Below are 144,179 nucleotides of genomic sequence, written 5' to 3' on the forward strand. Positions count from 1 at the left end.
GCCAAAGAAGATCAGATCTGCGTATTTGCTAGATAATTTCTATTTATCTTAGTATCTTATTAGGATTTTAGTTAAATCTACAAGCACACATAAAAATAGTAGAGTAATAGAAAAAAAACAATAAATGGAGAAAAAAAATCTTGTCAAGAGATGAAGAAATTAATATTGGGCCGGGAGTTTGGCCTAGTGGTAGAGTGTTTGCCTAGCATGTATGAAGACCCAGGTTAAGTTCCTCGGTACCACATACATAGGAAAAAACAACAACAACAACAAAAAAAACAGAAGTGGTGCTAAGGCTCAAATGGGAAAGCTCTTGCCTTGAGAAAGCCCAAGGATAGTGCTCAGGCCCTGAGTTTAAGCCCCAGGACTGGCAAAAAAGAAATTAATATATTAAAATCAAAAAAGGATTTAGATAATACAGAACAATGCTTTCAGATTCAAAAGCAATGTAGAATTAGAATATCATTAAAGGTGGCATAGATAATTGTGACAAAACATGTAGAAGGCTTAAAACGAAAAAAAAGTAAAGCATCGAGCAGAGCAACAAAATGTCTGAACATGAAAATTTATGTTGAGTTCATGCATCTGAGGACTCGTAAAATGTTGTTTCTTCCAAAACTGCTCCATATATTCAGTTGAATCCAAACATGAGCATATCTTGCCAATCACAAGGTTAGTGAATATAATCCTTAATAGACACTGGCAAAGTCTAAAATCTACATGCAAATGTAAATTAACTAAAATAGGCAAATAAATTTGCAAATGAAGTTGAAAGACAGGGTATCAGAACATAGGTGTTCTTATAACTGAACAGTAATCATCGAATGATATGTTGACATAAAGACAGATAAGCAGAGTAATGGGCAAATATAAAGATTGCAAGGGAACACACACACACACACACACACACACACACACACACACACACACATATACCCCTATATACAAATCAATGTGCCAATGTGTTTTAGTGGAGAAAGATAATAGTTTCCAACAAAAGGTATTTAAGTTGTTAAAATATCCATGGAGAGAGAGAAAAAAAGAGAAAAGTGGGGAGAGGTTGGGAGGGGGAGGGAGGAGGAGAGAAAGAAAAATAAAAAGAAAGGAAAGAAGAAAGGAATAAAAATGCAAAAGAAAGAAAAAAGAAATTCAATTGTTACTTCAGATTATGAACTGAAATTGGCTTAATGTGAATCATGGAACTAAATGTCGGAGCTAAAATTATTAAATATCTCAAAGAAAATATAATAGAAAATCCTGTTAACATTAGGTTAGGCATAGTTGTCATGCCTTCGACTTGGAAATGAGAAAAAAAACATTTTCAACAGTTTGATCAATCTGATTTCATTAAAATGTAAAAATAAATTCTTTGGAAATCTATTAAGAAATGTAGCAGGTAAACCTTGCGTGGGAGAATATGTATAAATGTGAATCTGGTACAAAGTTATATTCAGAATGTATTAATGAATTCTTATAATTCTATGACAAGAATGGTCAACTATTTGAACTGGCATTTAACCAAAAGAATTATATATTGCAAACTGGCAGACAAAAGTCAGTCAGTATGCTGAGTCCATGGAGACATGCAAATTAAAACCACAGTGAAATACTGCTATGATCTGCTAGAATGTCTAAAGACTGTGTATACAACATTAGCAGGGGATGGAGCACCTGGAGTTCTTGTACGTCTCTGACAGCAATCCATAATGGTACAGTCAATCTAATTATATCTGATGTAGTAGTCAAGAGAGTTCTGGTAATTTCAGGGGAATGAAATTAAAGTGAGGAGCTCTTGCATGGAAGAGGAGTGAACACAAATGTATTGAGGCAGGAGAGAATCTTGTGACTCCTGCAGTCAAAAGTGAGCTCAAACACCTTGGCTTCATGGACCACTATATGCTGTTGGAAAGTACAACACAAAGGAAGGATTTTAGGAGATGTAGTTAATTAATCTAGATTATATAAATATACAAGGCTAATGAAAGAGCATAGATCAACAAAATGAAGAGGAAGGACAAAATTTAGTAGAGATTATCCCAGTGGAAAATAATAGTGGACATGAAAAATAATAGCTGACCAGAATTAAGAGTGGAGAACATGCTGAGAAGTGAGTGCATTTAAATACATTTTGAGGTTGGTCCCTTTGGAATTTGCTGTTGTGCTGTACAAAGGCAAGAGAAAGAAATCAGAATCATACATTATGTCTAGGTTCTTGGTCGAAGCAGCTGGGGAGATAGAGAGATAACGCACTTAATTAAAAAAAGACTCAGGATAAATAGCTTTCAGGGGAAATTCAAGAGTTTAGTCTGAAAACATTAATGATGATGAGCCTAAGGAACAGGCAAGCAGATTCCTGAGCAGAAGCATATAGGAAAATTGATATAGGATTCTAGAGCTCAAGTGGGTGGTTAAGACCAGTGACATAATATATCTAGAGTCATCAGACAGGATATGGATTAGAATCCACAGGCACTGAAACTATTACATGGGTAGCCTGTAGAATAGGGCATAGGAATGAGCTTTAGAGTATTCAAAATATAGATCTTGATAGGAAGAATAGCTGGGAAAATTAATACCAATAAGGATATAGCAACACTGATGTCAAAAGAAGAATTTGAAAAGTAGGAAGAATTCTCTACTCTGTGGAAAATTACCGTGATGATAATTAAGACAATGAAAAGAAAGGGAGCTATTGAACTGGATGTTTTTGATAACCTTGACAAAAGACAGATCAGGGAAGGATAGGAAAAGAGCTAAATTTTCCTAGATGTTATTGAAGTTTTAATGTTACCCAGGAAATTCTGAATAGATAATGAAAACTTCTGAGAATGATATCATATAGAAAAAATTCTTTAAAATCCTACAGAATGAACTTTTGGCTAATTCTGTCTTTTGGGATAGGTTTTAGTAAGAGCAGGTTCGGGAAGTATTTCAGATATTACACATGGGAGTCTTCTGTATTTGAATGGAATTAGGAACAGAAGAACATGAGAAAGTGAGGGTTAGGAAATAAAGAGTAACACCTTGCATTCTTGGCAAGATTAATGAACAATATTCCTGAATATGCTGATATACCAAGAACAGCTTTGTCAACAGACATTATACCAAGTTTAATCGCAGATCAAATTGACTTTTTGAATCTAGCAGCCTCCATTCTGCAAAATAGAGTAGTAGCTCTCAAGAGACAATATTAGGTAGTAATAGCAGTTAGCATGTGAATTGAAATGGTCTCTGAATCATATCTACTCAGCAAAGATATACCTATTAACTTGGCTCAGTTATGCTGGAATCTTGCCTCTTCAGGAAAACCTAGGTAGAGGGAAGAAGGGGATGGGAAATCAGATAAATCGCATGCCTCCTTTAAATTTCACCTTGATTATGCAACATCATTTTGGTTTGTTATGATCTGCGTAGAATGTAGATCCTTACATAAAATCCTCTCATTTTTTTCAATTTTTTATTAATGAATTTAATAACATTGATTTTTGCATTATATTTCAAATGTTATGTTTAACAAGTATTCAAGAAGGGAATCTATATCCAATCACTGGCACAGAGATTTTAGAGAAGGAGAAAAGGACCTGAGACTTTTTTTTTTGCTAGTTGTGGGGTTTGAACTCAGGGATGGCGCACTGTCTTTGGACTTATTTCAAGGTTAGAGCTCTACCATTTGAGCCACAGCACCATTTCCAGCTTTTTTCTTTCTATGTATGTGATATTGAGGAATCGAACCTGGGTTTTCGTGCATGCTAGGCAAGCACTCTACCACTAGGCCAAACTCCTGGCTATAATTTTTGCTTAACACTAAATCTTTGAATTACTCTCGCATGCCATGTGCAGAATTTCTGCTATCTTTGCTTGTCGTTTACTAGAGAAGAAGGAAGTTGACTTTCAAAGTGCTTAAAAGTGCTCCAAATTTCTTAGTATATTCCATATTTAGGAAAATGCCACATCTCATGACAAAAAAAAAAAAAGGAATGAAAGGAACTCAGCAACTAGATAAAAAAAATCTGCTATAGTCTGAAAAGATATTGAAAGAATTTTCAACTCCAAACTCATCTATTTTTTACTATTTGCTCTGTACTAACTTTGCAAGGCCATTTATATAATCTTTACTTATATGCAAATATATGGTAATGTATCACTGATGCTCCTAATCTAAATTGACAATGGGGTGAAAGCAATGTATTGTAATTAAAGATTTGTGAATATTGGCCTTTTTGAAAGGAATTTTGAAATATCCATGGGATTAGTTGTAGATCCACTGTATCAAATGCATGAGGATTGAGTATTGGGGATTTCATTATGTATTCTTTTGCCAGCATCAAACTTGTAACAAATGTGTGAGCAGGGGCTTTGTTTACAAATATTCTTTAAAAATGGGTATACTGTTTATTCCTGCGATTCAAAATATTTCTACTGTGAAGTGATCAGAAAACAATATACTTTGAATTTTGAACCACTAGTTTACTAGCATTTCAGTTCTAACAGACTTTTCATAGAATTAACTTTAAATCCTACATGAAAATGAGTTCCCAGAATATTTATGCTATAGATGTTACAATGGATACTTTTTGTGTACTAATTGTTTTGAGTATATAGTCACTTGCTTCTCAGTGATCATAAAAATAAAAATTGAGATATAGAGTAGAACCTCTCAGAAGATTTACTAGAAGCTTTTCCTAAAAAAGGCGGGGGGTTGCTGAAGTGAAGGGATATAAGAAATGGAATGAGAAAGGGTCTTTAGAGGGGTGTAAGATAACAGGGGAGAAAGAGAGAGAAAGAGAGAGAGAGAGAGAGAGAGAGAGAGAGAGAGAGAGAGAGAGAGAGAGAGAGAGAGAGAGGGAGGGAGGGAGGGAGGGAGGGAGGGAGGGAGGGAGAGAGAGAGGGAGAGAGAGAGGGAGAGAGGGAGAGAGGGAGGGAAACTGCTCATTTCATCATGGTTGCTGGTGTGATCAAAGGGCTAGCTCCTTCCTACTAATCCTGAGGAGAACATTGTGAAAAAAGTTTCTTCATGTTTAAAAGATAACAATAATATAGAATATACAGGTTAGCCACCAGTTCTTTGGACAACTCATATAATCACCATGTATCTAGCAGGTTTTGTCACTGTGGTAAGGGACAAGGGCCCAGGGTCTTGCTTTGGAGAGTATTAGTGAGATAAACACTAGGCACTGGTTATATAGGATGGAGGTGAGCCGAGAGCTGGGGAACCTAAGACAGGTATGAAGTAAATCGTCCCTCCAATAGCTCAGAAACAGCTCAAAATTGCCCTTGTGGTTATCACTGTAGTCCTTATGGTACAATCCTGCAAATAGGGTAAGGAACAGGACTGTATCTAAATGGGCCCCAAGACATTTGCATTTACAGTCATGCTCAATCATGTTCTCAAGTACCTTTAAAGTGTTTTTCTCTACTTAATAGTTCATGAATATTAGCTGCATCTCATGAATCTGATTAAAAATCCAGGAGTGAGCATTTTGCACATGCACAATATGGCTTGAGTTATATAACCTGGACTATGAGTCAAAACCTAATTAGTTTAATCACTTCAAATAGCGGATATCCTAAAAATCCTCCATAGAGAACAAAAGATGAACTAATCTAAACTATAGAGCTCTTGAGTGCTTAATTTGAACCTACTGTCCCTGCACAGTGTAGCTTCAGTTTTAAATGAACTATGTACTGCTTGGCAAATGAATTCCAGTCTCTTGGATCAATTATCTGGTGCTTACCCAAGACCAGAATGGGACCAAATCATGATTCATCACTAACAACTGGATATAAATTAAGGATTCAGGACTCTATCCGTCTCAGGACCCATGATGGTCCCTTTTTGCTTCTTTAGTACATGTAAGAAGGTTAGTAATTCCCCTTAGAGTCTTAATCAGCTTGGAGGTAGGTGACAAGTGGAAGGACTTTTAAGGAAGCTAGTAATTCAGAAACTCCAGGATTACAGGATAGTTGATTCTAGACTAATTGGATCCCAAAGTAAATGACATATTTAATTCTAAGTGTATTCCAAGTTTTCTTTCTTAATGTGCATAGGTGTTTTGTGCATTGCATGTACTCTCTACCATCTTCCTATAACATTGAAAGAGATGAATGTGCTGTGCAATTGACATGTGCTTTGAGCAGTTTACCCTGTCGGCAAATTGGCACTGTTGTAAACCATCAGCTTGGTAAACATGCCTACCTTTATTCTAACAAATGTCTGCCTTTCTAAAATTCTTAGGATAAATAAGTCTCTTCTGGGCAAATAAGTAGGTATTCTATTATCTATATTTTCTTACCGTCTGTTTTTCTAGCAAGAATCCCAAATGACCAATGATATTTTTATATGTCTTTTGTGTTAATAACAAAATGTCAATTATTGGTAGCATTCTCTCTTTTGTTGTTAAAGTCTAAGTTTAAGCTCTGGTACAGGTAGAAAATTATAATATATTAGACAAAAAATAGTGAACTTGAATACTAACATGTAGAAATTGGCTAAACAATGGCACAGAGAGGAAAAATGCCAAAAAAAATCATCAATTGACTCAATGGTATGAAAGACAAATTGAATGTTTAGAAACACATGGAGACCAAGGGGAATAAAATAATAGCAAATAAAATGTTTAGAAAAATAAAAAGAAAAGGGGCAGGATTAAAGGAACAGATAGCACAAGAAAAAAATCAAACAGCAAAATATAATTTCAAGTACAACTAGATTCGTTAGCACATTCAAGTTAAATGCATAATGAGACTGACTAAATGAAAGGATCACTAGGATATGAAAACAAGACCTTTATCTTGTGTGATTGTTGTTCTTAATGTATTTCTCTTCTCTTTTGTTATCCTTTGGTTAATCTCATATTGTTACAGTATCTGGCTTTGTTACCTGATGTATTGTATATCTGTTTAGTTGATTATTTGAAATAGGAAAGGGAAGGGGAGAAAACAAGATGATTGGGAAGGGGTGGGGTGGGGGTAAGGAAATGGGGCCAAAAAACATAAGAAGGGCTATCATTGTGTGAGAAGTAATGTACCCTAGCTACTACCTGGTGAATGTAACTGTAACCCCTCTATACATTGCCCCCACAATAAAAAATAAAACATATATTTTAAAAAGTTGAATGCGTAAAACATTCTATAGAAAAACAGAATTTCCAGACTGGAAAAAAATAAAATTCAGCTATGTATCATTTAAATAGACTCTTAAATGACACAGGCAGGATAAAAGAATATAAAAATATGTTAGGAAAATAGAAAGTGTTTGGGGATGGGCATGATTAAATCCATACCATAGTAAATATCAAGAGGGGATTCTGAAATGCCAATAATGTATATTCATTTGTCTTTCATCTCTGTGACAAAATAACTAGCATGAATAACTTTAATAGACAAAGGAAATATTTTGAGTCACAGTTTTGGCCCATAGTTAGCTTTTTATATTGCTATGGTCCTGGGATTTGGCAGTACAACATGGCAGGAATGTGTGGTAGAAAAATGTTGATCATTCTGCAGTGACCAGGAAGCAGAGAAGAAACAATAGAGAGGAAAGAGCAGAAGACAAAATAATATTCTTTACAGGTCAAATTGACATTTATAAAACTTCAAATGTATCCGTTTTCTCTGTACATGAATAATCACTAAATTAGGTCCTGCTATTACAAAAGAAATCTCAGATTTAATAAAATATTTCAAAGCATGTCCTCTGATCACAATAAGCATCTGGAATTTCCTCTATAGTTTTAAATTACACAGCACATTTCTAAATGAACAAAGAAAAAAAGCACAAGAAAAATTAGGAAGTATTTTTACCTAAATAGTAATATAATTTTCTAACAAATCAAAATTTGAGGGATATAATCAAAAAGGACTTGAAAACTTCATACCTTCAGATACCATTAACATGACACAAAAAGCTTCAAGGCATTGGTTAAAAGAAATGAAGAGACTTACAGAAGACTGGCCAACTTCAAGAACTGGAGATTCTAATATTTCTAACACTTAAATATATCTATATATCTATATCTATCTATCCATCTATCTCTATCTATCTATCTATCTATCTATCTATCTATCTATCTATCTATCTATCTATCTATCTATCTATCTGTCATCTGGCTTTGACTCTGGGTTAGGGTGCTGCCCCTGAGCTCTTCAGCTCAAGGCTACCACCCTACCCCTAGGTCTGAGTGTTGTCCCTAAGCTCTTCAGTTCAAGGATACTGCCCTATCCTTGAGCCACAGTGTCACTTCCGGTTTTCTAGTGGTTACTTAGAAATAAGGGTCTCAAGGTCTTTAATGCCCAGGCTAGATTTGAACAACAATCCTCAGATCTCAGCTTCCTGAGTAGCTAGGATTACAGGAGTGATTCACCATGCCTGGCTGTAAATATTCTTTAAACTAATATCAGATTCGATGTCAGTCCAGTCAAAATCTCAGCTAGGCATCTTCAAGTGTTAGAGAACCCAATATTGCTAAGATATGAATATGTTCCAAATTAACTTCAAATCCATTGTTAGTACAATAACAATTTCAATCAGTTTTAGCGTAGCATCTGGCTATACTAAATTACAAAAATTTTAAATCACATGTAAAGAAATGTGATTTATTTACTAAAATTAAAAAATATTTATCAAAGAGCAGTTTTAGAGGACATGTACTCTCAGATTAGTATAGCTATGCAAGATGCATCATTTACATAAGGGTAGTCAAATATCTCAGTGGAACACAAAAACCTACTCTATAGACATTTCATTCTTGAATATTTTCCCAAGAGAAGAAAGACATGTGTATCAAATACTTGAAATGTATCCATGACAGATTTTATTCTCAACAGCCTAAACCTGAAAATATCTTAAATATAAAGGAGTATTATGAAAAAGGCTTTATTCTAGTACTAGATTGAAATGATGATGACATAATATGTATACATATTTCCAAACACAAATTATGTAAGTAAAAGTCTATGTGTCTTTAATTTGATCATAAGAATTTTAAAATTACTTTTAGAAAAAAATTACAGAGGAGTTTTTTGTTAATATCATACTTTTTCTTGTTAACTTAGTAACTTTTTTTCAAGGTATTGGGGAAAGAAACAATTGTGAATTAAATCTAATTTATTGAAATAAGTATTATCACTGAAAATAGGGAATCTCAGACTCTATAAGACAGAAACAATGAGAAAAATATGCTATGCTCTTATTTATTGTATAATGGAGAACTGATTTTGTAAGTATCATGTTATAAATCAGTAAATTAGCTGGGTTATCTTCAGATGTTGTTTCTAGCTGTTTTCTGATTTTCTCAAGAATTGAGGCATGGCAAAGACTAAGATAAAAGAATTAGGGTATTTTTGTTCTCTCTGGAAGAAAAAAAATAATAGAAATGCAAGTGCTTCCTCCACATTCCTTGGACTTTTCATTATTTTCTAGCCACTTTCGGGTGTCAAAATGTGTTCATCTAAATTTAGTGAATACTATCCAAGGAAATCACAGAAAGCCATATTACCTAGCATGTGGGACATTTGAAGGGCCAAGAATTTACACCCACTCCAGGAAATACTGTTGGAATGACTTTTGGGAGATCTTGCGCCTGTGTAAGGAGTGTAAGGAAAGTCTCATGCATGTGATTTCGCAATAGGGTATTTCAGTTTCCTTATACTGGGTTGTAATCTGGTTTAATATCATGTACTTTATTGGCTGTTCCACTTAATCTTACCTGTTCTTTTTCCATGAATATTTTTCATTAAGCATCTTTGGTAGGTCCTGGAAAGACTGAGTGGTAGCATCCTGCAACGATCCTTCCGTACATTTTGAAAACTCAAAGCAACTAAAAAGTTATGTAACAATATACAAACTATACCTGGAAATGGAATCTGAATAATTCTTTACAATTTGTTTACAAGACTCATTATTTGTACACACTCTAATGTTGTTGAACTTTCCCTAAAGACCAGTTCCACAGCCAGATGTCTTGTAGAAATTTGTGTTAATGGTATAGCACCTGTTATAAAGTAAAATCAAATTCAAACGACTTGTCTGTATCTGGAATAGGTTTTAAGGTAGTGACACTCACTTGTTTTTGTTATGATTAGCACCACCAGGAGAATCTCAGAACCCTTTTTTCTGACTTCAATTTTCTTTATTTTTCAGGTAAATGTCCACATAGGTTGGCTAGTGCACTTGATAGCATAAACATGTTTTTTTGTTTTGTTTTTTTAGTTTCACACCGAAGCCGGGTACAGTGGCTCATGCCTGTAATCCTAGGTATTCAGGAGGCTGAGATCTGAGGGTCAAGGTTCAAAGCCAGCCTGGGCACAAAAGGACCTGAGACTCTTATCTCCAATTAACCTCTAGAAAATGAGGAGTGAGGCTTGGATAAAGGGTAGAGTGGTAGCCTTGAGGTGAAGAACTTAGGGACAGGGCCCAGGACAAGTTCAAATCCCACGATCCACAAAAAGAAAAAAGAAAAAAGAAAATCTTTCACACCTAATAACTTAGTGGTTTATATTAATATGGAATGCATACCTGTTATATGCTACCTTTAAAAATTCATTAAATAGATTAATGACACATAGATTTTAATGTTGCATTACATTTAATTGTATATAGACTAAACGAAAGTATGAATGTTTTTAAATTTTGGCCCTACAACATTATTCTGAAATCTTTTCTTAGAATAAATGTTATTATAGTAAATACTACATACTCTTTTTTAAAAAATACAAAATAATCTTATATTCTCTTTTCACAATTGTTAACTGATAACTAAAGTATATATCAATGTTTTTATTTGAAGGTCCTTCATTCTTGACTTTGGTTTAATCCTTTTGAAGTGTGGTTTGTTCTCTCTGGCTTTTCCTATTAAACTTATATACTAATCTTAGCTCACAATTAGATAAATTATGTTCCCATTTTCATTACCAATTGCTTTAGCACTTTACTTTTCTTTTTATTTTGTTTTATTTTATTTTATTATTTTATTGTCAGGGTGATGTAGAGAAGGGTTATAGTTACATTTATCAGGTAGTGCGTACTTTACTTCTCAAACATTGATACCCCTTCCTATATTTTTCTCTCACTTCCCTTGCCCCACTCCCTCCCAATCATCTTGTTTTACCCCTTCCCTTCCCTATTTCAAATAAACAAATAAATGTATATACAATATTCCAGGTACCAAAATCAGATACAGTAACCTCGTGAGATTAAACATGAGAGGAAAAAAGAGAAAAGAAATAACTTCGCATACTATATTAAGAACAAGAACAAAGGTAAACCTCTTGTTTCCCTGTCCTGGAGTTCATTTCACTAAGCCCCATCCTATATGGCCATATGAACATAGCTTTGAGCTATTGTGATCCTCTGCTAGGAGAATCCTAGATGGGTACTAATAATTACAAAAAAGGGAAACCATGGAGCCTATGTTTCCTTGGGTCTGGCTTACTTCACTTGAAATGATTTTTTCCAAGTCTTTCTATTTCCTTACAAATGGGGCATTGTCATTCTTTGTGATAGCAGCATAGAATTTTATTGTTTATAATTCCACATCTTCTTGATCCATTTATCTACTGGGCATCTGTGTTGGTTCTATATCTTATCTATGGTAAATAATGCTGCATTGAACACGGTTGTGCTAGTGGCTGTGATATGTCCTTATTGGATTTTTGTTGGAATTCATTCACCTATTGGTGGTTTCCATGAATTCCTCTATTAATCTTTGATTAGCCTCACATATAACCTTATTCATGATTTCAATCTTTTCATTCATCATGTTTACTAATATCATTTTTTCAGCTTTTTTTATTGTGATTAATAGAAGGGTTACATTATATTCACCAGATAAAAGTTACATAACTTCACAAACATTGATATTCTTTCTCATGACATGGTCCCCATTTCCCTCCCACCCTCCCCCCTGCTTATGTTGATTTCCCCCCTTCCCTATCTAATTTCAAATAGCAAACTAAGCACATATAACAAGGTGAAATATTGTAACAATATGAGATAACCAAGGGATGGCAAAAGAGATGAGAGATAACATAGTACATTAAGAACAACAGTCATTCAGTGTATACTAATATCATTTTTTATTAAATAATTTATTAACAGTGATTTTTACATCATATTTCAAATGACGTATTTAACTTTTCAAAAAGGGAATCTCTATATACAATCACTGGCACTTATATTTTAGAATAATTAAAATTAGGTTGAGGGTTTGTATGTCATAGTTACATATTAATCTGTGTAATAAAACATTATGTCTACAAAGTCATAGATTTTTATGTCTATGTAGTTGTGTTTATATTTCCAATACCATGTCCATAGCATTGGGTACGCAAATATAGAGTCCTCTCTCTTCAACTGTTTGGATCGAATAGCTACATAGGAAGGATACCATGTGCCTTTTGTTCCTTTGATCTTGACTTGTCTCACTCAACATGATTTACTCTAGATTCATCCACTTCCCTGCAAATGCCATTATTTTGTCTTGGCTGTTGGCTATGTAGAATTGCATTGTACTAATATCATTTTGAGTCCTCTCTCCTAGTGTTCCATTTTTTTGCCACTCCTGGGCCTTGAACTTGGGGCCTGAGCACTGCCCTTAGGCTTTCCTCCAGGCTAGCACTCTACTACATGAGCCACAGCACCACTTCCATCTTTTTTCTATGTATGTGGTACCAAGGAATTGAACCCAGGTCTTTGTGCATGCTAGGTAAGCACTCTACCACTAGGCCCAAATCCTGCCCCCCCAGTGGTTTTTGTTTTTTAATTTTGTATTTACTTCTCTGTTGTCTGTTTATTTTGAGTGGGAGATTAGATTCCTTGACTAGCCATTTTTCTTGACTTTCTTGTTTTGCCCATATGGAAATAAGAAGACTACTACTACACAAAATTACAATTTTATGATAAGAATCAACCCAGAGCTCTATCCTGTACAGAGTATAGAGCTTCACAACCTAGGACAGGTATATCCACTATCTCTCACTTTTATGCATTTAAAAACAAATCCAATACCATCTTTGAACACAGTTTTAGGGAAAAAACAACCTAGTCCCTATGAGGTTTAAAATCAATCTGGTCCAACAGTATAACTTGACAAATACAGCCACAGTCTGGGTCAGCAACTCTCAACCGTAGATCAAGGAACTATTGAAATCACAGGATCAAAGGATCAGAAATAGAGAGATATAATGAAAGGCAAGAGAAAAAAAATGAAAGAAGAGTAATGTAGGGAAGGAAAGGTATGGAGTGAAGAGAACTGATAATCAAAGTGAAAGAAAAGGAAAAAGAATAAATAAATAAAAATTAACAAAAAGGAGCACATAAAATATCAGCTCCTTTGGGACACAGCCAAGGCAGTACTCAGAGGAAAATTTATAGATCTAAGTGCTTACATTAACAAATTGGAAAAAGCACAAACCAACAATTTAATGTTGCACCTTAAGCTCTTTGAAAAAGAGCAACAAACCAACCCTAATCCAGTAAAAGGAAGTAAATTATTAAAATCAAAGCAGAATTAAATGAATTGGAGTCCAAAAAACTATGGAAAGAATCAACAAAACAAGGAGTTGGTTCTTTGAAAAAAATAACAAAGTGGTGAGCAAATCTTACCAAAAAAGAAGGGAGCTCACCCAAATAAACAAAATCACAGATGAGAATGGTAATATCACAACAGAAATTACCAAGATCCAGAGCATCATGAGGGAATACTTTTCAAACCATTTGAAAATCTAGAAGAAACAGATGAATTTCTAGCCAATATTAACAACCCACACTGAACCAAGAAGACCTAATCCAACTAAACAGAACTATTTCAAGCACTGAAATAGAAATGGCAATAAGAGACCTTCCATCTAAGAAAAGCCCAGGGCCAGATGGAATCACAGCTGAATTCTATAAGGTCTTCAAAGCTGAGCTCACACCAATACTTCTCAAGCTCTTCAACAAAATTGAAAATGAAGGCTCTTTGCCAAACTCATTTTACGAAGCCACTAAAACCCTCATCCCAAAACCCGACAGAGACACATCAAACTGATTCAAAGCTAGTTCAACATATGCATACCAATTAATATAATTCAACACATTAACAGGAGCAAGGAAAAGAATCACATGATTGTCTCAATAGATGCAGAAAAGGCATTTGACAAGATCCAGCACCCCTGTATGCTAAAAGCTTTGGAGAAACTAGGAATCCATGGAACATTACTCAGTATAATAAAGGCTGTGTATGACAAACCCACAGCTAGCATTATACTTAATGGCAAAATGCTAAAATCATTTCCTCTAAAATCAGGAATCAGACAAGGATGCCCATTCTCTCCACTCCTCTTTAACAAAGTATTAGAATTCCTAGCCAGTGCAATAAGGCAAGAAGCAAGCATAAAGGGGATCCAAATAGGTAAAGAGGAAGTGAAACTTTCCCTCTTTGCAGATGACATGATTCTGTATGTAAGGAACCCTGTAGACTCCACTCCCAAGCTGCTTGAGCTGATTCAAAACTTGTCAGGGTAGCAGAGTATAAAATTAACCCTCAAAAATCAACTGCCTTTCTATATGCCAACAATGAAAGGAACGGGGCAACCATCAGGAAAGCAACTCCTTTTGCCTCAAAGAAAATGAAGTACCTAGGATTAACTTAACTAAAGATATAAAGGACTTTTGATGAAAACTTTAAAACCCTACACAAGGAAATTAAAGCAGAACTGAGGAAAAGGAAAGAACTCCCATGCTCCTGGATTGGAAGAATTAACTTCGTGAAAATCGCAATCTTGCCAAGGGCTATCTATAAATTCAACACAATACCCATCAATATCCCAATATCATTCTTTAAAGAAATAGAAGAGGCAATCCAAAATTTCATATGGAATAATAAAAGACCCCATACAGCAAAAACAATTCTTAACAGAAAGGACAGCACAGGAGGAACTTCAATATCAAACTTTAGACTCTATTACAGAGATATAGTGAACAAAACAGCTTAGTACAGGCACAAGAACAGGCCTGAAGACCAATGGAATAGATCTGAGGACACAGATTTTAACTCACAGACCTATGGCCACCTAATCTTTGATAAAGGAGCCAAAAAATAGAATGGAAGAGACAGCCTCTTCAACAAGTAGTGCTGGCAGAATTGGTCAAGCACCTGCAGATAACTAAAATTGGATCCTTCTCTGTACCCTGCACCAGGATTAATTCCAAATGGATCAATGACCTTGAGGTAAAAGCAGATGCACTGAAAACTTTACAAGAAGGAGTAGGAGATACACTAGGTCTCTTTGGCACAGGCCGAAACTTTCTTAATAAGGATGAAGAAACACAACAAATCAGGGAAAGTCAAGATATGTGGGACAGCATTAGACTGTGGAGCTTCTGTATGGCAAAGGACATAGCTAGCAAATTAACTAGAAAGCCTATAGAGTGGGAAAAGATCTTCACTAACTATACAACAGACAAAGGCCTCATATCTAAAATATATCAACAGCTCCAAAAATTGAATCACTCCAAAACTAACCTCCAAAGAAACAGCCATCCCATTAAAAGATGGGCCAAAGACTTAAAGAGAGTCTTCTCTGAAGAAGAAATTAGAATGGCCTATAGACACGTGAAGAAATAATGCTCGACATCTCTGATCATAAAAGAAATGCAAATCAAAACAACTCTAAGATTCCCTTTACTCCAGTTACTATGGCCAGGATCAGGAAAACGAATAACAACAGATGCTGGAGGGGATGTGGCCAGGAGGGATCACTACTACATGTCAGAGACCAAGGAGTTAAACGGAACAAAGCAAAGACCCTCTAGCCTTGAGCAAATCGCATCTGGTTGAGTCATCTGCACAAAATACTTCTCGGAATAACCGCAGGTTGTTGCTTGGATTAGCACAATGGCCAAAAGAGCAGCCTGACCCACCCTAACCTTGAGATTTCCCATTCTTGTTATCGCCAAAACTCTCCATCCCCCCCCCCCCCCTATACTCCCTTCCTTACACTCAGGGTATATAAACCCTGCTTTACTTTTAATAAATGAGACCTTGACGCGACTCAGATTGTCTCTGCCTTTCTTTATGCGCCTGGTCTCCTTCCTCTCTTTCCCCCATTGGTTTTCTTCTTTTAGGAGGTACCTCCTCGAGCCTGATGAATAGCTGAACCCGCGGGACGGGGGAACTACACTGTTGGTTGGAGTGCAAACTTGTCCAACCACTATGGAAAGCAGTATGGCAGTTCCTCAAAAGACTAAACATAGAGCTTCCTTTGACCCAGCAATTCCACAACTTGGCATTTCCCTAATCGTCCAGAAACAAGGGCATACTATATCCACTAGCACAACAATGTTCTTTGCAGCACTATTTACCATAGCAATGATATGTATCCAACTGAGATACCCCTCAGTTGATGAGTGGATCAACAAGATCTGGTATTTATACACAATAGAATTCTATGGTGCTGTCAGAAAGAATGGCATTGTCCCATTTGTAAGGAAATGGAAAGACTTAGAAAAGATCGTATTAAGTGAAGTAAGCTAGAGTCAAAGGAACTTAGGCTCAATGGTTTCCTTCATTTGTCATGATCTGTAGAAACCTTGAGCTCTTCTAGCAGAGATTTACAATAGATCAAAACCTAGATACATAAGGCTATATGGTATGACGCTAAATGAATGGACCTCCAGGATATAGAAACAAAAGCCATATAATGAGTGATTGTTTTTCTTAATGTACTATGTTATTTCTCATCTGTTTTGCTGTCCCTTGGTTATCTCATATTGTTACCATTTACCTGATATATTGCATATGTGTGTATTTGGTTATCAGAAATAGGATAAGGAAGGGGGGAAAAACAAAATGAGGGCCAAGGGTGGAGGGAGGGAAATGGGGACCAAGACATGAGAAAGAGTATCAATGTTTGTGAAGTAATGCACCTTCTATCTGGTGAATATAATGTAACCCTTCTATTAATTACAATAAGAAATTGATGGAAAAAGAAAAAAATATATAAAAGAGTTTAATAGGGGTAGAATTTTCTGAAGAAATATTTAACTACATGAAACTTGCTTTGCAGAATAATAATAATACAAGCAAAAAATTCTGATGTTCATAATTTTTAAATTAGGATTATCAGCCTCTCTCCCCCTACTGGTAGTGTTTCTAATTTCCTTTAAAGGGTAGTGTGTGTGCGTGCATGTGTATTATACTTACTCTGCAAAATTGGAACTACATCAGTTGGCTATTTTGTTGTGCCACTGCCTGGCTCCACTCTTGTTGTTCTTAACAGCTCTGTAAGTAAACATTGAGTATCATTACAGTTTAGAGACCCATCTCTGGCAAGTTGCCAAATAAGTCTCATTTGGGATCTGGTGATTGAGAGACAAGAAAATTACAATTTGGAAAAGAATATACATTGAATTCTAATTCAAAGCAAGGGGCTTGGGTTATTTTGCTTTTATTCTCCGTTTTGTTGTTGGGGGAATTTTACAACCTTTGAATTTGTCATGAGAAATAAGACAAGACAGATGCAGAATTGTACATTTGATTTATTCTCAGAGATACTGGTCTATAATGTATTGATGCTTTTACTACATCACAGAATGGCTCATTATATCTGTATTTTTGGAGGCGTTCTCTTGTGTATAGAGACCTTCATAATACACTAACAGTTCTTTGTTAAATGTCAGAAGGAAATTTTATACACTTAAAATATCTAAAATCTAAAAAAAAATATGTAGTAAGTTCCAAATGAACGTGGTGTGTGTGTGTGTGTGTGTGTGTGTGTGTGTGTGTGTAATAATTTTAGGAAATGACATGTAACTGTTTAACAAAATGAATAGCAATGAGCAGAAACATGTTGGGGGAGAGCAGTGTAGGGGACTCGTGAATGTTACAGAAAGGTGAGTGAGTGCAGTTATTACATGCAGTGTACATTACGTAAAAGTTGAACTACGTGGGCCAGGAATTTGGCTTAGTGATAGAGTGCTTGCCTAGCATGTATGAAGACCCAGGTTTGACTACTTGGTACCACATATATAGAAAACAACTGAATGTTATGCTGTGTCTCAAGTGGTAGGGCTCAGGCCCTGAGTTCATTCTCCAGTACTGGCATTTAAAAAAACTGAACTGTATAACTTGAGTGTGGAGATGGGAGGGGAAAATGATAGAAGGGTGATGATCAGTATGCATTGTGCTCACATTGTTTCTCAAGGAATTGCAACCTCTTTATACACCTAACTAATAATGAAACATATTTTCATTGCGGGATACATAGTTTATGATTTTTTTTCATTTAATTTTAAAATCAGAGAAATGAGACTGACTTTCAAACAGAATTCTAAAGAGTTTTACTGTGCCCACTTAGATTTACTAGCCAAACTGATCGTTGAACTAGTGACTAGGCAGTGTTTTATATAGATCATTTGTATAGACTTTGTTTCCTTTATAGCATAGTGCCTACCTTTTATGTGCCTAAGATATGTAGGCAGAGAATGTTGGAGAATGAGCTCTCATTGATAGTATTGTTCAACATTTTATATAACTCTTGTATGTTCTTACTATATAGCTGTTTATAAAGAATAAGACCCACTGTACAGGCCATGATTTGTTATTGAGATAGAAATCTTGAGGTGTCTCTTAGAAGTACCACCTTCTGATTTTGTGCCAAAGTATAATGGACAGACACTCTTGTGCATTGTGCCACACTGTAAGTGAGATCACACCAATTACCAAGATTATAACTGGCTTTCCTCGTTATTCCTCAAGCCTTCTTTTGATTCAGTGGCTCTTTCAGAGTGAGATACCAAGTCTAATAATGTTTCCTCAAAGTAGTCACTTCCTTCAGCAATAATAAGTGTTTCCCACTGATCTGATGTGTTATGTGAACATAAATACTCTTTTATGATTCTGTAAAACATATTTTCTGCATATCGGATTGCTTGAGACAAGCTAGCTATCTTTCCTCTCTGCTACTGATCAAGGAATAGAGAAAATAAACTTCCATTCACATAGTCTATCAAGGAATCCCTGAACTTATGAAATATTGTTTCCAAGAATGAGCAAAATGGTATTTTCTTTCTTACTTGACATTTCCCTGAAAAGTCAAACAAAAAGAAATAGAGTAAGACTACATAAATAAATAAACAAATGCATATATTACATCTGAGACATTAACTCATAGATTTTTATGCATTTTTCTATTACTGTAAGTATAGAAGTATTTTGAATCCCTATCTTTATATGTAATCTTTTCTAAATCCTGAAAGAAATAAAAACAAATTGTAAGATTATTAAGACATGAACTAAATGATTAACAGTTAATATACTGGTGATCACTTGTCTAAAGTTACACTTTGTCTTTCCTCAGGATTATTTTTAATACTAATGAACACATAGAGTGACTGATAACAAATACATTTTTTGCCTATTTTTTTAACCAGGAATCTGAGTCATGCCTTTGCTGATAGAAATATAGACTAGCACTTAACTAACATTTAAGTATCAGTGGCTTTGTGAATAAAGGATATAAATAATAATTTATATGGCAAGCATCTAGAAATAAAACTTATATTTGTTAAACATAATTTAATCTAACCTATCACATTACTTTGTACGTGTTTATGTTAATGATATATGCTATAGTTTGCATCTGAAGCCTTATTGCCTGTTTGTCCACTTATGAGATGTTATGAAGTAGTCAGAATAATCAATGTTCTGGTCTAATTGATCCATCGATGAATTCATAATTTGATGGTATTATTGGATGGTGATGGAAATTTTAGAGGGTGAGATTTGGTGGATCAAGTAATTCATTGAACACATGCATTTTACTATCTCTCTCTTTCTCTCCTCCTCTCTCTCTCCGCTCTTGTTTGTCCTCTCTCCTCTCTCCTCTGTGTTTTCAGATGACACGAAGCAAGCATCTTTTGTCTATTATATTCTTTGGCCATCATATTCTGCCTTGTCTTCAACCAAAACAATAGAGTTTTCACCTGAAAATGGGCTGAAATATCTGAAACAGAGTCAAAATAATTCTTTCCTTCTTTAACATTTTTATATCAGATATTTTCTAATATCAACAGAAACAAAGACAACATAGTCTAATCTCTTTTTCTGGATTACAGTGATTTTCTCACCTAAAAAAGATGTCTTTTCCAGAAGGGAGCACTACTATACTGTTGGTAGGAGTGTAAACTCGTTCAACCATTCCGGAAAGCATTATGATGATTCCTCAAAAGACTAAATAAACGTAGAGCTCCCCTATGACCCATCAATCCCACTCTTTGGCATTTACCCAAATGTCGCATAACAAGGCCATACTAAAGGTACTAGCACAACAGTGTCCATTGAAGCATTATTTATCATAGCTAAGATACGGAACCAACCCAGACACCCCTCAGTAGATGACTGGATCAAGAAGATGTGGTATTTATACACAATGGAATTCTATGTTGCCATCAGAAAGAATGACATTACCCCATTTGTAAGGAAATGGAAAGACTTGAAAAAAATCATACTAACTGAAGTAAGCCAAACCCAAACAAATATAGGCTCTATTGTTTCCGTCATTTATAATAATTAGTACACTTCTAGGTTTCTCCTAGTAGAGGATCACAATAGCTCAAAAGCTATGTACATGTGACAATATAAAACAAAATGAACTCTAGAATAAGGAAATAAGAGTTTTATCTTTGTGATTGTTGTTCTTAATGTACTATCTGAAGTATTTCTTTTCTCTTTTTTCCCCTTACTGTTAATCTCATGTGGATAATGTATCTGACTTTGTTACCTGGTGTATTGTATATATATTTATTTTTTATTTGAAATAGGGAAGGGAATGGGGGAAAGATGATTGGGAGGGGGTGAGGGGAAGGAAAGGGGGACAAAAGCATGGGAAGGGATATTAATGTGTGAGAAGTAATGCACCCACTATCTGACAAATGTAACTATAATCTATGTATTACCCTGAAAAAATAAAAGATATGCCTTTGTTAAAACAGAAAGTCTGAACTTTTATAACAGGACAATTCAAACACAGAAATCCAATAGAAGCATTTACAACCCAGGATGCTGAGTGCATTTTATAATGTGTTTATATCTTTCATGGTTATAAATATGCCCAGCATATAGATAAAGTCTTTCATGCAATGTTCAGATCAACTTTTTAATCTAAAATTTAAAATCATACTTTTTTAGAATAATATATGGATTGCTGAACTGAGAATTCGGCTGTTTATCATCAGAGGGTCCCTGAGAAAAAACATTTTTTATTTTTTTCTCACTTTTTTTTTTTGCCAGTCCTGGGGCTTGAACTCAGGGCCTGAAAATGTCCTTGGGTTTTCTCAAGGCTAGCACTGTACTACTGGAACCACAGTACCACTTCCATTTTTTTCTGTGTATGTGGTACTAAGGAATCAAACCCAGGCAAGCACTCTACCACTAGACCAAACTCCTGGCTCCAAAAGATTTTTTTTAATAAATAGCCATTCAAAACACTTCCAGTGCAAACGGTAACCATTATATTTGTATTCAGAACATTAATGCTTGAAGTTGCTAACACATATTTTACTTTGGACTTTTGTTCTCAAATTGTTTTCATTTCTTTACCTGTAAGTCATTCAGAGCAAAGGGACACATTTCTCATTCTCCTCCAGTGTGGTGATTTTAAGGAGATAGAAAGCAGAAATATTGCATTGCGAATAAGGATCATTTGTGCTTCATCATAACTACTCTACTGTAAACCAATGTCAAGTGGTCCTGACTCCATTGTTCAGATTCTCTGTTGTTACATCATCAAAGCCTTGTGATGTAATACTATAACATTTGCAGTGGCCCATTGATATAAAATGATCATGCTTGTTTTATCACTTCTTCTTTAATACTCTATTTATCTGGGTTCCAAGAAGTAGCAGATCTTGTTAGGAATTGCTTTCCCTGCCTGACTGAGGCAATCTATTCACCTAGCCCTGGCCTAGTGACCTTTTTTTTTTCCATTTCCAGATATAATAGGCTCTTTCAGCCAGGCCTGACAATCTCACAATCTATAAGCCATTAGCTAAAGCTATACTGAACCTATAAGAATCTATCTCAGCATATGTGGGATTTCAGTTTTATTGCCCAAGAGTCAATAATGAATATTATCCTTCAATGTGACAAGAGAGCAAAGGATTCTAAGTTCTTTGACCTTCTGATTGGATTATTTTGAAGTGTTTATTCTCTTCCTGACAACTCCAAAGCTCTAACAAAGGCATTAATAAGCAATTATTTAAAGATACAATCTCAATGACTTGTTTAGAATGATTTTTACTTTGTACTTGAGTTTAATTTTTGTTTTATTCTTACTTCAGGAACTTGCTAAACTACCTTCCATCTCACATTTGGGAAAACAATAGGTATCTAACATAGAATTTGGCTCACAGTAAATCTGGCTTCTTCAGTAGATAAAAAAAGATTAACTCTGCAGAAGAAAGCATAGGAGATTCCTCAGTATGAAAGCACTCAGGAGTAGCATTACAGAAAGCCATTCTAACATATTTTCTCTAATATTTCATTCTTGATTATATTCTTTTAGGTGCTAGAAAACTCTTTAAATCTTTTAACTTTTATTATTGGCTTTGAAATTTGTGAAGTGCCCTCAATAAAATATATTCATTTAAATGTTTTCATGAAATATAAATAATTTTAGATCCACTACTTCTGACATTTCTCATAGGATGAATGTAGGAAATAGTATTGCTTTCTTTGTAATTTGCCATTATGAGTGAGTCCAAGATAGATGTACTTGATAAAATTCCATCTTGATTTCCTTATTTCCCTGTCTTCTTATGGTTGGTACGCTCATGTCTTCAGTTCTTTAGCAGTGAGTTTTTGTGGCGTGCACTTGTTACATAGTGCAATCTTCAAGCATTCTCTCCTGTCTTATGCCTGCAAGTAAGGAGCTTTTGTGTTGGGATAGTGGAGGCACAAAAGAGAACAATGTGGATTTTGACATCACTACACGGGAGGCAGTTATTCTGGAAAGTTCTTTAAATTCACCATAATCTGTGTTTTGGTGAGAAGTAAACTTTATAGTATGAAACCTTAACTATGTACGCTGTTACTCAGGTACCAGCTTGCCTCTCAATTATTCCTGGAAGCACATGGTAGTTTATGAAGAATGTTTTCAAACATTATTTTATTTACTTTCTGAGAAACAAGACACTGAAGAGGAATTTGACTCTTAGATAATGGCTTGTCACACAGGTCACACTCCTACTATGTGAATGACAAGTATCAAATATTGGATTTCTCTCATGCTGTTTTTGACATACTATATCTTATTATTTCTGTTCAAAATGAAATCTTCAGATACAACAGCTAGATCTAAATATGAGCTAGATAAGACATCTGGTCATCATATTCTTAGGCATGGTGGCATCTTAATCACTCTAATAAGCAAAGTTTCTTGTATGCATTTGAATACACTTACGTATTCAGAGTTATAAGTACATATGAATAGGATCCTCTTTTTTGCCAGTCCTGGGGCTTAAACTCAGTCTGGAGTACTGTCCTTGAGCCTTCTAAAAGCTGACACTCTTACTTGAGCTACAGCACCACTCTAGTACTTCCAGCAGTTTGACCACTTATGGGTATATAGTACCTAGGAATTGAACCCAGGCTTCTTGCATGCTAGGCAAGTATTCTACAAGTCTACCTTTCTCCCACCATAGAACCCTTTTCTTAAGTATTACTCCATAGAAATACAGTAAGTCTTAAAGATAAAAACACTTAAAATTATTATGATAAAATTATGTGATTTAAAAAATGTTTGTGTGGAGGAGTGGACTTTTAAAAATCTATGGAGGTTATATTTTCACCATATTAATTTTCATCCCTTCCAAATTTTTAACACAAATCTAGGTATTTAGATGAAGGAAGTACTATTTTACTAATAAAATATAGTTTAAAATATTCACAGTGAGCCAGTGGCTCATAGCTCTTATCCCAGTCACTTAGGCGTGAGGTTTTGAGGCCAGGGTAAGGAAAAAAATTCCCAACACCTCTGCCCATACAGTGGTCAGCATCTACCATCCCAGGTTATGTGGGAGGCTGAGATGAGGAGAATCTTAGTTCCAGGCCAGTTATGGAATAAAAGTAGAAGAAGTGGGGTACTGGTGATTCATGCCTTAATCCCAGGTACTCAGGAGGCTGAGATCTGGGATCATGGTTCAAAATCAGACCAGACAGGAAAATTCATAAGACTTATATCTCTGTTCATGATTCATGACTGATGCTGGAGGCATGAATCAAGTGGTAGAGTGCCAGCCTAGCAAACCTCAAGGCCCTGAATTCAAGATTTACCCATACATGCATGCACACGCACACACACACACTTCTAAAAATTGAGATTAACATGATCTCGCATTCATAAGAATTACCTGTTGCTCTTGGAGCAGTTTTTAGGTTGCTTGGCAAAGCAGTAAAATGCAGCTTCATCATCTGCAACCACATGGACCCAGCATGGATTTGAGTAGTATTAGCATAATGGTAAGGTCAATAAATCAAAGCAGGCTTGATTTGCCATCCTTCAATTTTTAGAACTTTCAGATTATTCCAAACATAGTCTTTATCTCTTCATTTAATAATTTCTAATTTTTGAATCTTCCTTCCCAAGAGAAAGATGGTTTTAAGTTGTTTGTTATTGACTGACTCCAGCTTGGCACAGTCTAAATGGTTATAGATGGCAGTTTTAATACTGTGGTTTGAAATTCAAGTAAAAACACACTATGAATCTTTCTATTGATGATTTTTTCCTGTGTCCATTTGTTTTTTCATTTGCTTTCATTTTTTGGAAATCTCTTATAGATTGTATATATATATATTTTTTCTTTTAGTTCTATATAAACTTTAGTGAAAGGATACCACATTGCCCAGATTGGTATTTTAACTTGAAAAAAAAGGAACTTTCCTTTAGGAGATTTATTTAGGTTAGTGGGAAACTATGACAATGGCTAAAATGTATAAATTGAATGAAAAATGTTAGTATAACTGAATACTATTATTAATGCACCCTTTTGAAAGAAAGAAACAGAAAATTCTCACAGTTTACGGCATACAGTAAGCTTAATTCATGTAATTCATGAAGTAAGTCACTCAATCAAACACAAATAGCTTTCCAAAACATCATTATAATGTAAAATAGGAAGGCAAATCAATGGAGTGAAAGAAAAAGTTTGATGCCACGTAGGGAGCCTAAATATTTTGAGGTGGTACTTTAGGGTATTAGAACTTTGTGGCTTTTATTATGATGAAATATTTAATATGCATAAATATATCTGTAATATAGTGCAGAACTTAAACATAATATACATATGCCGTTGCCTAGTTAGCTGAATAGAATGGTTTGTGTTTTCCTGGATACCCTTTCTTCATTTTCTAATTTTCATTCCCTTATAAGTTCCAGACTTCAGGTCTTTGACCTTTGCTATTACTGTAAGTTTGATATATTTTTTATTCTAACAATTCAGCATTTTACTTTCATAACATTTCAGTTATATAGTAAAAATTATTACATTCTGTGTTTTTCCACTTGATTCCTTCATTACCATGTTTCTAACAGTCATCCATTCTGAATCTTAGAATAGTTCTCTCATTTAAATTGTACAGCCTTAATTTCTAAAACATTCATGCATCTGTCCAATGGTTCATTCTCTTATTAATGCTAAAGGATATATATAAATACAGAAAATAATGTTATTAACAGCAGCACATTTTCTCTGTGGGATTTACCTTAGACTGTAAACACAAATCCTAGGGTATAAGCATATGAGTAACTTGAATTTTACTTTCAATGCTAAATTACCTAAATAATGATGCCATTTTATACATTTATTGGCTGTTATGAGAAGTTTTGCAGCTCTTCCTTACTCTTTGCAACTTTAGATTTTTTAAAGCATTTTCATATCTGCCTGTTTTGAATTTGTTGTAAAATAGGGTCTCATTATGGTTTTAGTTGGTTTGTAATACTTTTTTGTACATGAATTTGAGCCTCTTTTTTGCTTGTTACTTTTTTCATATATTTTTATTGTAATTAATAGAAGGATTACATTATAGTCATCAGATAGAAGGTACATTACCTCACAAATATTGATACCCTTTCTCATGTCCTATTTCCCATTTACCTCCCCCCTCCCCACTCAGAACTTGATTTCCCCCTTCCCTCTCCTATTTCAAACAACCAATTAAGCATATATAAAATATATCAGATAACAAGGTGAATTATTGTAACAATATGAGATAACCAAGGAACAGTAAAAGAGATGAGAGATAACATAGTACATCAAGGACAATAATTACTCCATATATGGTTTTTTGTTTCTATATCCTGTAGGTCCTTACATTTAGTGCCATACTTTATGGCCTTATGTATCTAGATTTTGTTCTTTGCCAGGAGAGCCCAAGATTCCTACTGATTATGACAAATGAGGGAGACTATTGGGCCTATGTTCCTTTGAGTCTGGCTTACTTCACTTAATATGATTTTTTCTAAGTCTTTCCATTTGCTTACAAACAGCGCGATGTCATTCTTTCTGACAGCAGTATAGAATTCCATTGTGTATAGCAAAGGACATAGCTAGCAAATTAACTAGAAAGCCTATAGAATGGGAGAAGATCTTCACTAACCATACAACAGACAAAGGCCTCATATCTAAAATATATGAACAACTCCAAAATTTGATTCCCTCCAAAACTAACCTCCAAAGAAACAACCATCCCATTAAAAGATGGGCCAAAGACTTAAAGAGAGTCTTCTCTGAAGAAGAAATTAGAATGGCCTGTAGACACATGAAGAAATAATGCTCGACATCTTTGACCATAAAATAAATGCAAATCAAAACAACCCTAAGATTCCACCTCATTCCAGTTAGAATGGCCAGGATCAGGAAAACGAATAACAACAGATGCTGGAGGGGATGTGGCCAGGAGGGATCACTACTACACTGTTGGTGGGAGTGCAAACTCGTCCAACCACTATGGAAAGCAGTATGGCAGTTCCTCAAAAGACTAAACATAGAGCTCCCCTATGACCCAGCAATTCCACTACTTGGCATTTCCCTAATCATCCAGAAACAAAGACATATTAAATCCACTAGCACAATGATGTTCATTGCAGCACTATTTACTATAGCAAAGATATGGAACCAACCCAGATGTACCTCAGTTGATGAGTGGATCAACAAGATGTGGTATTTATGCTTGTTATTTTTTTTAGCTTTGAACTGTTTTCATGTTTCTCTTCATTTTCTGGGGGTCTTGTCTCTTTTTGTTAATTTAGAAGATGCTAATCTGTTTTTGATTGTTCATGTTACAGACATTCTTTTTGAATATGTGACTTGTATTTATTTTCTCCTGCTGGTACATGGTTTTATACATTGATCTCAGGGCTTGAACTCAGAATTTGTCTCTTACTCAGATGGCATTCAATCATTTGAGCCACACTTCTAGCCCATTTTTGCTGTTTTTTTTTTGTGGGTTATGTGGCCTGAACTCAGCCTGGGCATTGTCCCAGAGCTCTTCAGCTCAAGGCTACTGCCCTACTCTTGAGCCAAGTCCCACTTGAGGTTAGAGATAAGAGTCTCAGGTCCTTTTGTGCTTTTCTGGCTCTGAACCTTGATCCTCAGATCTCAGCCTCCTGAGTAGCTAGGATTACAGACGTGAGCCATCACGCCCTGCCTAGTTGTTTTTGAGATGAACTCTTGAGGACTTTTCTGCCCACGCTGGTTTAGAAACTTGATTGTCCTAATCTCAGCCTCCTAAATTGCTAGGTGTGAGCTACTGATGCCCAGCTTTCTCATGGGATCTTTCAATAACGAAAAATACATTTTTCCCTTATGGATGTCTTTCATATCTTTGCAAATTTTTATTATGGTTGAAAAAATCATTTCTCCTTTTTTTTAAATATTCACCTGACGTTTTAAAATATTTGTTTTCAGCCAGATGCTGGTGGCTCATGCCTATAATCCTAGCTGCTTAGGAGGCTGAGATCTGAGGATCATGGTTCAAAGCCAGCCCGGGGAACTAAAGTTTATGAGACTCTTATCTACAATTAACCACCAGAAAATCAGAAATGGTGCTGTTGATCTAGTGGTAGGGAAATAGCCTTGAGCTCAGGGACAGCACGCAGGCCCAGAATCCAAGTCCCATAAACAACCAAAAAATAAAAAAATAAATAAAAATTTGTTTCCATATTTAGGCCTTTAATTTCCATGCATGAAGATGAATTTATCATTGTTTTGCTAGATGGAAAATCATTTGCCTCACGCTGGTTTTTATTTATCATTTCCTCTCTTATCTTCAAAGATACCATTTTTTCAAGTCAAGTTTCATATATATGCAGATATATATATGCATATATATATCTGCATATATATATCTGCATATATATATCTGCATATATATGACCATATACATATATGTATATGTATATACATATATGTATATACATATATGTACACAGATATTTGTGTGTATATATTCACATAAAGATGAAGATGAGCATGTAGTTGTTTAGTTTTGTACAAATTGGGCATCATTTCAATTGTTAATGATTTATGGTATTATTTTTAGCTCCTTTTAGCAGTCTTTCAAAATGCTTCTCTTGTTCAATGAACTTCCCTTACGACTAGCCTTTGATGTTCAATGAAATATTTAAGAACAGCTTGACAAATCCTAGCAAAACTTCTCTATTAGAATTTTTATTGGAATAGCAATTAATCAATAGATACATCAGAAGAGGAATAATCTGAGTTTCTGTATAGAGTTACCATGAGTGTTGCTTCATTTATTTATATTTCTCTAAACTCAATAAAAATGTATAATTCATTTCAGTAAAGATTTTCTACATCATTTACAGAGACATTTCTAGGTATTTGACAATTTAGATGTTCTTGTAAGTGGAATACCCAACTAGTGTTTTATTTATTTAGCTCTGCCTGAACTACCTGGGATCTCTCTCACACAATATTGAATAGACTGGTGATGCTTACTGATAGCATTGGTTAGGTACACTCTCCTTAATGACCTGAAATAGAAGTCAAATAAAGGAGAATAGTTTGGTCAATGATTTCACCTAAAAGTGAAACATCACTGGCAAGGAAATTACAATAAAACATATTCTACTCACTTTCTGTTTTATCTAAAATTTTAATAGGTAGTGATTCCTTGAGGTGAATATTAAATAGTTTTAGCAAGGATGGAGAACACAACACTTGTTCAAGCATCCTCTTAGATATTTTTCACCTAACTATTCGTTTACATCAAACAAAGTAATGTTTTTTTTTCTGACTGTAGGAAAACATGAGTATAAAGAAAATTCTTCATTCTTAATTATCCATGAGGAAAGCACCCTGGTACTAATAAGTTTCCTTCATCTCATGCTTGGGATGACCCAGGAGAGTTTTCCATTGTTCAGATGTGGCATATGTAACTAATATGTATTTGCAACTACTCCATTTTCAAGGTACCTTGTTATGCAGTGAAAATTGATGTCTGTCAGATCTTAGCTGTAAGGCAGTTTCAACAAAATCTCTGGAATTACTAGGGAAATGTATAGGGTAAAGAATTGTACACATTTGAAGAGAAGAGCCAGCCTGACAACTGGACGTATGTGTTAAAACTCTGTAGTTCCACTAATCATGCTGCCCCTTATCCTTCTATAAACACACTAGGCAAGAATTTGTAGCCAATAATTTTACTTGCAATTTACGGAGTGACTGGATTACAATTTATTGATTGGATGGCATGTATAGGTACATAAACCATACTTTCGAATTGTTTCAAATATGTTTAATGCTTCATTTCTGTGTTTTAGATAACTATGTGCATCTATTTATACCCATCATAGTAAACCATTATTGCAAATTTCCAGGGTAGTTATGCTGTACCTAATGGATTCCTTGATCAGGTAAAATGAATGAATAAATATAAGTTAGTAATTGGACTGACATTAATCTATGTGAGTTTAGGATATCTGAAACTTTCATATATCAGACCTTATTAGCAGTTATTGATAATATGAGTCAAGCTTACCAAGTATTTCTTCATATTGCCAAATCCAACTTTTCTGTAAGGTGAAAAAAGACTGGTTAGGAAATGCTAAGTAGAAGTCTTTGACGTTGGTTTCATCACTGATAGCTGCTATAAAAATTTAGTTGCTTGAATTTGAAATGGGTAGTCGTATAGTACAATGAGCCTAAATACTGGACTTGTAGGAGGAAAATGTTTGAAACAATAGCAGCCAAGAGAGTTCCAAGAGTTCAGTACCACTTAAGGTGTGAGTGTAAATATTCTTCAGTTGCCCTCAGTGCTTAACACAAATCAGCACAAGACAGAAACCAAAGTCACCTCAGAAATCAACCACAAACTGCCAGAATTTTATAAGTTCAGTCTATCTTAATGACTATTCAAGACAGAAAAAGAGAGAAAAAGTAAAAGAAGACATATTTTCCAGCAGTCATGCTTTTTTATTTTTGCAATAAAGATAATAAATTACATTATGGTTGCTTTCAAATGAATAAAAAATATGCTTCAGGAAGACTTCTGCCGTAGAATAATTGTGTATGATGAACAGACCATTTCACAATGCATTTGTCCCCATCATGGATCATATTAATAGGCCAAGGTTCTCCATGAATCTCAAGTACATAAAGCATAAGTTGAGAAAGCACATCACTGTGCTGACCTGAGAATATAATGGGAGAGCAAGGTGTTCCATTTTAAACAGTCTGCTTTTTGACCCTTTTGGCTCTGTGCAATAATTTAAAATATGTTAATGGATGAAGAAAAAATTGACTGATACAGTTAATGTAGTTTTCTTTGTCAGACATATATGCATCATTTGTCTAATTTGACCCTTTTAACCACCATTTAAGACAGACATTATTTCATTTATTTGTCAGGCCTCCACAGATAGTAATCTGATATTATGGGAAAAACTCTGCTTCTTCAGATTCCTCTATTTTTCTACTGGGAATTATTTATTTGGTGACCAAGAATTTAAATTCAACACCAAAGGTATTCTTTTGTGGCCTCAAACTGAAATTACTAATAACAAAATTGAGGAGCAAATTTATGATTTTTTTCCTATGATACTTAATTCATTCTCTGGACATAGCTAAATGGTGGTTCTTATATTTAGCCAAGTCTTGCATTCATAGCAAATATCATTCTCACATTTGCTCTTCATATTTATTTAGGACACAAGCTGTTAACGGTTCTAAAAAGAACAGTGTATCTTCCAGAGCATAAAATACAGGGTCTGAAATGAGAAATTCCATTTCTGTCTTCCAGACAGAATGTTTACTGAAGTGGAAACATGGATACATCTCTACTGCTGGATACTGAAAGGAAATGTGGGCAATTTTGCAATCAAGGGCATTTTCCTGTCAGCATCCTATATAGTCCGATGATGAATGGATTCTTAATCATCAGCATTGTTCCAGTTGGGCAAAAGTCCATGTGTCTAGAAAGTTCTACAAAGTGAAGTTTTACTGTGTTACCCTTGTTATCACATATCCAGTGGCCCAGGGAGAGGATAAAGTAGATTGAAGTTGTAATATGGCTGAAGAGTCTATGGCTACTTTTCAGTGAATTCTATCTCTTGAATGTTTGGGAGACATTGGCAAATTAAATTCATATTGAATTTGATGGACACTCGCCAGTAGAAGGTATTTTCATTAATTACTAGCATTTGCTGTGAGTAATGAGGCAGCAAATATATTGGTAGTACTAAGAAAATTGAGCAGTTTTCTAAGATTAGCCTACATTTCTCCTTCCTTTTCCCCTCTTTTCCTGCCCTCCCTCCATCCCATTCTCTCTCTCTCTTTCCTCCCATTCTTCCTTTCTTTTTTGTTTTTTTTTTTCTTTTTTACCAAGTATTCATTGGGTGCCAAAAATGTAGCAGTCATTGATACAGACAATAAAGTCATGCATGCCTTTGAAGCAAACAGATACAACTAGTGCTATTAATTCACTCACAACTCTGAGGCAAAAGAAGACATTAGAGTATTTATTATATTATGTAATAGTCAAAATAAGTGCATAGTTGGGGCTGGGAGTGTAGCTTAGTGATAGAGTCCTTGCCTAGCATGTATGAAGCCCTAGGTTCGATTCCGTGGTACCACATGTACACAGAAAAAGCTGGAAGTGGCTCTGTGGCTCAAGTGACAGAGCATTATTAGCCTTGAGCAAAAAAGTGTCCAGGGACAGTGCCCAGGCCCTGCGATCAAGCCCAAAAGTGGCAAAAAAAAGAAAAAGAAATAAGTGCATAATAAGAGTGATGAAGAAGGTATTTAATATCCATGAACCAAGGTGTTCCTTTGGATATGGACATATTAATAGAGGCCTGGATACATTAAGAGAGAAGCTATGTCTGAAATGAGCTTTTTCAAACAAAGGTATTAATAATAAAATTACTATATAAATTGTGTTGGATTGTCTTAAGTATGATGAGTAGGAGAAGGAAATTGCAGGAAATGGGGTAAGAGAAGCAGCTTCAAAAGACATGGAAAGACTTTTCAGGTTTTCCTTAGTAACATAGGAAAAAAAATTGGGATAGGGAAGGAAGCTCCTGAAATGATGTATTTTAAGGATGAATTTTGTAGGGAGAAGAATTCATAGAGCCAAAGGGTGTATCGAGAGACCAGGCTGATCCTTGCCAACACATGAGAGGTAATTTTGCACTGATCTTCAGAGAGCAAGTTTCTGGCTTCCAGGTACTTGTTCCCACCTTTAAGAGAAGCAGATTTCCAAATGCCATCTTCCTTAACTGAAGATTTGTTTTCAAGTGCAGAGGTGGCAAAGGTGGGAAAATAAAGCCCCTGTGTATCTATAACAAGTACTCAAGTATCTCGGTTTGAAAGTGAGCACTCAACAGACTTTGTAGCTTGAGCTCTATCTATATTCTCTTCCTTAATTCTTCCTATTTGTATAGACACATAGAAAGTCATGCTATGAAAACATGCGGTCCCAGGTACCCAGCTACAAGGCAAAGTCAGAAGGACAGGTGGAATTATCCACATAGAAGTCCAGGTAGAAAGCTAACAAAAAAACCCCCACCATTTGGTCATTTCTAGAAATTGTCAATGGCTTCATGTTACAAACCCTGAAACCTATATTTATTCTTAGACTCCCTGTAAGTTGTTTATTTTAGTTCCAACAAGTAAACAAAGCCAAACTTCCTTTCATTGTCAAAGTAGTCCCTCCACAGTGGTTTTGAAAAATGATTTTCTTTCTGAATATAATCAAAGAAAGACTTTTTAAAATAGGGCTATCTCAAAATGATAAATTACAGTATAAATTTTAATTTTAAAGCTATTTACTAAATGTCATAGACTTTGAGAAGATAATACTTATCCTTAATCATTTCCTTATTTGCTATTTTTCTTTCCAAAACAAATGCATGCATTTGCGATTTTATTTGCTGATTGATGGACGCGGTGAGGACCAAAGTGATCTAAATATATTCTTTCAGAAAGGTAGTACAGGTTAGCAAGTACAAAATGTTTTTGTCACTGTTATAAAATGACTTTCCAGATTTAATATCATGTTTATTGATTAATAATTAGGACATTTATTCCCAGGAAATTAAGGTGTTTGTTTTCCAAAAGCTGAATATATACTTATGGATGATTATTCTGATAAATAAAATGTAATTTTGTATCTCCTATGGTAATTTTATGTTTGACTTCAAATGTGGTTGTTACTTTACATTACAGATTTTTGTAGCATAAAACACATTTAAAAATTATAGAGCAAAGCCATGAGTTGTATTTTTCAGCAGATATTGTAGATGAAATTGATTAGATAACACTATTGCAATGTAAAAGGGATGAGGAAATTTCCTTTCACTTAAAATACACCTAATCAGAGAACTGGTATACTTAAAAGCAATTTCATATTCAAAATTGTAAAGTCTATAATTTTCAATATATTAGAAAGATGAGCCCAGTGAAGGTGATTCTACCAGACTGTTCTGTTATTCAAAATGTAGTTTAAAATCAATGTTTTTTAAATTTCTTTTTCAATGATTTACAGGGCCTATGAACAAAACTGAATTTTTTAATAAAAGACATACTATCATGGAATTCATGTGAGGAAAACAGGCTTGCATGATTAAATAAGTATAATTCCCTCCCTCCTTTCCTCCCTTCCTCCCTTCCTCCCTTCCTCCCTTCCTCCCTTCCTTCCTTCTTTCCTTCCTTCCTTCCTTCCCTCCTTCTCTCCTTACCTTCCTTCCCTTCCTTCCCCTCTCCCTTTCCCTCTCCCTCTCCTCCCTTTCCCTCTTCCTCTCCCTGTTCCTCTACCTCTTCCTCTCCCTCTCCTCCCTCTCCCTCCCCCTCTCTCTCCACTTGAACTCAGGTCCTGGTTGCTGTCCCTAGAGTCTTTTGCTCAAGTCTAACTCTCCACCACAGCATCACTTCCGGGTTTCTGCTGGTTAATGGCAATTAATGTCTCATGGACTTTCGTGCCAAGGGTGGCTTTGAACTAAGAGCCTCAGAACTCAACTTGCTTAGTAGCAAGGATGAGTAGGGGTATCCATGCTTTTGACATACCTTCTAATTTAAGAGTTAAGGGGAGGAGACTCTCAAGAATTAATAACTGTAACCCCTCTATACATTACCCCAACAATAAAAAATTACCACATCACAGCGGCCCTAACAATTTCAAGTCTACTTTCTGATTAACCTATGATAAACTGGAAATCTTTATTGAAAGTCCTATATTTATGAAAAAATCCTATGTCTCTGTAAATGATTTTATTTTATTTATTTATTTTACAATTTTACAAATAACATACAAATCTTCAGACAATGTACTTCCATTTTTCTCTCTTGCTTTCTTTCTATTTATTTACCCTACTCCTTGTCAGGCTCCAACAAAGAACTGTGTTTCTTTTTAAAAACAAAATTTAATACCCATAATATTACAGTTATAAACATTTACTCCCCCAACACGGGAGCACCCAAATATGTCAAACAAATTTTCTTAGAATTACAGAACAAGACAGACTCAAACACAATCATAGTGAGAGACCTCAATACACCACACTCAACAAATGACAGGCCAACTCAACAAAAGTTAAGCAAAGACACGATTGACTTAAACGACACCATAGCCCAGCTGGGCTTAACAGATATACACAGAGTCTTCCACCCAATGGTGAAACTTTTTACATTTTTCTTAGAGCACATGGAACACACTCTAAATAGATCATATAATAGTTCATACAGAAAACTTAAGCAGATACAAGAGGTCTGATATAATCCCATGCACTCTATATGACCACAGTAGAATCAGACTAATTTTGAACAATGCAGTCAACGTCAAAAACATTCAAACACTTGGAAACTGAACAATACACTTCTGATAACTCCTGGGTTACAAATCAGATCAGAAAAGAAATTAAAAACTTCCTTGAATGTGATGACAATCAAGAGACATCACAAAGGAACTTATGGAACCACAGCAAAGGCAGTTCTAAGGGGCAAATTTATCACACTAGAAGCACATATTAGAAAGACAGAAGAAGAGCATGTAAATAACCTAAAAGAAACCCTGAAACACCTAGAGGAGCAAGAAAGAGTCAATTCTGAAACAACTAGAAGGATAGAAATAACAAAAATAAAATCAGAAATATCAGAGATTGAAATAAGATCTACTGTACATAAAATTAATCAATCAAAAGTTGGTTCTTTGAGTCAACAAAATAGACAGACCCCTGGCAAGATTAATCAAAAAAAGGAAAGGGGAGACTCAAGTAAGCAAGATTAGAGACCCCACAGGAACGATCACAACTGATACCCAAGAAATTCAGTCCATAATGAATAAGTATTATCAGGGCCTATATTCAAAGAAACAAGAAAATCTAGTAGAAATTGATGATTTCTTAAATAAATATAGGCTACCCACACTGAACAACAGAGAGGTAAACAAATTGAACAAACCAATCGCTTACAATGAAATTGTGGGAGCAATCAGGGAAATGCCAACCAAAAAGAGGCCAGGTCCAGATGGTTTCACTACGGAATTCTACAAGACGTTTCAAGATGAAGTAACACCTATACTCTTGAAACTCTTCCAAGAAATAGAAGCAGAAGGAGCAATACCAAACTCATTTTTATGAAGCCAATATTACTCTCATCCCTAAACCAGGGAAAGACCCCCCAAAAAAGAAAACTACAGACCTATCTCTCTAATGAACAAGATGCAAAACACCTCAATAAAATATTAGCCAACAGAATCCAGAAACAAATTTTAAAAATTATACACTATGATCAAGGAGGCTTCATCCCACAGATGCAAGGCTGGTTTAACATTTGCAAATCAATCAATGTAATACATCACATCAATAGAGCTAAGGATAAGAATCATATGATAATTTCTCTGGATGTGGAGAAGGCATTTGACAAAATACAACATCCACTCATGTTAAAAGCAATAGAAAAAATGGGAATAAAAGGTACATTCCTCAAAATAGTTAAAGCCATATATGAAAAACCTACAGCCAGTATTATACTAAATGGTGAAAGACTGGAACCATTTACCTTAAAATCAGGAATTAGACAGGGATGCCCACTCTCTCCAACTGGAACCCTTAACCAGAGCAATAAAGCAAGAAAAGGACATCAAAGGGATCCACATAGGGAAAGAAGAAATTAAACTATCCTTATTCACAGACGACATGATCCTCTACTTGAGTGTCCCAACAAACTCCACTCCCAAACTACTGGAATTAATAAACCACTTTAGCAAAGTGGCAGGATACAAAATTAACCTTCAGAAGTCAGTCGCCTTCTTGTATACCAACAATAAACAAACAGAAGGCCAAATCAACAAAATGAACCCATTCGTAATAGCCCCCAAAAGAATAAAATATTTAGGAATTCTTAACCAAAGATGTAAAAGAATTATTTAATGAAAACTATAAAAGCCTAATGAAAGAAATTAAAGAGGACACTAGGAAATGGAAAGACATCCCATGCTCACAACATAGTGAAAATGGCTATACTGCCAAAATTGATATACAAATTCAATGCAATCCCCATCAAAATCCCAAAGACATTCTTTACTGAAATAGAAGATTCAATCCAAAGATTCACATGGAACAAGAAAACACCTAGAATAGCCAAAACAACTCTAGGCAAAAAGAGCAATGCAGGTGGTATTAAAATACCAGACTTAAAGTTCTACTATAGAGCCATAATAACAAAAACCGCATGGTACTAGCACAAAAACAGACCAGAAGATCAGTGGAACAGAATAGAAAACCCAGAAATAGAATCCACATACCTATAGTCAACTTGCATTTGACAAAGGAGCCAAAGACAGACAGTGGAACAAACACTGTCTACTCAATTATTGGTGCTGGCAAAACTGGGCAGCCACATGCAGAAAACTAAAAATTGACCTAGCCTTTCACCATGCACAAGTATTAATTCAATGTGGATCAAAGACCTCAATGTCAGACTGGAAACCATGAAACTGCTACATGATAGAGTAGGAGAGACACTGGAACTCATAGGCACAGGCAAAAGATTCCTGAACTGAATCCCTGGATCAAAACAGATTGGAGAGAGACTTGATAAATGGGACTACCTAAAAATAAAAAGTTTCTGCACAGATAAAAGCATAGTTACTAAAGTAGAAAGACAGCCAAACAACTGGGAAAAGATATTTACCAATAATACATCTGACAAATGCTTAATATCCAGTATCTACCGGGAACTCAAGAAACTAATCCCCCCCAAACCCAACAAACCATTCACTAAATGGGCAAGGGAACTAAAGAGAGACTTATAAAAAGAAGAGATTAAAATGGCAAAATAGCATATGAGAAAATGTTCATCATCCATGGTCATAAAGGAAATGCAAATAAAAGCAATCCTAAGATATCACCTTACCCCAACAAGAATGGCCAAGATTTTGAACTTTAGACAATGACAATGGTGGCGGGGTTGTGGAGAAAATGAACCCTACTCCACTGCTGATGGGATTCTAAACTAGTCCAGCCACTCTGGAAAGCAATGTGGAGGTTTCTTAAAGAACTGAAAATTGACCTTCCCTACGATCCCTCCACACCACTTCTGGACATCTACCCTGAGCATCATAACCCAAGATATGATAAGGACACCAGCTCAGCTATGTTTATCTCTGCACTATTCACAATAGCCAGGCGATGGAAACAACCCAGATACCCTACTGCAGATGAATGGATACAGAAAATGTGGTATATATATACAATAGAATTCTACATAGCCAACAGACAAGATAAAATAATAGCATTCACAGGGAAGTGGATGAATCTCGAGCAAATCATTTTGAGTGAGACAAGTCAAGCCAAAGGAACTAAAGGCGCATGGTATCCCTAATATGTGGCTATTAGATCCAAATAGTGCAAGAGAGAGGACTTGATATTTGCATACCCAGTGCTATGGACATGGTATTGGAAATATAAACATAATTACATATAGACATAAAAGCCTATGACTCTATAGACATAATGTTTTATTTCATAAATTAATATGTATCTATGATATATAAACCCTTAGCCTAATCTTGATTATGTTCTAAAAACTAAGTGCCAGTGATTATATATAGCTATTCCCTTCTTGAATATTCATTTGTTAAACATGTCATTTGAAATATGATGTAAAAATCAATGTTAATAAATTCTTTAATAAAAAAATTAATTGACTCTTTAACACTCAACACCTGCTAGTTCTCTGCTTTTCCTCCTTTGATACACATAGGTTATGCTTTCATCCCAGCTGCTCTACTGGAAAAGTCACATCAAAGCCACCAATAACAGCTATGATGCTAAACACAATGGTCAGTTTTCAGTCACCATCTTATTGATATAGCAGCCACATTTGATGGAGGTTAATCACTTTCCAATTTGGAACTATTTGATGTGTTGGCTTCCAGACAACTAATTTCTTCTGGTCTCCTTCTGGACATTTTTTCTTTTTTCCTTTTATATTTTGATGTTTCCACACTTCTGTCCTAAGATGTTTTCCTTTGTTCAAGAGAAATAATCAAAGCTAGTTTGCATGTTTGAGGGAAGGAATTAGGTATGGAAGAGTTCAATTGATGAGAAATATTAATAAATCAATATGGTTACTGACATTGGTTTGAATCTGTATTTCAAACTATATTTGTATTTCTATCTGTCTCCTACTTTTCCTCTTCCTTTTATTTTGCCTATTTTTGTGTCTGATATTTTATAATTCCATTTTTGCTATGTATATTTTTATTTATTGTTTTATATATTTAATTTTAGTTACTAATTTAGGGTTTATACTATATGTATTTATCTTATAAAAGTTACCCTTTAAAACAATACCTTACAATTTTACATGTAATGTACAAATCTTTTGACAATGTACTTCCATTTTTCTCTATTTCTTTCTATTTATTGCCATATATTTTTATTCCAAATCTGTTATGAATATCAAATATATTATTTACTTGCATCAAACTATTATTATTTCAAGATCTTGTACAAATGAAAGAGGTATCAAATATATTTGTCCATATACATACTACATAGTTGCTAATGTCAATCATTCAGAAACACAGTATCAGTGAGTATTTACTTTGGTTCCATAGAAGTATATTTCTTATTTATTTTATTTATTTTTGTCATCCTGAGGCTAGAACTCCAGGCCTGGGCACTGTCCCTGAGCTCTTCATCTCAAGGCTACCACGCTGTCCCTGAAGCCACAGTGTCACTTCTGGTTTTCTGGTGGTTAACTGGAGCTAAGAGTCTCACAGATTTTAGTGTCCAGGCTGACTTTGAACATTGATCCTCAGATCTCAGCCTCCTTAGTAGGTAGGATTACAGGCATGAGCCACTACATCCAGCTATATTTCTGTTTTTGTATAGATTCTGGGAAGTTTTGAGAGAAAAAGTACATCAGTTTTTTTTTTCTTTGCTCAAATGGAAAAAAGTATAGAGCTAGAGTTATCATATGTATAAATAAATTCTCAATTATTTATGAGAAAATGTGTAAGTATACCAGCACTTACTGTTTTCAGTTTTTAAATCTCCAGAAAGCAGATTGTGTCTTCCATTTGCCCTCCTTAAACACACACACACACACACACACACACACACACACACACACACACAATTAGAATAATGAACTCACTCAAAAACATTCACAGAGAAAAATTACATGAGTAGAGGTAATTTTAGAATCATAGACTATATGTCTGTTCTATTTCTTTTCCAGTCAATGTATGTATGTCTGTTGATAACGTAGGAGAGCAAGGTATGAGGTGTGTGTGTGTGTGTGTGTGTGTGTGTGTGTGTGTGTGTGTGTGTGTGATATGCATGTGAAACAGAAAATAGAGATGGGGGAACAAGTAAGGATTATTAACACAAGAAAGAGGGAATAGAAATGAGAAAAATGGAGTGGAGAAAAGTGATTCTTTTCCTAAGGATATAAGAATATACAGGTGAAAGCCATGTGTATATTGTTCCTTTATCAACAGTTATCTACATTTTTTTTGTGGGTCATGGGGATTGAGCATGGCCTGGGCATTGTCCTTGAAACATTCAGCTCAAGGCTACCACCCTACCTCTGGGCCTGGGCTCTTCAGCTCAAGGTTACTGCCCTATCCTTGAGCCAAGTCCCAATTCCCATTTTGTAGAGGTTAACTGGAGCTAAAAGTCTCAGGCTCTTTTGTGCCTGGGCTGGCATTGAACCTTGAACCTCAGGTCACAGCCTCCTGAGTAGCTAGGATTAATTTCATGAGCCACTGTACCCAGCTTCAGTTATCTGCATTTTAAACATAATAGAAATTATAGTACATTGGATGAATGGTTATTGAACTGTTATTGAGAAATAATGGATAATTTTTGCAGGATTTAATAATTCATTGATTTAAAACTTGATACTTTGGATTACAGGGTATTAAATAGTCACTATAATGGTTCTGATTTTAAAATCCTGATTGACTAAATCAAAGCTATAAAGATTTTTAACCATTAACAAATAAAAGATTCTTTTAATACTCTTGCTATCTTTTATGATACTGGTTTCTCTGCCTTCCATATTTTTTTTTCATTCTTTAAACTTAGGGCGTTTAATTTTAAAAGAAAAAAGTCCATGTAGAAAATAAGGCAATTTGTTTTTTACTATAAAAACATTGAAATACAATGCAGTCTTGTATTAAAACAGTAGCTTGACTCATTTTCATTTGCTTTGCACATTAAAATATATTTAATTTTTAAAGTGCTATTCTGCTCTATTTAATTTTAAAAGTACTAGCCTACTCATATTGAAAGTGAATAGCCATTGTTACAACAGGCAGGACCCCCAATAGATAATTAGGACACAGGGTACTAATGCTTCAGTAATGGATTAATCCAGCTATCTCACCATCATTTCATTGTAGCATGAAAGCCCTCCCCTCGTGCTAGTGCTATGCTTTTGCACTTGTCAGACTACACAACAGTGAGCCAAATACATATCTATTTTTTCTAAGTTACGCAGTATGTGGGCTTGAGCTCAGGGCCTGAGTACCGTCCTTGGATTTTCTCAAGGCTTGAGCTCTACCACTTGAGCCTCAGCACCACTTCTGGCTTTTTTCTATGTATGTGGTACCGAGGAATCGAACCCGAGTCTTCATGCATGCTAGGCAAGCACTTTAACCACTAGGCCAAACTCCCGGCCTTCAGACATTTTATTCATAACTCACTTTCTTACATTGCTTTCCTCATTGTCTTCCCATTTTCTTTTTCAATTCCTGTGTAAATCGATGTTATATTTGTAGCAACTTTATATTCTTAGAAAAATTGCACAGAAGATAGGATTTGCATAATCACCAACACATAGCCTCTGTTTCTTTCCACGCTGCTTGGCAGAGTGGTACATTTGTGGCACTTGATGGACTTGTGTATTCATGTCAGCTCTATGAATCCACAGTTGATATTTCATTCTCCTTGGTGTTACATAGGTCTGATTACGTCTAATGGTTTGTTTCAACCATTACATTACACAGAAAAATGCATCGGTCTTAAAAATTCTACACCCTACCTATTCATTCTTCCTTAGCCAGACATATCTGTTAATCACTGATTTTAAAAAAAAAAACACAACATATAGCTTTGCTTTTTCCAAAATATCATGACTCTGGATCGGGGTTCCTCGTTAACTTAGCTATGTTCATCTAAGTTTTTTTCCAAGTCTTTTCTAAGGCTTAGTAAATCACTTGGTTTTTTGTTGTTGTTGTTTTGTTTTGTTTTTGTTTTTGCCAGTCCTGGGGACTGAACTCAGAGCCTGAGCACTGTCCTTGTGCTTTCCTCACGGCTAGTGCTCTGTCACTTGAGTCACAGGACCACATCCACATTTTTTTTTTGTATGTGGTACAGAGGAATCAAAGCTGGGTCTTTGTGCATGTTAGGCAAGCACTCTATCACTAGGTCAAACTCCTGGCTCCACTTGCTTTTTATTGATGAATAATATCCCATTGTCTAGCTATATAACCATTTATCTATCTAAAAGGTTTCTCCACATCTTTGCTGATTCCACATTTGGGCAATTATGAGAAAAATGCTATTATCCTTCTTGTGCAATTTTAAAAATTTTTGTGTGTACTTGAGTTTAATCTTACATAGATTAAATACAAGTTTTGTGTTTTTGCAGTTGCATGATGAGAATGTGGTTGGTTTAATAAGAAACATAAAAAAATATCTTCCAACAATGAACCGACTTTCTGTTGCTCCACAGCTGGGCAGCACCTATTGCTATCAGTAGGGGGGATTTTAGTCATGATAATGGAAGAGATGTGTCATCTCACATTTCCTATGGTGCTAGACTTGCATTTTCTCATTCACTATATGCATATCTTCTTTTTTTTCTTTTTTTTTTATTATTGTAATTAGTAAAAGGGTTACATGATATTTGCCAGATAGAAGGTGCATTAATTCACATACATTGATACCCTTTCACATGTCTTGGTACCCGTTTCCCTCCCTATGCATATCTTCTTTAGTGAAGTTTCTGTTCTGGTCTTTGGCCAATTTTTTCATTGAGTCATTTATCTTCCCATATTGGATTTTAATTAGCCTTTGTATATTCTGGGTACTATTTCTTTATTAAATATATTTTACAAGTACTATATTTTTGCAAGTCAGTGGCTCATCTCATCTTCTGAACAGATTTTTTTAAACTGTAAGTTTTAACTTGTAACAAAGCCCAACTTACCAATTGTTTCTTGTGTTTGAAAACAACTTAACATACACTGAGAGATCACAGCACATTCCTTGACTAGGATGCAGTCATTTGCCACAAAGTACTGAAGATCAGGTAAAACAACACTTGCGCTGTTGCCTTTTCCCACAGTCTGTTGTCACAAAGGATTAGTCCACGAAATGTCTTTTATCTAACCTGCTATCTATACAACTACTTGTACAGTTCTATCTAGCTTAAGTATTTCACAACACATATGAATATCAAAATATCATAATGTATACTGTCAATATCTGTGCTTTGTACTTATCAATTATATCTCAATAATAAAAAGAAAGGATGATAATGAAATAAAATCAAAATCTTAGGAGCAAAATCTGATTCTCTGCAAATGTTAATAAAGTCACTAATATCATTGCATATAAAAATGTTGATATTGAAGCAAGAGTAAATAAGAGAAGGACAAGATGTTATTTGTGGCTCCCTCAGCTTGTCCTTATGGGCCTTTATATCTCTTTCCCAATGAATTTTGGCTGCTCATTGGCTCATAACTGTCCTCAAATTGGGCAATTTCCATACATCTATCTGAGATGTCTTGAATTGGAACTTTCAGCAAATCAGCTGGGATATCTTGTGACCAAGGCCTGATCACACCTTGTCTCAGAGTTGAACTAATATTGTAAATTGTGTAACCATAATGGATTAAAATTAGTGCTTCTAATTTTTAGTCAAGATGACATCATTACTTTTTTAGTCATGTGCTATATTTTATTTTTATTATTTTAAGTAGTTGTACAAAGATGTTCATAAGTAATTTATAAATATAATGCATTGTGATCAATGCCACTTTTTTCAACATCCTCACCCATCTCTCCCCTACCTCTCACTTTCCTTTCTTTTCTTAATTTGTAGGATGTACATTGAATTTTTCTTTGGTCAAGGGGTTTGAATTCTGGGCCTGGGTGCTGTCCCTGAGCAACTCAACTCAAGGTTACTACCCTAACCTTGGAGCCACAGTGCCATTTCTGGTTTTCTGGTGGTTAATTGAAGATAAGAGTCTCAAGGTCTTTAGTGCCTGGATTGGCTTTGAACTGCTATCCTCAGATTTCAGCCTCCTTAGTAGCAAGGATTGCAGGCATAAGCCTCTGCATCTGGCTGTACACTGAATTCTTTTTTAATGTCATTTTTTAAAAAATTGTCAAGATTATGTATAGAGGAGTTATAGTTACATTCGTCATGTAGATGCATTATGTCTCACACATTGACACCCCTCTCATGTTTTTGTACACATTTCCCTCCTCCCTCCCCATCCCAATCATCTTGTTTTCCCCCCTTCCCTTTCCTATTTCAAATAAACAAATAAACGTATATACAATATACCAGCTAACAAAGTCAGATACAGTAAAAAATATGTGAATAACCATAAGGGCAAAAAAAGCAGAAAAGAAATAACATAGTACATTAAGAACAACAATAACACAAGATAAAGTTCTTATTTCCATATCTTAGAGTTCCTTTCATTTAGTCTCATATGACCTTATGTACCTAGGTTTTGAGCTTCTGTAATCCTCTACTAGGAGAGTCCTAGATGTGTACTAATTATTATAGATGAGGAAACCATTGAGCCTGTGTTCCTTTGGGTCTTGCTTAGTTCACTTAATATGATTTTTTTCCAAGTCTTTCCATTTCTTTACAAATGGGGCGAGTCATTCTTTCTAATGGCAGCATAGAATTCCATTGTGTATAAATATCACATCTTCTTGATCCAATCATCTACTAGGGGCATCTGGGTTGGTTCCATATCTTTGCTATGGTAAATAATGCTGCAATGAACATCATTATGCTAGTGACTTTAGTATGTCCTTGTTTCTGAACATTTGGGTATTTGATTACAATAGCTGTGTGATAGAGTCCAAAGTTTGTTATTGATATTACTTCAGCGCTGTTCTTTCTGTTAAGGATTGTTTTTCCTGTATGGGGTCTTTTATTATTCTATATGAATTTTTGGATTGCTTTTTCCATTTCCTTAAGAATTACATTGGAATATTCTTTTTAACATATTTTATTGTAGTTAATAAAAGGATTACATTATATTTGCCAGATAGAAGATGCATTACTTCACACTGTTACCCTTTCTCATGTTTTTGTCCCAACTTCCTTCCCCCCTCTCCTCACCTTGTTTTCCCCCTTCCTTATCCTATGCAAAAAAACAAATAAACATATATATATCAGATAACAAGGTAACATACTGTAACAATGATATTGGGATATTCTTGGATATTGCATTGAATTTTTAGATAGCATTTGGTAGGATTTATATTTTTTTTTCCTTTTTTTTCTTTTTTTTATTGTAATTAGTAAAAGGGTTACATGATATTTGCCAGATAGAAGGTGCATTAATTCACATACATTGATACCCTTTCACATGTCTTGGTACCCGTTTCCCTCTCCCCCCACACCCCACACCCGTCTTGGTTTTCCCCCCTTCCCTATCAAATTTCAAATATCCAAATACAAATAAATTCAATATATCAGATAACAAAGTGAGATACTATACCAATAGGGATTTATATTTTTACGATGTTAATTCTTGCAGTCCAGGAGCATGGGAGGTTTTTCCCACTTCTTTGGTTTTGCTTTGATTTCCTTTTCCAGGTTTTTAATGTTTTCATCATAAAGTTCCTTTACATACTTAGTTATTTATTCAGTATTTTATTTTCTTTGAGGCTATTGCAAAAGGAGTTGCTTTCCTGATTTCTGTCTCACTACTCTCATTTGTTGCATACAGAAAAGCAGTTGATTTTTGAGGAATAATTTTATACCCTGTTGCCTTGCCAAAGTTTTGAATCAGCTCGAGCAACCTGAAAGTGGAGACTATAGGTTTCTTTAAATACAGCATCATGTCATCTGCAAAGAGGGAAAGTTTCACTTCCTCTTTCCCTATTTGGATCCCCTTTATGCTTGCTTCTTGCCTAATATTGCACTGGCTAGGAATTCTAATACTTTGTTAAAGAGGAGTGGAGAGAGTGGGCATCCTTGTCTTGTTCCTGATTTTAGAGGAAATGGCTTTACTTTTTCTCCATTAAGTATAATGCAAGCTGTAGGTTTGCCATAGACAACCTTTACTATTCTAAGGAATGTTTCATGGATTCTTAGTTTCTCCAGAGCTTTTAGGATAAAGGGGTGTTTGAGTTTATCAAATGCTTTTTTTTTTGCATCTATTGAGATGACACATTTTCCTCCTGCATCTAGAAAGTAGACAGAGCTGATCGTAGACACAGATGTTAAAGAAAAAGTGACAGAAAATCATAGAAGCCCTATGTACTTCTGTAAGAATGGTTAAAAACATTTAATTTTTCTCTACTCTCAAAAACATTAAATTCATGCATTTTTTCATTTTATTTGGTAAGATTATACTGTACTTTATATATATATATATACTGTTCAGCAAGTCTGTCTCAATATCTTCTTCAGCAACACCATTGCCATAATCAAGATAACAATGAACATATGTTACCCTTCAGCTCCACAACTTTCCTGGGACCCCTTGGTCATTCCCTCCTCATACCTCTCTCCATGATAAAACAAATTTTGAATATTCTATGATCCCTTCAGCAAGAATTTATATATTGATAGAGTTTCAAACAGAAATAAATGAAGCTTTTATTAGTGAGGTAAAATATGCCACGAGTCACAAAGAAAGGATATATATGTATATTTTTACAAATGGAGGATATATGGGGATATGTATATATCAATATATATGTGAGTGTGTTTACACATATGTATAAGAATGTGTTGGACTTGCGAGCACTACCTGCAATGAATTTTTGGAACAGAATGTAAGAAGACTGGGTTAGGTGAGATGAGAGTCAGGATATAAATATGGCAAAAGGAAGAGATCATCTCTTACTAATGGGAAATCAAGAATGAACTCTTTGTTTCCCCAGGACTGGCTCTGACTTGGCATTCTGTCCATTGTTGTGCCCCAAAGTAGCAATGTGTCTTTAGATCATTGTAGCTGAAAGTCATTACCACTGAGAAATACCGTGATGATTTACTTGTCATGTAGTTCACTGGCTGTTTTGCAGCTACTAATGAGGATGAAAATAATCAATTTCAGAACAATTTTCTCTGCCCTCTTAATTTTTCTGTGTGCTCTTATTGAATTGGTCAGAACATAGTTAAATCCCATTAGCGTGTCTCTATTAACAACACAAGAGTTTCATGGACATGTGCCAGGTAAAGCTTTAAGAATTGATGCCACTTTAAGAACTAAATGCCACTGTGCAGGCACTTTGCATTCACATGGAATAACACCAAAGCAAGAGTGAAAGAGAGCTGCATTTAACTTTTCATTATCTCAAGGAAACAACAAGCAAAACATCATTTTTATTCTGGCTGTGAATCCTTCTGAGTACCTTGAAGCAGACACAGATTGTTTAAAAAAATAAAAGAAGTTATTTTCAAGAATGTTGTATCTCAGTGTGAATAGGTGACATGGGGTTTGCTGTTTTCTATGTCCCCAGCAGTCACACTGTTAGACCTTAATCATTGCATTTACTGTATCTTGTCATATTGTAGGATATTTCCCTACTTGTGCCCTTAGGTGTGTAATTAAAATTGTTATTGTGGTATAAGAAAAAAATGCAAAAGACCCTCATAGTTTTTTTTTAATTTAGTCTCAGTTTTCTGACCTGAATTATTATGTTTTGCTTGTTACTACATTTGAATCCTTATTTTTTCTCTTATTCTGTTAGAAAGATAAGACATAAAATTGAGATAATTTTGATGAGCTTAGGAAACAATTTTTTTTTGCCAGTCCTGGGCTTGAGCTCAGGGTCTAAGCACTGTCCTTGGATTTTTCTCAAGGCTAGAACTCTACCACTTAAGCCTCAGCACCACTTATGGCTTTTTTTTCTATGTATGTGGTACCAAGGAATTGAACCTGGGTCTTCATGCATGCTAGGCATACACTCTACCACTAGGCCAAACTCCAAGCCCCTAGGAAACAATTTTTAAAAAATATCTGAAGTTGTTGAGTGCTGGTGGCTCAGGGCTGTAATCCCAGCCTCTCAGGACGCTAAGATCTAAGATTCAAGACCAGCCTGAGGAGGAAAGTCTGTGAGACTATCAGCTCTAGTTAACCACCATAAAACTGTAAGTAGTATTGTGGCTCAAATTGGTAGAGTTCTAGCCTTGAGCAAAAGAGCTCAGGAATAGAGAACAGGCACTGAGTTCAATTTCTATGACCAAAAAATTACAATATATATAATATTATATATATATATTGTTGTTGAAAATTGAGGTCACTTGAATAGTGTCATCCAAAGACATGGAAACCAAGAACCTCAGATTATGACCTTATTTGGAATCAAAGGTTTTAGAGATAAAAGATGAAGATTTAAAACCGAGGCCATCTTCAGTTATGTTGAACCTTAAAGCTAAACACTTTTTTGGTTATAAAATGTTGAGAGAATTCTTTCTGCTACCCAAGTTATGGTCATCTATTTTAGAGGACCTTTGAAATTAACACAGTTGTGAACACTGAGAGGTTGAATAAGAAATATGGGAACATGTGGAAGGGGTTGGAATTGGATAAAGGGTAGATCCTGGAATAAGCTATATGATTTCAAAAGACTTAGATTTTCTTAAAGTTTCTCTTGGTAGAAAAATGGAAATTGAATATATAGCTAGAATGATATGGACTTAGAGAATCACAGCAGAGAAAACTTCTCTCACCTTATAGAATATAATAACTATATGTAATATATAATATATATTCTTTTAATGCACAATGCAGAATACATTAACTAATATATATTATATTATCTATATAATGCTTCAAACAGAATATTGATAGACATATGAACATTAAAAGTTCATTTCATCCTCTGATGAAATCCTAGGAAAAGAAGTGGGTATATATTGTATAAAATTGGAGGAAAAGCAATCTTTGTCATATAGTGTCAGGAGAGTAGTCTGAATCACATTCTGTTGTGTGAAAAGTGTATTGAATTTGTACTGAAAGTACATCCAGGTTTTTTCCTTTCTGCTCATGGTAAAATGAGAGAGAAAACAGGTAAACTGAGGAAAGAATTCTTAAGCAAAAAAGAACTAGGACATAATGGTTGGGGAATTCCTCAACCTATCTGTTTTTCAAAGGAAGCTAAAATGAGGAAGCTCATGTTTAGAAAAAACAATATGCCCTTAGAGAGGATGAAGATTTTAGCTGATTTAGATTTAGATTTAGATGAGGTTTGGACCCTGACCTCATACTTGAATGAGTAGGAAAATCAAGAAATTTCTGTAGAGCATACTTCTATCTAATGTTGTGGGTATATATTAGTATCCATAAGTTTAAAATATAATTGTACCTCAGAAAATACTGAAGAGGATAGATACTGGATGGAGTAAATAATTGTTATCAGATTCTCAAGCTTTTACTGGCAAAGAGGCTGATAGAGTTGCTAAGCAGCAAACACACATTATTATCCTAAAAGAAAGTGGAGGTAACGCTTAGGGCAGGGCCTTAGGTACAGAGGCTAATGTCATGGCCTGAGAGACATAGGTTTGCCATATGTACTTTAGAGGTCAGCAGAGCCAAAGGCCTACAATGTGAATCCAAGGCCCACCACACACACACTCATTCTATCCAACATTTAATTTTGGAAATATGTAAACAAAATTCCTTGGGAAACTATTTCTAGCTAACAACACACAAAATTATCTGGTATATTTTAAAATTCTCCTTGTAAGCCAGACCAGATCCAGAGTAGTAAGCAAGGTGTGAAGCTTGTCTTCCCTTGGGGTGTTTGTGAATTCTCAGAGCTGAGATTTCAGTGAACAAATAGATACAGAGCTACAGGAAAGGAATCTTGAGAGCTACTGGGAAAGTCTTTTTTTTTCCCCCCTCAAGGCTAGTGCTCTACCATTTTGAGCCATAGCTCCACTTCCAGTTTTTTGAGTGGTTCATTGGAGTTAAGAATCTCCTGGGAATATTAAACCACAGACCTATGGCCACCTAATCTTTGACAAGGGAGCCAAAAAAATAGAATGGAAGAAAGATGGCCTCTTCAACAAGTGGTGCTGGCAGAACTGGCTAAGCACCTGCAGAAAACTAAAGTTGGATCCTTCTTTGTCATCCTGCAGTAGAATTAACTTCAAATGGATCAAAGACCTGGAGGTAAAAGCTGACACACTGAAAACTTTACAGGAAGGAATAGGAGATACACTAGATCTCCTAGGCACAGGTAGAAACTTTCTTAATAAGGACCAAGAATCACAACAAATCAGAGAAAGGCTGGATAAGTGGGACTGCATTAAACTGCAGAGCTTTTGTATGGCAAAGGACATAGCTGGTAAATTAATTAGGAAGCCTACAGAGTGGGAGAAGATCTTCACCAACCAAACAACAAAGGCCTCATATCTAAAATATATCAACAACTCAAAAAATTGAATCACTCCAAAACTAATCTCCAAAGTAACCACCATCCCATTAAAAAATGGGCCAAAGACTTAAAGAGAGTCTTCTCTGAAGAAGAAACAAAAATGGCCTATAGACACATGAAGAAATGCTCAACATCTCTGGCCATGAAAGAAATGCAAATCAAAACAACTCTAAGATTCTACTTCACTGCAGTTAGAATACCCAGAATCAGGAAAACAAATAATATCAGATGCTGGAGGGGATGTGACCAGGAGGGATCACTACTACATTGTTGGTGGGAGTGCAGACCCGTTCAACCACTATGGAAAGCAGTGTGGCAGTGCCTCAAAAGGCTAAACATAGAACTCCCCTATGACCCAGCAATTCCACTACTTGGCATTTACCCAACCATCCAGAAACAAGGGCATACTAAATCCACTAGCACAACAATGTTCATTGCAGCACTATTCACCATAGCAAAGATATGGAACCAACCTAGATGTCCCTCAGTTGATGAGTGGATCAACAAGATGTGGTATTTGTACACAATGGAATTCTATGCTGCTGTCAGAAAAAAAACGACATCGCCCCATTTGTTAGGAAATGCAAAGACTTAGAAAAAATCATATTAAGTGAAGTAAGCCAGACTCAAAGGAACTTAGGCTCAATGGTTTCCCTCATTTGTCATAATCAGTAGCAACCTTGGGCTCTACTAGCAGAGATCTGCAATAGAGTAAAATCTTGATACATAAGGCCATATAGTATGAAGCTAATAGAAAGGACCTCCAGGATACTGAAACAAAAGCCATATAACGAATGATTGTTCTCCTTAATGTACTATGTTATCTCTCATCTCCTTTGCTGTCCCTTGGGTATCTCATATTGTTACAGTATCTCACTTTGTTATCTGATATATTGAATTTATTTGTATTTGGTTATTTGAAATTTGATAGGGAAAGGGGGAAAACCAAGACGGGTGGAGGGAGTGGGGGGAGGGTAATCGGTACCAAGACATGTGAAAGGGTATCAATGTATGTGAATTAATGCACCTTCTATCTGGCAAATATCATGTAACCCTTTTATTAATTACAATAATAAAAAAAAGAATCGCCTGGGAAAACTTTTCTGCTGCTGGGTTGACTCCAAACCATGACCTTCATATCTCAGCCTCCCGAGTAGCCAGTTCCTGGCTTCTCCCATTTCTAAGTAGGATGGCCATCCCGGACAAATTTTGAAAAGCAGGGAAAAAAAACAACAAAATCAGCTAAAGCAAATAAAAGAGCTAAAGGCAGAGATTGCATAGCAAGTCCAAGGCCTTGAATACAAATCCTAGTGCCATCCAGAACACTAATAAGTGCCAAAAGTGGGATTTGAACTCACTTAAATAAATATTAGGCCTTAAGTTCAAACCCTAGTGCCACTATTTTTTTAAAACCCAAACAAAGAGAAAAGGAGCAGATTAAATAAAACATATATTTACCTTAAATGAGTCACAAGCAATTCTAATAAAAAAAAAGACATTTGAAGGACTGAGGCTCATTTACAAAACCTTGGGCTGAATCACTAACACTGCATTTAAAAAAGAACAAAAAGAATCCCTACAAACATTTGAAAGAAATCAAGTGGTCAAAAATGCATGCTAGGTAAATAAAAGCTAAAAGTCCAATTATTCTACATTATTATCAGATCAAATCATATTTTAGGCAAAATGACATTAATAGAGATAAAGAGGTCCACTCTGTTTTGATAAAGATTCCATTTATCAGGATAATATTCTAATACTTGTCTTCTATGTACCTCAAAATATTGCTTTAGAACACATCAAGTTTATTGAAGGAGAAAATGAAATAATTGATTTTCATCATACCTTTCATTGATGATCAAGCAGACAAAAAAAAATCAATGTGAATATAAAAGACTTGAACAAGGCAATTAACAAGCTTAGTCGAATAGCACCTCTGAAGATCCAAAAACTTTTCAAGCACTTATAGAACATAAAAGAGGTAAGTTATATGTAATTGGTATTCTGACAGGAATAGAAACTACATACGAGACTTGATTTTATGTAGGCTTTAAATTCAGAGCATAAGGTCAAAATTACTGTTGGTACAAGTATCCTTGAATGCTCCTTGGAAAGGTTCCATATGGGAGACCAATGTTTGGAACAAACTGTAAGGAATGTAAAAAAGCCCTGTACCCTACCCCAGACCACTGTGAGTGTAGTTTGCTGGGTTTTGTCTCATGCTATTTTGAGCAGGAGACATGATTAAGTTGAAATTATAGGCCATGCTGTGTAAAAAATAATTACACATTGAAACATTAGGAAAATCTTAGTGTGGTAAAATACTCGATGAGAATCATTTGGATTAAAGATAATATGGGGAAAAGTGGATGAATGACCCCTACCTCACAATCATCTGGTCTCCCATGTTAGTGATGGAAATACCTATAAATAATGGCTCATACTCTCTTTTTTCACTCCCCTTTCTTGTTAAGTGTGTAGATCTGGTTTCATAAGTCGACTATGTATGTGACAAATGTATCAACCACCCCCAAATTTTTTCTCCTTAACAGACAAGGTTAAATCAAGGTTTTTTCCCCTCAGTGATCTTGTCGAGATTCCAGCAATGAAAATTAGAACCATGCTTCTAGAACTTCAAATACTAAATGAGCTTTGCCCCTAAGTCTCAACCCTGCTATTGTAAGCACAAATCTTCAGACTTTTTTTTTCTTTTGACTAGTTCTGGGGCTTGAACTTAGGGCCTGAGCACTGTCCTTGGGCTTTCTCAAGGCTAGGGATCTACCACTTGAACCACATCACCATTTCTGGCTTTTTCTATATATGTGATACTGAGGAATTGAACCTGGGTCTTTGTATTTGCTAGGCTAGCATTCTACCACTACGACAAACTCCCAGCCCTCTAGACTATCTTAATGGAGACACTTCCACAAATTTCCTTGTGGTCTCTTCTCTTTCCTTTATTTCTGGAAGACATACTCTTAACTCAACCAAGTTGTCAAGGTCATACTGCCCTGACAGCACAGTCTACCTTTTGCTTAGGCTTGAAGAGCTAGCTTGTCCTGGTCCTCCACACAGAGCCAGATTTTTCACAAGGCAAGTGTCTCCACCTGCCTCTCACCTGCTTTTGACATCCATGTTTCACTTAATTGAGCATAAGGCTGAAGTTATCTTGAGTTAAGGTAAACATTCAAGCTCAATATTTATAATAATTAGATTACTGTTTTAGCTACTGTGGGTTTTTTGTTCAATTTCATGAGGGATGATATGGGTTTAGTAGTTGATGGGTTTTCCACATGAGTTACATTGGCCATGTTTGTGTTTATAGGAGTAAGAGGGTACCTGTTCTTATAGGCTAAAAAATGTTATGTTTATGAGAGCTGCACAAAGAGTTCTGTCTTCCTTGATTAGAAGGTAGCCCTGGCTCAGTGATGCATCTGCAGAAGTCATCATGCAATAAATACAAGAGTGTTGACCATCACCTGCAGTTTAGATAGAGCTGTCAAAGGTAACACTTGCAGACCAGTGGCTCAGAAATGCTTTAATATTGTTTTAAGCCATTGAAATTATTTATGGTTGTTTCTTAAATGCAGCATTGAATTAAAAGTCTGTGTAGTAGGATGTTGTCATTCCAATGTTTTTCAATGAAAAAAAAAATGAGCTATAAACATTCATCACTAGGATAAGGTTGGAACCGAAATTAGGACTTAGACTTTCTGCCTTTGTTATTTTTGTTGTTGTTTTCTTTTGTTTTTGTCAGTCATGGGGCTTGAAATCAGGGCTTGGGCACTGTCCCTAAGCTTCTTTTGCTCAGTCTAGCACTCTACCACTTGATCCACAACACCACTGTGGTCTTTACTATGTGCTATTAAGGAATTGAACTCTGGGCTTTGTGCATGCTAGGCAAGTACTCTACAACTAAGCCACATTCCCCCCTCCATCAATCCAAGTTGGCCTTTCAAATATTTCTTACCTATCCTTAATCTTTAACCACAATTTTCTTATTCATTGAAATAGGAAGGTAACACTTGTGATTATCTACCTTTTCTTACTATTATTTTATTCATTAAATGTATTAGTTTATTACTGGGTTGAAATGATGAAGCTGTTTGTGTATGATTTAGGGAGAGCTGACATCTTCTGTCTCAACCTGGGAATGTGTCCCTCTTGTCTCTCTCCAATTTTGATTCTCTTTTCTGTCTCATATGCTTTATTTGGCTACAAGGATTTAATACATGACTCCTATGCTGTGGCAAAGATAAATTTATCAGTGAAGAGCAGGTCACCTGAAGTATCTGGTGAGGATATTCAGTTAAATTGAATTTTAAAATTACAGGTAGAACTTTTTTGGGTATTTTATTGCAGGGGTAATGTATAGAGGAGTTACAGTTACATTCTTCAGGTAGTGGATTAATTACTTCTTAAACATTGATACCCCTTCTCATGTTTTTGTCCCCCTTTCCCTCCTCCCACCCCATTTCAGTCATCTTGTTTTTTCCCCTTTCCCTTTCCTATTTCAAATAAACAAAAAAGCAAATATGCAATATACCAGGTAACAAAGTCAATACAATAACAACATGAAATTAATCATGAGGGGGAAAAAAGAAAAGAAATAACTTCACATAGTATATCAAGAACAGCAATCACAAAGATGAACCTCTTGTTTCTATATCTTAAGAGTTCATTTTGTTTAGTCTTCTCCCATATGGCCATATATATGTAGGTTTTGAGCTATTGTGATCCTCTGCTAGGAGAATCCTAGGTACTTATTATTACAAATGAGGAAAACCATAGGGCCTATGTTCCTTTGGTTCTGGCTTACTTCAGTTAGTATGATTTTTTTCCAAGTCTTTCCATTCCCTTATGAATGGGGCGATGTCGTTCTTTCTGATGGCCATTGTACATAAGTACCACATCTTATTGATTCTTTCATCTACTGAGGAGCATCTGGGTTGTTTCCATATCTTAGCTATGGTGAATAATGCTGGAATGAGAGGCACAGCTTTATAAGCAGGCAATTGTTATGACTAAGAACCACAACAAAGGCAGAGAAATATTCCTATTGTGAAAACAGTAACTGGTATAATCCATTAATAAAACCAAAAAGAGAACAATATATAAATGTTGACAGTGTTGCTATAACCATTTCCCCATTGTTTGAAGAGAGACAATATTGCTAATTTAAATCAGCCTTTCCTATTTTTGTAGTAGTCCTGGGCTCATGCCCAGGAAAGGAAATGCACTGGCAACACCAAAACCAGCAACAACTTTGAAACAAAGAAAGAGACAGGGCTGGGATGTAGCTCAGTGGCAAAGCGTTTGCCTAGGAAGTGCAACGTCCTGGGTTTGATCCCCAGTGCCAAAAAAGAAAAGACAAAAAAATACAGTTAAAAAAAAGAGAGAAAGAAGAAAGAAAGGGAGAAGAGAAGGAAGAAGAAAGAAAAGAAAAAGGAAGAAAGTTTCTCACCCATGCAGTCCTATCTTGTGAGTCTTCCTGGTACAGAAACGAAAGATGCAATCAGGCACATCTTTTGGTTCTGGCATTTGTCTTCTGTGACATAGGTAGGCATGGTTATATAAATTTCCATGGCAAAAGGCACTTTGTGAATATAATTAAGCAAGTGGTTTTAATAAGAGGAGATTATCTTATATTGCCAAAACAGGTCCAATATAATCAATTACCAGAGGCCTTTAAAAATGCTTGATGGACAGGGTAGAAAGAAAAGCCAGAGACAGAGAGCATGATGATTTTGTGCCTATGCTTTCTCATTCTGTAGGCAAGATTCTGCCTTTGCAGGCTTTAAGGTGGAAGGGGTCACAAACCTAGGTTTGCTAATGGCCTCAAAAGCACAGAAAAATTTTGATGGGGAACCAGCAGGGAAAATAAGAGAATTAGGTCATAAAACAGGAAGACACTGAATTCTGCCAGTCACTTAAATACGTTTAGTCTAGCTGATTCACATCTTTCTTGGCTTCAACATAATCGTAACATAATAATCATAATAATAATCAACATGATAAAGACTCACTAGAGCTTCGCTTGACTTCTGATCATAGACTGTGAAATCAAGAATACACATTAAAAATCGCAGTTTAGAGTAATGTGTTTTTGCAGAAATAGAAAACTCATACAGGAGAATCAAAAGGGAATTTAAATAGAAGTTGGAGATATTAACAAAATAAAATTTGAGAAAGATTTCATAGATTTTAAAGATTACCTAGAAAGATTACTTGCGTTTGAAAAGAAATTGGGAAAAAAAGTTGTAGGGTATGATCAGACTGCAGAAGAGAGAAAAGGATTGTAATATGCTGAGCTACAATACAAGATGAGTTCGGCTACAAGCTATGCTTCTTCATATATATATATATATATATATATATTGAACTGGAGTGGGAGAAAGAATAAAGTGAATAAAAGTAATACATAAAAGGAAGTCAGTAATACAGATATAAACATGGATTTTAACTGAGTTGGTAAGAGTAGTATAGAGGAAATCAAATCCTGAGTGGATAAACCAAAATACTGAGCCTGACCGATTGCTAGCCATAGGGAATTCTAAGTAACAAAATGCCCTTCTGTTTATTAAGGAGTGGTTATTTGGTCATGGACTATCCTAGCAAGAAATATTTTAGTACAGTTTTTGAACTTTTTTTTGCAAGGCAGAATTTAGCTTTATTCTATAATGAATAAAGATTTTGTAAAGTTTAGAGTGAATACTTGGTTTTTATACTAACTCTAAAAAGTAAGTACCTCATCTGTGAGCTGTGCTTTGCTTTTGAAGGTACTTATCTTCAGGCACTCTGAAGCAGCCACAGAAATCCCAGGTAATGTAGTAAAGCATCAATTAACCAGCCTGCTTATGGAACAGGTGCTCTGATTAAGTTGATTTTTCTGGTTAAATCAGAATAAATCAGAAACCATTTTTATTTTCTTTCCTATTGTTGGCATTCTTCATAAAAATGCATACATCTGAATGAAGCAGAACGAATGTAATTTCCCTTTACTTTCCATTTTGGTGTGATAAGGTACACATGTAGCATAGGAATTTGAGTGTGGTATGAATTCAGCTAGATTATAATTCAAATTGGGTAGATCTGATGTTTTTCATTTTTTAATCTTTCTAAAAAAAACAGAATAGGGGTAAAATTTTAGGAACTTGATCTGCTTAGTTGTTTGGGAATAATTATTTGCTATTATGTAACATATATCCAAGATAATTTTCTCTTTATTTAAAGCAATGAAATACCAAAAACAGAAATTCTTCTTAATGCATATAAAACAATGTAACTATTTTCCAAGGCAAATCAGATTGGCATACTTTTATACAATAGTTTTTCTTGTTCTCCCTCATTTTCTGCAAATCTTAAGTTTTTTGCTTCTACTTACAGACCATCTTTTACTTACTCTGTGCCATGATTTAGATTTCTTGTCCTCCACTGTTTTATGGGCTAAAGGGTTGGTCTCCAGGGTAAGGCTGCTTGGAAAGTGATGGATGCTGTAAGGGGCGGGGCTTAGTGATTTGCTCCTCATCATTGTCTTACATCATTTAGAATATGGCCTTGAAGAGAATAGTAGGACCTTGTTTTTGTTTTATGTATCATCTACGTCTCTCAGCTCCCAGGTTGTAGTGACAGAAGCACTCTAGCCATATGCTCCTACCATGATATACTATCTTTTCATAGGCCCCAAAGTCATAAGACCACTGGACCTTGGAATAAATCCTGTGAGCCAAAATAAACCTTTTATTTTCTTAAGAGATAGTCTTAGGTGATTTGTTACTGTCATGAATGCTGACTAACACTCTGGTTCTCAAATTCTATTTCTAGACAAGTTAGTAGGGGCTCAACACAAGATATAGATGATGCTGAAGCAGCTTTACTCAGAAAGTTTTAGTTGTTTGTACTAAATCTTATAGAGAATCCATTGCATGGTTGCTTCTAATTGACTTGAATTCCTGAGAGACTTACTGCTGTCTCTCTTTTCCTCCCCTGCCCCTCCCCCAGGCCCCATGCCTTTCCTCCCAAACATGTGACAAGTGATCACCTCCTAATAGAATATCTGGATCAACGTCTGAAACATACTAAAACACGTAAACTACACCTCCATTGTTCTCCAATCATTCACTGGTCTTCAGGTTTAAGATGAACCCAAAGTTAGAATTAATGACCTTAGAGGGTATGGTGGAGTGGTAGAAAGGTAGGAGTTCAAGCCCCAGCTAAAGCTAGTGAAGTAGAATTCAAAGCAAGAACTTTTGAATGTCTAAGTAGTAATACCAGAGATTAGAACCAAAAAGGAGGTCAGCCATTAACTCTAGAAGCTCTGAGGAGATTTGTGACTAATTGCTTCCTCTGAAGACAATAGGGATGGATGGATGATTAGTCTTTGGCCTGGGTTTGCAGTTGAATCTTCACTAGTCCAGTCAATGTGATCTCTTTATTTAAGAGAAATGACTAAAAATCGTTGGTATGTCCATGGAGTAGCAAAGAGAAGAAAAACTGATTTTGTATCAAGTCACATACTGCTCATTGTTTGCTAGCTGGAAGTGTATTGCTGAAATCCTCCTAAAAGCTCATGCAATTTAATGATGTGTCTTTCCACATTCCTTGTAGAAAGCACGCAATAAACACTGAGTCTTCTGGTACTGGATGTGAGCTTTTGAGAATGACCTGTGCTCCATTGTGAAATCAATTTGGCATTCACCCCCAGCCTCCTCCACTGAGTTTGTCTTACTTAGTTGCATTTTATTTCCTTCTACATCTACCTTTCCCTGTATTGTTCTCTCCACTGCATTTGCCAACTACATGTGCCCTTGTTGTTTCCATTCAGAAACCTTGCAGCCCTTTAACCTTTCAAAATTCAGATAGGTAGTCTCCCTCCCACACATAGGAAGGTAATAGAAACATATTTTGAAATAATGCATTGTATAGAGTGATGCCTCTCAACTGTGGGGACAAATATTTGGTAGTGATTCATATTATATTTTACCATTAACTACATTAAGTCCATGCCTATGTATAAATATTAAAATTAATGTATTCTAAATTTGTTCCTATTGAAGTATTGCCTAAACATTCATAGTTTCTAAAATATATTGTCTTCAAAATATATTGCCTTGTGGCTTTTTCACAAAAACAGAATTGAGTTTACTGTCTCCTGCTTGTTACCAACTGCTCTGGGTTAGTTATGTAGCATGATTAGTATTGATCTTGGGGAAAACAAAAATCAACTGTGTACTTTTTATAGAGTCACTGTCACTTTTTAAATGAGTCTTCAGACTCATTTCATACTTCTTCTCTACAGTTTCCCAATGGAAGATTCCTATACTAGGTAAGTTCTGGTTATGACACCTCACTGCATGCTGGTAGTTAATCATTTACTGTCACCAAAGGAAAATGGGATTTTTGCGTTACCACTGCCACTCTGAAGAAACAACTGACTTCACTGAAGATTTAGGCAGCTTGAAATGTGCTTAACAGTTATTTAAAAAGCAGTGCTCTGAAAATCCTGGGTCATAGACCTAGTTAAGCTATTAGTATAAGAATTATTAATTTCTTTCCATATTAACTTCTTCCCTGTTCATATAAGAGATGGAGAGTATATTTAACAACAGTGTTCTTGGCAATTTAATTTCTTTCCATACCTTTCATATATTTTTTCTAAGTGTCCCTCTGGGAAAACCTTTTTCTTATTGATAAAATTTAACACTATGTTTGGTGCTTTGATGCTTATGTAGTTACACTAGTTAATTAAAAGAGGTGAATGCTTTGGGGAGTGTATATTTTAACATTTCGGATTCATTCTCTATATTATCTTAAAGTAATTTACTTTTTATGGGTCATGGGGCTTGAACTTGGCTTGGGTCTGTCCCTGTGCTCTTCAGCCTACCCTTGAGCCAAGCTCTACTTCCTGTTTTCTAGGGCTTAATTAGAGATCAGAGTCTCAGGTCCTTTTGTGCCTGGGCTGGCTTTTAACCTTGATCTTCAGATCTCAGCCTCCTGAGTATCTAGGATTACAGACACGAGCCGCCGCGCTCGGCTTAAAGTGATTCTTTATTAATTAATCTTAAATTACCAAGCATTTAATGTAATGTGAAAAAAAAGGGCATTTGAGGTATATGAACAAAATGGTAATCATAGGGCAAGGATATGTGGTATTTCCATTTTGATTCTTGATAGATTGAATGCTTGTATTTGTAGCTCCCAAAGTTGTATATTGAAACCTAACCTGCAAGGTGAAGTATTTGGAGGTGAGATTTTCAGATAATGGAGTCATGAGGGAGGGACCCTTGGAAATGGGATTGGTGGCTTTATAAAAGAATACCCAGAGAGAATATACTTGGATCTAAAACATCCTCTATCTTTCCAAACTTTGAGAAATCAGTTTTGCCTAGTTACTCTTTTATGATAATTTGTTATAGCAGCTGAAATTGAGACAGGATTCATTTTTTAAAATTTTTTCTTGTAAGGGTTATGTGTAGAGGGGTTACAGTTACATTTGCCAGTTAATAGGTGCATTCCTTCATTCTGTTTTTAAATTATACTTCTATTATCTTTAAGTAACTACACTGAAAACCAGATTTTCTTCTTTATATTTTAATAAGCAATGATTGTTACTTAGGTGGCTTATATTCAATGTCAGTCTTTCTACTCCCCAGCACAATACCTCAGCATATTAGATCAGCTAACAGGTGAAGCCTGAGATAGGAATGTGATACTGTAATCAATGGAGAAAAAAGTCTTTCAAGGATACTGCAAAGAGGAAAGTATGTTAGAGACGACAAAGGAGTATACAAACACCAAGTTATACGTTAAAATGGGAGGAGCAGCACAGCTATAAAAAGAAACTGTATACCAATTGACTATGTTTCAGTATTAATTGAAAACTCCACAGACACAATAGATGATTTCCTATACAGTCTTACTGCTATTGGGTGGAATGCAATCCTCTTGAGATATGGAGCATTTAGGAAATAATTAATACTTACTAAAGATGAGGGATTGGCCATGTCAGTGGATATGAGTAAGCACTACAATGTCCAACACATTCATATATGTTTTTCACTCTCAGTTGTCTCCATAATAGATAGGAAATTGATACTTGTCAACTATATCTTTTTAGTAGTGACCATCACATTATCTGGCTTCAGGCTAACGCTCCATTCATTACCTCTCTTTCTCAAGACCTTCTGAACACTTTGCTAGTTCTAAACACAGTGCTTATCACAGTTACATTATTCACCTGGTTTCAATAGTGCTTCATTACTGGATGGAAAAGCATAGATTTCTGTTTTTATTACTGCAGATTCTCTGCCTGCCTGTACCCAATAAACACCTCCACATTTACTGTCAGGTTTATTGTCAAGGATGTTACCTGATGATTCTCAAACCCCATTTGTTAGGAAATGGAAAGACTTAGAAAAGATCATATTAAGTGAAGTAAGCCAGACTCAAAGGAACTTAGGCTCAATGGTTTCCCTCATTTGTCATAATCAGTAGAAACCTTGGGCTCTCCTAGCAGAGATTTGCAATAGAGCAAAACCTTGATACCAAAGGCCATATAGTAAGTAGGACGCTAAATGAAAGGATCTCTAGGATATAGAAACATAAGCCATATAATGAATGATTGTTGTTCTTAAGGTACTATGTTATCTCTCATCTCTTTTGCTGTCCCTTGGTTATCTCATATTGTTACAGTATCTCACTTTGTTATCTGATACATCGCATATATTTGTATTTGGTTATTTGAAATTGGATAGGGAAGGGGGAAAACAAGATGAGGGGTGGGGGGGAGAAGGGAAATGGGGACCAAGACATGTGAAAGGATATCAATGCATGGGAATTAATGCACAATCTATCTGGCAAATATCATGTAACCCTTCTATTAATTACAATAAAAATATATTAAAAAAAGAAAGTAGCATTAAAAAAAAAGAATCTCTTATATTTTCAAGAATCTTTCCAACTATGCATGTATTATCTGTTTAACTTCTATTAACATAATCTATACATATAGCTAATACATATTTAATATGTATAATTATGTATGATATAGTAGAGATATATAGCAATATATAATAGGTAATATAATATATACTTATATAATAAACATATTGCATAAATGTATTATATATTTTGCTTTTTCATCCTTTCCTTTTGTCATTTTTTTGTGCCAGTACTGGGCTTGAGCTCAGGGCCTGAGTACTCTCCTTGGACTTTCTCAAGGCTAGAGCTCTACCACTTGAGCCACAGCACCACTTCCGGCTCTTTTTTCTATGTATGTGGTTCCGAGGAATTGAACCTGGGTTTTTGTACATGCTAGGCAAGCACTCTACCACTAGGCAAAACTCCTGGCCCCCTTCTGTCATTTTTATTTTGGCAGTACCAAGGTTTTAACTCAAGGTGTTCTACTTGCTCATCTTGCTTGCTTCATTGGCAGTCCAGCACTTAAACTATTCCTCCAGGACTACTTACTGCTAGTTATTTTGGAGATGGAGTCTAGAAACTTTTGTATGCTTAACTGGCCTTAAGTTTCCAGGACTCAGTCTCCTGAGTATCTAGGATTTCTTATTATGTATTCCATCTACATATATACATATATAATAAACACAATATTAAAGATAATATATTTGTATATTATTATGTATATATGCTATGAGAGAGTGATGGAGAAACAGAAACATGTATGTGATTTGTGGATTTCTGTTAGAAATAGCATGGCTATAAAAGAAAAATATGGAAATTGGTTATAAAATCTCAAAAGCCCCCATAACTTGAGATTTATGTTAATTTATGGAATTAGTTAAGTGGGAGAATAGAAATATTTGAAATTGGAGGAGCCTGAAGGAACTCTTAGAGGAACCTGTGACATAGTAGGAATATAGCTCTACTTTTAATTTAGATGGAAGGACATTTTTTCTTTATTAAAAATATGATTTTTACTTTTCAACTACTGTTTTATGAAGAGTTACTAATTTGACAAGTTTGTTATTTCTTTGAAAAGATTGCATACTGTGCATATGTTCAGTATGCCTTTGTACAACTGACTCCACCCAAATGAGGAATAATACAGTGATGTCCTCACTGGCAAGAATGATGTGCCACAGGCTGGTATTCCATTTGTGGAGCATTATCAGAAATACAATGGGTTTTGCTCATTGAATGATTTCTTTTCTAAGAGAGCCGCAGAGAAGGCTGACTGTGGGAGTCCTGAGTTCATTGCTACTCCATTGCCTCAAAGGAAGAGTGTTCTTTACTTGTTTTTTACCTTAATAACTGGCACCCCTAAGTAGAATTCAGAGTGGAAAACTGAGGATCAAGTCTTAAAGAAGGAGCAGAAAGCTTTCTAAACTATAGTCTGAACTTTTGGCTCTTTAAAAAAATTATTATTTTTGGGCGTAAACTCAGAACCTGAGCTGTTAACATGTCGTTCTTTCTGATGGAAGCATAGAATTCTATTGTGTATGCATACCATGTTTTCTTGAATGCTGCAATGGACAGTTGTGCTGGTGGCTTTAGTGAGGGCTGGTTTGTGGTCATTTAGGTAAATGCTCAGGGGTGGGATTGCTGGGTCACAGGGGAGCTCTATGTTTTGTCTTTTGAGGAACCTCTATACTGTTTTCCAGAGTGGTTGAACAAGTTTACATTCCCACCAACAGTCATATCAGACTTCCCTTTTGGCTTCATTCTTTTTTTAATATTTTTTAAATTTTTTTTTCATATTTTTTATTGTTATTAATAGAAGGGTTACATGATATTTGCCAGATAGGAAGTGCATTAATTCACATACATTGATACCCTTTCACATGTCTTGATCCCCATTTCCCCCCCACCCCTCATCTTATTTTCCCCCCTTCCCTATCCAATTTCAAATAACCAAATACAAATATATCCGATATATCAGTTAACAAAGTGGGATACTGTAACAATATGAGATAACCAAGGGACAACAAAAGAGATGAGAGATAACATAGTACATTAAGGACAACAATCATTCATTATATGGCTTTTGTTTCTATACCCTAAAGGTCCTTTCATTTAGCGTCATACTATATGGCCTTATATATCTTGTTATTGTTTGTTTCTTGATGATGGCCATTCTAACGGGGGTGAGGTAGAACCTCAATGTTTTTTAATTTGAATTTCCTTTATGGTCAGAGATGTTGAACATTTCTTCATGAGTCTATGGACCATTTTTATGTCTTCTTTGAAGAAGCCTTTCATCAGCTTACTTATTGATGGGTCTGTGGTTTCTTTGAGTAGTTGTTTTGGTGGGGGGTTGATTTTTGTGCTCTAAGTATATTTTAGATATGAGGACAATGTCTTTTGAAAAGGTAGTAAAGATCTTCTCCCAATCTGTAGGATTTCTATTTATTCTGCTAGCTATGTCCTTTGCCATTGGTGCTGGGTTCGTTCACTCAATTTTTAAATTGCTTTAGTTAGTTCTATTATCTTGACAATAAACTTTAAACTATTGGATTTCCTAGATCTTATTTATTCTGATAGTCTTTTACTGTTGGGTACAAGAAGAAATTTTTGCCAATATTAAATCAAATTCTCTTTCCCTGTCTCTTTTCTATTCGCTTAACCTCTTCATCCCCTTCTTCCTCACCTTCCTCTTCCCTTATCTATTCTCTCTTAACACCCTTGATTTTTTTCCTCTCTCCTCACTGTAAAGTGATATATTTTAATCTGGTTTGTGTGTACCCTTGCTTTCTTGGAATGACTTCCAGTAAAGGGATACCTCTTAGAAATATAGGCACCAATAACAAGTCAGTTATTACACAATTATAGGCTACTTTGTGTATGGAAAATGATCAAGAGATCATTAGGTTGCAGTTTATCTCTGTGCTTTTTTTTTCTTTCTGTAAGTCATGGGGCTTGAACTTGGCCCGGGTACTGCCCCTGAGCTCGACAGCTCAAGGCTACCACCCTATGCCTGGGCTGGGGCCTTGTCTCTGAGCTCTTCAACTCAAGGCTACTGTCCTACCCTTGAGCCAAGCCCAACTTTCCATTTTCTGAGGTTAGTGATAAGAGTCTCAGGTTCTTTTGTGCGCAGGATGGCTTTGAACCTTGATCCTCAGATCTCAGCCTTCTGAGTACCTAGTATTACAGGCGTGAGCCATCGTACCGGCTCTGAACTCTTTTTTTTTTTTTAAGTCTGATTATGGCAACTAAATATCAAATTAACATAAGGTAGAAAATTGGGGGAAAAAAGCAAGCATCTTCTATCAGCTATCTGCAGGATTTTCTCTTTCTCTCCCTCTCTCTCCCTCCATCTCTCACTCTTCCTCTCCCCCCTTCTCTCTCTGTGGCATCAAGAAATCTCATTTATTATGATGGTATTGTTGCTGTTGTCAATCACAACCTTCTTTATCTACGACAGCTCTGTTTATTCTGTAGAGTTTGAATTTTGAATGAGTAGATTGGCCCAGAAAAGTTTAGCATTAATTTAGAACTTGATTTCACAGTTACTCAAATCTCTTCTCATCTCTGCCATTCAGTTCAAAGGTATCCTTTGGCCAGGTTCCTAAATTCAGTCACCCTGAGGAAGAGACATTCCATTTGCACTCAGATTGGACTTCTACCTTGGTAATATGTCTCTGATGACAACTCCATATTTGCTATAGGGTATTGTTTAAAAGCATGTAGTATTGGGAGAGTAAGATAAGAGATGAAAAAGCTCAAACTCAGTGACCTATTAGAAAAATTAGAAGACTAAACAATAGGATGCAGAAAAGGATTCTACTAAATATAATAACTGCATTCCAAAATAGGGAAGTACTGTTTGTTGCTGTTGTTTTAGTCACTTGTGGGACTTGCAGGGCCTTGGTACTGATCCTGAGCCTCTTTGTGCTCAAGGCTAGTGCTCTACCACTTGAACCACAGCAGCATTTCCGGTTTTTGAGTTGTTAATTAGACATAGAGTCTCATAGGGCCTTTTCTGCCCCTGCTTATTTAAAAAATCCAGTCCTCTGATCTCAACCTCCTGAGCAACTAGGATTACAGGTGTGAGGCACCCGTGCCTGATAGGGAAGTGCTTTCCTTCCCTTCCATCCTTCCTTTCTTTCCTTCCTTCCTTTCTTCCCTCCTCCTCCTTCTTCTTCTTCTTTCTCCTTCTCCTTCTCCTCCTCCTCCTCCTCCTCCTCCTCCTCCTCCTCCTCCTCCTCCTCCTCCTCCTCCTCCTCCTTCTTCTTCTTCTTCTTCTTCTTCTTCTTCTTCTTCTTCTTCTTCTTCTTCTTCTTCCCCCCCCCCTCTCTCTCTCTCTCTCTCTCTCTCTCTCTCTCTCTCTCTCTCTCTCTCTCTCTCTCTCTCTCTCTCTCTCTCCTTTCTTCTTTCTTATCTGTGGGGCTTGAATTCAGGGCCTAGGCACTGTCCCTGAGTTTTTTAGCTCAAGACTAGAGCTCTAACACTTTTGGTTTTCTGGTGGTTAATCATAGATAAGAGTCTCCTGGACTTTGTTTCTTGAACTGGCTTTGAACTGAAATGCTCAGATTTCAGCCTCCTAAGCAACTAGGATTATAGGCACAAGCCACCTGCACTTGGCAGGAAGTACTTTTAAAGCAAGTTGATGTGGCCAGTTATTGATGTCGATTACTAAACGTTTCTAGGTTCTTCCTCTCAGGTTCTTCCCCTTTCTGGCACATGAAAGGCCTGTCGTTCCTAGGCACCTGTAATTACTGGCAATGACTTGTGAATCAAAATTGTTTTGTTCCCTTCTAGGACATTTAATTGCTAGGGTGGGCATCTCCTTAGCTCTCTCATTCTCTCATTGGCACTGATAGAAAAGGAAGACTCCTGAGTAACTGTAATAAGGGAACACCCATGAACTTGTGCAATGAGATAAAAATGAATTACTGCTATTTTAGACCACAACAAAATGTAAGCTATCCTGATTTCTTCTGACTGAAACCAAATGAGTACAAATAATATAGATGACCAATCAGAAGGATAGAGTAGTTAAATGAACTAAATCACAGACTTCATTTAAATTTGCAAACTTTACCATTAGTAAAAAATTAGTGAATCTGATTATAATTATATCCATGTTAGACATATTGCAAGCATCGTTAGCTTTTCTTTGCCCCATTAAGGATCTCTTCTTTACCCCTTTGCACCTGGAAAAGCCACAACCAACCATATTCACAGCCATTAGCCTTCCTGTCTATTTTAAAGAGAAGTAATTTCATAGGCAGGTTTGTATATGCAAATCAAATCACATTGTTCAGGGGGAAAAACATAAAAGCAACGAGTATCAAAGAACAAAGCAAGGCATAGGGGAATACATGGGATCTCTCTTACATTCTTCCCAGTTGTTCCCAGAAATATAATGTTGAAGGACTAGACGGGAAGATAATACATAGAAAATGTGAAATTTTCCTCAGGAAAAGTGAGCACCAGTGGCTCACAAATTCAATACTAGCTAATCAGAAGGCTGAGATGTGAGGACTGCAGTTTGAAGCCAGCCCAAGTAGAAAAGTCCCCGTGGGAATTTTAGCTACAATTAACTGCTCATCTTAGGCACCAAGAGGCTCAGGAACAGCATCTATGCCCTGAGTTCAAGTTCCACAACCAATAACTACAAAAAAAAAGAAAAAGCAACAGAGAAAGGTGCTTTATTGCATGATCTTGTAAAATATTGTTCTTATCTGTCTTGCAATCATATCACATAGGCAGCTTCATAAAGCTTTCATAGCAGGACTTCTTTTACAAAAAGATGGCAAAGTACTATTAATGATATGTGTGGTATACAAAGGCATGTAGACATTCAATAAATGTTAGGATAAATGTAATGTCTGAAAAGTAAATCAGTGCTTCAAAGCAGAATGTCCAGCATTAAGTAGTCTAAAATAAAACAGATAAATGTAGATAAATGCAGCAATTATGCTATGCACTGATTTTCTCAAATTCTTTGTATTTCTAAATAAGCACAACAAAGCCACCTGATTATAGCACACAGATTATGGAAAAGTGGAAGGCTGCTTCTGCATCTGGGGGCTGTAATTAGATCTCCTGGTTTATTTCCAATCAGGCACTTTTTATGCTAGTGATTTGAATAATAACAATTGCAAAATTAAAGTAGTTATATTTAAAATTGTATTAAAGTACCACTAAAAGAAAATTAAATGCTATTTTAATTCTGATCTATATTCCTTTTATAAAACACTGTTAGGATATTATACATTATCAATAGTGCTGATTGATTCATAGCCTTAATCCAATAGCAGTCAGCTAAAAAAACCTACCACAAGAGGGCAGAAAATGGATGCTAATGGTTTAATCTGTGCTATTCTGTCCAGAATAATCTTATTCTAGAGGCTTTATTGGGGTAAAGATCACAGTAATCATTAGAAGTATTCTCTTATCACAGATACAATTACCCCAATCTTATCCAATCTTATTCTACTGATATCTATTATAGAGGAGAGACAGAGAGGGAGGGAGAAAAGGAGGGATGATAGAGAACTTAATAGAGGGAATATTGGATAGATAGAGAGAGACATGGAGACAGAGACAGAGAGAGGAGAGAGAGACAGTTTGATTAATTAGTCTAGATCCTTGTTATTTCAACAAATACATAATATACACCAAGCTAAAAAACTGTATAAAACAAAATAGTATTTATTGATTTTCTAGCAATGAAGAATGAAAGGAATAATTTTTGTAATTTTAATATAATCTACTGAATTTATAATGCTCTTGCACATATTTTAATAAATTCATTTTTATAAACAGTGAACATTGCCTATTTGAAGGGAAAAGAAAGCCAATATGATCCAAAGTAAACTTTCAATATGGATGCTAATCAACTGTAAACATATACTTGAAGGCATGGACTAAATTTCTATTTCTTTGGTAGCAAAAACATACAATATGGGGCCAGGAGTTTAGCCTAATGGTAGAGGGCTTGCCTAGCATGCATAAAGACCCAGGTTTGATTCCTCAGTACCACTTACATAGAAAAAAGCCAGAAACAGTTCTGTGGCTCACGTGTTAGAGCTCTAGCCTTGAGAAAGCCCAAGGACAGTGCCCAGGCCCTAAGTTCAAGGCCCAGGACCAGCGAAAAACAAAACAAAACATACAATATGTATACCTATCTTTTAATTCTGTTGCAGATATAAAAACTCTTGTCAGTGACTCTCCCATTTAAATGTGGGGTCTATATCTCTTAGTACTAAAATCTTTAGTTTCTCACAGTATTGATTTCTTATTGAATACAGTCCTCATGTAAAACACCAGTGTAAACCTGTAGCATCATAATTAGTGATTTACTATAGTCAGTAGGTGCTACAACTCAAGAATATTCCTCACAAGGTGGAGTGCACTGGTGGAGAAATCAAATATTTCTAGGCTGTTCCTTCATAGAGTCACAATAAAGCCAGTCCATTATTCCTCCTCATAATACCTGTAAGGTCTGATGATATCTTCCATCCCCAAACTATTACTGGAATTTTATTTGCTTTGAAAATGATTGATAGTCACAGAAAATTATTTATTGTTTTTACTCTATCAACACATATTAATTGTTTATTTTTTGTTCTCACAAACTTGGAAAATAGTGTCCTTCTAATACAAGTAATACATAGTTAAATGTTTAATAAGCATCTACTACCTTCTGAGAAATGGGTTAGGCACTTTATATGGTCTTTTGTTATTTGCTCTGGATTATAGATAAGCAAATAGAAAACTAGATATAAATTTACCTTCTTCCATAGCCTTTGTTTGGAAGAAATTACATATGCCAGATTCATCTTGTTAAATGAGGCAGAGGTCATGGCCTCAACCTCTTATTGACCAAATAGGGAGTTTCTCAGGAACCACCTCATCAGGGTGAAGCAGCAAATGTTCTCATGTAAAAACATCTATGGCACATGATGAATGCAATTATGTGCCAGCAAATGCAATTAAAGATGATGGGAGTGACACACACTTTTGCCTGCTGGAGGCTGTGAAACTTTTATAGCACCAGTGATGTTCATGAGGATAAAAGAGCCTCTTAGGAAATGGGAATGAATGAAGACATAATAATGATAGAATGCCAGCTGTGTTTGGGAACAGATCAGCTAGATTAGAGCATAGACTTGACTCTAAGGTAGCACTAGAAGATACTACTCAAAGAAGATAGGTCTACAAATCCATTTTCTACTATGCTAAGAATTCTTTGTTCTTCTCTTCTAGGTGGTGTGAGGTATAGTCCTTGTGTGTGTGTGTGTGTGTGTGTGTGTGTGTGTGTGTGTGTGTAGCAAGAAGAATCTGGAGCTTTTAAGTTACACAGCTAGTGGCAAGTGGTTGAGAGATGAAAAGTGAAAAGAGATAGCAGTGTCTGAGAGGCAGGAAGTCTTTTATAGTGTTCATTGCATAGGTCAAGCCAGTCTATGACGAAGATAGGAGGAGTAGAGAAATGGAGAACATTCAAAGGCATGTTCGAATCAAATAAGAAAATGTTAATAAGGTAATTCTCCTTTAAATAGAAATCATATAAATATATATTGAAGTTTTACAAAGCAAAACAATGCTTGTTCTCCAGTTTGTTCATTGAATGTACAAAATTGGGCAGGATATCAACAGACTATTTAGCATTTCTCTTCTGATATAAACTACGAAAGGGATTTACACAGATCGATTTTATGGGCAAAAACTGGACAATGAAAGATTGACTTTGCTTATATAAGTAGTTTGAACTTTATTTCACCTTATTATGAATGCAGGAGCAAAAATTATAGGTGATTATTATTTTTGTAAGTAGTCAAATGGAAGATTTTTTGAAGGCTTCTTATTCAGCTCAGGAAATTATGCAAGAGAAAACAATCAAGAAGAAACAAATTGTCATTTCCTCAAGAATACACTAATTATTTATATTATGCCATATCTAAAAGAAAAGAAGTACAAGCTTTGATGCTTCTGTCTCAAGGTTGTTTTGTTTGTGAATTTTTTCTTTCTATGCAAAACACTGAAAACCCAAATTGCTTATATAATCCACATCCCAAAGCTTCTGGTGCTATCTTTAAGAAATGAATATGTTTTATCCCATTCTCTCTATCACTCTTGCAGCATTATTCCTATGTTTTTTCTCATTTTAAGAAATATTGCAAACAGTTTATCTGGTTATTTGATTTAGTTTCTATGAGCCTTCATGGAATTGTATAATCTTTTGGTATGCATTAGCTATTCAATATACACAATGAAATTGTAATAACCATAATCACTTGCATGAAAACATACATATATATGTATGTGTATCATAATTCCTCTTTGCTAATTTTTAGAAGAGTCATTTATGTGATTTAATACAAGCTATTTAAGGGATTAAAAATGAATCACCTAAGTTTTGAATCTCAATGTGCTTCATTTTTCAAATTATTTTTCAATTGTATACATTTTTTCTGTCTTCTGTTTTTATTAAACAATTTATTAACGATTTTTACATCATATTTTAAATGACAAGTTTAACAAACAAGTTTTCAAGGAGGGAATCTCTATTTACAATCACTGGGACTTAGTATTTAGAACTTAATCAAAATTAGGCTAAGGGTTTGTATGTCATAGAAACATATTAATTTATGAAATAAAACATGTCTATAGAGTCATAGGCTTTTATATCTATATAGTTATGTTTATATTTCCATTACCATGTCCATAGCTTTGGGTATGCAGATATTGAGTCCTTGCTCTTGTACTCTTTGGATTTAATAGCCACATATTAAGGATACCATGCGCCTTTTGATCCTTAGGTCTTGACTTGTCTCACTCAACATGATTCGCTCTAGATTCATCCACTTCCCTGCTAATGCCATTATTGTATCTTGTCTTTTGGCTATGTAGAATTCCATTATGTACATATACCACATTTTCTGTATCCATTCATCTGCAGTAGGGCATCTGGATTGTTTCCATCGCCTGGCTATTGTGAATAGTGCAGAGATGAACATAGCTGAGCAGGTGTCCTTATCATATCTTGGGTCATGATGTTCAGGATAGATGCCCAGAAGTGGTATGGCGGGATTGTAGGGAAGGTCTATTTTCAGTTCTTTAAGAAACCTCCACACTGCTTTCCAGAGTGGCTTAACTAGTCTGCATTCCCACCAGCAGTGTAGTAGGGTTCCTTTTCCTTCACAACCATGCCAGCAACTGTCATTGTAACAAAGCAGTTTGTGAGTAAAATACACCTTCATCATCCCCTTCAACATTCTCTTATTCTTCTTAATTTTGTGATATGTACAATTATTTTTTTACCGCATTCTTCCCCCATTTCTCCTCTTCATTCAAATACTCCTTTCCCCTTAACCTGATTTCATCTCTGAGATCTAACCATTTCCTGGTGTTGATTTTGTTGGATTTGACCTAGTCTTTTTTAAAGGAGTATACTATTTGATCTCTCCAAAGGGTGTCATATTTCTGTTAATTTAACTGTAACCACTTGCATGCAGCCTAGCCCTGACATGTTTGCTTATAGTTTATAGGCACATTCTATCTTCTACAAATGACAGAAACTATAGAACCTTTGTTTTTCAGTCTGGCTTACTTCACTTAATATATGTTTTCCAAGTTTTTCTTTTTCTTTATGTCATTCTTTCTAATTGATGAGTAAATTTTTACTGTGTATATATTCCAGCTTTTATTCATTCTTCCGATGAATGGCAGCTGGGATGATTCTGTACCTTGGCTGTAGTGAATAGTGCTACAATGAACAGGATTGTAACTTTGTTTGTACCCTATTGGATAAATGCCTATGAGTGGGACTGCAGTATGCTTAGGGAAGCGGTATGTTTAGTTTTGTGAAAAACCTCCATACTTCATTTCAAAGAGATTGAACAAGCTTTCATTCCCACCAAGATTGTGCCAAAGTCTCCTTTTGGCTGCATCCTTACCACATTTGTTGTTTCATTGATGATGGAAAAAATGTACCAGTCAACAAAACAGTGAAGCAAATATGTGTCCATTCTAAAGTTCAAAAAATAGTCCATTATATTGCCCTTTTCACATATACACTTCAAAGTAAATTCATTTTTTGAGAACTCATGCAGAAAAAATATATATTCAACTTAAATACATTGACACAGTGATTCATACATAAAATTAAATAAAGGGCTACAGATATGGTTCAAGTGGTAGAGCACTTACCTACAGTAACTAAATGTTAATAAAAATATAATCTCATGTACAAATGAATTTGTTACCACTTTTTAAAGGGCATATCTATCAACTCTTGAAGTTATATGCCATTTGACCTGGTGATTCTAATTTTGGGGTCCCTTCTCAGAATACTATGGTAATAGTAAAATCCTATGACACTATTATATTGTAATAACAATGAGAATAGTTGCTGCAAGATATTTTTTTCAGAAGAAAGGATAAAGATAATTTAAACATCAAAGAGTAGCAGAATAACATTTAAATAAAATTGATTCCATCAGCCCTTCTTAATTTGCACTGAATTCAGTAATAGATAACACATGCCCACACATTACAATAGATGGGAATGTGAGCATTAATTCTGATACGCCGTCTTTACCTCATAATGTCCTTAGGGTCTTGGACTCGGCAAGCATTTGCTGTCCCACTATTTCTGTAATGTGACTTTATGTTCTCATGTCCCAGTGCTGAAGTAATCGTGTTCATAATGTAGACAAGAGTAATACAGGAAGAAGTAAGAGGGTTGGGGGAGACCTTTCCACTTCTTGAGGAACATACTTAAACGAGTATGTGGCAAAATAGGTGCTTACATCTAATTTGTCAGAATTTAACTGCACTGCCACACTAACATAAAAGGTGATATCTTGAGTACTGATGCTACTTGACCAACTGAATATTGAAGTCTCAGGCAAAAGAATAACAGATACTCTAAGTAGCTAGTCGGCTCTCAAAAACTGTAACTAAATGAGTCATTTAGTATACTTCCAAGTATACTACTTAGATGAATAATTTTAAAATACAATTGTGTTTTATAAAGGAGTAAAATAGTGATACCAATTCATAGAGTTGTCATGAAAATTAAACTAGATATTTTATATGAATGCAAATGGCAAATGATTGTTCTTATAGTTGTCTAAAGATACTATATAAGAATGAATATGCTTATGAAAATACATTTCGTATTTTACATTTTATGTGTTAAAAGTATATTCTTAACCTTTTGTTTTTATTTGATATAACTCTTTATACTTTTCTCAATCTAGCAATAAGAAATATGCAACTGGATGAATGTCAGAAACAATGCATTTACAAATTTTACATGTAATTCTTATATTTTCCTTTTACAATATAAAAGACTCCCCTTCAAAAACTGAGTCAAAATTGAATTATTGTATAATGAATGTGTGTGACTTTTGAATTGTCTTAGAACTAAAGGTGTCAAAGAACTAGAAATGATGGGAAGGTATTACATTATGGAAAAGTAGACTTGACCTCCAATTTTTACTTTTTATTACAACGGTACTATTTGAAGACAAGTTACATGACCTTCTTTAAGCAGATTTCTCCTTAAAAAATGATGTCAAAACAGTGTCACTGTTAGCTATTGCTAAATTTCCAGTTATTCCACTTAATCGTGTGTCAGAGAGAAACAGTGATTCTCAGTGTCCACTCTGGAAAATGGATACTACTACAGACCACAATGCCTATTGCTTTGTACTAATTATAGATTTAGTAAATGCTCTTTTCCTTCCCTCATCTAGGTGAGCCTCAGCTTTATTCTAGTAAACTAGAAATGTAGAATGGACCTTTTATTTTAGACAAGATTCTAAGATTCTATTCTGTCTAAATACTCTGATTTTGAAAAGAAAGCACAAATAAATAAGTACACATTATAAGCAAGAGGTGGTACAATAACATGAGCAAGATAGCTCACCAGAAGAGTCACATAGGTCTATTTCTTAAGAGGGTAGGTGGGGAGGGTGAGGATATATTAGAAAAAGTGCTATCTTCAATAGAGGAAAAATGTGGAGTATTTTAAACCCTGAAGCACATATTCACAGTCTCTGTCTTGGTAGTCCTTAAATGTGGCTTTGGATTTTGCTTTTTATATAATGGCTCTGGGCAAGAAAATACATATGTGAGCCTTGGGGCACCTGGTACATCCCTCTGCCCCCAGAGAAGATGGGATCAGAGCTAAGCATGACTCACAGAGGGCAAAGCCCAAGTGCGAGAGTGTGGCTGCTTGTAAAGCACTGGATCAAGAGAAGAGGACTAGAGTATTTGAGGAAGCAGCAAGGCCACTTCTCACTCAGTGACAGGCGAAGCTATACAAGGTAATTGGCACTTCTTGGAAGGATCTAGGAAAAATGCACTCAGACATGTCAGGGAGACAGGCAGACAAGAAAGCACAAGTAGAAGGTCAGGATGAAGGTCTTCTGCAAACAGAGGTGATACTTTATTCATCTTTATAGAACGTAAGCTTTCATGTGATGTTTGAATTCTGACAATCTTAAGGAATGATATTTGGGGGGAAGTAGAAGGAAGTCATAATAATTACCAACAGTGAGCAGCAGCAAGAAATGATTGTATATGTACACACACACACACACACACACACTCACTCACACACACACACTCACACACACACACACTCACACACACACCCTTCCTTCAAGAAAAGCACTATGTTTTTTTTTTTTTCTCTTCTCTTGTGTTACCCTTTGGTTAATCTCATACTGTTACAGTATCTGACTTTGTTACCTGGTATATTATAAATACGTTTGTTTATTTGAAACAGGAGGGGAAAAAGGATTAGGGGAGGGGGTGGGGAAAAGGAAGTAGGGACCAAGACACGAGAAGGGATATCAATAATGCACTTTCTCTCTGGCGAATATAACTGTAACCCCTCTATACATTAAAATAAAATTTAAAATGAAAAGCAATATTATCCCCTGTTTAAAGCTGCAGAAAGAGAGACTTATGGAGGTTCATTTGTTTGCCTATGATTACTTAGAGAGCATTTGATGTCAGAATGCAGGTTCAAATTTTCCTCTTTTGGATTTTCCACAATTGGACTCCACAGTCTCTCATTTTCATTTCCAGGTACTCATTAACTTAACAATGAGGAACATGCCATTTAAAATGTACGATGTTAGGCATTAACAAAAAGGAGGGACAAAATGGAAGTATAAAAGTTCAAATCCCTGATACCACTGACAAGACATACAGAAACTTGGAAACGTAAGTTTACCTTACTCATTTTTTTCTGATTGCTTTCTATTGACATGGTGCATAGAGAAGTTTAGATAAAAATTCTTTATGAATTTTGTTATATTGACTGTATGAAGTCTGTTACTGGAATTGTTAGGATTCTTCTTGCTATCAGGTCATTTGCATAACAAGTATATAAGTCATTTACATAGGAAGGATTGACAGATAAATATATAACATACCAACCAATAACTGAAGGAAAGAAGACTGTGGAGTATTTCAAATAATAGGTGTTGGTTATATTTTTAGTGATTGTTTTATTCTAAATTTGTATAAACTTGTAAAAATAATAACATTGCTTTAAGATTTTTTTTAACAAATTTACTTCAGGAGTTCTTTGTCACTGTTACCATCCATTCACTATCCACTGGACAAGAAATAACAGGGTTATATCACATAAATTTTCAATAATTGAGGTTTTTATGTCTTTACACAAATGGTACTTTACCTTCTTTTCTCTCTTATCTTTCTCCTTTGGCATTTTGCAGTACTATTTTGATGGGATAATTAATGGCAGCATTGTTTATTTTAAGGTGATTTCTATTTTAGAGTTATATGAAAACACTCATTGCAGAAAAGAGAACTGAAATTAATTGCTAAGGACTGATGTAAATTAAAATTGTATGCAAGGAGATAAATGAACCTGTCACATATATAATTGCCAACCAAAGTAGTTACAGTTTTAGTCCTTTGCATTGGTTACAGCTTTCTATTATAAGGTGATAAATCATTATTTGTTGGGATATAGATATTCCTTCTATAGTTAAAAGAGTAAGTTTTCCGTTGAAGAAAGAAAAGGCTGGGCAGTCATAGCCATGTCTTTCTTTCCTCTATGATTCAAGCTTTTGGTAGATGATTTGCAATTATTCATGGACAAAAATAGTTTTAAGGGAAGGAATTTTCATGCTCCAGATGACACACAGTCACAGGTGAACACTATAACCTCAGAAAAATGTAATTCCTGAGGTGGCAGAAGTAGAAATCTGCGTGAAATGTGCAAAAAAAAGTGTTTTAAGTACAGGTCACCTCTAAATTACTGCTTACTGCCTTTATACTCTGTCTATAGGGAGCCTCTATTTTAATGTTTGAATAAAAGATCTCTCTCTCTCTCTCTCTCTCTCTCTCTCTCTCTCTCTCTCTCTCTCTCTCTCTCTCTCTCTCTCTCTCTCTCTCTCTCTCCTCTCTCTCTCTCTTTCTTTTTTAATTCTTGCCTGGCACCATGACAGTAACACCAATGTTTTTGTGGCCTAATTAATATAGTCTCTGGATAAACCCATGATACACCCTGAAAACAAATGATTTAGCAGTCTACCTTTCAGTATGCTACAATTAATTGAAGAGCCCGAGGCTAGGTAAGCTTTGATACTTAAATGTCAGCACTTAGTTCAAGAATTCTATTTACATAATCTGTTTACTAATTGCTGACTCGGTGCATTAGTTATTATGATATTGAGCCTTGAACACTCTGACTTTTTAAGTCAGCTTTTTTTTTTCCTTAAGACTGAGCCTAAAGGAAGGAAAGCTGAAACTTAATAATGAGTAGACAAAAATGGTGAAACTCATTTACTTGGTTATGAATGAACATAGATACTTCCCAAATATATTAGTATTCCTTCAAAACACTGTAATCAAATACAGTGGGTTCGCATCTTGGTTAGTGTACAGTCAAATTAAGCATAAATAAGAAATAAGACTAGAAAAGATTTATTGACTTTAGCACAAAAGGAGAGAAGAGTTATTTCCAAAGCAGTGACTACTGGAAAATGGAAGGAAGGAAAGAAGGAAGGGAGGAAGGAAGGATGGAAGAAAGGAAGGTGGGAAGGAGGGAGGGAGGGAGAGAAGGAAGGAAAGAAAGAGGAAAGGAAGGTCGGAGATATTTTGGTGGGAGCCTATATATGTTTTATATATAGGAAAATACTTAACAATCTGATATATTCTGAGCTTGCTTGGTTGAAGGTCATAGGTCAAGAAGAAATGAAGTCACATATTTGTGCCTGCTTAGCCCAAGGTGGTGGAACACATGTTCAAAAGGCTAAAATTGCATACAGGAACACTTTTGGGCATGCTCGGTTTGCATCCTAAAGTTAGAGGACAGAGAAGCCTTGGAGCAAGGTCAGCATTTGGCATAAAGTTTCAGCTGTAGAGAGCAAAAGGCACTTTGAGTTGAAGGTGCTTGCTTCATGAAGTGGCTGACAATAGCTCCCATAATTTTTGAACTTACAGCAAAGTTCGAAAGCACTCTAATGACAGTCTGCCTTTGGATTTTAGAATAGTAGTTCCTATCTCATTTTATCCCATTTATTAATTTACACTATAGGAATTTTTACCAAGGGATTTTGTTTTATAGTTGTTTTGTTCAGAAAGATAGTACAAGAGAATCCATAGCCAAAAGAATAATTTGAGTAGATTAGGTTAAGAAAAAATCATAAAATGCATCATAATCATAGCACATTGTTTCTAATATTCAAAATATTTGAGAGGCTTGTTGGGAATGTAGCTCAGTAGTAAAATGCCTGGAACCAGGAGCATGGCCTAGTGGTAGAGTGCTTGCCTAGCATGCAGAAAGACCCAAGTTTGAATTCCTTGGTATCACATATATAGAAAAAGCCAGAAGTGGTGCTGTGGCTCAAGTGATAGAGTTCTATCCTTGAGAAATCCCAAGGACAGTGTTCAGACCCTGAGTTCAAGCCCCAGGACTGGCAAAAAGAATTGGTAAAGTGCCTTATTAGCAAGAAGAAAGTCTCTAGCATATAAAATATCATATACTTGAGGAAAAGAATTCTTAGAGCAAAGGTATAGTTGAACACTTGGTGTGAGGAAGTCATTTGTTTTTCTCTCTCCTTAAATATCTTTTTCTCCCTTTGTCTCCATTTTTCAGTAAAGGTAGAGAATGGAGGTAGTGAACTTTTGTTCACTAGCTAACAAAGAGGAGTTTTATTAAAATGTGACAGTACAGGAAAAATATATAATATTTTATGCTATGATACCTAATGATCAAGGGATAGCATTGAAAGTCATAAGAATTTATCCTAGTTCAGAATATATACATCCTCTTAGAAAATTTCAGAGTATTTAGGAAATGGCCCAATAAGAGACAAGTGTATCCTCTATAAACAGGAGTGACAAGAGGTATATTTTCTGTACTCAATTACCTTACTTATATAACTGTAATCCTTCTGTACATCACCCTGACAATAATTTTTTAAAAGAGGTATATTTTCAAACGTAGTTACTGAACATTGCTGCCATTAGAAATATAAACCAACTGCAAGTGAATTTTTCCAAAATGCAGAAAGTACATTTTGAAATAAAACCATGAAATATTTAACCTATGAGTTAGTTATATTGTAACAAGTTGGGAAAATGCATCCTTGTTCATCTTTAATATCCAAAATGTTTGTCTATGCTGCTTTTTTTTCCTGTTTGTTTGTTTTGCCAGTCTTGTGGCCTGAACTCTGGGCCCTGGGCATTGTCTCTGAGCTTTTCAGCTCAAGGCTAGAGCTCTACCACGTTGAACCACAGTACCAGTTCTGGTTTTCTGGTGGTTATTTGGGCTTTCATGCTTGGCTGCCTTTGAACCATGATCTTCAGATCTCAGCCTCCTGAGTAGCTAGGGTTACAGGTGTGAGCCACTGGCTTTCTCTATGCTTTTTTGCTTTCAATAATCTAACCACTGTAAACCATCTTTGCTTAGGAAGACTCCCTATTTAAATTCTTACTAAGAAAAGTTTCTTACTAGCCAGGAGTGTGGCCTAGTGTTTGCCTGGCATGCACAAAGTCCTGTGTTCAATTCCTGAGTACCACAAACACAGAAAATGCTGGAAGTGGGGCAAGCTGGGGTGTGGCTTAAGTGGTAGAGCACTAGCCTTGAGCAAAAAGCTAATGCCAAGGCCCTGAATTCTAGCTCCAATACTGGCAAAAAAAAAAGAAAAGGAAGGAAGGAAGGAAGGAAGGAAGGAAGGAAGGAAGGAAGGAAGGAAGGAAGAAAGAAAGACAAGAAATGTTTCTCATTCTTTAGATATTTATACTACCAGTATGGCCTATGTCTGCAGAGCCCCCAGACCCCTGTGGGAATAATGACATGTACAGGAGAATGTCTAATGCCAGCAGAAAATTGCCGATTGTATGATTGTCTTATCTTGTCAAAGCAAGGCACAGTGGCTTTCTACATTAATTCTATCAAAAGACAGGATGAGGGGAAGTATACATTTATCTTACTGCTTCCTGTTAACTGTCCCTTGGAATATGCCCTTTTGACCTGTACCTGAAAATGCCCCCAAACAAACCTTTTGCATTTTGTCTTCTTCAATTTAAACCCTAACAGTTGATTAAGTTCATTACTTGTTCTCATTGGGCAAAAGATATTGTTACATGAGTAACTTGCTGTCAGTCGTCCTGGTATCTGCTGGACAGAACCCGCATATGTTAACTGAAAAGAGTAAGAAAATGAGCTGAAGAGACAAGATTGCAAAGCCCAGGGAATAATGACTTGATGAACTTCATTATTATCATCATCTCAATGAAATTCACTCATTGATTTCTGCAATTGAAATGATTTGGTTCTTGGGTGAGTCTGCCTTACAGAGTGAGTGCTTATTGTTTAATTGTGATTGGATTAGGTAGATATTTTTTCTTCTCTAGAGCATTTCCCCTTGAGAGCATCATAATAGCAGAATCTAGTCCTTGCTTTCAGTAGTTCATGTGGCTGTCATTTTCCAATATACATACACAGTCTTTTTTTTTTTCTTGGCCTTAAACCAGTTTTTTTTTCTTAGACAAGTTCTTTGTTTTTAAATTGTTACTGTAAATGTGATATACAGAGGAGTTACAGTTGTATAAGCTAGGCAACAAGTACATTTCTTTTTGAACAGTGTCACCTCTTCCTTTATTTTCTCCCAGCTTTTCTGCTCCTGACATATCCCCACAAGATGTATAGTTCACTTTCAACATAGTATCTAATGTGTATCATTGCTACCTTTGTTCACCCTTTATCCCCCCATTTCTGAGCTCCCCCTTGCCCTCTACCAAGCACATAAGTGTAATTGTTTTGCATATGAACTGTTCAGTTTACTTGAGATTGTGAATTCTAGAAAAATTGTCTTTCATTTGTTCATCCTAGTTTGAATTTTATTAATTTAATTGTTTTCTTTTTATGGCTGGTATACATTTATGGGGGTTCTGTTATGGCAGGATTCAGAAATTAGGGAGGATTATACTGTACAAAAATTACCATTTTCTAAAAAAGAGGAAAATGTGTATGAAACAATATTACTCACTAGACACTATGTTGCATATGAACTTTACAAGTTGGGGAGAGGAGAGTGAGGAGGGTAAACTGGAGAAAATGAGGGAGTAACTGTGTTGAAAGAGAAATGTATTCATTACCACACTTATGTAACCCTCCTGTTTATCACCTTTACAATAAATTAAAAATACAAATAACAGTTCATAGTAACCTGGCCAACACGTGTGTAATCTTGGCACATTGTAGGTGAGGACAAAGGATCTCAAGTTTAAGTCCACAGAGATTCTGTCTCAAAAAAGAAAAAAAGAAAAAAGGAAAAGTTGAGCCTTGGGTTTAAAAGTAGTTCAATAGTAGAGCATTTGTTAGGAAAGCTACCCAGCCTTTTCCCTATCCATCTAAACCTCTTTCATCAATATACAGCATATGAACATATATTTGGACAAATTTGAAGTTATATATATTTTCTATAAATGGCATTTTGAAGTAGAAAAAAGTCCCTATTCAAGCCTTCCAAGTAATCATTCTTATAAATTGCACAACCATATTCAGAATTCTAAACTGCGTGAATATTTAGTGTATATAATCTCTGATTTCTACTGGCTCCAATAACTAATTGTTTCAAATAGGTTTCAGCAAAGTAATTTAATTAGAATTTGAATGAATGCTTATTTGAAGCCGACATTCAATCTGCATTTCTGAAAATAGTGCCATCCTTAATGATGAAGGAAAATACATATAAATGGCTATTGTAATAATGCAAAATGAATTTGATATTTGAAGATATCCAAGAGGCTTAGAATGGTTAGAAATGAAAGCAGAAAGGAGATACCTCAAGTGATGTTTGCTGTAGTGTGAGATTAGCTTGATATGTCAGTGTACATTTGAGGGTCTCCAAGTGTTTGTTACCCTCATTTATTGGGAAACACTCTTCTTCTTAACTGAAGTTCTCAGCCACATGTCAAATAACTAATCATCCCTGAAAGTGCTTCTTTAAATGATAATATGTCTCTCCTACAACTGTTTCCTAGAGCAAATTCCCTGAATGGAATTCAGGTTACTGCTTTCGTAGGTGATTTCCTGATCTTCATTCAGAGTCCTGGGTAAGACTCATTTTACAATTTACTTTTATCTCTTCACTTAGAAGCAGATCATATGATGGGATATTTTTTTCACAGTCCTTTCTTTTTGAATTACGGATATAAATAAGAATTCTAACAGTTTTGGTTCTAGTTTCAATACTAGAATATGTCTCTTGATGCTTGAAATTGTGGTTTTAGGTGTGTGTTGTGGTTTGATTTTCCTACACCTCTAAGATCTAATAGAGTGATCATTTTGGTTTTTGAATTGAAGATACTAAATATCCAAAATGGATATGGTTTAGAGCTAGCTCTATAGAGAAGCTTCTAATCATCGAGTTTCCTTTATTTGTTGACTGAGATGGTGGCACCAGTTTTAGCAAAGAAAAAGAAATCAATTTTTTCCTCAGAAATAATTTCTCCTGAGGCTTCTTGACATGGTGTGACATGCAAAAATGATGGATGCCCATTCGGAAATATTTCACCACCCAGGCCTTTGATTTTCAATTAGGTAGTGTGTATTTTGTTTTGTTTTGTTTTTAGTAAATCGAAGACTGGGCTACAAGTCAGAACTCATGGGACTTGTTCTTGAACTCACTGCAATTTAATACATTTTAGAAGTATATTAACACTTGGTGTTACATTTTGTTGTTTTTACCTGTAACTATGTAGGAATACCAACCAGGTTGTGAAGCTCTCTGATAATACATCAATGACATATCTCCACAGATCCGGGCACAGAGAGGGCTCTCAATAAAAACTACTAAATAAATTAGAGGAAAATGAATGAGAAAATTACAACGGCAAAATGTGCTATCTTATTTGCTTGATATTCACTACTTGTCATCTCACATACTAGCATCTTCCAATAGGTTAACAGCCAGTGATCTGCTGCTTCCTTCAGTGTCCACCTGGATCTGTAGTAAATTGTTTGACCAACAAATGGGATTCTGAAGTGAAGTTACTGGACTACTCATGCTTGGTCATATGACTCCTTGTATCAGGATTCCTTGAAAAGCTTGCTCTCACGTCTTGCACCACGTCTTGCAAAGCCCAACCACAAAGACAGACCAGATATTGCTTCCATTTTGAGCCTCAGCTTTCATCAATTGGGATTTTTACTGCAGTTGATTAGTAATATGAGCCAACTGAACATAAAGAGCAGCAGATAGCATTTAGGCAGATGTCATCTCATATAATATAGTAGGACCACTATCACTAAGTTTAGGATTAATTGTCAGGAGGCTGGGACATGATCTGGTGGTAGAGTGCTTGCCTAGCATATATGAAGCCCTGGGTTTGATTACTTGGTACCACATACACAGAAAGAGCCAGAAATGGTACTGTGGCTCAAGGGATAGAGCACTAGCCTTGAGAAAGCCCACAGACAGTACCCAGGCCCTGAGTTCAAGCCCCATGACTGGCAAAAAAAAAAAAGAAAAAGAAATAAAATTAAGTGCCAGTAGGAAAGTCAGCTCCCTAGCTCTTACCCTTCCTCCCTGCCTGGACTGAAATCCAACATATAACTGCAGAAAACAGCTATTGGGTGACAGAGTTTCTGTAAATAGCCAGGAATCTGACCACTAGGACAGCAGAAAAATCTGTTCACAGGGAGATTTCTTATCAGAGATGCTCTCTCGAAAGCCCTTCTCAGAGATGGGTTGGGCAAAGCTGTTATTTCTGAGATCAACTATGCACTCTAGGAGATAGGTACCGGAGAGACCACAAGTCTCCTGGGCTTGCACATCGGAATCAGGATACAAGACCATTTCCTCCTGCAATATCTACAGTGGTTTCTAATGCTAAACTTTAATGCCAAACGAAAAGTACTTAAAGGACCTATACTGAATTTCTCAGATCAGGCAAAAGGGAAAATTGGGAGATGAGTCAACAAATTGATAGCTTGTAAAATATGTCAATGAATCATCTTAGACACATTACTGAGTCAAACCTTCCGTTAGTTCCAAATCTGGCTTCTACCTGAAGCCTTTTGCAGATTCTTACCACTTCTCCTTTCTGTTTTCTATGTTATATTTCCTCTTTTGACTATTTTTTTATTAATGTTGCTTTAAGTTCGGTTCAGTCCCAGGCTGCCTTTTCTAAGTGAATCCTTGCCTAGGGGAATCTTACTCATTTCCCTGACTTCACACTCATTTTTAGTCTGATGACTCTGATTTAGATTTATGTTAGCCACACTTCTTTCCTGAGTTCCGGAGTCATATATCCAACTTGCCTCCTTGAATGTGCCAGAGACATTTCCACATTTGCATGCTGAAAATAAGAGCCATCCATTCTACCCAGAAGCCAGTTGTACCCAGCATTACCATATTTCATGTAAATGGTGCCACTGCTCCTCACCACTAAGGTTAGAAATCGGAGACTAATTTTTGACCTTTTCCCTTTTCATAGCCCTTCATATTTAATCTATCAGTGCCAGCTGTGCTTTCCGAACAGTTATGTGCAGGCTGTTTTTGTCTCCACTGTGACCAGCTAAGCACCTGAGCCTGAACCTTCACCTATTGCTTAGACCACTAGAAAAGCCTATTAACTGCTCCCCCACCCCATCCCGGCCCTTCCTCAACTGTGTTCTTTAAGCCTTATTCTAATCATTAATATTTCCTAACTAATACATGAGCAATTGGCTTATAAAGACATGGTTTATTTGGACTCATAGTTTAAGAGGTTTGGGCTACATTGCTTTGAGCCTGTTAGGAATCACGGTAAGAGCCAGTGGTAGAACAACAGCACTTATGGACAATAAACGAAAGAAGAAGAAAATGAGAATGAGGTGGATTCACAATCCTGTCAAGGGTATATACCAATGACCTGAAAGTCTCTCACTAGGCTGTGCCTCTTAATGTTCCCAGCATCTTCCCATAAGGACAACTTGGGTACCAACACTCTAGCATCTGGAACTTTGGTAATATGCAATTTTATTATTCAATTTCACAGGTCAGAGAGGTACTCAACATCCTTCACAGCTCAAAGCATTCTGATACCCTGATTGCCTCAACCCACCGGGAATAGTATTTTTTCTGGCCGCTTTTCTCTGAGGTGAAAAGTTAAAAACAGTCTAAATAACCATCACAGTGGAAAGATTTAAATAAATTACATCCAATTCACACTATGACTTCACCGTACAAATACTGACCAATATTCATTCAGCTGTTGTGGAGAATGGGAGAATTTAGCTCCTGGGTTATATGAGACAAATGTTCTTTCCTTTCATATAAATGAGGATAAAAGAAACTATTCTTGAAAAACATGCATATCTATGTCATTGTGAGAACAATTATTTTTCTATCATTTATTTTTAATATGTATTAGTATATATTTATACAACCATGTATATGAAATTTTATCCTTTATATCAATTTATCTAAGCCAGACAATATATTTTTTGCCCTTTATAACATTCACAATAGTTTTGAACTAAACCAATCTGTCAGATTCTGGCAGCTCCTTAAAGTCAATAGCCCTAAAGAAGCCAGAGTTATTATTATGTAATGATTTGCCATTTTCTTAATTATGTTTTCCTCAAGTGTGAGGAACAAAGGTCCTTCAACTACTTTCTCCTTGTATATATTCTGTATAAATTATTTTTTTTACTCTAGAGGGTCTATTAACTTACCCTATGATTTTGTAAGCCTGTTTTTAAGGCTCACAGAGCTTTAAGTAATAAAAGTTTATGTGATGTCTCAAATATCAGCTATAAACTGCATAATTTTTAAACAACTGAACAGATTTGAGACTTTGTAAAGTACTTGGAAAATACTTTTTAAAAATGCCTTGCTTGGAACAGAATTTCTAATCCACTGTTTCTCTTAAGTACAATCAGAATAGTCTTCTCTTTTTGTGTTTCCATTACAATTGCCTCAAACCAACTATTTTGACTTTTAGAAAATTTGCCAAGTCTAAATATTTACATACCTAGTTGAAACTATACTGAATCATATCGAATTGGGTTTTAACTTACTGAAGTTGTATTTAAAAGCTCAGTGTTTTATCAAGGTGATTTCCCTATAATGCCCTGAGATTATCCATTTCTAAAATAACACAGAAAATATATATGTCCATGCACCTATAAATCCATAATAATGTTACATTGGTTATTTCCTTCATCTACTGTTCTTATGAATGTAGTTATTTCTTCTTAAATTTCCATTTTTTGTCAGTCCTGGAGCTGGAACACAGGGCCTGAGCACTGTCCCTTGGGTTTTCTCAAGGCCAGAGCTTTAGTACTTGAGCCACAGCACAACTTCCAACTTTTTCTATGTTTGTAGGAATCTAGGCTGGGTCTTTGTACATGCTAGGCAAGCACTCTACCACTAGGCAAAATCCTGGCCCTCTTTTTAAATTTCTACTCATCTTATATCCTTTTATGACTTTCATGAAATGGAACAATAAGAGCACTGGAACTGAAACTGAAGCCAATATTCCATCCTACAAATTTATTTATTTAAGTGGGGTGGGGAAGGGGCAGTGAGGTTGTGCTTTTCTCAACAAATTTTCCAGTCAAGTGATAAACTGTATTTTGTCTATAAAAAACATCAGATTTTTTTTTTATATGTGTGGGTCATGGGGCTTGAACTTGGCCTGGGCACTGTCCCTGAACTCTTCAGCTCAAGGCTATAGCCCTACCATTGAACAAGGCCCCCTTCCCATTTTCTAGAGGTTAATTGGAGATGAGAGTCTTGGGTCCTTTGTGCCCAGGCTAGCTTTGAACGTTGATCCTCAGATTTCAGCCTCCTGAGTAGCTAGGATTATAAGCGTGAGCCCCTGTACCGGGCTAACAGAAATTTTTAAACTTTTTAAATACTGGAAAAGTTTTCTACAATAGAATACCAAGTTACTATGAAAGGTAATTTTAGAGTTTTATCTATGAATAGGAAGCACAACAGTCTCACAGTTATTGTTGGGAGGAGGGGGTTGTGTTTTGTTTTTCCATCACTGCTTGGCTATTTTCCTTCTTAAACATGGCTACAGAAAAGAGAACCAGAGTTGGCATCTTCTCATATGAAGTAAATATCCAGTTAAAAGTACCTTTCAGAAGAAAATCGATTATAGGCATTAACAGACTATCATAAAATTTCAGTGATGTAACTTCTCATTCCTTCCCATAACTTGGGATCTGCAGCAGGTCAGTAAAGGAATCCTACCCATTTTACCTCCGGGGTTCAAAGTAACTGAGCAACCACTATCTTGAATACTGTAAAAATAACAAATATCTTAACATTCTCATGGTGACAAGGGCATGCATGAAGGTAGAAATAAAACATACTACTTCTGTTTATAACTTAGTGGCCAGAATATTCACTTAAGGGAGCCTTGCCTTGTGTAATTGGGAAATTACACAAGGACTAATTCTCATGTAACATGAACATGAACAACTAGAAATAGTTAGTGAACTACATCATGATTGTTTTCATTATAAAAATTAAATCCCTCTCTTTGCCATATGTGTTTCTTTAATCTTGTCACATGCAACAAATAGAAGCTGAGGAAAGAGCTATGTCTGACTGGCCTCCGGGTTTATTTAACTGCATAAGTCTTGGGACACACAGCTGATAGACAAAAATGTAGTACATCATTGATGTTAAGAAAGACTTATGAGCCCATGGATTTGTATTAGGTTCTTATACACAACCTTGCAGACCAGCCCAATATGAAATTTAAACCACATAGCCAAATTTAATTGTGGCAAGATCTATACCTAATTAACTTCTTAAGCCATCTCTGTACTTCACTTTTGTTTTTATTAATGTTTTCAGAACACATGGTTGGATGGAGCTTTCTCAGATCACTCTGGATCTGGAAGTCATCAAATTTGTGAATCATATTTAGCATATATTAATTGTACAGAAATAGGTTTTGATCATATTATTTTGTTAATCTACTTTGGTCATACTTACTGCCTCCACTACCCTTTCTTTTTTTCTCTCCCTCTTCTCCTTCCATATTTCCTAATGGTTCTCCTTTCATAAGCCCCTATGTTGCACATATGAGAGAAAGCATAGATGCTCATTTTTGTGAGTATAAATTATTACTGTAATCTTTTGTCTGATTCCTTTTCTTGCAAATGACATAATTTGGTTCTTTGCAAGCTGAATAAAACTCCTTGTGTGTCTGCATATTTCTTTATCCATTCCTCCATTTATGGACACCTAGACTGATTCCATAACTTGTCTTCAGTGAATAGAACTATCATAAATACAGGTATGTGGGCATCTCTACTAGATAAACTGGCTTTTATTCGTTTGGGTGTGTAACAAGCTTTTATACTCAAGGTTCGTGTTCTACCATTTAAGTAGCAACTCCAATTTGGGTATACTGGTCGTGATTAATTGGAGGTAAAAGTTTCTGCCTTGCCTTACTTTGCGCCATGATCCTCAGAGACCCACCTCCTGAGTAGCTAAGATTACATACATGAACCATCAGCACATGGCCTGTTTTAAGTATTTTTTGATGTCTCTATAATGATTTCTGTGTGGTTTATCTTCTTTACATTTCCAGCAGCAGTTTACAAGGATCCTGCCTCCAATCCTTGCTCACACTGGGTTTTTTGATTATAGTCCTCTTGATGCATGAGATAGAATCTCAGTATGATTTTTATTTGCATTTCTCTGATAACTGAATTTTTTGTGTAGTTATTGACTATCTATATTCATTCATTTGAAAAGGTCTATTCAGAGTTTTTATTTTGTTTTGTTTTTAGTATTTTGGGTGTTTTTAAAAATATGTATTGTAAATTAATGTCTTGTTGGATGAATAGCTTGCAGAGTTTATTTTATTCACTAAGACTGTACAGGAGCTTTTTAATTTGATGCAATTGATCAATTCTTACTGTTATGTTCTGGGTAATGGAAATCCTTTAAGGAAAGTTATTGACTGTGACTGTGTCTTGAAATGCTTCTCTCATGTATGTTATCTCCCAGTGATTTCACTATTTTCTGTTTTACATGAATGTCTTTGATCTATTTGGAGTTGAAATTTGCATGATATGAGACATAGGCATGTAGTTTTAGTTTTCTATATGTGGATATTAGTTTTCTAATCTCTGCTTGTTACAAGTTGTCTTTTGTCCAGTGAATATTTAAGTCACCTTTTTCAGATCAGTTGGCAAAATCTATGTGGGCCTATGTTGGGCCTCCTATTCTATTCCAGTGATCTATATGTCTGTTTTTGTAGTACTACCTTTTTGACAGTATGGCTCTGTCTTCAGGTGTTATGATGTCACTATGACTGTTTCGGGGCATTGGTATCTATTTTGTCTTGCTTTCTATTATTTTACTCAAATGAATTTTCTATGTTTAACTGTCTAAGAAAATTTTTCTTTAAGCATTATTATTGTCCTTTTCCTCATTTACAAATGCAACATAGCCTCCACATTGTTAAGCAGTATCAAATATTGCAAGTGGTTAAGAAAAATGACAGAATTATAATATGCAAGGAATGTTTTATATATATACATTTATGTGTCTTTATATATGTATATATAGACATATGTATATTTTTTCAGTTGTGGGGCTTAAACTTTGGGCCTGGGCATTGTCCCTGAGCTCTTCAGCTCAAGGCTACCGCTGTATTCCTTGAGCCACAGCACCACTTAGGTTTTCTGGTGGTTAATTGGAGATAAGAGTCTCATGTACTTCAATGCCTGGGATAGCTTTGTACCACAATCCTCAGATCTCAGCCTCCTTACTAGCTAGGAGTACAGGCATGAGCTATCATGACTGGTGACGGTTTTATATTTACCCATTGAATATAACCTTTTTCAACATAGACTAAGAAAAAGCTACCCAAGAGACAGTGTTATGGTAATAAATGTTTAGCAATAATATTTTCAAATAGAGAAGTTTCTCTAAACATGTTTGTCATTTCCTTGGTATAAATACTTCTACCACTAGAAATTTTAACCTGCCACCATGATTCACTGAATGTGGTATTGGGGAAAAGTGTTTACAATGGTTTTTGCCAGGTAATAGATGTCAGATGTAGCATAAATGTAAGATGCAAGTTTCCTTTCAGTGTCCCTTAGTGCATACCTCCATTTCCAAATCTATTTTACTTTTTTTATCTCTTGCTACACACAAACACATAAATGTATGCATGCATATACCTCACAAAACACAAAACTGAATTCTCAGACCCACCATGAAAACTCACAGTAAAGAATAGGAATTTTTTCATGAGTGTTCCATTGTTTCTAATGCTATCACTTGAACAACAGTGTTAGCATACATCAAGAAGAATTAACTTGCTGCGCTCATATCTTAATGTCCTTTCTTTCGTTAGATCTCTTTAGAATAAAAAAACAAAACAAAACAACAACCACAACAAAAAAAACACCAGCACCTAATGGTGAATCTTACTTCAGCTTCCCCTACTGCTACCTTAATCTCTGGGGGAAGAAAACATTGTCAGCATTCTTGGTAAATACCTGTTGGTCCACTTGGGGAGATACGGAGATCACAAAGTTGCATCTTCCTATCTGTTTCATGTCCCTAACTGTGCAGTTTATGCATCATGAGCTGGTACTCTGTTTTTGGATTTCCTCACATGTTGGGGCCTGGTCTCCACCTCTGAGACCTCTTCATCATTCGGGCTCAGCAGCCCTTAAAGGGCTTGGGCCAGCCATTCCTTGCATACCTCTTTCAAGGTATTTGCATTCCTTGCATACTTCTTGAGGTATTTCTGTGTACATGACTCAACCCCCGTAGGGCAGCCCGAGTGCTTTCCTGCACCGGTCCTCCAAGTACCTAAAAGTTTGCCCTGACCCTTAGTGATAGCACCTTGACCTTTTTCTATTTGCTACTCTCCCATTCTCCATCCCCTTTTCCCCTAACAGTATATGACTATGTGCTCCATGCAATAAACCTGAGATCTGCTGCATTTTCATGGCTGACATAGCTCCTGGCTTAGTGTTATTTTCTCCTGGTAATTGGGAGAGGGCTGGGTCATCAATACTTGCCATCTCGCTCGGCTCCAGGGGACTTTAGACTGGCCTTGGGTGTCCCTCTCATACCTGTGTTGATCTAGAGCAGCAACACTCACAGATCTAGACAACATCTCTTTCCCAAGATATATCATAGTCATGCATACCTGCATGCATTGCTGCAGAATTTCCTGCCTGTGACATACCTTCTTTTCTGGCACTCCCAAATCGTACCAAAATGTACAGCACCAATTTTTTTAAAAATTTTTATTGTGATTAATAGAAGGGTTACATTATAGTCACCAGATGGAAGGTGCATAACTTCACATTGATAATCTTTCTCATGACATGGTCCCCATTTCCCTCCCCCCTACCCCCACTTATCTTGATTTCCACCCTTCCCTATCCAATTTCAAACAACCAATTAAGCACATATAAAATATATCAGATAACAAGGTGAAATATTATAACAATATGGGATAACCAAGGGATGGCAAAAGAGATGAGAGATAACAGTACATTAAGGACAACAGTCACTCATTATATGGCTTTTGTTTGCTTATCCTGGAGGCCCTTACATTTAGTGTCATACTATTTGGCCTTAAGTCCCTAGATTTCGTTCTATTGTAAATCTCTGCTAGGAGAGCCCAAGGTTTCTACTGATTATGACAAATGAGGGAGACTATTGGGCCCATGTTCCTTTGAGTCTGGCTTACTTCACTTAATATGATTTTTTCTAAGTCTTTCCATTTCCTTACAAATGGGGCAATGCCATTTTTTCTGAGAGCAGCATAGAATTCCATTGTGTATAAATACCACATCTTGTTGATCCACTCATCAACTGAGGAACATCTGGGTTGGTTCCATATCTTTGCTATGGTAAATAGTGCTGCAATGAACATCATTGTGCTGGTGGATTTAGTATGTCTTTGTTTCTGGACAATTGGGTAAATGCCAAGTAGTGGAATTTCTGGGTCATAGGGGAGCTCTATGTTTAGTCTTTTGAGGAACTACCATACTGCTTTCCATAGTGGTTGAACGAGTTTGCACTCCCACCAACAGTGTAGTAGTGATCCCTCCTGGCCACATCCCCTCCAGCATCTGTTGTTATTAGTTTTCTTGATTCTGGCCATTCTGACTGGAGTGAAGTGGAATCTTAGAGTTGTTTTGATTTGCATTTCTTTTATGACCACAGATGTCGAGCATTTCTTCATGTGTCTATAGGCCATTCTTATTTCTTCTTCAGAGAAGACTGTCTTTAAGTCTTTGGCCCATCTTTTAATGGTATGGTTGTTACTTTGGAGATTAGTTTTGGAGTGATTCAGTTTTTTGAGCTGTTGATATATTTTAGATATGAGGCCTTTGTCTGTTGTATGGTTAGTGAAGATCTTCTCCCATTCTGTAGGCTTCCTAATTAATTTACTAGCTATGTTCTTTGCCATACAAAAGCTCTGCAGTTTAATGCAGTCCCACTTATCCAGCCTTTCTCTGATTTGTTATGTTTCTTGGTCCTTATTGAGAAAGTTTCAACCTGTGCCAAGGAGGCCTAGTGTATCTCCTATTCCTTCTTGTAAAGTTTTCAGTGTGACAGTTTTTACCTTGAGGTCTTTGATCCATTTGGAGTTAATTATAGTGCAGGGTGACAAAGAAGGATCCAACTTTATTTGGATCCAGAACTGGTACTTAACCAGTTCTGCTAGCATCATTTGTTGAAGAGGCTGTTGTAGAGGCTTTATAATAACAATGAAAAATTTAAAAAAATATATCTAAATTGTGAATATACTTTTGGAAACTTACCTAAAGTATTTAAAGTGTTTTGGCTTCCTATTCAAAAACTATCTTTTCATAGTATTAGAAAACTGCTTAAAAAAAGAAGAAAATTGTTGACTAGAATACAAGTCCAGTGCCCTAGATCATGGCTGGTGAAAATATCTTCCACCTCTTTGTTGAAGCCAAGGATATTTCTCTATTTTCAATAATTATGTAGCCTCACATATACCTGCAGAATTATCTGCTATCATAGAAGACAATGCAATAATTTGGCTAGAATTTAGTCACTAAGTAATCTTAATCCAGAAGAGAAGCTTTTTGAATGAAATTTACTGTTTTCTTACGCACGGTCTCTGATTTGGGGCCTCAGTTCTCTGAAATTAGAATACATAGTTGTCTGAAATTAAAATACATAGTTGTCTGAAATTAGAATACATGGTTGTCTGAAATTAGAATACATAGTTGTGTGTGTGTATGTAGGATGTGTGTGTGTGTGTGCTAGTCTTGGGACTTGAATTAAAGGCTTGCATGCTGTCCCTGAATTTCTTTTACTCAAGGCTAATGTTCTATCACTCAAGCTATAGCTCCAATTCTTCTGTTATAAGTCTCATAGACTGTCCTGCCTGCCTGGTTCTGAAGTATTTAGAGCAACTAGGATTACAGACATGAGCCACTACCAGCCAGCTAGAGTAGATTTCTTTTTAACTAAAAATGAGACTGCTGTGTAGTTAAAGAACTCTTTGACCCATCTAGTAATAAAGCAATGACGGGAATTATGGGTTCTGAAATCACATGCAAGATTTTCATCATGGCCTACGATTTGCCAGCCATGTAATCTTGGAGGATTAGTTCACTTCACTGCATTTCAGGGTTTTTGATTGGGGATTTTTTTTTTCTGGTTGTTTGTTTGCAGAGTACAATAATCCCAGTGACTGCCACAGTGAACATGGATACCAAGTTTAAAACACAATAACCTCGCTTGGCATTGCTCTTTTTCTATCAATATCAAATCAAAGACCTCCTTTGTTTTTCCTCTTCCTCTTTTCTTGCTTTCTTAACACAACAAAATACTTCATTTTCAAATACATTTGACAATCGTTTAAACAAAGGAGATGACAGCTTTTATACATTTCACTATTTAGATGGCAGAAAAACTACTAGGTCACAAGAAGGACAAAATTAGAAATATTTGATGGAAACAAAGATGAGGTTTTACTGCTTAATTGAGGCCATACTCTGGCACTTCTGCATTAATGCAAGAAGCAGATGCTTTTGATAACAGAGAAACTAAATGGGCACAAATTTTGCATAGCAATACTAATTTAGGGAGCCAAAACATTTTTAAAGCCTATGAAAAGTATTCATTATGTTAACTTAAACAAATACAACCTTAACTGTAGAGCTGTAGGCAATATTCTTAATTGTAGCCTAACCAATTCCCTTCCTTTCCTATGATAGTGGTCAGAAAAATGAGATTTTCTAAAATACTTTGACTTTTTAATAAATTTATTAATTAAAGACTTATGGTTTTCAGAAGTAAAATAATGGGACACCCAGAATAATACAGAAATAAAATATTCCTTGTAACATAAAACATTCTTTTGTAATGCAGGCAAAGAACAATAATTACTCTGAGAAGTTATCAAGAATCCCAGTTGTAAATTGGAAATAAAAAATGAAATGTGAACAAAAACATGATAAGGGGTATCAGTGTGTGTGAAGTAATGATCCTTCTATCTGGTGACTATAACTGTAACCCCTCTATTAATTACAATGAAAAATACAAAAAAATGAATAGGTAGAGCTACGTAGGCAAAAAAGGCTCTTTATGAAGCATTAGAGAAGTTAGAAATCTCATTTCTTTTTCTACCAATAATAGGAACACAAACCCTCAGTGACCCTGGAATGTCTTCTAAGTGCTCATATCATGGTGAATCATATTGAAATCATCTCTTCTCTGCATAGGTATAAGGCTTTTCAGTGGCGTTTCCTTTAAGTTGAACCTTAAAGGATCTATTGTGTCTTTCTATTTCATCATATATAAAGTGTATTTATCTATCAATAGATAGGTATAGATAGATAAATTTATATATTTTATCTATCTGTAAGTATAAATAGAAATATCTATGCATACATATCTATATTTATATCTACAGATATGATTGAAATAATAAACGCCTGGATGAATTTTTCAGCCTCATTTTAAGAATACAAATAAAGAAAATGATGGGAAACTATCAGGATAAATGAGCTATTGATTCTGATTATTTTTATTTGAGAAACAACAGGGATAATTGTGGTTTTTCAGTTGGTATCTTTTGAATGATGAAGCTTTAATTGGAGGATAAATAATATGCATAAATCTAGGAAATGGCCCCTGGGTGTTAATATTGTGCTTTTTGTCTTTGTCTTTTGTATGATGAGCCATTTGTAATTTTACAAAGTTACCTGGGAGGACAAATGTAATAATGTCTTGAACCCCTAGGCAGAAAAACACTGTATAATTACAAATCTAATATATTATTATGACAATTCTGTCCTCAAATTTCTGTTACTTACAGGAAAACCTTTTTTGTACATGAATCCCCAGACTATGCAGGTTCTTCTCCTTCTCCAGAAGTATTTGCAATGAGCTATAAAGGGTCTTTTCATGAAGCACTGTCTCCCTTGGTGAAGCAGCAGGATTAGTGATAGTTGACCTTTCTGAGTTTGGTGTTCAGAAATTGCCAATAAAGATCTCAAATGAAAGAAGAGCAAGCTGACAGAAAATTCTGCTTCTTAAAGCTTTAGATATCACCATGCCTTCCCTTCACCCCCCAGGATTTAACATAATTAAATTTTGGCATCTGAAATTAAGATAATTTCTTCTTGAAATGGATATGTTTATGATTAGGAGTCAGAGGACAGTAACAGTTTTCAGGAAACAATTTTGTTTATTTCTACAAGAATTTAATCGCCATTTCGATAAATCTGAGAAGAATTTACTTTATGCTAATTATTTGAGACACAGTGACAAAGTAAAACCTGGAGGTCATCCTGTGGGAGATAGATTCTATTCAGATGTAATATTCTAATTGTTTCCAATACTCTGAGAAAGCAGTACAGCATTAGAAGAGAAAACAGCAGGTGTCCTGACCTCAGAGGAGGGTTGCAAATAATTAGGAAGACTTCCCTCAAAAGGAAATGTCTGAATATTATCATATTATTGCATCATTTTTATCATAGGATATTATTTTTTATATGTAATCATTGTCTTCATTCTTTGCCACATATGGCCTGTGATAAGTTAAAAAGTGCTTATTTACAATTCAAGGACTAGAAAGACTATGGTACACTGGTTCTCTCCAGTCTCCTCACTTGCCCACTGAAGAATTAAATATGCTTTGAGTCATTATTTCTAAACATTAGTATAGTTTTCTCAATGTCAGCCAATTAAACAATTTCTAAGGAAGGACGTTAGCGCTAGGGAGACTTCCTGTTCCTATAATGTGGAATTCTAAAAAATAAAGAGCAGCTTGGATTTTTTTTCCTGTTAGCTGAAAGAGGAATTCGAACAGAAGTGTTATTTGCATTTACATTAGCAGTTTTAGGATGTAACCTTTAGCGGTGTTTATAAAGAAAGGTACTTTGATACCTACAAACGTACCTAGATTAGCCAGTTTTACTTGCCCTTATGGGGTAAATTTCCATTGCCACCAGGTTGGACTACAGCTGTTCTGCAATTAAGGCTGTATTTCCATCTCTGTCATTCAAATATCTTTCTTGAGTTCTCTCTTCCCATTTTTAAAACAGAGGGCACATGGAAGATGCTATATAAAGTCAAATTCATTTTTATAATCTCTGATATCATCTTCATCCTGTTACTGCTATTCTGGGATTGTGTAGCCACAACACAAAGAACAGCAATCAACAGCAGAATGCAAGATGAGATTAGAATTGCTGAGCTTGATCACCCAATCAAATAGTACAGTTTTAGTGGAACACATGCTTTGCCTAAGACTGTCCATTTGCAGAAATTACAAATCACCTTTTAATGGACTGAGTAATCAGTGTAACTTAACTTTCCTTCTTTCTCAATGCAGAGTTCAGTCAGAATAAAAGGAAATAGTTGAGTATTTCTGAGTTGAGATATACCATTCAGCAAAAAATAAAGTTGTGGCTGGGAGTTTGGCCTAGTGGTTGAGTGCTTGCCTAGCATGCACGAAGACTCGGGTTCGATTCCTCGGTACCACATACCTAGAAAAAAGCCAGAAGTGGTGCTGAGGCTCAAGTGGTAGAGCTCTAGCCTTGAGAAAATCCAAGGACCGTGCTCAGGCCCTGAGCTCCAGCCCAGGACTGGCAAAAACAAAAAAACAAAAAAAACTAACAACAAAAAATAAAGTTGTGTAAAGGAAATCATTAAATTAAAAAAAAAAAACAAAAAGTTATTACATAAAAAAGAAATAGTTCTGATCAGACTGTTCACCTCTATACTAGAATTTTTAAAAATAATGTTTATATGCACCGGGGGTGGCGGTTCATGCCTGTAATTCTAGTGATTCATGAGGCTAAGATCTGAGTATCGTAGTTCAAAGCCAGCCCGGGTACTAAAAAGTCCATGAGACACTTATCTCCAATTAATGGCCAGAAAACCAGAAGTGGCGCGGTGGCTCAAAGAGTGGGGCAGTAGCCTTGAGTTGAAGAACTCAGGGACAACTCCCACATCCAGAGTTCAAGTCCCATGATGGGCAAAAAAAAAAAATGCTTATATGATTTAAACTGACAGCAAATTAAAAATAGTAAACTGTGAATAATACTTTACTATCAAAGATTCTTAAACTGTAACAATTTATTATTATCACTGCTTTATTTTTTTGAGCATAGGTCAGTGGAGGTCTAAAGAAAATATTTAACCTGTCTGAAAATTCTGTATATTTTTCCCAAGGAGAAAACAAAGATTAAGTGATTTGCACAAGATTAAGTGATTCACGAAGGAAGTCAGAGTCTGATTCCACAATCCTCTTTGTTTAGTTTGTTTAGCATAATCATGGCTTTACTACATCCCTAAGATAGATATAACTTTTGTTGTAGAAATAGTGGAGTCACAGATCACTTTGATGATCTTTCCGAAGTAAAAAATAATCTTTTTCAGTGAGTTTGAAATAGTGAGATAATCCTGTTCATCTCAATTTTACTGTTACTAGTGTAATTCTGTATTTAACTCATCTGCGAACCTATTTAACAAATAATTAATGAATATTTATTAAGAGACTTTACAAATCAAATATTATATCAAATATTATAGTGACCCTAGGTTTTATATTTTAAACATTAGTACAAAATTCCATCATATATGTATACAGTTTTTAATTGGGATATATTTTAAAAAGGGAAAAATAACCATTCTGTGTAACAGTTTTGAAATCAAAACTGGTTTTGATTTCATTTTAAAGCTAGAGGGTTTCAGGAATCTTCTTCTACTGTGCTATCTCTGTCCATGAAATGGACTTGTTTTTGAACTTACTTGTTTTAAAGTGAAAGGCAATATTAGACACAATATATGAACTGTGAGAAGCTTACTAATTCTCAGGATTAACTGATATGCCCTGGAACTGAGGTGGATGGTAAAGTTAACAAGAAGCCAGTATCCTAGAAAGCCTGATAACCTTCAAAATTTGACAAAATATCTCCAATATGGTAATTGCAACCTCTTCCTCCTTTCATGAAATAGCCAGTGGCAGTGACTCCTGCTACTTAGGAGATTGAGATCTGAGAATTGGAATTTGAAACCAGTCCCAGCAGGAAGTTCATGAGACTTTGTGGGATATGGGACTTGAACTCTTCAGCTCAGGGCTAGGGCTCTATCACTGGAGCCACAGTGCCACTTCCCGTTTTCTGGTGCTTAATTGGAAATAAGCACCCTGCTGGCTTTGAACCACAGTCCTCAGATCCCAGTCTCCTGAATAGCTAGGACTACAGGCATAATTACATTTGTTAGTTGTGGAGCTTAAACTAAGGGTCTCGGTACTGTTCCTGAACTATTTTTGCTCAAAAACAGTGCTCTACCACTTTCAGCTACATATACACTTCTGGTTTTCTGATGGTTAACTGGAGATAAGAATCTCATGGACGTTACTGCTAAGGGTGGCTTTGAATCAAACCCTTAGTACTCATCCTCCTGAGTAGTTACAATTAAAGGTCTGAGCCACCAGTACCCTGCCTGCCATGAGACTCTTATCTACCAATTAACCAATCCAGAAATGGAGCTATGACTTAGTTCTGGTTAACCAATGCTACTCTGTGCACTTGGGTTTGCTAGGAAGTTTGCCACTGTGTGCATAGACCTATTGCTGGATTTCTAACAGAATAATACATGTTTGATTTGGGACATATGTTATGCGTACTTTGTGAGAACCATTAGTTTGTTTTCTTCATCCTTGCATTTCTAAACCCAAGTGCAATGCCTGCTATCTGATAACTACCCAATTCATAATTCAGTGAAATAAAATGAATTAAACTGATTTCAACTGTCTTTAAAATTTCCTGTGCTATAAAAATATCTTACAAGATGAATAGCAATCTTGCTAGGTAAGCAGTGACAATTTATCCATAGATACTAATACAAAACATTCTATAGCTAATAACTACTGATATGCCATGTCCTGTGCTCCTATGGCAGATGCCAGCTATCGCTCTCACAAACAGTCCATGGTAGTGAACATTTAATGCTTAATTAATACTTTTGAAATAGCGTGAAGTCAGAAAGACTGTTATTCTGGATGAGGATCTGTTGTGCTTTTGATAACATAATCTTTAAGGAAATCCTGTTTTTCCAATTCATCTGTGCCACAGATTTTAGATCTGTCCAAATTAAAGAAAGGGTACCATGTAAGAGAAATCATAATAGCATTGTAATAGTTTATGAAACAGACTTCTATCTCCCTGCCACAACAGCATCTGCTAGCTTTATGGACTGTGAGTCTTGGAGTTACTATTATCCACCTGTGACTGACAGGACACTCTTTTCTGTTATTTCAGTCATGTGGTTCTAGTCTAGATTGCATACATGAACCTCTGTTTTGATTCCAGTTCCAATGTTTTTTAAAACTCCTATAAAATCTAGTCATAATTTGAATCACATCTTTTTACTAATACAGATATGGGGACATACACACACACACACACACACACACACACACACACACACACAGATTGTGCTACTTCCTTTCTATATGAGGATATCTTTGGACTTCATAATTTCTGTGTTTGAGACTGCTTCCTCAAATGTCTGCTTTGTGGATTCCAGACAATGCTGTAAAAATTAGTCATGACACAGACCACACTCAGTTAGCATAGGTTTATCCCGAAAGACGGCAGGTTTAGATGCTGCACTGAGTGGTTTCTAGAGACACAAGCTTCAGGTGAGTATGAATGCTGAAGCTCAGAATGTTAGGTTGATATCAACTCCAGCAATTATCCTGTGATTTTTTTTTCCTGGGTAAAGTTGTATGGATTTAAAGATGCTATGTTTGGTATGTCCACATTTATAATCTCTGAGAATCAATGAATATGCCAACATTCCTTTGAAAAATAGGTTTTATATTTAGCTCTTTACACTTATGATTCCATACAGTCTGGCAAATGATGTACTTCATTCTGGCATTCGCACCTGACCAGTTCATAGTTTGCTAATGTCCACCTCAATTTGGTTATTACTAATCAGGTATTTTAGTTGTAATTTGTCTGCTTTATTATAGTCTCATGACTATTAATTATTTTGTTCAATTCTCAAATTATCTATTTATTCTTCATTTTCTCAAAATGACTATAGTTTCCAGCAATGAATTTATCAGAATCAGAAAGTTTAGAAAAAAAACTCTCTCAATTAATTTATTTCTACTGTTATTTACCCAGTTGCTTACTGGAAATCATATATGTTTTATTTGTCTTGAAATCCATAAAGTGAACATATTAAAATAATGAATCATGTCTCCCACTGACATTAATGTTGCTCTCTGCAAGCCGGTGAAGCTGTTTTGATCATATGCATAAATTGAGATGTTGTCATATAACAGCTCGGGGAATTAGCCAGCTTTTTTTATTCTGTTCTGTAAATAACAGAGAAAGATAAAATGGTTTTATCATTAAGAAACACTCTCTAGTCCAAATCTTTCAAAAGAATAGTCGATTTTCTTAAGTTATAAAATTTTCTATAGATTTCTTTCACAAAGCATTGGTTTCTTAATGAAATTTACCACTTCAGTAAATGGGGATGTGCTTCTTGATATATGCAGTTGGGGAAGTTTGGGCACACAGTGCATGGAATTTGGAAAAATATGGAAACATGATGAACTGTAAAGTTGTTCAGCTATCTGACTTTTAAATTAAAGGCTACTAATAATACCAGAATTACTGGAGATTAACCAGGACCTCAAAATATTCTGAATTCTAGATTGATTTCTTTTTTGGTCAATTGACATCAATATGGGAATTTTCTTACATGTCAAACTGAGAGTTTTGTCTTTTTTAAAGAAGAGGAAAAATATAGTATGACATGGATACCATTTCATGGAAAGAAATGTGTTCAGTTATAGAACTTTAATTTGTTTAATTCAGCTAAGATTCCATTAAGGAAATGAGAGTTGGTATTACACAGTAGCTTTTTGAAAAAAAACTTCTCATTTTCTGATATCTGAAATCTAAAGACTAAGAATCACTCCATTGGAAAACCATATGACCCATACTACAAATCCAGGCTACTCAAGAGGTTGAGATTTGAGAGTCATGGTTAGAAGCCAACCCAATCAGGAAAGTCTATGAGATTCTTAGTAACTATCAAAAAGCCAGAAGTGGATCTTTGCCTCAAGCACTAGCCTTGAGCAAAAATGTTAAGAGACAGTGTCCAGACTTTGAGTTCAAGAACCAGGACAGGCACATAAAAGGGAAGAAAAAAGAAGAAAGAAGGAAAGAAAGAAAGAGAAAGAGAAAGAGTCAGAAGCAAGCCATAGAAGCTAAGCCTACAGTTGTTTATAATGTTCTTCTTTCTCACAAGTAAGAGTTCAGCAAAATAAAGGTATTCCCAGCAAAAACCTTTCAAACACAAAGCCTCCTTGCAGTTTTCATTTGCATTTGAATAGTTGTATTCCCTTTATACTCTCAAAAAAGCATTACATTAAATATTAATGCAACATTTTGCTCCCACTTTTATTCACTTTCACTTCTGCCAAACATGAGCTCCTTAGCTTATACAAGAAAATGTACATGAAAAATGATGTTTCCTGATACAATATAGCCAATCTTAAGCTATCATTTTGCCTCTAAAATAGTTTATTGTGTAAATGTGGAAAACTGACACCATTCACATGAAGTTATCACTCATACCCTGCTTTGCCTACCACAGCACACTTCTTTTCTATTATTTCCTCCAAAGATGCAATTGCAGGAATGGGTAATAATTACAATACAAAATTGAAAACATCAATATAGAAGCACCTTTTGCGTCTTTTTTCTGGAAAAGACAAAGTATAATAGAAATAAGCTCTAGAGTCAAGATTCACCTTTCCTGCAGAATAAGGCATTAGTTATGTGAATTATTTCAACAAAAAAAGCCTTAGGTTCAAAAGCTTCATAGAATAGTAATAACAAAAATAATATGACAATTGGAAGTTTAAGAAATTATATTTTTACTTGCGAACAACTTTCTCTATATCGTATTTCATTTGACCCTGATATTGGCTAAAAAAAAAATCAATAATGTATTTTACAACCTCAGGTAATGAATGGCTTCATGGAGGGTTTGTCTCACCTACTGAAAAGAGTTGCATCTATTTGGTTCTCATCTTCCCCCTTAACGCATTATAATGGGCTTCTGTTTTGATTTTACTTCCATGTGCCTCATTGTACATGTCTATTGTGTAGCTCTACCACAAAGGTAATATATGGATACAAAATATGACCCAACCTTGCCTGTTTACCTGAACCACACATAGTGAAGTTTCAACTCGTGGAACTAAGACATTAATCAACTCATTTTCTTTCCCATATCCTCTATTTTGGACTGAAGTCTTTATCCAGCAGTGAGGTAGGGCAGAGGCTGTTATTCTCCTCAATAATACATGCTTCTTGTCTGCCCACTGTGTTCCAGCCAGTTGTCTCATGGCAGCTAAATCCAAATTATATGAACTGTAGCCCATGATCTAGGAGATTTCCATTCCAGTGCATAAGAAATCTACATAGAAGAATAAGTTGAGTACAAAGGCTAGAGGATTGGAGATACTCACTACATGTAAAAAACAAATGAGAGATGTTCAAATGTTGAGATTTAGATAAAATTTACTGAAAGTTAGAGCTCTGAGGCTGAGTCCTAAAGAAGGAATCTCTGTCTCTGTCTGTCTCTCGCTTCTTCTCTCTCTTCTCTCGCTCTCACTGTTCTTCTTTTTATTTTTTTTTCAAGGTGAAGATCTAATTTTATTTAAAAATGTGGTCACTTATATCTTTAAAAAAAAATCTCTAAATAGGCCGGGAGTTTGGCCTAGTGGTAGAGTGCTTGTCTAGCATGCACGAAGACCCAGGTTCAATTCCTTGGTACCAATACATAGAAAAAAGCCAGAAATGGTTCTGAGGCTCAAGTGGTAGAGTTCTAGCCTTGAGAAAGTCCAAGGACAGTGCTCAGGCCCTGAGCTCAAGCCCAAGATTGGCAAAAAAAAAAAAAAAATCTCTAAATAGCTGTACAAAGGGGTTGCCATCTACAAAGCAGTTTAAGACTACAATGCATCTTGAACAATGGCAGCCTCTAGCCACTTCCTCCCTGTTTTTCTTAATTTTGAAGTATATGCCATGAATTCTTGATTGTATTCTTTCCTACTTCTCCCTTTATTCTTGTGTCCCCTCTTGAAAGTATGTTTCCTGGTGCTATTTTGTTGAGCTATTATTTTGTCATTCTAAGGAATTATATTACCTGAATTCTTCAGAGTCTACCATATGGCAGCTAATATATGTAAGTGCATACTTTTTGCAAATAAAGATAAAGGCTTAATTTCTTTATCATCCAGATCTAGGACACAGTGTGAAAGGAGGAGAATGAGTAAAAGGAACCAACTCTGAAAAGGGACTCTCCTTTATAAATATCAGTTATTAATATAATATCAGTTATAAATATCACTTATTTAGGGCTAGAAAATTTTATCTAATACTGAAAATAAGAAAGATATTAACCTTTCTTAATATGAATTTAGATCCCACCATCTCTTTGAATTATTATTTTGTAGGAATGTATGTGAATACATCACAGATCCAATCATTTATAATCCCAAAGCACATAAATAATGAAGAAAATATTTTTCATTTCAAACACAGTGGAAAAAACTCAGATAAAGAGGAATCTAGATGACCCCACCCACGCCTGTTCAAGAGAGTATATGTAAAGCTCCTAACTTGTGCCCATTACTGAGTTTTTCCAGACCTACACAATCACACTGATGTGTGTATCATTTGAGACTAAACAACCTTTAGGAAACATAACCAATTTGATATATCAGTATAATGTAATTTATCTTGCCCAAACATGGCACTATATTGAAAAGCTATTATAATTTTGTAGTTTCCTATGCAGTTAGTCAAGACTACATAAAAATTACTAAAAGGGTAAAAGCACTTTGGCATTTTTAGTTTTTTTTTTTTCTTTTTTTTTTGCCAGTCCTGGGCTTGAGCTCAGGGCCTGAGCACTGTTCTTGGACTTTCTCAAGGCTAGAGCTTTACCACTTGAGCCTCAGTACCACTTCCGGCTTTTTTCTATGTATGTGGTACCAAGGAATCAAACTCGGTTCTTCATGCATGCTAGGCAAGCACTTTAACCACTAGGCCAAACTCCCAGCAACTTTGGCATTATTTTTATATGAAGTGGTCACGATTTTATATTCTACAACTTAAAGGAGTATGATAACATCTCCTTATCCCACCTGCCACAACACGAAGCAATGTTAGCATGGAAAATTGCTTATTGTTAATGTAGCATTTTAAAAATATACAAGTGTCTACTATATATAACTAAGGAATTCACTACATTTTATTTACTAAGTGCCTATTTTTGTTAAAAAGCAGTATGCATTATCAAAAAGAAAACTTAGAAAATAAATAAGCAAAAACAAGACAAGGGGAAACTGAAATCACTTATTTATCATTTAATTGTTATGAAACCATTATGGAATGATAATCATCAATAATATAAAGCTGATAAATATGCATTTTATATGATGTGATTTGAATTAGTGGCTGGATTATATAAATGCATTTTTCATTAAAGGTTTACATTAGATATTTATGTGATATATAATACATATAATTTTTATCTGTACTTTGAAACAAAACAAAGCACTGATATGTAATTATAAAACTGGGGCCACCTGCTGGTGGCTCACACCTGTCACCCTACCTACTCAAGAAGCCAGGCAGGCACAAAAGTCCATGAGACTCTTCTCTCCAATTAACCACCAGAAAACTGGAAGTGGTGCTGCAGCTGAAGTGATAGAGCACTAGCCTTGAGCTGGAGAGCTCAGGGACTGTGCCCAGGTCCAGTTCAAACCCCACAACACACACACACACACATACAAAAAAACCACAGCATAACAACAACAACAACAAAACAGCTTAGGCATATGCAGTAACTTTTATATCTTTGGTACATAATTTGATGATTGTCGGTGGAGGTTTAAAACTATCCATGGTACCAAACATTGCAGTCTGTCAATCAAGGTAGCTACTAGTTTGTTATTAACTAACATGCTGGTAGCATGCACAGCATGAAGACAGCATGAAGATAAAGGATAATTCACTTTCTAGGGAAACAGGGTAGCAAGACAGGAGATTTCATCATAATACATTATCTAATCACACTGCTGAATCCTCTTTTAAGTAGGCTGTTATCAAGTAAGCAAAACATGGTACAATTATTTTTGTTATTATTTTAAAAACATACTTCCCAGGTATCTATTTTAGAAAGTACTCAAGCAGAAGAACAATATCCTAGAAGGTAATAATAGGTCAACTTAAAAATGAGGTAAGGTAATACCTTGAATTTATTTTTCATAGCAGCTTGTTGACAAGAAGTTGTTTTCTTATGGAAAATTACACCTGGAACAACTTGTTGAAGTTAAACGTTAATTAAATCATTAGTTGTCAAGCATATTAAATTATATTTTATAAGTGTGTGTCATGTTCAAACAAAACTTATAATAGTTTTAGACAGAGCCAGATTCATCTCCCACGTACTGTCCTCCAGGTAAGTGACCTTGCTCTCCTCTTGAGAGAAGCATAGCAGCAGGGGACAGGTCGATAGCCTCCCTAAAAATGCTGACATTGCCAACCCGCATAGTTGCATATTTGCATTAAATACACCAAAGGAATAGAAACCAGCAATGTTTTTTTTTTTTTTTTTACAAAATGCCATGAAATCTATTTGGTGGACAAAAAGATTTTTAAGCCAATTGATCTTGTATAAAGAACAATTTAAACAAGTTAGCAATTTTGTTGACAGAGTTATGATGAAATCCATTTTTGTCTACATCATTGATTGGACAGCTAGCAGAGTACATTTCTCTCCTCAATGAAGGATGGGTAGAGGTGATAAAGTAGCTTTTCCTCCTTGATCTCAAATCATCCTGCTAACAAAATGAATACAAAATCCTTTCATTTACAAAATCAATTCCAGTGACAATTATTGGCAGATGGAATTCAAAGTCAAATTCTTTTCTGTTAAATATTGATGGAAAAATATTCGTACCATCCACTAACAAGATATTAATCTCATGAGAGAGTTGTTCTGGAAGAAACTTATAATCTGTCTAACAGGGTAGGTGTGTGGTTTGTTTTATTCATGTTCAATGCTATTTCCATGAAATAAGCACATTGGCTAGATTCTTTTTGTTTAAAAAAATGGCTGATGAGAGAATATTCAGGACACTATTGAGAAGTAGAACACAAACAGGGTCATGAATTGTGCATGATAGGGAATATTGAGAGCTACAAAACAAGTTATCAACATTAAAAGTAAATTTACATCATTCTCCAGATGCACTTTTAATTGAATTAGATTTTTGTGTTCTAATCCACTTAAGCCTAGAGGCTTGCACAATGAAGATGAGTGGTGTGACTGCCACTAATAATGGATCCATGCCATGTTTCTCCACATTTGCATATCACACATTGCCAAAAAGCCTATGAATACTGAAGATGAATTTCTACAATATTAGATAGACTGGGCCACTTACCAGACACAGGTTCGTTTAGCTGGACATTATTTTAACACTGAACCTTTTTATGCTGAATATTGGAACAAGAAAAATAAAATGGATTTAGTGAGAAGAAAACAACAACCACAAACTTTTGGGCTGGCCCCCTAGGGAAAGGTTGTTATTTCCATTGATTTATTTTGTTAAGGAACTGATAAAGCTTGCTGGACTGATGATTGAACCCAGGGCTTTGTGTGTGTTATGCAAATGTCGTTCCACCCTGTGGCAGAACACATTCCATTGAACTGTTTATTTTGAGATGGAGTCTGAGCAAATTGTACAGAATGGCCACATACTTGTGATCCCTTTGTGATCCTCTGAATCCCAGGTGCAAGTATAATACTACAAGTGTATATTACATACTAGTAAATGATAAGAAAAGTGAAAACAAAAATAAAAAAATAAGGCTGAGTGTTGTGTCTCACACACAGACACAGGAGGCAGGCAGATATTGTGAAGTTTGTTGCTTGAGGCCAGCCTGGGCAAAAAGTTAGTGAAAGCACATATCAACCAATAAATTGGGAATGGTAGTCTAAGTCTATAAATTCCCTTTTTAAGTACAACTCTTTTTATCCCATCATATAACATTTCTTGGGATAAAGCTTAGGCTCATTTTTTCATATATTTTTTATTGTAATTAAAGAAGGGTTACATTATATTCACCAGATTCAATTTTTAAAATATGATCAAAACTATTCTGTTGGAATGCCCACTCTCTCCACTTCTCTTTAACATAGTATTAGAATTCTAGCCAGAGCAATAAGGCAAGACGCAAGCATAAAGGGGATCCAAACAGGAAAAAAGTGAAACTTTCCGTCTCTGCAGATGATATGATTCTGTATTTAAAGAACCCTATAGACTCCACTCCCAAGTTGCTTGAGCTGATTCAAAACTTTGGCAAGGTAGCAGGGTATAAAATTAACCCTCAAAAGTCAACTGCCTTCCTCTATGCCAACAATTAGAGGAATGAGGCGAAAATAAGGAAAGCAACTCCTTTTGCAATAGCCTCAAAGAAAATAAGGTACCTAGGAATGAACTAAACTAAGAATGTAAAGGACCTTTTTGATGAAAACTTTAAAACCCTGAAAAAGGTAATTAAAGCAGAACTGAGGAAATGGAAAAACCTCCCATGCTCCTGGATTGGAAGAATTAACTTTGTGAAAATGGCAATCATGCCAAGGGTTATCTACAAATTAAATGCAATACCCATCAATATCCCAATGTCATTCTTTAAAGAAAAAGAAGAGGCAATCCAAAATTTCATATGGAATAATAAAAGACCCCGTATAGCAAAAACAATACTTAACAGATAGAATAGCACAGGAGAAATTTCAATACCAAACTTTAGACTCAATTACAGAGCTTTAGTGACCAAAACAGCTTGGTACTGGCACAAGAACAGGCCCGAAGACCAATAGAATAGAACTGAGGACCCAGATATTAACCCACAGACCTATGGCCACCTAATCTTTGATAAGAGAGCCAAAAAAATAGAATGGAAGAAAGACAGCCTCTTCAACAAGTGGTGCTGGCAGAACTGTTTAAGCACCTGCAGAAAACTAAAGTTGTATCCTTCTTTGTCACCTTGCACTAAAATTAACTCCAAATGGATCAAAGACCTTGAGGTAAGCATATACACTGAAAACTTTACAAGAAGGAATAGGAGATACACTAGGTCTCCTTGGCACAGGTCAAAAGTTTCTTAATAATGGCCAAGAAACAACAAATCAGATCAAGCCTGGATAAGTGGGACTGCACTAGACTGCAAAGCTTTTGTATGGCAAAGGACATAGCTAGCAAATTAACTAGAAAGCCTACAGAGTGGGAGAAGATCTTCACTAACCATACAACGGACAAAGGCCTCATATATAAAATATATCAACAGCTCAAAAAACTGAATCACTCCAAAACTAATCTCCAAAGAAACAACCATCCCATTAAAAGATGGGCCAAAGACTTAAAGAGAGTCTTCTCTGAAGAAGAAATAAGAATGGCCTAGACAAAAATATGGAACCAACCCAGATGCCCCTCAGTTGATGAGTGGATCAACAAGATATATTTATACACAATGGAAATCTATGCTGCTGTCAGAAAGAACGACATTGCCCCATTTGTAAGGAAATGGAAAGGCTTAGAAAAAATCGTATTAAGTGAAGTAAGCCAGACTCAAAGGAACATAGGCTCATTGGTTTCCCTCATTTGTCATAATCAGTAGAAACCTTGGGCTCTCCTAGCAGAGATTTACAATCGACAAAACCTAGATACATAAGGCCATATAGTATGACACTAAATGAAAGGACCTCCAGGATATAGAAACAAAAGCCATATAATGAGTGATTGTTGCCCGTAATGTACTTTGTTATCTCTCATCTCTTTTGCTGTCCCTTGGTTATCTCATATTGTTACAGTATTTTACTTTGTTATCTGATGTATTGTGTATTTGTATATTTGGTTATTTGAAATTGGATAGGGAAGGGGGGAAAACAAGATGAGGGGTAGAGGTTGGGGGAGGGAAATGGGGACCAAGACATGAGAAAGGGTATCAATGTTTGTGAAGTAATGCACCTTCTGTCTGGTGAATATAATGTAACCCTTTTATTAATTACAATAAAAATATATGGAAAAAATCTATCCTGTTGGAGATATAGTTAAGTAGCAGGCAGTTAATAAACTTTATGGCTGAATCTAGTAACTGAACCCTTTGGAAGTCTTAGCTATCTAACCAGATATTGTTTCTAAACAATCCAATAGTGGCACACGTACGTTGCTTCCAAGACTCCATTTTGCAAGGAATTACAATGCAAGCCATATGCATGCTACTTGGCAGGTGTTGTGTAGTACGTAGAGTGTTTTTTCTTTAGCTTTTTTTTTTTTTTCAGGAAGCCTCCTAGATTTTGTCTGGGAAGGTCCTTGGATAAAAATCCTCTTGCTTATTTTTTCTCAGTGGTGAGGACTAGAGGTATATATTAACACACCTATTGCCCCTCTTTTTCATTGAGATGGTATCTCAAGATTTTGTTTGGGTTTGATCCTACAAGGCAAAAATATCTGTAAGCACCACACAGAGATCAAATGAAAGATGCCTTGGCTATGCGTCATACTAAGCAAAAAGTTGGCAGTCAACCTTTAGCCTACAAGGAGACATTTCTTTGGTCATAAATACACCAAACCTGTGAAATCAGACAAGGAGTAAACTCCATAGCAATTATTCTAGTTGGAGTTCAATTGTATGGCACATTGCTGAACACCTGTGGATGTTTGTAAATAAGATTATGAGTTTTTAGGTAAAGATGGCACTCTATGGATATGTATCTTCTGTGTATCTTCTAGACACAACTCTAAAGTGAGTAGAAAATAATTTATTTCCCCTATACCCACAAAGCTTGAGAACATACCAAAGTGACCTCAGACCCATCATTTTATTACTGGAAAAGAACTTAAACCTGAGCAAATGGGAAAAGAAATCCAGAATTGACCTGACTGACCCAGAATTCTCAGTGGTTTGTGAATCTGTAGTACCTAGCATACAGGTTACTTAGTATACATGGAAAAGTACCTCAACACTTAGTCTACTCATCAGAGAGAAGGTATCTGGAATCTAGGGTTGTGGGGAGGTGGTCATGTCACGTGGATGGCGCTTTCATGATCATGACTGGTGACTGATGAAAGAAGGCCCAAAGAGATTTTTGTCTGCTTTGCTACTGTAGAAAATAAGGACATGGTTCTCTAGCATCCAGAAGATACAGCTTTGCCCCATTTTGGCCTCTAGAACTGTGAGAAATGAATCAATGTTGTTTATAAGCCCACCCAATACAAGTTGTTTTGTTATAATAGCCTTGAAAACTCAGAAGACAGAAAAATCTACTTTTGAAAATGGCTTTTTAAACTTATAGCCTAATGACCAAGCCAGATCAGACAAAGAATGGGCTTAGTTTGAACTGCTGACTAAAGTTCCCACCAAGCATAACCATTACATGTATTAAGACACTTGACATTTTTATATGATGATTCGGGACTCCAGGAATGAATGTTTCAAACCAGAAAAATAGATGACACACAGTCCTGTTTTTCTTCTTTTTATTGTAATTAATAGAAAGGTTACATTATATTTGCCAGATAGAAAGTGCATTACTTAACAATCATAGCTACCCCTTCTCATGCTTTTGTCACCATTTCCCTCTCCCAACCCCTCCCCTCATCTCGTTTTCCCCCCTTCCCTATCCTATTTCAAATAAACAAATAAACATATGTACAATACATCAGATAACAAGGTAAGATACAGTAACAATATGGGATAACCAAAGGACAACAAAAGAGATGAGAAATAACATAGTACATTAAGAACAACAGTCATTCCTTATATGGTTCTTCTTTCTGTATCTTGAAGGTCTTTTTGTTAACTTCATCCTATATGGTCTTATGTATCTAGGTTTTGTCCTGTTTTTTTTTTTTTTTTAATTTTTTGACCAGCCTCAGCAACAGTATGGCAGCAGATCTGTACTATGGTGCTGGTTGAGTCTGTCACAGATGAAATTGGATTCAAGGTGGCACATTAGCTGCATCCCTGACTGGAAATATCAGTGATCAGCAATTCTGAAAAGAAAAAAAATGAGGGAATGGTGCAAGAACCCAACTAGTTCATTCTACTCTGTTTCGCAGAGAAGGGTACTGCTGTCTCCTTACTGCTAGCACAAGACTGAAGGTATATTCTCTGGAAGAAGAAGTAGGACACTTGGTCCTTTGTTAGGGAAAATATAGGTAGACATGAAAGAAAATGTATGAGAAAGAGAACTGGGCACTAAATGAATGGTAAATATAATAAATGTGTATATATGTATATACATATGATATTCCACCACCCTCCTTTCACCCTTAAATCACAAACAACAGGCCCTCTAGTCAAAAGACTAAAATCTTAGGTGGCCAGTCAGGTTTTTGACATCAACCTTCCTTAGATGAAAGTCTCAGCAGAAGTGAAAATCTCAGCCAAAGCTTTCCATAGCAACAGAAACACCCACAAGCCCATTCATGATTTTCTCTTTAATTCTTAGTGTCCTAATCTTGGAATCTTTAATAATATTTGGAGAAAAAGAAACAGAAAGAATGGCAGTATATAAAATGAAGAAAACATTTTTTAAAAAACATGTTACTAATATTCTTAGAGTGATAAGGAACGATTTGCTTATAAAGTAAGGAAGCATATAAATATCTATTATGAGAACATTAAAAAAGGGGGGATATAAAGTTGAAAATAATCACCTGGAAACAGAACAAAAGGAAAAAGTCACAGAATAAGAAAACAGAAAAAAAAAGAGATGGGGAAATTAGGAAATCAGAGTATCAATTCAAGATGTCTAACATGAAAGGTTAATATATTTTATCTTCTTTAAGTAGTTATACAAAGAAGTTGCCAGTTCAAAGTGGTTTATGAAATTCAGTATATCTTAACCAGTGTCACCGCTCTCAACATTCTCACTCATCCCTTCCCGACATACTCCTTCCCCTACTCTTCTAAATTTTATAGGATATAATCAAGAAATAGTTTAAGGAAATTTTCATAGACGAGAGTAAGAAACGTTTCTAGATTGGAAAAATTGTATACATTATGACAGGCTTGTAATAGGACCTGTTGTCATATTTTTTCCCAATAATTTGAGACTAGGAGAGTTTCCTGCAAGTTTACATATGTGAATATAAATAATAATCACATATGGGGAGCTTTTAGCAGTGATTGGTGCTGGAAGGCAATAGAAGAATGCTTTAAATATTAAAAGACTTTCTAAATTAGAAATATAGGCACATGCTAATGGAATCAAATTGTACAATGAAGGGATGGAACAATGTCTGAAACATTAACCTTCTTTTTTTTCTCAGTATATACTCTACAAATATGTGAGTTATCCAATAAATTCAGGTGCCAGCGTTATTGAAAGTATGAGAAATGTCAGAGAGAGCTGGGGCAGGAAAACATGAGGGTAAGTACAATCTGGAGCGGGAGTCACTGAAGGCCACCAGGGTAGGCTCTAGCAGATCAGAAGGTTCTAGAAGAGAATTCTTCAGGAAGTTCAGTTAGAGGATACACAGTGTCATTGGAGAGTTTCAAAGAATATATAGGCAATAAAATATGGGGCAGCCTATTTTTTTTTTTACCATAGGAAACTAAGCTAATAAAAGTCTTAAATATCACTAATCTCTCTCTGGCGAAAGGGGAAAGGGAAAGTGCCGGGGCCTCCCAACAGGAAAGGAAAAAACTTCTCATGCTCTCTTCCTTTCTACTGCTCTAGTAGCATACGAGACACTGGAGTTTTGGCAGAATAGAGGTTAATTTAGCTTCCACATCTGGTGATTAGGACGCCCAAGACAATGTCTGGGGCATCACAGTGTCTTCCACTGATGACTTCCGGTGAGGATCTTGGGCTGAGTCAGACTTAACAGAGGAGAGGAGTACAGGGGCCCACGCAGAAGAGACCAGCTCTTGAGGGCTGGCTTCTCTTTCTAAGAACTCAACCTAATGGTGACTAATCCAGTCTTGCAAGAAATTCATTAGTCCATTCATGAGTTCACCACCTTGCACCGCCATTACAGTGAGAATCAACTTAAGGCATAAGTTTGGGCATAGTGCAGATCTTGCCACATTCCTTGGCACTGATTAAGGCTATAAACTAACAGAGATGAGGTAAATTTGGACAATTACCTATCCAAAATCACAATTGGAGAGACAATGAACATAGACTGGAATGGGAAGTTAACTTTAGGGGATTAGGAGAGAAGATAGACTAGATTCCCCCTTTCCATGACAGTACTTCAACTAGTTTTAACTAGAAACATAGACATAGTTGCTAAAATAATCATCTACAAGAAATTATTAAGGACTAGGATGATAGGAGCGAGGAAGTAGAGACAGTCAGGCTATTTTTGTCTTGTTTTGCTTTTTAAAGAAAACGTTTTCAAAGTTTCTGTTACTCTAAATTATTTACATCTGCAATTTTCTTTAAAATTAAAATTCATGTTATAAATGAAGTTCAAAACCACACCATGAGGGCAGTTTAACAGAATTCCCAACAGCATCACCAGAAACTGAGCTAAAGGGAAGAAGGGCATGTTTGTGGAATATGAGCAATACCCTGTACACTGAATTTATACATAGACACACAGACATCTATAATGTTTTACAGATTCAAATTAGATGTTAATATCTCACATCTATTGGAGAAAGAAGAAGCAAGAGTGATAATGAGAGGAAATTGGAGAGAGGGATGAGAGAAAGGATAAGAAGAGAAGGCAGCAAAAGGGAGGGAAGAGGGGGGAGGGAAAGGAGAGAAAGGAGAAGGGGAAAAAACTGGGGAAAGAATAGAGATTGTTTTGGAGGCATATTTCCAAAGAATACTAAACATTTTATCATGACAAGGATGTCTTTCTAAAGATTAAATCCATTACTATCTTGATCAATGTTTATAATGATGTGATTACTCTGATCTTTAGGGTTTTCAAATAGGCTGTTCATTACTCAGATGCCCCAAATAAAAATGAATGTTCTTTTTGGTATTTATTTTATACTAATGAAATAGAAAAAAATACTCAGTATAACATTTTTCCTGATTTCTGGAGTGCTTTTCAGTTCATTTTATTTTATTTTATTACCAGTCCTGAGACTTGAACTCAGGGCCTGAGCACTATCCTTGGGCTTTCTCAAGTCTATATCTCTACCACTTGAGCCACAACAACACTTGCAGCTTTTTTCTATGTATGTGGTAGAGAGGAATCAAACGCTGGTCTTTGTGCATGCTAGGCAAGCACTCTACCACTAAGTCAAACTCCTGGCTCTCAATTTATGTTTTATAAAACATGGAATCATTAGATATTTCTTTGATGGACTTCTTAACAAATTTAACAGATTAATATTTGCAAAAAGGAGTAAGAAAAAAATCATATAAAGTACTAATGTAATACAGCAAAATTAATGTGTTAATATCCAAATCCTCTTTATTTTTAAGAGAAATTCTTTGATAATTAGAAGAGTTCAGCAATCATCAGTTAGATATTGAGACCTTAAATCCTTTATTTGCTCTCAGTTTAAAAGGTATGTTGTATTCTTAGCACAAATCTTTCCTGGATAGAGAGAGGCTGATTCAACAGAAGATTTATTCCTTTTCAAAATGCTTGTCAGTTACAAGAATACTATGGTCTCTAAAGGCAAAGGCATGAACTCTTAGTACCTTGGATATAGAAGGAATACTAGATTTCAAAGCTATATCCTACAGAAATGACCCTGAAAAATTGTCTTAACATGAAAACAGACCACACAAGTCATTTTTACAGTGAAGGCAGCACTTCCCTGAACCTTGGTGTTATACAACGTGACTCAGTTAACAAAGCAAGAATCCCAGTTAATTTCTAATGACATTATGGCTAGGTGCCATCAGGGAATGAACAAATCTGTTTTCTATAAAATATATTGTTTCTAGTGGAAGAGGTGCATTTGGGATTGATACTTCTAACTTACAAAACACAACCATTCGATCTTCTCTGTCATAATTACTCTCCTTGTTAACATTTCATAATGAGAAAAAAAGCACAAATCCGTTGTGTCATTATACCTTGCTGCTGAACAGAAGTAACACAGCCAGTAATGACTTTAACATATGTTCATGTTTTCCTGGCCACTGGGATTCCCATTTATCTATTTCTCCCTGAGGAGGTAAAACATGCCTGTTTTTAACATGATTCTGAACTTCCTTGTCTGGGAGTTGGTTCTCAGAACACGTGTTCAGATTCAAGGTTAGAGGTCAGGCATCCTAAGAAAAGGATTTTATTTCACTTTTGCTACTTTAAGCCATGTCTGTCCTTATTACAAATAAGTCCACTAGGTGGCGATATAAATATGCAACATTTCCAGAAAATGACCACAAATTGACAGATTTCTTTAAATACCATCCAAAAGGGTTCATCATTTCAAGAAGAAATTGTGGCATAAGAAGTATTTTAAATACTCTAGCACAGATTTAGAGACAAAACATTTTAATCTCATCTTTATGAATTTAGGTTATTAACAAATTATTCCTTAAATAATTCAAACTCCTCCCACTCTTTCTTTACCCTTCTCCCCAAACAAAAGATTTGTTTTTAATCTCACTTGAATCGTTTATTTTCACCCTCAATTTTTTTCTTGTCAGTTTAAGTTAGTCTTGGTCAAATTACTTAACCTCTTCATATCTAATAGAGTGAACTAATGTGAAGACTCACTAATAAAAATGATTATAAAACACTTTGCAGATTTTAGTGCCCGAGACAACTACGTTGCTTTGAAGTCATCAGAAGTGTGACAAGTGTTCAGACAAGTACATAATTAAGCTGTCTAAACTGCATTAGCTATTGATGGCATTTAACTAGGGCTGACTTTTCCTATCAGACTATGTGTTTAAAGACTCCTTACCAGAATAGAACAGGAAATGGGTATTTAAGTTGGAATGTTTATGTGTATGTTTAGCAACAATCATGGAAAATACCATCTGACTGAAATCTTTCCATTTCTTCTTTTGTTCTCCATAGAGGAAATAGTAACTCAATTGTTTTAGGTAAACAATATTGAGTGACACGGCACATAAAGACAAACCAATAGCAATGGTTCAGAATGGAGTGTTGATTTAAAGCTTGAAAGTCCCAGCCTTCAGTGTTCTGGGCATAACTGCAACCATATTAACCAGTGAATTGCCTGCTTCTCATGGGTACCAAGCTCTTGCTTCTTCATGCAAGAATTTCATTACCCCAGAAGGGCTTATGAGAATGGTTAAGATGTGGCTTAAATGCCCGCACCCCAAACCAAATCCTGTTGTTGCTCACTAGACCTAGTAAGTGAGCTCCATCTAAAGCCGCTCCACTGCAGTAGCAGAATGGCTTGGCTGCATTTCATCTGGGAAACCACTGAGCCTTAGAGAAATAAAAATCACTTCGATTATTTACAGCAAAAGGAATTTAATACTGGGAAATAGTTAATTGAGTGATGTAAGGACTAAGAATTCTTTCAGCGAGGAGGGATGCTGTTTACAAACAATTCTAGGATTAGTAACTAGTATTCTCCTAAACTGGTGAGAAGCCAGTATTTTCTTAAACTTACGGGGGGTGGGGATCAATGAATAAATGATATCAGCAGAAAGTACAACCCTGGGAGTCAGGGAATTGTGGACGAAGGAAAGTCATTGTTCCACCAGCACCAAAGAGGTAAAGAAATGCACAGTCTTCTCTCTTTCCAATCTCCACCTGGTATTTTTCATTATCCAGCTTCAGCTGGAAGCCAGCTAAGGAGAGACTACAGGGACAACATGAGATACCACAGTACAGAGCACGGCAGATCAAGGGTGAAAATAGAACAGAGGGCATTGACTCTGGAAGGAAGATTGCTGCTGCTTCTGGGATTGATGGTAGGCAAGCTCAGTTCATCAGCAGCTGGCTGGGGGCTGCTTTGTGTCACCACCCTGTGTTTCGTGTTATATGTCCTGCTTGTGAAAATAGTCACATTTTTTCTGGAGTCTTGTAATATTTTATGCCTAGTGATCCATATTTTCTCTAACACAATTATTGGATTCTTCAATTGGAGCACAAAGCATCCATTGGCAGTACACAAACAAGTAAGCAAAGTCACATTACAATGAGACATTGTTATTTAACCCCACAGATCACAGGTTAGATTTCTTCTGTGGACCAAAGTCTGCATTTTTTTCATATATTTTTATTGTAATTAATAGAAAGGTTACATGACATATGCCAGACAGAAGGTGCATTAATTCACATACATTGATACCCTTCCACCTGTCTTGGTCCCCATTTCCCTCCTCCCCAGCCCCACCCCTCATCTTGTTTTCTCCCCTCCCTATCCAATTTCAAATAACCAAATACAAATATATCTGATATATCGGTAACAAGGTGAGATACTGTAACAATATGAGATAACCAAGGGACAGCAAAAGAGATGAGAGATAACATAGTACCTTAAGGACAACAATCATTCATTATATGGTTTATGTTTCTATAGCCTAGAGATCCTTTCATTTAGCATCCTACTATCTGGCCTTTTGTATCAAGGTTTTGCTCTATTGCAAATTTCTGCTAGGAGAGCCCAAGGTTTCTACTGATTATGACAAATGAGGGAAACCATTGAGCCTAAGTTCCTTTGAGTCTGGCTTACTTCACTTAATATGATCTTTTCTAAGTCTTTCCATTTCCTAACAAATGGGGCGATGTCATTCTTCCAGACAGCAGCATAGAATTCCATTGTGTACAAATACCACATCTTGTTGATCCACTCATCAACTGAGGGACATCTAGGTTGGATTCATATCTTTGCTATGGTAAATAGTGCTGCAATGAACATTGTTGTGCTGGTGGATTTAGTATGTCTTTGTTTCTGGATGATTGGGTAAATGCCAACTAGTGGAATTTCTGGGTCATAGGGGAGCTCTATGTTTAGTCTTTTGAGGAACTGCCATACTGCTTTCCATAGTGGTTAAACAAGTTTGCACTCCCACCAACAGTGTAGTAGTGATCCCTCCTGGCCACATCCCCTCCCAGCATCTGTTGTTATTAGTTTTCTTGATCCTGGCCATTCTAACTGGAGTGAGGTGGAATCTTAGAGTTGTTTTGATTTGCATTTCTTTTATGACCAGAGATGTCAAGCATTTCTTCATGTGTCTATAGGCCATTTTTGTTTCTTCTTCAGAGAAGACTCTCTTTAAGTCTTTGGCCATCTTCTTGGTTGAGTGTGGGTATGTTAATATTGGCTAGGAATTGGTCCATTTCTTCTAGATTCTCAAATTTGTTGGCGTTAGGTTTGAGAAGTAGTCCCTCATGATACTCTAGATCTTGGTAATTTCTGTCGTGATATTACCATTTTCGACTGTGATTTTGTTTATTTTGGTATGCTCCCTTCTTTTTTGGGTAAGATTTGCTAAGGGTTTGTCAATTTTGTTAATTCTTTCAAAGAACCAACTCCTTGTTTTGTTGAGTCTTTCTAGTTTTTTTTGGATTCCAATTCATTTAATTCTGCTTTGATTTTTAATAATTTGCTTCCTTCTGGTGGGATTAGGCTTGGTTTGTTGCTCTTTTTCCAGGAGCTTAAGGTGACACATTAAATTGTTGGTTTGCGATTTTTCCAATTTGTTATTGTAGGCACTCAGAGCTATAAATTTTCCTCTGAGTACTGCCTTTGCCATGTCCCAAAGGAGCTGATATTTTGTGTGTTCCTTTTTGTTAAATTTCATAAATTGTTGGATTTCTGTTCTGATGTCTTCAATGACCCATTGGTGATTCAACAATGTGTTGTTTAGTCTCCATGAGTTACAGGGTTTTCGTTGGTGGAGTTGTGTGTTCATTTCCAATTTGATGCCCTTGTGGTCTGAGAAAGTGCAGGGAATAATTTCAGTGTTTCTGAATCTGTCCAGGTGTGTTTTATGGCCTAAAATGTGGTCTATTTTGGAGAATGTTCCATGTGCTGCTGAAAAAAATGTATATTGTGTTGTTGCTGGGTGGAATAATCTGCAGATGTCTGTTAGGTCTAGTTGGTCTATATAGTTGTTCAATTCTAAGGTTTATCAGTTGAGTTTTTGAGAGTGGTGTGTTACAGTCATCAACAATCACTGTGTTTCGATCTATGTATGGTTTCAGTGAAAGTAAAGTTTGCCTAATGAATTCGGAGCTCTGGGATTTGATGCGTAGATATTTAGGATGGTTATATCTTCCTGGAGGAAAGATCCCTTTAGTAGTATGTAGTAACCTTCTTTGTCTTTTCTTACTAATTTTAGTTTGAAGTCTATTTTATCTGATATGAGGATGGCAACTCCAGCCTGTTTATGGGGATATTAGCTTGGTAGAATTTATTCCAATCTCTCACTTTCAAAAGATGATTGTGTTTTGGGGCAAGATGTGTCTCTTGAAGAAAGCAGAACAATGGAACTTGCTTTTTGATCCAACTAGACACTCTATGCCTATGCCGTTTAATTGGAGAGTTAAGTGCATTGATATTGAGAGTCAGGATTGAGAAATATTTATTAGTTCCTGCCATTTTTACAAGCTTTCATTAGGGCCTGTTTCTTGACAGTTCTTTTGGTATTAGGTGGTATGATGTTTAGGTGCCATTTCTTTCTCTGTATTTCATTTGTGTTAGTTTTTTATGTGTAGAACATCTTTGAGAATTTTCTGTAATGTTGGTTTTGTTGCTACATAATGTTATGGCTTTTCCCTGGAATGGAATGTTTTTATTGTTCCTTCAGTTATGAATGAGAGCTTTGCTGGGTACAGTAATTTTGGTTGGTAGTTATTTGCCTCCAAGGCATGGCATTTATCCTTCCAATCTCTTCTTGTTTGCATGGTATCTGCTGAGAAATCTGGGGTTATTCTGATTGGTTTGCCTTTATAAGCAATTGTTCTCTTCTTCCTGGCTGCTTTTAGGATCCTTTCTTTGGTCTCTATTGATCCAGTTATAATGTGGCGGTGGGATGTCGTTTTCTGATCAGCTTTTTCTATCTGGATGGGCCTGCCCTTCTGGATATTTGGGAAGTTCTCTGAGATGATTCCCCGAAGTATATTTCCAATACCATTGACCTCTTTCTCCAGACCCTCCTCAATACCAGTTAGCCTTGAGAAAGTCCAAGGATAGGGCTCAGGCCCTGAGCTCAAGCCCAGGACTGGCCAAAAAAAAATCTTATTTCTTAAGCTTACTATATAACAAATGTCACACTTATTTAAAGTCAACATGACAAGAGTTTGTCAGGGAGTTCAATGTGAGACATGATCCCAGAGTCATAGAAAAATCTAAGAGAACAAGAGTTTATGATGAGGAGCATGAATATGCTCCAGGTACATTAGAGACAAGTGTGAAAATGTCCTAATGTATTCAAACATCATTTTCAAAGTGGGCAATGGGAAAGTATATGAAGAAAAGGCAAAGCTTTTTCCATCCTTATCCTGTCATGGTTCTTATCAATATTATTACATGCAAAAGACTCTACATTGCACAAGTCAATGCATGGCTGAGTAGGGGAGAAGTTTTGTGGTTTCATCACACACACTGACCAGATCACACTGTGCAGTCAATATGCCTTGTCACTAAGTAGCATTCCTGTGCTAGGAACCTTATCCTCTTTCTGGAAGATTTCTTCTTAAGTACACCATACATAAGTCCACTTGCCAAAACTCTGTCCTTTTGAAAAACCCATGTTAGTCTTATTAGGAGTGGTCATAATATTACTTTGTTGCCTCAGCCAGTACATCAATCCAAAAAGAAATCTCACAGATTAAGCAAATTAAGATATCTATTTTACTTTATTTGATTGAGTAGCCATCTCATGACATCCTCATAGAATCTCAGATGCAACTAGGTAATAGATCTTTGACTTTTTTATTTTTTTATTTTTTTGGTCATGAGGCTTGAACTCTGGGCCTGGACACTGTCACTGAACTCTTCAGTTCAAGGATATTACCTACCACTTTGAGCCATAGAACCACTTCCAGTTTTCTGGTGGTTAATTGGAGATAAGAGTTTTACAATCTTTAGTGCCTGGGCTGGCTTTGAACCATGATCCTCAGATCTCAGCCTCCTAAGTAGCTAGGATTACAAGTAGGAGCCACCAGGTCAGGCAAGATCTCTGACTTCTAAGGTAGGTTTATAAATTATTTGTGAGCCATGGTTGATAAGAGACCATTCTGATTCCAGAGGCTCACAAATTAGAAGTTAGTTTTGGCATAATAATGAAGTATAAATGGAAAGTAGAATTTCCTTGAATTCTGTCATTATCTCTATGCATTTTTTAGTGGATTTCTTTATCTTTCTCTTCATTTGGGGAACTTAGCTGCTCTACATAGGACTCTGTATTCAGATGAGTTTGAGAGAAGATTGTAGAGAAGTGGACAAAAGCCTGGGGACAAAAGGAGAAAGGTAAGTGAGTCTAGAGATTCATGAGAGGCGCTGATACTAGTTTCAGATTTTTTATAGTTATATCAATTGGTCAAAGTCATTATTGTAGATATGACATAGATTCTGCCAAAAAGCAAAGAAAAAAATATATGCCATAATACTTTTTGCCCTGCTGAGCCTTCTACAGAGAACAGAATATTTTGGCATGTCTGCAGGGATTTTAATCACGGCATATATGTCATAGAAACATCATCCCATTGGAGAATGTAGGTTAGTTTTGCTGGAGGTTCAGAGTGACTCATGTTATCTCTTCCATCTGCCTAGCTCCATATTTTCTGAGGGAGGCATTTCTACTTTTGGATCTGATCAGCTGTCCTCTCTGCCCAGTGATTTTTATCCCATAATGATCACAATCAAGTTTCTATTTTTTTCTTTTTTGATTTTTTTAAAACCTCTAAGTGATTGAATAAAGGTTTTGCCATTGATAGAAGCAGCTTATGAATACAATACATTGTGATCAATGTCACCCCTTTCGGCATTCTCACCCAGCCCTCCCTACTCACCCCTTCTCTTCCTCTTGGATTCCCTCACTGTTACATTCTTGACAAATGAAAGAAAAGGGGGAGAATGCACAGTCAGGTTTCTATTTCAATGTACTGTCTTAAAATCAGATTGTATGATGTTCAATAAAACCATGTTCCTGAGGGTGAATGTGAGAAGAGGTTTGTAGAGCTACTTTCAGGAACTAAAGGCATGGAATCAGAGGAAGGAGTCCAGAAGAATACAAACCAGGATAGAAGTCAGAAAAGGAGATTTATAAGAGCTCAATCCACATGTTACACTGTATAAAATGCAAGAGGAAAACTATGAATAGGCTGTAAATGCATGTCAGGATTTAGAAGAATTTTATGACCCTCCAGAGTTACACTCTTCTATATTTTGATATTACCAGGTCCTTTCCAGAGTAATATACACTTTAAATTTTCCCCCAACAATACCACAGCAGCATTTTCAACAATGGTTGCTACTATGTCAGGAGTTATAGGTTTTACTTTATTTTTATTTTCGTGAAGTCGGCATTTTTTAAAGAGTAACCACAAGGCTACATTAAATGATATAGCTATGATAGTCAATGTTTTAAGGCTTGCATAGGTTCAGACCATCAACTAGAGTGATGCGATAGATTAGAAAAGAATGTTGGTAGCGTTTTCTCAATTTTCCTCTAGAAATAAAAATTATGGTTTTTATAGTTATAACTTACACTCTACATACAGAGTGGATGGCTTTTTAAACACCACCATGTGGTAAGATTGGTGGATCCAAGTTTGGAAAAGGCTGTCCTGCTGCTTCATTTGCTGCCCAGGCTGAGATTGGCTGGTTATGGTCCCTGGGGGAAATACAGGCACTTCCTGCTTCCAGTGTCTGAGGATGAAGCCCTCACTGATGTCACAAAGCCAATCTTTGAGAAGGTGTCTAGATTGTTATAAGGTCTATTTGATATGGATCCAACTGTGTTTACTTGGGGTTGAAGAATATCTTTGCAGTGTTTATGGAAGTACCCAGAAGAATCCAGCTTTCCCCCAGGGATCAGTCAAATTGTAAGACAGGATTGCTATACCTGAAGGACAGGCAGAACTGAATTAGAAGTAGTTTTCAAACATTGATTACTTAAGCAAAGGCTAACTTATTTACTTATGCATACTATAAAATTGAATTTTCTTGTGTCATGCTTATAATACATTTTCTTTAAGTGTAAGGCTGTCTTCCATAGCTCCTTGATCTGAGGATAGATAATCTTACCTAGCTGTTAATAACACTGGGGGAATGTGTGTAGAGAGAAATAGAATAGAAAATAATAGATTTAGGACTGTATTTTACTGAATCTAACATGCCACTGCTTCCAAAATACCCTCTTGTTTTATAGACTGCTAGGGATCAGTGAACTGAGAAATTTCTTAATCTGAGATATAATATCTCTAAATGGAAATTGTATCAGAGGTTTCCTTTTCTCTCTATTCTTCTAAGAAAGGGATGTCAGAAACAGGGGAAGTACCTATGACATAACTAGTTTTCTCTTTATCTTACTTATCCAAAGCTCAAAGAAAATACTGAGAATGGGTAGAGATTGGAGGACAGCATATATATTTTCTGTGTGATTTTTTGCCAGTCCTGGGGCTTTAACTTAGGGCCTAAGCACTGACCTGAGGGTAGAGCTCTACCACTTGAGCCACAGCACCACTTGTGGCTTTTTCTGTGTAAGTGGTGCCTAGGAATCGAACCCAGTGCTTTATGCATGCTAGGCAAACACTCTACCGATAGGCCACACTTCCAGCCCCTCTATATGTTTTTTTTTTTTTTAATGGTATCATTGGGAGTTAACATCCTAGTGAAGTCTTTGTGAATGAGAATAGTCATGTCCATCTTTTCTATGAAGACTCCTTTCTTATCAATTCTTACTATTCATACAGTACCAACAGCATTTGCTAGATTCAGTTGGTTACTGAATTATATTGTGCTTTCTTTTGCTTCTTGTGGATTATTTTTGTTTTATAAGTATTACGGTTACAATAAAAAGAAAGCCAAAATCTCACTACAAAGACTATAGTGAGAACTTTGGGGAACGTTGAAGAGCTTTCAGAATCTGAAAGTGGCAAAAGGAAGACCTCATTTCCATTACTGTGGTTTGCTACATGTTAGTCAGTGTCTTGCTTAATTTGTTTAGAGAAAAGGACAGATCAATGATATCACATATGGAATGTTATAATTTGAGTCTGAATGCAAGAAGAATGTGTAAGCAGAAGAACTGGACATTGATCTCAGCAACAGGGATTCCTCTTTTTCAATGTTCAATGCTGGGAAATTGAACATACACAAATCTCTAGTCTCATGATCCAAAAATGAAAATAAAATCAAGCCTGAGTTGGTTAACTGTTGTTGTTTTTAGGATTAATGTTATTTCTAGAGCAATGTTGAAGTTCACAAAAGGAAACCTCACTGCAGAAGATTCCTTAGAAAGAAGGCACATTGAATTTGCAGGATTGGTTTTAAAATGCCAAAAACACTTTGAGAGCTCTTTTCTGTACTAAATAAACCAAGCTACGTACAAACTCCCTTGATGTTTGAGAAAGAAAACAAATTTCACTGGTCTTGCTTGTAAAATTTAAGCTAGGATGGGGATCTATGAAGCAGCTGAGAGTTAAGAACCTTGAACTTTGCTCCAGAGTCATGTCACCTAACTGCACTGACCAGATACTTGTCCTCTCTCATCCCTTGAATGAAAGAACACTGGCCTGATGCAGAGGATCCTGTAACAGAATTTAAGAGAGCAACCCAAAATGGGACAGTATAGGGATTCTGTCTCATCACTGTGGGGAAGTCTTAATGTCCACATTCTTTTTCTTTCTTATTTCTACCTTTATCTTTTGTAAAACAGACCAAACGTTTTTACATGTTGGAATTGAGGGAAAAGTAAAACAAAACAAGGCTTATCCTCTTCATTTTTAGCTACTGAAAGTGACACTCAGATTCCAAAAGCTTATAGGACTTATTGGCAGAGAATAGAATTTGAAGCCATCATCAACTTGACACCAAAACCAACACATTGAAGTGTGATGCTTTTTTCTTTTCTTTTATATTACAGGGGACTTCAAGTGCTATTATGCAGTTCTCTCATCTTTTTATTTATCTGAACAGGGAAGTGATTTTATTGAGCAATGGACCCATTTATGGCAAACATTATTTTTCTGGATTAGTTACAGTGAAAGGCAAAATGAAGAATGGAAAAGTGCTAAAATGCCAGCAGGACTTTCTTTTTCTTTCTAGAATGTGACCCTAGCTGTTCAAAGCTTTATTGGCTGTAAACATGCCTCCAAATCTTCTGGGGTCAGTTCTTCATGGCCCCAGTATCTGTACTCTTTGCAACATGGAGTGTTTCTTTGCTCCTAATTCAGAATTGAATTTCTGTATTGATTTGGCTAACACAATGTATCGGCAATACTTACTTGCCAGATATGAGCATAGTTCCCTAAAATCTTATGTATTATTTCATTATCTCTCTGTCACAAAAATTTAACCAAGGAAACAAGGCCCATGGGTCTCCTAGAGGGTGAGAACCCTTGTGGATCAGGGCCCAGAGAGCCTTCTAAACCAGCCAGCAATGAGCCAACCCACCAGCTGGTCTAAATCTATAAGCCTTTCCCACCAAGGTCTGTTGAATGTGGCCTAACTCTGCAGAACCTCCTGGCCTGTCTTCAGAGCCATGTGGGAAAATAAACATGCATTTTGATGTACAACTGAGAATTTGTGGTTGTCAGGAAGTATTATCACACCAAAACATACTGATATAGAGCTATTTCTGAGATTCAAGTTTTATTCTTCCCTTGCCCCATCATATCCCTGGGTCTGACATAGGGCAGTTCATTGGTCATCTGTTGATTTTGTTTTTACCTTTGAAGTGGTTTATTTATTTATTTATTTTTCTTTATTGTATTTTATTGTCGGGATAATGTATAGAGGGGTTACAGTTATATTTGTCAAGTGATAGATATATTACTTCTCCAATCTTGATACCCCTTCTTATGTTTTTGTCCCCTTTTCCATCCCTCTACCTCCTCCAAATCATCTTGTTTTCCCCCTTCCCATCCCTATTTCAAATAAACAAATAAACACATATGCAATATACCAGGTAACAAAGTTAGATACAGTAATCACATGAGATTAACCACAGGGGGGAAAAGAAGAGAAATAACTTCAACAATCACAAAGATAAACCTCTTGTTTCCATAGAGTTCATTTTATTTAGTCTCATGATGTATGACCAAATATACATAGGTTTTGAGCTATTGTGATTCTCTGCTAGGAGAATCCTAGATGTGTACTAATTATTACAAATGAGGGAAACCATTGAACCTATGCTCCTTTGGGTCTGACTTATTTTACTTAATATGGTTTTTTCCAAGTCTTTCCATTTCCTTATGAATGGGGCAATGTCATTCTTTCTGATGGCAGCATAGAATTCCATTGTGTATAAGTACCATATCTTGATCCATTCATCTGCTTAGTTGGTTGGTTCCATGTCTTCACTATAGTAAATAATGCTACAATGAATGTGTGCTAGTAGCTTTAGTATTGCCTTGTTTCTGGGTGATTGGGTAAATGCCAATGAGTGAAATTGCTGGATCATAGGGGAGTTCTATGTTTAGTAATTTGAGGATTCACCATACTGCTTTCCATTGTGGTTGAACGAGTTTACACTCCCAACAGTGTAGTAGTTTCCCTCCTGGCCACATTCCTGCCAGCATCTGTTGTTACTCTAGATTTCTTGATCACGGCCATTCTAACCAGAATGAAGTGGAATCTCAAAGTTGTTTTGATTTGTATTTCTTATATGACCAGAGATGTGGAGCATTTCTTCATGTGTCTATAAGCCTTTTTTATTTCCTCCTCTGAGAAGTCTTTAAGTCTTTAGCCCACCTTTTAATGGGATGGTTATTTTTTGAGGATTTGTTCTGGAGAGATTCAATATTCTGAGCTGTAGATACATTTTAGATATGAGGCCTTTGTCTATTGTATGACTGATAAAGATCTTCTCCTACTCTGTGAACTTTCTATTTAACTTGCTTGCCATACAGAAGCTCTACTATTTAATGCAGTCTCATTTGTCCAAATTTCTTTAGTTTGTTGTGTTTCGGGACCTTTATTAAAAAAGTTTTGACCTTTGCCAAGGAGTCTTAGTGTACATCTAATTACTTCCTGTAAAGTATCTGCTTTTATCTCAAGGTCTTTGAGCCATTTGGAATTAATCCTGGTGCAGTATGACAAAAAGGATCCTGCTTTAGTTTTCTACAGATGTGTAACCAGTTCTGCCAAGACCACTTGTTGAAGAAGCTGTCTTTTTTCCATTCTATTTTTTTGGCTTCCTTATCAAAGATTAGGTGGCCATACATCTGTGGCTTGATTTCTGGGACTTTAGTTCTAGTCCATTGGTCCTCAAGCCTGTTCTTGTGCCATTACCAAGCTGTTTTGATTACTATAGTTCGGTAATAGAGTCTGAAGTTTGGTATTGATATTCCTCCAGTGTTGTTTTCTGTGCTAAGGATTGTTTTTGCTATATGGGGGTCTTTTATTATTTCATAGGAATTTTTAGATTGCTTCCTCTATTTCCTTAAAGAATGACATTGAGATATTGTTGGGTACTCCATTGAATTTGTAGATAGCCCTCAGCAGGATTGCCATTTTTCATGATCTTAATTTGTGAAAGTGTTTTATTTTTGTTTATATTTTTTGTTACAAGGTCTCACTATGTAGCTCAACCTGTTTTCAAACTTGCATTTCTCTTGACTTGGTCCCCTGAGTGCTGGGATTACATGTGTGTACTTCCGTAACCAGCCAGCATCTACTATTGTCCTTGAGTATGGTTCAAGATTCTTCAAAGTTTTCAAGGGAACTGTACTTTTTTAAAAAAAATTTATTAAAGAATTTATTAACATTGATTTTGACATCATATTTCAAATGATGTGTTTAACAAACAAGTATTCAAGAAAGGAATCTCCATATACAATCACTGGTACTTAGCTTTTAGAACATAATTGAAATTAGGCTGAGGGTTTGTATGTCATAGATATATATTAATCTATGCAATAAAACATTATGTCTATAGAGTCATAGATTTTTATGTCTATGTAGTTGTGTTTATATTTCCAATACCATATCCATAGCATTGGGTACGCAGATATTGAGTCCTCGCTCTTGTACTGTTTGGATCTAATAGCCACATATTAAGGATACCATGTGCCTTTTGTTCCTTTGGTCTTGACTTATCTCACTCAACATGAGTCACTCTAGATTCATCCACTTCCTTGCAAATGCCATTGTTTTATCTTGTTATTTTGTCTGTTCGCTATGTAGAATTCCATTGTACATATATACCACGTTTTTTGTATCCATTCATCTGCATTAGTGCAACTGGATTGTTTCCATCGCTTGGCTATTGTGAATACTACAGAGATGAACATAGCTGAAATATTTACCAATAATACATCAGACATTATTTTTCCTTCACTTCTCATCTGAGGCCACTTGCAACAGAGTTGTCCTAGGGAGAGTACTCAAACAACTGCTCCCAGTCCCACACAGGTCCACCCAACTGAAGCTGATAATGTTATGTTTGACTGCCATTTTTATTATTTCTCTGTTTTTCAGTGTTGTTTTGCTCTACTGAAATTGTAAAGTGGTATCAGACCAGCAGTCAGCTCCTTTGTTAAAAGAGAAGCGTTTGTTTTGTGTGCACATTGGGATCTGTCAGGGAAAAACTGCCTCTCAGTGTATGTTTCTATTACGCAGTTTACATTTGGACATTAAATGAAAAGAAACCATGAATTCCCCAACCACTGAAGTGTTTAGGGAACAAAGATGAGAACAGTCAGCACCAGAAACTCTAGCTTACAGCACCTATGCAGCCAATACTTAGAAATTAGTGTGAGGGTTGTCTCAGTGCTGCCTCTGAAACAGGCCTTTATTATCCCCAGCTATCTCTGGGGATGCAGGAACTCCTCCTGTCATTCCCTCTGTAGACTTCATGCAAATGTCTCTCAATAAGAGAACCTAACCTGAAACCATATGGAGAGGGGATTCCAGAACATATGTTTCTCAGCTTTTCCTCTGTGATGCAGGAGCACTTTTACAGGAACTGGTGACAATGGCAATAAAAAATCCAGAACATATTATATCTATTGGGGTCTAAGAATTTCATAAAGATTAAAGCCTTCCCTGTTAGGCAGAAAGTTAAAAGTCATGGGCGTTCATATAAAAATTATGTCAAGTGTTTCTTCATGGACAAAACTAGGAAAAGATTAAGGTGGAAATTCCTGTATATATTAACAATTTGACCTCCACAGGGGACTGCCCTAGTGTTGTGTGTACCTATATGTCTATGTCTATGTATGCTGATACTGGAGCTTGATCCTAGGACTTTGAATTCCAGATTAGCTTTATCACTCACAGCTAATGCTCTCCTACTTGACCCATACCCCCAATTCCTGCCTTTTTCTAGTTAATAGGAGATAAAACTCCAATTAAGTGCTTTCTTAAAGTACTCCAGTTGAGTACTTTGTTAGAGTCAATCATGTTTTCTCCACAGAGTATAATTTATCTTCCTTCTATGCTTCGATATTCTGCTCCTCCCTTTTATCAATGGCTAGAGCAACTGGCTGCTCAATAGCTAACACAGAACACCTTCCCAGCAGGAAATTGTCAGGAACTATAAATGTGAACTTGGTTCCCATCAATAGTTCAGAGAAATCTGTTTTACTGATGTGCATCATTGATTTCATTTCCCATTCTCTTATTTTTCACTAGACATTGTTAATATTTTGTAACTGGCATAAACCAAGGAAAGGACATGAACAATTTGGGAGACAAGTATATTAATTCAGATTCCAAAATTACCAGACATTCAATCAAGCTATTTTTAAAAAAGAGAGTTGTAGTTTATATTTCTACAATCTAAGCAGTGATTTTATTTCTTTTACTCACACAGCTCAAAATTCCAAGTTCTGGAGAGCTTTTCATTGGCTAAAAGTGAGATGTATATTTTATGTACCATGGAAGTGAGCTGATATATTCTGCCATTTCAGCTTTTGTAGAAGGATGCAGACACCTGCTTCCAACATTCCACTAAGACTATACATAGAAAGGAAGAGATGGAACACTGGTAAAAAGAAAGAGATAGATGCAATAGTAGGAAAAAAAATTGAGGACTAAAAGAAAAAAAAGGCAAGAGAACTAATGGATACGATAGACTAAGCTACAAATCCATCTTTAACTATTTTACCAACATTGGTCACAGAAAACTTGCAGAAACCCCAGAGAAGGAGTTTCATGTGTGAAACGTTCCCTCCTCTCCAATGTGGAATCAGTAGTGGAATCAGACAGATAAGACTGGAGAAGGAGACAGGGCTACCTTATTCCCACCATAAATCTGAAAGGAATTCAAATGCTGGAAATTTTTATTTGGAGGCAGAGAATGAAGTAGGAAAAGCATAGTTCTTGAAGTAAAAAATCTAGATTTCCATTTTAGTTATTTTATGAAATAAAAATAAAGCCATCCTGTATTCCTAGGCTGCTTGTGAGCACTGAATACAACCATGTAAGCCAAATTCTTGAGACTTATTGCTTTCATTTCCTGCCACATATTTAATCTTTTCTTTCTTAAGATAGAAACTTTTTTTTGAATTTGCTCAGGACCTTCAAACTTGCCAACAATCACAGATAAGTGCTGGAATATAAACCTTTGAACTCTGTCCATCACCAGTGGAAAGACATGTGTCACTTGTGATCATAGTGGTTCCCTTGGTTATCTCTACTGTGTAGCACTTAGTCTCATTTCTAAAGCATTTCAGTGTTTGTCTCACTAAATTCTGTGAGTACAAAAGCATTGGTAATATTATGTTGTGAGAAGAAGTCATAATATTCAAAGTCAAATTAGTATTCACCATGAATGCCAAATGTTTCATCATATTATTATCTTCTGACATCTAGGAAGTATTTAGGTGAATATCAGTAAAGTTTAAAATAGTCAGTATATAACTGGATTTCATTTTTGTACTCATTGGATGGTCTATGGTCATTTGATGGATTAATATTATCTGGCTTTCTGGGGGTTAACCGGAGATAAGAATTCCACAGACTTTCCTGCTGGGCCTTGCTTTGAACTGCAACCCAGGATCTCAGTCTCCTGAGTAGCTAGGATTGTAAGCATGAGCCACTGGCACCTGGTTTCTTTCATGTTTTCTACCTCTCTTATTATTTATCTTGGGTTTTCACAGCTGTCTCTCTTGAGAACATTTCAATATCTTTTCTTTCCCTTTTGTACACGTGCTGCTGTCATTAATTTTGTATATTTGTATGTTTTCATGATTGTTACACCCCTCTGTTTTGAAAGAAATGTTTTAAATTACCATCATTTTTGTGTGTGCACACTGATGCTGGAGTTTAAACTCAAGACCTCTCTCTTGGCCTTTTAGCTTGCAGTTGGCACTCTATCACATGAACCACACACTTCTTTCTGAAGGTTTTTTTGTTTTGTTTTGTTTTTGTGGATTACTTGAAGATTAGTCAGGCATATGAAATGCTCTGCTCACTCTGACTATTAGTGTACCAGATAAGTCAGACTAAAAGGCCTTGCCACTCATAGTTGACTCAGAAGGAAATCCTTTACTATTCTCTAAGGCATCATTTATATAAAAAAATCAGTTAGTGGTAATAAGTGACAATCTCATCCTGCCATGCAATTGCTGAGAAACAAGAGGAGCTAAACTCAGGATAAAAGAGAGGCAGTAGCCATAAAAGAATTGCTCTAAATATAGGTGCATACCTTCTATTATTGTCCATCCCTCAAATAATTTTTGTAGGGATTTCTTCCATTTGTTTCTTCAAAATTAATATTTTACTCCAATGATTAAGTTATTACATTTCACTTTTTCTCCTAATATTTTTTTTCTAAGACATTAATACAACTAAAAATGTCAAGATATAAGGAATACTTTTCTGGTGAGACTATCAATACTTATATGAGCATATAATCTACAGTTATGGCTACATTTTTCATTAACTATGAAAACAAAATGTGTCAACATTGACCTAAGTCATAGACATTTTTGTTAATTTATCACAGATTAACCTTGCATATCACACAAACAAGATGTAATTGAAATATTTACTTGTTCTACAAATATTTGCATCAAACCATCAGAGTGAAATGAAACACTGGCTATAACAAAGAAAAATCCTTTTCTCATCATGCTAGAAAAATCTAACACCAAATAGCTCCCATTCTAGAGCAGCACATCTAGAATTTAAGGATGCCTGCTCCGCTCAAATACCTTTGAGGGAATTTTTGTCCTGAAAACTTTTCAAATGTGAGAAGGGTACCAGCCATTCAAGGATGAGTTGGACCACTCCACTTCAGTATCAATTCTTTGGTCAGTGCAGGATGGCCTTGATATTCAAAATTGGGATTTTTTCCCTCCCTTTCTGGAAATATAAATTTGAGAATATTAAAAGATACATAAGTTGAGAGGTTAACTAGATAGTATTGGAGAAGAGATGAATATGATAAAAGCAGAGCAATTTTGAATAAGGCAGAGTTCAGATACAGTGATTGGGGAGCTTTTGTTTTTGCCAGTCCTGGGGCTTGAACTCAGGGCCTAAGCACTGTCCTTGAGCCTTGAGCCTCTTTGTGCTCAAGGCTAGTACTCTACCATTTAAGCCACAGCACCACTTCCAGCTTTTTCCAAATGGCTTATTGGAGATAGGAATCTTATGGATTTTTCTGCCTGGGTTGCCTTTGAACCTCAATTCTCAGACACAGCCTCCTGTGATCTCACAGCTAGGGTTATAGGCTCAGGGAGATTTTAATCAACTAGAGGTTCATGGATCATAATATGAAAATTGAATTTTAATCTGATTGAAATGGGAAAACAATGGTAAATTATGACCAAATGAATTTTCTGAATTAGACTCCATAGTTTCATTTTGGTGTGTGTGTGTGTGTGTGTATGTGTATGTGTGTGTGTGTGTTTGTGAGAGAGACAGAGAAAGAGAGAGAGAGAGAGAGAGAGAGAGAGAGAGAGAGAGAGAGAGAGAGAGAGAGAATGCCAGAAGGCCTAAAAAGTCAGAAAATTGCTTTTAACATATCACAGATAGATATGTTGAGAATTTGGATAATGAGATGATATATAGATCTGGATCAAAGACAATGCTCAGTGCTGGGGTTACAAGTTTGGAAGTCATCAGCATATAAAATGTCCATAAAAGAGTGACATAGGACATGAATGTGAGTAAACACAAGCAGAAAAATGAAGAGGAACAACTGCTGAGCCCTAGAGTAGTAAAACAATGTAAGGGCAGCAGGTGCAGAGAGAATCAATAAGAAGTCAAGAAGAACATGACTAAATCCAGGCAAGTATAGCCTAAAGCCAAGTGAAGAAAATGTGTGGAGCAAATGAAAAATGTCAGCTGAGCACAAGGCTGAATAGTGAGGTCCTGAGGAAATGGCTATTGGATTTAGCAATATAGAAGTCACTTATGGTAAGAACATTTTGGCTAGTCTAGCTGCAGACATGACTGGGGTTTACATAGAAAAATGAGATAAAGATATTGCAAACATCAAGTTTTACATATGATTCTTGGATGACATGTATGTGTTGGCAGTGCAAATTATCAGAAGCCAATTCCAGTTAGAAATAGAACTCCTTCATTTCTATTTACCATAAATGGAATTTACATTCAATCCAATTCATACACAAAGTCCTTTGCATAATTGTTCACAGAGAGCAACTGTAGACAAACATGACTATCCAGGATTGGTCAAATAAAATATGGTTTTCAGAGTATATGGGATTGTATTGTGCAATACTGTAGAGCTATTGGAGAGAAGAATATAAATTCTGTATGTTTGTACATTGAAACATTTCCAAGTTATTTTTTAGTGAACAAAACCTATGGACCTATGATATTCATGTTTCACATCTTTGGGCATGTATCTTCATTTGGCTTATTCAATTAGTTGAACTTGACAGGGTCAATGGCTAGTACCATTATACTACTGAGATACTGGAATACTCTAGGTTTTAGGTGTTAAACTACTAGAATTTTCATCTTAGATCTCATTTAAAGTTTCTCCTCTTCTTCCTCAGTATTCAACTGCCCAGAGTGGCTTGGTTTGCCTCACAGCTAGCTGCTGTTTCTTTTCCTTCAGGGTGGGTGCACGATGGAAAGAACAAAAGTCAATTTCCCTGAATGGTTTTGTTGAATTTTCTAAATGCAAGCTTCTATCCAAACTCTGACTCTTCCAAAGCTTTGGTGGTTACACTGAAGACCCTCCATTGGCACTCTTGAAAACTCACCAGTTGCTGACAAGAGTAAGCAGTCACTAGATGTCCTCTATGACCCCTACATTAGCTTCTCCCTCCCTTGACGGACACCTTTTTTGTGTGGCTTCTCTCTGACATAACATCATCTTAGCATCTTACAAACTTACCAGTCCAACATGATTTAAATTCTTTTGCTTAACAGTGGGAAGCTTCCAAAGAAATATGAGAATTTTCTACTCTGCTGCAATCTTACTATCAGGTGTTACTGAACAACACACGTCTTGAATTTTGAGACATATCAATATTTATTAAGCAAATACGCAGAAGTGAGGAACAGATAAAAGCACTTCCCAAGTTCTCCAAATGCTTGATGATGATTCAGCTCTCTGAACTTTTAAGTGTTCCAGAAAGCATCTTGCTAGATTATTCATGGAAGAAAAGAGCATTCTTTTGATTTCTTTGTTGTAGGAATATGACCATAAATCTACCTAAACTGATGGCTTAGACATAAGATCTGTTGAGAGTAAAATTCTGAGAAGCATTCTTTGAGAAAAGAACAAGAATCCCATGGATTATTATATTCTAACCATTGAAGATATTTCTAGAATATTCTAGCTAATCAATATTCCTTGGATATCTCTAACTTCACTCATGGAAATGAACTTAAAAACAAATCCTCCAAACTAATTAAGGTATTATTATTAATTGTGCCAATAAAATCCCATTTCTGTTCTTCATGCTAATTATAAGCATCTGACTTTGAGATAGGTATAAATGAAAAGTTAGGATCTCCACATTTGATGTGTTGACTTGTCTGAAGGAAGAGCCTGTCCTAGGGATTACTGTGGGACATGGAGAAATATACCCTAAGAGAAGAAGAAACAATCCTACTCAAAAACCTCCTAGTGGGGGCTGGCAGTTTGGCCTAGTGGTAGAGTGCTTGCCTGGCATGCATGAAGACCCAGGTTCGATTTCTCAGTACCACATACATAGGAAAAAGCCAGTAGTGGTGCTGAGGCTCAAGAACAGGCCTGAAGACCAATGGAATAGAACTGAAGACCCAGATATTAAACCACAGACCTATGGCCACCTAATCTTTGACAAGGGAGCCAAAAAAATAGAATGGAAGAAACATAGCCTCTTCAACAAGTGGTGCTGGCAGAACTGGTTAAGCACATGCAGAAAACTAAAGTTGGATCCTTCTTTGTCACCCTGTACTAGAATTAACTCCAAATGGATCAAAGACCTGGAGGTAAAAGCAGATACACCGAAAACTTTACAAGAAGGAGTAGGAGATACACTAGATCTCCTAGGCACAGGACGAAACTTTCTTAATAAGGACCAAGAATCACAACAAATCAGAGAAAGGCTGGATAAGTGGAACTGCATTAAACTGCGGAGCTTTTGTATGGCAAAGGACATAGCTAGTAAAATAATTAGGAAGCCTACAGAGTGGGAGAAGATCTTCACCAACCATACAACAGACAAAGGCCTCATATCTAAAATATATTAACAGCTCAAAAAATTGAATAAATCCAAAACTAATCTCCAAAGTAACAACCATCCCATTAAAAGATGGGCCAAAGACTTAAAGAGAATCTTCTCTGAAGAAGAAACAAAAATGTCCTATAGACACATGAAGAAATGCTCAATATCTCTGGTAATAAAAGAAATGCAAATCAAAACAACTCTAAGATTCCACCTCACTCCAGTTAGAATGGCCAGGATCAAGAAAACTAATAACAACAGATGCTGGGAGGGTATGTGGCCAGGAGGGATCACTACTACACTGTTGGTGGGAGTGCAAACTTGTTCAACCACTATGGAAAGCAGTATGGCAGTTTCTCAAAAGACTAGAGATAGAGCTCCTCTATGATCCAGCAATTCCACTACTTGGCATTTACCCAATTGTCCAGAAACAGGGGCATACAAAATCCACTAGCACAATGATGTTCATTGCAGCACTATTTACCATAGCAAAGATATGAATCCAACCTAGATGTCCCTCAGTTGATGAGTGGATCAACAAGATGTGGTATTTGTACACAATGGAATTCTATGCTGCTGTCTGGAAGAATGACATCGCCCCATTTGTTAGGAAATGGAAAGACTTAGAAAAGATCATATTAAGTGAAGTAAGCCAGACTCAAAGGAACTTAGGCTCAATGGTTTCCCTCATTTGTCATAATCAGTAGAAACCTTGGGCTCTCCTAGCAGAGATTTGCAATAGAGCAAAACCTTGATACAAAAGGCCAGATAGTAGGATGCTAAATGAAAGGATCTCTAGGCTATAGAAATATAAGCCATATAATGAATGATTGTTGTTCTTAAGGTACTATGTTATTTCTTATCTGTTTTGCTGTCCCTTGGTTATCTCATATTGTTACAGTATCTCACTTTGTTACCTGATATATCAGATATATTTGTATTTGGTTATTTGAAATTTGATAGGGAACGGGGGAAAAGAAGATGAGGGGTGGGATTGGGGGGAGGGAAAAGGGGACCAAGACATGTGAAAGGGTATCAATGTATGGGAATTAATGCGCCATCTATCTGGCAAATATCATGTAACCTTTCTATTAATTACAATAAAAATATATGAAAAAAATTGTTTACCCACTATGTTGTGAATGACAGCAAACATTCTCTATTCTTCACATAATGCTTTTATTTATTAAATTGCTTACTATGTTTTGAAAATACAGCATGTTCATCATGTTTCCCATTCACACTCTGATGTTCTAGGACCTTTCCTGATAAGCTTCTGAAAGAAAGGAGAAAAAAACAGCACTGCTGTCCTAGTAACGTATTTTATTTAGTAAATGTAATTGCTCCTCCATGAAGCATTGATTAAACTTTATAACTTAAAAGGTCAGATGTAGATTTATGCAAGATAAGATCACATCTTATGAGAGCCCTTTTAATTGATATCACTACCTATCTCATTCTTCTGTGTATTCCTAAAAGTATCTCTTCAGAATTTATAAAGACCAATTGTCAATGTATACCCCAGGCCAAGTGGAAAATCTCACTCACCTGGAGCAGTTAACTGTTCATTATATCCCCCAAATCAATGAACTAGTGGGAGATGAATCTTTTGCTTAATTTTTAGTGTATATGGAAAGTCAGATAGAAGGCTCACTTCTGATACTACAGATCAATATTTAATAAAATAGTTATGTATTTGATGTGTTTTGTTGTGCAACCAATCACTTCCAAGTTCTATTAAACTCAAGATAAACTTGGTTTCTCCAAGTTTTTGTAGATCAGAAATCTGGATATGGTTGAGTTAATGTAACTTGGTTTCCAGACCTCTCAGAATGTTGAGATGGAGGTGTTGATTGGAATATGGTCATTTTCTTTTTTTGCCAGTCCTGTGGCTTGAACTGAGGGCTTGTCCTTTGCTTTCTCAAGGCAAACACTCTACCACTTGAGCCACAGCACCATTTCTGGATTTTCTGTGTCTGTGGTACTAAGGAATTGAAAGCAGACCTTCATGCATGCTACACAAAAGATATAGTCATCTTGATGCTAGTGGGAAAGGACTTGCTTCCAAGCTCACTTGTGCTATTGACAGGTGCTTAGTAACTGTTGACTAGAGTTATGAGTTGTATGCCAACGGATTCTCCATATGGGGATTTTTCTGCATGGCAGCTAGAAACCTAAAATTGGAAAGTGAAGGAATGAGGGAGAAGAGAGAAAATGAGAATGGGCTTATAATGGAATTCATAAGCCAGTCTATCACTTGTTCTTTGTCTCTTAGAAATGAGTCAATAAATTAACCTATCAAGTTGTGCGCCAGAAGCTCACACCTGTAATCCTTGCTACTCTGGTGGCTGAGATCTGAGGATCTCAGTTCAAAGCAGCCAGAGCTTAAAAGTCCCTGAGACTATTAATTCTGATTAATCACACACAAAAAAGCTTGAGGTGGAGCTGTGATTCAAGTGGTACAGGGCTAGCCTAGAGCAAAAGCAGCTTAGGAACAGTGCCTCACACATTGGGTTCAAGCCAGTGGATCAGATCCAAGAAAAAATACATAAATTAAAAAATGAAATAAAATGAGCCTACTTAAAGGAAGGAGTGCAGACTGTGTGAAACTTGGTGGCTGAAATCTTTCGGGGCCAAAAGTTCATCAGCCTGTACAATATCCCTGCCCTTTACCTCTTCCAGTCTACCTGTTTTCAACTAGCCATAGCCCATGTCATATTTTCTTACCCCCACCCTCTCCCCTGAACCTAAGCAAGCTAAAATTCTATTTTTCACTATAACCTTCTTCTCAGGGTGAACACATACTAGCTTAGCAGAATATTTAGACATTTCATTCTCTTTAGTACCTACAATCCCTTGCCTCTTTACCTCATTTGTACCTAATTAATTAATTATCTTGTTAATTAATTTTAGTACTAAGACTTAAACTTGGGGCCTTGTATCTTTTAGGCACGCACTTTACTGCTTAAGGTAAGTCCCTTACCCTATACATTCCTAAACGTGTCTGTGAAGGGTCTCAGCAGTATAATTGAAGCCATATAAACTCACTAGCATATGTTAGAATTAATTATTTGAACTATTTCAATTGAGTTGTTATTACCATAGCATGTTTTTTAATAGTTTTAGTGATTAATTTTTAGGATGGAATCTGTTTAAATAAATTCTCTTAGTGATATTTATAGCAAAGTTTCTCTGTTGTAAGCTACGATTCTCAAAAGAGTTTCCTGTCTAACATTAACTTCATTCTGAGAAAATTCTGTGTTTATTGTTCCCAGTCTTATCTTAATCCTTTCCTTGTGACTCAGTACGGGGGTTCAATTATAAAGGGACAGAAAGCTTTTGACATTTGGACCAAGAACAATATTGGTTATTAGACTTGGTCTTACCTTGGAACAAGCTGTCCCTTGGAAAACATTATGTTATATATTTTTTTGGTCTCTAGAGTAAGTAATGAATAATACTACCCAGCCTTTTGTGCTCCTTGAAGAAACGATAGAAGCCTTTGAAAATGGTTTGCAGCTTTTTTGGCTTTGTTCCCTTTCTTGGGAACTGTGATTTTCTTTTATATTATGTTTAAGCCTTTTTCCTACTTGTCCAAAAATTTCAGAGGGAATAAACTTCATTTAATAATCCGTACACAGCCTTTTAACTATTTTCAACTTTTCCTTCTGAAGTTTGGAAACTGATTGCTACTGACCTCTGAAAACAAGAAGAGAAATATGAGATCATTCGGTGAACAGCAGCAACTTGACTATTCCAGGAAACTCTTGTCCAGAAAACACTTTCATTCGTTGTTTCAAGATCATTTTGAAAATCAAGTGTTCTGGGCATTGAACTACTCAGCTAGGCCTCCAACGTGAACTCAGAGCAGTAACTCCCTTCTCTAAGCTTCAGGATGTGACTGTTCACATTTGAACAGTGCTTAGCTTGGGCTTGCTATAGCCATCATACTTTATTATTTTGAGATCATCATCATCATCATCATCATCATCATATCTGATGTAAGGTATTATTTTCACATCATATTTTTTCACTATCTTAAAAGACCTGAACAGATAAATCAGTCCCTGAAACCCTCATAAATATCTTGTTGGCCTTTTTTTTTGTGTGTGTAGGTCATGGAGCTTGAATTCTGGGCCCAGGCATTGTCCCTGAGCTCTTCAGCTCAAGGCTACTGCCCTACTCCTTGAGCCACACTGCCACTTCTAGGTTTCCAATGGTTAATTGGAGATAAAAGTCTCACGGACTTGAGTGTCCAGCCTGACTTTGAACCTCAGTCCTCAGATCTCAGTCTCCTGAGTAGCTAGGATTACAAGCTTGAGCCACTGGTGCCTGGTTTTCTTTGCCTTTCCTACCTGCACATATGCCTAAGACTGCATCAACAAAATAATCTTTATTAATCTGACAAATAAGTATCTTATCTACAAATAGTTATCTTTCTTCACCAACTAATAGTTTCATGGATTTTTTTCAAGATGGGACAGTTGACACAAGTAACTGAGATTTGGCTACATAGAGATAGAATTTGTGTGTTAATTACAGCTTATTTGTTTCTTTTGATCTATGCATATATGTGAAAGAGATCACAATATAACCAAGTAATCCTGACTGCAAGTGAAGGAAACAGTGTATAGGAAAATGTAAGACAACTATATCAAATAAAATTTTGTAGTTCAGTAATAATATTTCCAGTTAGCTAAGTGGGACTATGAGGACTCTTGGAAGCCAGACAATTAGAATTGAGGAATGATACAGAGCTGTTTCATGAGCTAGGTCTTTTCTTGTTTAGATGTTTAATGTCTCCTATAGGCCATATGATAAAATTTGTTCTCCAGAGTGGCACTAAAGAGAGTTGGTGGGAACTTTAGGAGTTTAGATCTTAGTAGGAGATGATTTAGCCATTGGGGAAAATTCTCAGAAGAAGGTAAGAGGTCAAGTTCTCAGAAGAAACTTTGTGTTTCTGGTTCAGTGTGTGATCACTTGCTTTTATTTAGTATCCTTCTGCCTGGGGTCAGATTCCCGATGAACTCTGTATGTAACCATAGTCATCACTCAAAGTGTCTCTGCCTAAAAATGGGTGATATTTAATCTCTCACATTCCCTTCAGAGGAGATGAGGGTAACTAGGTATTTTACTGTCAGCTTTTACAACAGCCTATTCCTAAAAAGGCATCTGTAAATCTATAGTCATTGGGTTCAGCCTGGTTACTTCGGACTGCAAGATCAGCAGAGCACTATGGACAGATTCTTGTGCGATAAGGTCATCTGGGATTGTAACACTTGATGATGGGAGATGAAGCTGCTCCCCAAGCCTGAGCAATCACCACCTCCCCCAAACTGGATTGTAGCCCTAAGTGATAAAGACTTCTAGAAGCCATCTTGCAAAATCAGAACTGAAGTCATGATATGATTAATCAAATCAAAGTTGACCTAAACGTCTTCATTTATGCACAATTTTCACTTCCTGCTTCGAATTATTCTCTAAACCTAAAAGCAGCCTCTGTATGCCCTGAATATGGGCTGAAATGCTTGATTTCCTACTTCCCCAAGTAGCCATTTTCATCCATATTTTTTTGCTGATTTTTCTCTATTATTGTAATAGCTTTGAGATGAATGTCTGGACTGACATATTAGAACTCATGTGTCTGCAACTAGGATATTTGCTTCCAGAAAGCACTGCTTTATGAACCTGAGTGATCAGAACTTCAAGGAAGTTTACTAGTACATTTATGGTCATTAGGTTAAAATATGAATGAAAATGCCATACTGTGGGAACCCTATAGCTGTGACTGCTGCAAGGAATTTGCATTGTACTTGAAGGACATCAAGAGAAAACCCTGGCTTTCTCTCCCCAATCATCCTATCACAAGACAAGAGGAAACCCTTCATTTATGTATCTCAGTGATTCCTGGCATTCTGGATTTCTTATGGAAACTGCCAGTGTTAAATACTTCCTGATTCCTTGTTATCTACCTATCTACCTCTTGGGATGTGCCCTTTTGTTTATTTTTCTGTGTAACTCTTAGAAGATAGCCTTGGGACAATTAGAACTTTTGAAGTGGAGATTGGTGTTCAGGGAAAGTCTTCTTTTCTCTTCTCTTCTCTCTTTTCAAACCATTTCTGTTCACCTAGTCCTTGAATTAAAGGAAATCACTGCCTTGTTTGTATTTACAATCAACACACAGATATAATTTGCTGTCCCTTCAAGCACTGATCTTGCTAATATTGAATGTACTTTGCAGATATCTACCTCTCTAAATAGTCTGATGATTTGTCTTGTTCAACTAGAAAAGAAAGATATCACCTTTGTCCCTCTGCTGAAGTTGTCCTTGAACACCAAACTACTGTTCTTCCTATCACTGGCAATCTGCCATCTTAGTACCCAAGACTTCATTCATCCAGCATTGTGACACATTTTAAAATCCATTGAAATTCATTTTTATTCAACCAGAAGAGAATTTGACACTCTCCCCCACCCTTTTTTTTTCCATTAAGTCAAGTTTTTGGCTTTCCTTATTGAAAAACAGAGCAATGACAGGTTAGGTCTTTGGTTAGAGTAGATGAGGTTTCAGGAAAGGAGAGAAACAGCAGTGGAGCAGTCTCTCTGTTAATATTAAAAGAAATAAAAATGAGTACATTTTTTCTATACTTTGAGTTCTGATCTTTATTTACTTTAGTAGAGAAAATACATACAGTTACTCAATCATGTGATATTTAAAGTCAGTGCAATTCATTGGTCTTTTTTATGAATTTGAGGAAATCAAATGATACAACATGATGGGACATTAT

Source organism: Megascapheus bottae, chromosome 21 (assembly GCF_031878675.1).
Source record: "Megascapheus bottae isolate mThoBot1 chromosome 21, mThoBot2.hap1, whole genome shotgun sequence".
Classification (NCBI taxonomy): Eukaryota; Metazoa; Chordata; class Mammalia; order Rodentia; family Geomyidae; genus Megascapheus; species Megascapheus bottae.